General features: G+C 37.6%; 1 protein-coding gene across 1 annotated transcript; it reads left to right on the forward strand.

Annotated features, from left to right (window-relative positions):
* The first annotated feature begins 6754 nt into the window (after window positions 1-6754).
* Window positions 6755-74322, forward strand: LOC131073973 (sec-independent protein translocase protein TATC, chloroplastic). The gene is made up of 4 exons (XM_058010507.2): window positions 6755-7153; window positions 28632-28942; window positions 73013-73303; window positions 73756-74322. Exons 1-4 carry the CDS (start codon window positions 6883-6885, stop codon window positions 73978-73980), a joined length of 1098 nt encoding a protein of 365 aa, XP_057866490.1. The 5' UTR covers window positions 6755-6882; the 3' UTR covers window positions 73981-74322.
* The last annotated feature ends 69857 nt before the right edge of the window (window positions 74323-144179 follow it).

The following is a 144179-nucleotide window of genomic DNA, read 5'->3' on the forward strand; positions in this document are numbered from 1 at the left end:
TAGAAGATTAGAAAACACGGAAATACATCGTTGGAAAAATAGCAACGAAAGAGAAATTGGACAAAAGGAAAAGCACATGGATGAAGAAAAACATTAAATGGATGAATAATTGGGATGTTAGTACAAGAGATTGCCCAAATAAGAATAGAGAAATAAAAGTACGTACAAGAAAAATTCAAAGAAAGCATGTGGACATGACAAATCGAGAGAAAAAATGAATATTGTATCAAACATTTCAATCCCACACATGACCATACACAAAAGAACTACATGGTTTGGAAATATAATCAAAAGCAAAAATGTTAATTATTCTGATAAGAACCAACTCACATCAATTTAGATGTGAAAATGAAAGATGGATGATACATAAAGAAGAGAGGGGAGATAAAAGATGTAGACATTCCACTCAGGGAGTGGTAGAGACATAATGACATTACATCATGTAATGTGCAACTTACAAGGATATTCAGATCATGTATATTGAGACACTGAAGGTAAACACCTCGAGTGATCTCTTTGAAGAAGAAAGGATAACAAGAGTTGTGGATTTCTAGTAGAAATGAAATGAAATGAAAGATTTTAATGACATCCATGAGACTAAACAGTCGATGAGACCGACGCAACCAGCTTTAATTTATCTTTAAACTCTTTTCCATGTCAGATCTCCCGCTGTTAATCTTGCCTACTAGGCTGGCCATCTAATTAATCATGCCTTCTTCAAATAGTTAATGCATGTTGTCAACTTTTAAACTATTTTTGTATTGATTACGAATATCCTCATAAGTCATGCATTCCATGATGAAATGCCATTCCGTGTCTACAACTCCCTTATTGTAGAAAATGCAATCTTTTTCTTTTCAAAATTTCTCGGGTATCTTCCACCTCCTAGTCTCACGCCTAAGATGATGCAGTCTTGTCTTTGATTAAGCAACTAGTAGCCTCGCTTTTCCTTTAATAGTTTCCCCTGAATACTTTTTTCGCCATGATCCTTTAGTGGGTTAAACTCTTTGACATAATATGTTTTTTTTAGTCCAATTTATTTTGTTCACATGATAGTTTTGAATTTTTCAATCACATGACTTTTTATTTCATTATTGGTGTTAGGACATTCTTGCAAATCGGACTTGGCATCGCAAAGAAGGTTTTGTGAGGGCATCACAGAGAAGGTTCTATAAAGGTATCGCAGAGAAGCAGTGGCGGTTTCTATGAGGTCATCACAGAGAAGGCAGTGCATGAGGCAAGGGCATCATGGGGTCTATGAAAGGCATAGCAGGTGGCAGGTAGACATGGCAGAATCCCAGACTCTGGGACTCTATGGGGCACGTGGCCATTGTAAGCAATGTCGACAAAGAAGGTTTGGAGACAAGTAGACAGGGTTCACTATTTTGTGGAAATTTGTTGGTGGCTTTCCACCGTGGAGGGGGCTAGTGGGGCCAAGGTCAGTAGGGTCCACACCACACCATTCTATAGGATTCAAAGGCAAACACAACTAGCAGGTTATTTTTGTCTCATCTGTAGACACATCATAGGTGAGTCCCACCCGACGCTTCTTTTCAGTCTTATCTTTTTTTTTCTGTGTATTCAAAGAATGGATCTCGAAAGTAAAAAATAAATCTAAAAATATTCTAGAAGCAAGCTAAAACCATTCTAGAGGTAAACTTTGTTAAAGGTGACACAAGGGGAAACCCAATGATGGAAAACAATTTGAATGCCAAAGTTTTGATAGATCACGATGAAACGAGTAATACTAGGGTAGAAAATGAATCTAAAAAGGCAATAGATCAGATTGAGTTGGCAGTGCCAGAGGTAGATGTGGTAAAAGTTAATGTCAATGGTATAATAGTCCAAGGTGAGCCAACAAGGCTAGCGATAAGCGCAAAGAGAAACCTTGAAACGTCGGGCGAGATTCAAGTGACTAAGCAGGAACCAAAGCCATGACCTATTTTGGGAATGGTAACCCATGGGGGTTACTTAATCCCTTTCAACTTTCCCTCATGCTTTACAACAAACCCTTCAACTATCATTACGAACCCCACGTTCAATGCCCAGTTAGGGGAGGCAAATGGGGCATGGGGAGGATGCATGTTGGGTTACCCTCAAGTTCAACTACCAAATATAATGGATAAATGTGTGTATGTAAATGAAAAACAATACAAAGGAATCCTAAGATGTAGGAAAAACTAAAGAATAAGATATACAAAAAGGGGCTAACTCACAACTATTTTACCAAAAATAGCACCTGAAACATCAAATGCATTGGTAAACCATCAAGACAAAAGTAAAGAAAAATAGTACAAAGATGAGGAAAGGTTGAGCCCAACACGTACAAAGAAACCTGAGGTTGAAGCCCAAATAACAGGTAAGGGGAAAAATGTTGAATATGATGCCTCAAGTTTATATATCTCAACCTCAACACCATTAACGTGGTGTCCAGAGCTATATGTAAGGGAGCTATTGGACATGAAAGAGAGACTTCAGTCTCTAGAAACAAGGGGATAACTTGAAGGCATTAAAATAAAGGAAACCACCAAAGTCAATTGGAAACTAGCAAAGGAGAACAAATCACTTAGAGAGCAGATACAATATTTACAAAGTAACATGGAAAAAGGGGAACAAGAGCTGATTCAATAAAGCAGACATTAGAGCAAATGATAACAACAGATAAAGACAATGCAAAAATGAAAGAAGGGAGTAGTGTCTCACAAATTAAAGAGATTCAATCAACAATGGCAAACATGGAGATAAAAGAAAACCAACTAAAAGAACAAATCAAAGAGGCCAAATCTTGGACTCAAGTGGTGAAAAGACTAGCAGGAGTGCAAAGTGAAATCATAGAAAAGCAAAACAGAAGATAGATAAGAGAGGAAAAGGACACAAGTGATAGAGCGGTGAATATCATCATTAAAGGCTGAAAGATTACGGGAAAAACGAAAACACAAAAGAACTAACAAGGGAATTTTTCAAAGATCAACCACAATGGTCAGGAGCCATTCAACAAGCACAAAGGATCAAAAAATGGACGAGAGATAGCAAGGGCAAACATGTAAGGGTTATTTTAAAGGACATAGGAGATAAAAACATGATACTAAGGAACAAAAGGTTCCTTAAAGGGACACAAATATATCTCGATGATGACCTAACAATTATGCAACAAGAAGAAAGACAGAAAGAGTGGGAAAAAGGAAAGGCAACAAGAGACTCCAGAAAATGGGCTTGGTTACAAAATGGAAAAGCCCAAATCAGTGATAGGGTGACAGATAAGAAACAAGAATTCGGCCCCCCCTCGGGAATACTTGACAATGGTAAGTTGGAACTGCAAAGGTTTCCCATGGAGAAGAGGACATGATTTAGGGCCCATAGCAGCAGATAAGGACATTATTGTCCTTACTGAGACACATGAACATGAAGGGTGTGAAGTTCCAGAGTTTGAGCATTACACAAAAGCTTTGGTGTGGAATGGACAAACAGACAGTGGTAAAGGACACGGTGGAATTACTATTCTAATTAAAGAAACTTGGGGCAAACTTGTAAAGGTAGAAAAAAAAGACCCAATCAAGCAATATATATGGTTAAAAATTATGGAAAATCAAGTAACAATAAGGATGACAACGTGATATTTTGCTCCAAAAGGCTCAAAATCATATAACAAAATGAACCTAGATCGTGAAGATCCATATTCTTCACTAAAAAAAGACATTTCTGTTTATAACACCATCGGGGAAGTCCTAATAATAGGAGTCTTCAATGCTAGGACATCTAACAACCAAGCCCTTAATTTGGAAATGAGCTGGAAAGAAAAAGGTGATCCACTATGGTTAGTAGAAGAGAGTGATCAAAGTTGGGAAAGAATGTCACATGATAGTTAAGGCAATGTTACTCATTTTGGGGCAGAATTGCTGAGTTTATGTAGCTTGTATGACATGGTCATATGCAATGGTACAAAGGCATGGCCAAAGTCAAGAAACATCACTGGTAAAACTTACAACGATCAAAGTGTTGTAGACTAAGTTATTTGCTCTCAAGATCACATCTCAAGGGTAATGGAAGTAAAGATAAGGGACTGCCCAATAGGGTTAAAGTCAGATCATAACCATATATACCTATTAAAACTGGCCATTCACATAAGCATACATCAGGAAGAAAAAACATTCTTTAAACAAAAGAAAGCATCCTCACAGGGGAGAATCCTCATGACTCAAGAGAATCATAAACTCTTCAAGGTTGACCTCAAATGGTCTATCAAGGAATCAAAAAATATCTTAGATCATCTTGTGATCAAGGATATGCTGGTCCCCTTGATTCACAAAGCTTTAGTCGAGTGTAAGAGAGCTAGACCCAAAAGACAAGCGAAAAAAACTTTTTCAGCAAATCCTTGGTTTGATGACGAGTGCAAGTTAGCAAAAAGAAAAATGCGAGAAGGCGAGATAAACATGGAAAGTAAAAAAGAGTACAAAAGATTGCTAAGGTGTAAAAAAGAAAAACATGTGAATATAAGAAGGGTGGAACTGATCACTCTTGGAAAACAAAAACCCAAAAGGTTCTAGAAATAGCTACAATAAAAGAGAAAACAAATAAAGAACAGTATCACAGGATGCCAATGGCTTGAATATGCAAAGTTGTTATATGAGTGTGACCAAGATAAACAGGAACCCCCGGTAATCAATGTCAATTCTAAACTTTTTAGCACTGAAGATATCAAACAGGGCATAAGAAGGCTTGCAGGAGGAAAGACACAAGACATGGATGGGCTACAAGAAAAATACTTAAAGTGGGGCATTGAAGCCCTTGCACCTCATATCAAACACATCATCAACAATGTAACTCAAGAGGGTTTGCTAGAAAATTGGACAACCAACGTTGTGATCCCTCTTCACAAAGCGACGATCGAAACAATCCATCAAATTACCTCACTATTATGATCAACCCACTTCTTGGGAAGTTGTTTGGAAGCATGATTGAACACAAGATTAACAACTGGGCATAAATTAGAAGGAAAAGAGCCAAGGGTAAGGCGGGTTTTAGATCAAAACACTCTACTATAGACCATGGTGTTACACTTAGGTTTTTGGTTGAAAAAAATTGGAATACTAAAGGGGGTGAGGCTTTTTGCTACTTTGTAGACTTTAGAAAAGCCTCTGATATAGTTCCACGAGATAAAATATGGCATAGGATGAAGGAATTGGGAGTTCCAATTGGGCTTAGGGCTTCCGTCCATAGGCTTTATGAGTAGGTCAAGGCTAAAATCAGAACCTCAGAGGGAATGTCAGAGTGTTTTGGCAGTGATATTGGTGTCAAACAAGGTTGCCCTCTTTCTCCAACACTGTTTGGGTTATATATTGTTAAGTTGGAAGAGTGGCTAAACAAGAATAGCAACGAAGGAGTCCAGTTGGCTAATTATGTAATAAAGCTACTTCTATATGTGGATGATCTCATCTTAATAGCTAAATCTGCAAAGGGTTTGAGTTAGAACACTTGAAGATGCTTGAAGTCTTTTGCTAGGAAGTTGGGATGCAAGTGAATATTAGCAAGACCAAAGTTATGATCTTCTCTTTGAGAAGAAATAAAAAGATCCAAGACGATTTTCTTTTTGAAGGCAGCCCGTTGGAAGTAGTGAACGAGTACAAATATCTTTGACTCGATTTTCACAACAAGTTTAATTGGGAAACTTGTAGAGCAAAAAGAAATCAAGGTGGATGGAAGGCATTGTATGCGCTACAAAATAGATGTAGAAATGTTGAGCTTTGGGATTGGAAAAGCAAGAGAATGCTTTTTGGTTTGCTGGTCACTCCAGTGATTCTATACAAATGTGAAATTTGGGGCAGTAGTATGTCAGATCAGAAATGGAGACAATTGGAAAGAATCCAAAAACACCTAATCATAAGTACTTTCAAAATTAAGTTGTTGTTCCATACAAGATTCTTTTAGCTGAAACCAATACCTATCCCCTGGAAGCTTTAGCGATGGTTCGTTTAGTAAACTATCTAAAGAAGATTCAAAATATGGAAAATCATCATTGGCCTACGCTGATTATGGGGGAAAGACTAGATAGAAGGAAGAACACATGGATGAGACAAAATGACAATCTGATGAACAAATGGGGCATTAGTATACAAGAATGTCCAAACACCAATGATGAAATAAAAAAAAATTGTGAAGGAAAAGTTGAGGAGTAGTTTATGGACAAAACAAGTTGGACGTAAAAAAACCTATTATATCACATAATTCAACCCCACAAGAGATCATGAAGAAAAAGTCTACATATGAGGAAATATTAAATGGAAAGCAAAAAATGCTAATGGCTCAATTAAGAACCAACTCTCATCACTTGAGGTGTGAAACAAGTAGATCGATGATGCCTAAAGAAGAGTGGGAAAAGAGGAAATGCTTATTTTGCAACACAGGAGCAGTAGAGACGAAACAACATTTTGTTTTGGAATGCTCGGCTTATAGTGACATCCGGGTCATTTACGAAGACATTTTGAAAACAAACAATTTAAACACTTTGTTTGAAGAGACAAAACTTAAAAAAACGACGACTTTGTTAATAAAAATTCACTACATGAGTAATTCTTGAAAAGAGGTTACATACAAATTAGGATCGCGGTGCCCCGACTTTTGTGGGATGTGTGCTGTCAGTGGATCCCATAAACTGCTTTGACCTCATGAACGTTATTAAAATCCTTCATTTCATTTCATTTCCACAACCATTTTGAAGTTATGCTTTGCTGACTGCCCATAGGTCCCATATAACATTATTCAAAACATTCATTCATTAAAAAAACAAAATAGCAATTCTAAGATATTTTATCAGGGAAAGGTTGGAATTGCTAGGCCCGCTCGTTGAGTTGAAATGCGAGGAAAACAATTTTTTATCAGAAAGATATGGCAGGGTTATCACAAACTCTGTTGCTGAATTCTGTTCATCTTCATCCCAAGTTTCGATCTCTGCACCGCTTGCCCACCGCACGCAAAAACATTGCTGTTTTTCATGGAGAAGTTTCAGCAAGGGGATTATTTTCACGGGGTAGAAGAAGCGGGGATTATTCGACGTGGCGTCCACCTCATCCGCCATGTTGTTCCAGCAATGACTCCGAAGACTCGGCCTTACCTGGGGGTGGCGTTGGCGTTGGATCAGCCTTAGAAGAAAGGCCTGGTATGTAATAATCATTTTCACACTCTTGTAATATTGTAGAGTTCATGAAGTTCAGAGAAAGGAAATAGGTAATCCGTATTTGCCTCAGGTTCCTATGAGTAGATAACTCCATATTTATATTTGGTAGGACGTATGACAAGATTAATCGGTAAGAATATGATAAGATAGATCAGTAAGACTGCACATAATTTTCTGGTGCATATGTGAATTGAAATGATTTTGATTCGCCTGCGAGACCCATCTGAAGGGGCAGCAACGGAGGACAGACTTGCCTATGTTTCTTATATCTATTTGATATAAAATCGGCAATCCCCCAAGATCCTTTAAATTCGTCTTTTCAAATGGTTTTAACATGAAGTCCACTTTTTGTATGACGTGAATGTCCTATTTCTCTTTTAGGTGTTATTTTTTTGCATCTTCAAATAAATTTTAACAGAAAGGCCACTTTTAGTATCTCCTTATATTTGATCGAAATCTCCTAAATCTTCTCGAGTATCACGTCATATCTTACCTGAATCCCCTAATTCGTAGGCTTTTATCCTGTAGAGAGGGCTGCTGCCCTGAAATTTCTTCTTCAGTTGTTATTTTGCCTCTTCAAATAGTTTTATCTGTAAGCTCCCTTTTAGCGTCACCCTCTATCTGACCCGAACCCCCTATTAGGATTCGGTCTCATAGAGAGGGGGCAATTTTTTTCGTCGGGCAGTATTTTTGCTTCTTGAAATAGTTGTAACATGAAGTGGATTTTTTTGATATCACTGTGTAACTGATTTGCATCTTCGTATTTCTTCTGTTAGGCTTTGGTCCCAACAAGAGGGGCTGCTGCTCTGAAATTTCTTTTTAATTTGTATTTTTGCCTCTTCAAATAGTTATAACAGGAAGGCCACTTTTAATCACCTTAAATCTGACCTGAATCTTTTAAATGTTTTCCTACACTTTGACCACATAGATAGGGGCTGCTGCTCCAAAATTCCTTTTTCAGGCAGTATTACATCTCTTCAAATAGTGTCAACATGAAGTCCACTTTAGTATTACCTTATTTCCGATTTTAATCTTCCAATTCTTCTCTTTGGCTTCTATCCCATAGACATGGGCTTCTGCTCCAATATTTTTTCTTCAGGTTTTATTTTCATCTCTTCAAGTAGTTTTAACATGAATTCCACTTTTAGTATCACATTATATGCGACACTGAATCTTCTAACTCTTCTCTTAAGCTTTGATCCCATAGAGAGGGTTGCTGCTCCAAACTATCTTCTTCAGGCTGTAATTTGCCCCCAAATAATTTTTATAAGAAGTCCACTTCTAGTATCACCTTATATTTGACCCACATGTTCCAATTTTTCTCTTAGGGATTGGTCCCTCAGAGGGGGGCCGCTGCTTTGAAATTTCTTCTTCTGGCAATATTTTTGCCTCTTTCAAATAGTTAAACATGAATCCCACTTTTACTATCAGATTATACTTGATTTGAATCTCTAGTTCTCCTCTTAGGCTTTGGTCCCAAAGAGAGGGGATGCTGTTCCAAAATTTCTTATTGAAGCCATATTTTTGCTTCTTCAAATAGTTTAAAACATGAACTCCACTTTGAGTATCACCTCAAATCTGACTGAATCTCCTAATTCTTCTCACAGGCATTGGTACCATACAGAGGGTTGGCTTTTCTAAAATTGGTATTATGCCTTATCAAGTAGTATGAATGTGAAGTCCACTTATCGTGTCACCTTATTTCTGACCCGAATAACTTAATTCTTCTCTTAGGCACTGGTCCCATGGAGAGGGGTTACTGCTCTGAAATTCCTTCTTCGGTTGGTTATTTAGCCTCTTCAAATAGTTTTTAACATGAAGTCCACTTTTAGTATCACTTTATATTAGATCTAAACTGCCCAAATTTTCCCTTAGGCTTTAGTCACTTAGGAAGCAGCCGCAATTCTGAAATGTTTTCTTCAGGCAGTATTTTGGCCTCTGTAAATACTTTTAACATGATGTTCACTTTTAGTATCATCTAACATTTGATCTGAATCTCTCAATTCTTCTCTTAGACTATGGCCCCATAGAGAAGGGCTGCTGCATGGAATTCTATTTTTCAAGCGGTCTACCATTTCATGAAATAACAACAGAAAATTGTAAATGAAAATGTCTTTACCTGACAACCAGGAGCAATGGTTGTTTTGGGGAAGGATTTTTAGAGATATGTAAGGTTTGGGGGCTACAGCTTTGCAGCAACTATAGAGAATATGTGACCACTAAAGTGTAATTATAGCTAATCAAAACTTTTTTGATAAAAAAATTAGCATTGTTCACATGTTCTAAATTTTCGTGCAATTAAATTTCTATCAACTTTATAATATTATGGGACCCTTTCACTGCAAATGTGTCCCAGAATTATTTTAGCAGCATCCGTAAAAAAAGTTTCATCATGCAGTTACGTAGGACCATTAGGTTATTATACTGATCTTGTGGTGCAGAAAACACATATTCTCTTTTTCCAGATGTCCGTAGGAGCCGCCTATCTATTGTCTCACACCTAAGTCAATTGGAGATAGTGTTTTATTTGAGCTATGTGTATCTTCTCCCTCCACTTGATTTTGCCCCCTGTATACTTCAGGTTTAGATTGGTTGGCAAGGTTTGATTTATTAGAATATTGGTGTAAGGGTTGAAAGTTGAAACCTAGGGACATACAAAATTGAACAATAATTAAGGTAAATGGAAAAAGGAGTCCTCTTGCAGGCTTCTGCAAGGGGCTTATCATACATCATGTTGGTTTCTTTCTTTCAAGTTATCAAAAAAACTACTTTGTTCCTTTTTTTTGAACTTTGTAAGTTGGATTGAATTCTGGGAGATTTTATTTATGTTCCCTCTCTGTACTCTCTCTCTATATGGCTCTTGAATTCATTCCTCTCCAGAGAAAGCTTGTATCTCTACATATATGATTGTAGTCTAGCATTCTCTCCTTGCATGGTAAATTCTTGAAGCTAGTTTACTGTACTCGTGAGATTCTGGAAAATGGAGAACTTACCTATAGTAATCAGATCTGGTTTACTCCAAAGCTTGGTCATGATGCCAAAACCTCAATGGATACTATGGTAAATCAAAAAACACCTCTTGTTCTAGTAGGTTAAACTGGCCTACTCTTGAGTGTGAGATCCCTCTTTAATAACAAGGGAATGCTTTTTTGCTCTCTATGTTATGTTTTACTTTTAATTATGTACATCAGATTTTAATCTCATGCATAATTTGGAGGGTAAACCAGATTACACCATAAATTACTAATTAGTAAATGGTCAAACCTCAAATCTTTTTGAGTAAAAAAATTATATATCTTGTTTAGAAAATGGATATTATGAATGCTAATATTATAGGGTCAGAAGTACATGATTAATTTTCTTGATTTGAATTAATCTGAAACAATATATATCAATATCTTGAAGATATCGATTACTTCCTTAGACGCTAGTTTCCTGCAATAAATAAATTTGATTATTTATGTTTACTAGGTGAATAAGAAGAGAATATAATTCACACACATCACATGTATGTACACAGCGATTACTCTCTATGAACCATACGGTATATATATCTCAGGCTTCACACAAATACACACAGCAGATTGTTAACAGAGATAACAGCAAATAACTCCTGAAGATGATGTGGAATATGCACAGCTATATTTTCATGGACATCACATACATATACACAGCAACTCTCTGTCGGGTATTACATGGTTATATGCAGAATATCCTTTGATGACTATATACCAAAACTCCCGATCAAGGAAACTATATATTCGACTAAGCAACATGACGAATGGACATGACTCTTATCGGAAGGGTCAAAGGTAATGGGTGCGAAGTTAACCCGATAGTCAACCATTAATATTCCATTAACAAATGAATGCAAATAACCAACAAAAATTATATGTAGAGATATGAACGAGCAATTTAGTAAATAAAAAGAATCGCATATTTAAGACAGCGATATCTCCTACTGCTACAATAACATCAACACTCCCTCTTAGCTAGGGAGATATCATACCAAATATCCATGTCACGGAGTCTCTCAACAAGACGCTCACAATGGCTACACCCATTTGTGGAAGAAAGTTCATCATGGAGTAACTCAACGTGATATCATCATAGAGTCACTCGACATGACATCCACCATGGCCACTCCCATGTGTGACAAAGAATATGTGCACAAGTGTGCATCACGAAGTCACTCAATGTGATGTCATCATGGAGTCTCTCAACATGATGTCCACCATGGCTTCTCCCATGAGTGGAAAAACACAAGTACAAGGAATTCATCACAGAGTCTCTCAACGTGATGTTGTCATGGAGTCTCTCAACATGACATCCACCATGGCTACTCCTAGAGGGTGGAAAGAACCACATCTCTGTCTTAGAGATGGACAAGGGATTTCACCTCAATTTTTTCTCTCTCAGAGAAAAAATGCATTAACAAGGGCTTTCACTTCAAATTTCTCCGTCTTAGAGAAAAAAAGCATTAACAAGGGCTTTCACCTCAAATTTCTCTGTCTCAGAGAAAAATGCATTAACAATAGATAAAACAAATCATTGATGCTAAGCCTCCCTCTCAGCAAGGGCTTCAAGTACTAGTATCAACCTCTTGACCTTCTCGTCCAAAGTTGCCTCTGTTAGTTATTCAGACTCCCTCTGAATGTTAATTCCTCCTCTTCGAAGAAACTGATTGACTTTAGAATAAGAAACCTTTTGAATCAGCTTTAGAGCTTGGCTCCTTCTGAGATGTCCCCATGGCAATTTCTGCAGTAGAAGCAAGTAGCGTAGGTCTTAATTTGCAATCTTGAGCAAAGTGACTATACTTATCACACCCAAAACACTGAATGTGAGAGAAATCCTTCTTCTTTGGATCTGGGACAAAATTTGATTCTCTGTCTCTATTCCTTTTTCTTTTTTTGCCTCTTTCTCTAGAAGTATGTGTAGCAAGAACTTGATTTTCTACATCATGATGGTTTCGCCCAATTCCTCTTGCTGCCAACCTGGACTCTTCTTGAATACAATCAGCTTGAAGACGATCAAACTTGGGCAACTTAGATCTCCCATTGATGCTTTGGATGAAGGGCTCCCAAGATTGGGGAAGACCATTTAGTGCCAACATAACAAGATATCTGTCTGCAATTATGTCCCTGTTGGTGTAAATAATTATTCATCTTGGATATTATTACACCTTACTTAAGTTTACTTAGGAAATGCATTTCATAGTAGTTTGGGTATGAGACACTTGGGTGTTTGTGCCACATTGGATAGTGTGTGTAGGAGAATTTCCACCTTTTGTGGACTTATCTTGTTGTTACATTCCACATTCAGTGGGTGATCCACCTCATGTGGAATATTATATTGTTTCTCCTACCTACCCACACCTATTTCCTACCTACCCTTGTTTCTTATTGAGCCACATGTCATATTTGTGTGCTCACATATCCATATAGCCTTGCTTATATAAGCAGGCTCGTATTCATTGTAACAACAGCTATTGATCATTTTCTATTGATGAGAATACAGTTTATTCTTGTCCTATATTGTGTCTCTATTTTGTACATTTCATTGGGCTCTTGATCTTGGCAAAATCTCACATGGTATCAGAGCCATTAGAGTGTCATTGGTTTGTCAATTGAGAGAAATTTGATGCTATTTGAGATTGAGTATTTTGGAGCTTTCTCTTGTAGGTTATTATTGAAGCTCGATGGGTCAAATCTGAGGTTACCATTGGATTGAGGAGGTCCAAGAAAGTCAGTTTTGCCTTTTGTTTCATCCAAATCGGACTTCGAAGGCCAAATCTAGAGACATTTTGTTGTGACGTATTCACACATCGCCCCATTGCAAATGGGGACCCCTTCCCTTTTTGCTTTCTTGGTCTTTTAGGGTTTTTGCTTGTTAGCCTTTGCATGATGAGTGCTGTCAGGGGGATCGCTGGATAGCAGGCTCTGCTTGAGCTAGGATGAGTCAGTAGATGCTCCAAGTTAGGGTTTCTTTCAAGGTCTTCCTTAGGCTTGGTTTTGCTGGTGGTGTCCCGTTTGAGTTCGAGGAAGTCAACGAGTGGTTGAGCAAATTTGGCTAAGACATGGAAGGAATGAATCAAAGATCAAGACTAAGGTAGAGTCAAGTGGAAAAGGAGGTGAATTAAGCCTAAAATGAGGATTTCGCTCCTGACCCTTCCAAAGGGTCCAGGGTGAATTTCTCCACAAGACACTCCACCTCGACTCGGACTCTGAGCTAACCCTTTCCTAGGTCTGAATGAAGGAAAAAGCACTTGTTTGAATGAGGAAAAGTGAAAATGGAGTCAGGATTTGAGCCCAAACATGATTTTCGCTTCTGACCCTTCCAAAGGGTCCAGAGCGAAATTCATATAAAACCTTATTTTCTTCACAAAGTCTCCAAATGGATGCCAAGGGGAGGTTGATAGAGATCAAAGGAGGCTTAACAAGTTATGTCCAAGCCAAGGAAAGGAGAAGGGAATTAAGAAATGAGCCTAAAAAGGAAATTTCGCTCCTTACCCTTCCAAAGGGTCCAGAGCGAAATTCATATTTCCTCTATTTTTCTCCTTAGATTGACCAAGTTTGTGTGAGAATGAGGAAAAGTGAAAATGGAGCCAGGATTTGAGCCCAAACATGATTTTCGCTCCTGACCCTTCCAAAGGGTCCAGAGCGAAGTTCATATAAAACCTTATTTTCTTCACAAAGTCTCCAACTGGATGCCAAGGTGAGCTTGATAGAGATCAAAGGAGGCCTAACAAGTTATGTCCAAGCCAAGGAAAGGAGAAGGGAATCAAGAATTGAGCCTAAAAAGGAAATTTCGCTCCTGACCCTTCCAAAGGGTCCAGAGCGAAATTCATATTTCCTCTATTTTTCTCCTTAGATTGACCAAGTTTGTGTGAGAATGAGTTGAAAGGAAGATGAAAATCAACGTGGGAAGTGATTTTCGCTCCTGACCCTTCCAAAGGGTCGAGAGCGAAAATCCTTGGAGACCTCAATTTCTTCCTTGTCGAAGCCAAGTTCTTAGTTTCTAAGGCATGTTTGGAGGTGTTTTGAATGTTCTAGCCTTGGGAAGTGAGTGAAGGTGAAAAAAATGAAGGATTCTAGCCCAAAACATGAATTTCGCTCCTGACCCTTCCAAAGGGTCCAAAGTGAAATTCTTGAAAGCACTCATTTCTCCCTTAGCCAAAGTCAGGATCTTGGTGGAGATGCATGAGGAAGGATCTATGTTTGCCTCCCAAAGAGGATGAGAGTTGGAAAAGTCAAGGATCAAGCTCAAAACATGATTTTCGCTCCTGACCCTTCCAAAGGGTCCAGAGCGAAAATCTTTGTAGCTCTCATTTCCTTCCTAATTTTGGCTAAGTGTTGGTCTCTAGGGCATGTTGGAAGATGAATTGGTATGTTCTTGCCTTGAGATGGAGTTGGATGATTTTGAAAATCAAGATTTTAGCCTAAAAGAGAAATTCGCTCCTGACCCTTCCAAAGGGTCCAGAGCGAAATTCATCATAAACCTCATTTGCTACTTTGTTTGGGTTTAAGACTTTGTTCCTTAGGTGGAAAATGATCTATGTTTGCATCCAAGAGAAGATTGAAGTTGGAAAAGTGAGCAATTTGACCCAAATCATGATTTTCGCTCTTGACCCTTCCAAAGGGTCTAGAGCGAAAATCCGCCTAGGATGCATTTCCTTCCTTGTTTGACCAAATTTTGATGTCCAAGGCATGTTGAAAGAGAGAATGGGCATATTGTTGCCCTTAGGGATATTTGAAAGCGTTGGAGAATGAGGGTTTTAGCCAAGAAAGGAAATTTCGCTCCTGACCCTTCCAAAGGGTCCAGGGCGAAATTCCTTGCAAACCTATTCTTTTGACCTTGTTTAGGCTTAAGACCTTGTCCCTTGGGTGAAGAATGATGTTTAGTTGCCTTCTAGAGAGGATTGGAGTTGAAGAGATGAGATATCGAGTCAAGAATGAGATTTTCGCTCCTGACCCTTCCAAAGGGTCCAGAGTGAATTTTCTCAAAACCTCTCTTTGCTCTCAACTTTGTGCTAGATCAAGTGTGGGCTAAGGTAAAATCAAGAAGGAGATGTCCCTAAGAGTGACTTCAAGTTGCTAGAAATCATTGAAATTGAAGGACTTGAGCCCAATCAAGAATTTCGCTCCTGACCCTTCCAAAGGGTCCAGAGCAAAAATTCTACAATCACTTGTTTTCCTTGCAAAATCAAGTCAACTTTGAGTTCTTATAGCTTGGATGAGTGTGAGGAGAGGTGTTCTTGCCCTTTTGAAGTTGATTGAGGTTGAAAGATGGAGTAAGCTCAAACCAAGGATTTTGCTCTTGACCCTTCCGAAGGGTCTAGAGCGAAAATCCCAGGATCACCTACTTTCTTTGCAAGACAAGTTAAAATTTTGATTTTTATGGCCTAGATGGGAGTGAGGCGATGTGTCCTTAGTCTTGGAGGTCTAGAGCGAAATTGTGCAAAACCTATCTTTTCCCTCAAATTTATGCCAAGTCTAGTGTGGGTCAAGATTAGAGGTGTCCTTAGGCATGTCCTTGAATTGCCAAAATTCATCAAATATGAAGAAATTGAGCCAAATAGTGAATTTCGCTCCTGACCCTTCCAGAGGGTCCAGAGCGAAATTCCTAAAATCACTTATTTTCCTTGCAAATCAAGTCAAACTTGGGTTTTTATAGCTTAGGTGAGTGAGGAGAAGTGTTTTCTTGCCTTTTGAGGTTGATTCCAGTTGAAAGGATGGATGAAGAAGCTCAAATCATGATTTTCTCTCCTGACCCTTCTAAAGGGTTCAAGGCGAAATTCTTATAGAGCCCGTCCCTGGAAAGAATCTTGAGCAAACTTCATTTTGATGTCTTCCAGTCCACCATTTCAAGGGAAGGTACACCATCCATCCTGCACATCAAGAACAAAGGAGCTTAAAGCAAGGGTCAGTTGAAGAAGCAGATAGTTTCATAAGAGTTAATTAAAGTTAGCTTTTTAGCATCATCAAATTGAACATCTACCAAGTTACAAGTGTCAAACGAGGTGACATCCCAGTCATCACTCCTCCAGTCGGATTGGTCCACCTCAGCGTGTCCAGATTCAATGTACCTGATTCATCAAAGATGACACAAACTTCGATGTACCTACCCCAGTTATCCATTGGTCGAATATTCTGGAGAAGACATGTGTCCAAATAATGCAATTATTTTATTGGCTAGAATTGAGTTTGTTGTAACAAACCCTAATTAGGGTTTTCATTGTAAAATCTCGGCCATTGATCTCAAATCGATCTGAGCCCTTGAATTGTATTGCAAGCACTATATAAGCCCTGACTTCTCATTTGTAAAGGCTAATAGTTAGAAGGTGAATAGTTAGTTCATAGAGGTTAGAATAGATAATGATTAATAGCAAGTAGAATAGCAATTAGAGTAGATTAGGAGGACAAGGCAAGAAATTGTTGCCATTGATTGTAAATAAACTCCATTTTCATTGAAGTTATGGTGAAGTGTGTTGTTTCTTGCAATATGCATGGTTTCTTGTTGAATCTTCAATTCTAGATGGTAGATGATTAGATTGAATGAAGAAAATTGTTGAATGCACCTGTGTGGAATCTGTCTAATCCAAACCACTAGCCTCTTGCTGATGGTAAGTGCGCCTTGCGTGGTCAATTGGAATAAAACAAGCTTAATCTTAAGTTGTTACACGTCTTTTGTTCATGCATTATCTTGAATGGTGATCAGTGTCTGATGGTGTACGATTTGAATGTATTGGAAGCACCCCTTAGAAGATCGCATTGAGTTGGTGTCGAATTGTTCAAGTCTGATAGTGAGACCCAGCCCAGTAGGACTCCGCCTAGTCATTCATCCATCTTCTCGCATTCTAGGTAGTAGAGTAGACTTCCTGAATCCTGCATCTTTTGCCATTTGTTTGTCTTCCAGTTAGTAAATAGGACTTGTGATTCTAGCAAATCAGACGTTCAGGTCATCGAGTGTAAGTCCCCTTGTGATTCCAGCAAAATCACATCATACCACGAAGAGCTTATCCACGAGTAGAGAACCTACATAACAGAACCTTGAAGTTCTTTCGATTGATCCTTTTGCGATATCTTCAGCATTCGGAGACTTTAGTCAAGAGAGGATAAGATACCTCTGGGTATTTTATTCTGTGTTTGGTCGTGTACAAAATACACATCAACACATTTGAAGTTTGAAGTTGTGGCAGAAATTTTGCAGGCAATTTTCAAATAGCGATATCTCACTCATCCGAACTCCTTTTTTCGAGCAATTTTTTTTGTTTTGGGGTATAATTTCATGATCTGTACAGTGGTGTAGGAGGTTTATGTTTTTTTCAGATACAAGTTTTTCGGAAATCGTGAAATCCCGATTTTTACAACTTTGGAGGCTTCATTTGATCTCATATGGACTCTTTTTTAGGTGCTGTTTTTTTTGAAAGTGCATATTTTTTCATCTACTTTCATAATCTGCCATTTGTTTGCAGTGATTTTAAGTAGAAATTGTACTTTCAGTATTTGGCCATTCTTGGCATATTTGGTACTTGCATTTTGCTTGGATCTTAGTTTAGATCACTAGCAGTATTTGTTGAAGTCTCTTAGATCTCATTTTGAGAAGTTGTAAATTGAAATTAGAAGTCCACTTTGCCTTGTTTTGCAAGTGGCCCATTATATATGCACAAGTATAAAGTGCCAAAATCACCATTTGGGTTGGGGGGGGGGGTGTTCTTGATTGAGTATTTTTTTGGGGGGGGTGTCTTGTGTGATTGCGCCTCTCTCTATCTTGTGTTTTTTCATTTTGGTGCTATGGGTTCTCCTAAATTTCCACTTTTAACTCCTCATAATTATGCATCATGGAAGATTAAGGCATGGAGTAAACTAATGGAAAAAGGACTCATTCATTATATAAATGAAACTATTACAGCACCACCTGATCCTAAGGCTGATCCTAATGCTCAAATTGAATGGCTTACTAAGAATGCTATGGCACTTGGAACTCTTAGAAAGTATGTATCAGATGACCTCATTTTTCACATTGATAAGTGTACAACAATTAAAGAGGCTTGGGATATTTTTAAGAAATTGTATGGTCAAGTTGATGAGATTAAGGGCTACAAGCTTGATAGCGAACTCCCAACTTTGGATCCCAAGGATTTTGATACAATCCAAGATTATGTCACAAAAGCAACTAAGCTAAGAGAAAAGCTAAAGGATTGTGGAATTGACAAAAATGATGCTCACTTGGTTTATAACTTGTTGGACAAGCTTCCTTCAGAGTATGTAGCCTTTGTATCTAGCTTTCACACCCATAGGTTAGCTCAAGGTTCCTCATACACTTTTCCCTCATTTGATTCATTCACGGAGATGTTGATACTTGAGCTATCTAAGTTGACCACGATGAGGATTCTCAAATCTTCAAAGTCACAAGCTTTGGTGGCTAACAAAGGGAATCAAAGTAATTAAGGAAAAGGCAAGAATCACAAGCAACCTAAGTCAAAACCACAACAAGATAGAGCACAATCTTCCTCTCCACAACAAGGTGATTCACCATTCTCACCTAAGAGGAAATCATATAAGGACAATCTTTTTTGTGGATATTGCAAGAAGTCAGGACATGATGAACATCATTGTTATAAGAAGGATATTGATGAGCTGAAGAATCTTCTTGAGAAGAATAGAATCAACCTACCTTCTAGAATGTCTACATCGGCTTCTTCTTCTAAGGATAAAAGAAAGGATCACTCTTTTGGGACAGATAAAGGAAAGGGACAAGCTCTTTGTGCTACTACAAAACCTGATTCAGGGAGATGGCTTCTAGATTGAGGGGCTTCTCATCATATGGCATCTTCGCAGTCTATGTTTTCTACATTTGAGCCTTGCCACATGCCATAGATTTTGATGGGCAATCATACATACATGGATCTGATTGGGAAAGGATCTATTGCCATTGGGGATAACTCCTTCAATGATGTGTTGTGTGTACCCCACTTGACAAACAATCTTATTTCCTTCTATCAAATCACACATGGGGCAACTAGGAAGACTGTGGAGTTTACACTTGATTCAGTTATCATTAGAGACTTGGAGAGTGGAGCTATCATTGTGACTGGGGTGGTTGATCATTCATCTCGGTTGTACTCTTTTTCAGATTTTGGTCCTATTGATGAGGTTGATTCTTCCTATGTTGATGATTCAGATTTTGAGAACTTTGGGCATTTGAACTTGGGGATTCTCACATGTGACCCCGTTCTTGAGCCTTGCATTTCATCTCCTCCTCTTGATATCACACCACCTATTGCATCTGATGATGCAGCTAGTGCGACAGTTTTGCCTTCTTATGATTCAGTGCAATAGGATATTTCATGTCTTCCAGCTTCAGTTGATTGGGATGCCTACTTGACAGACATTTTAGGTTTGTTTGTGGAATCCTACATTGCAGATTTGGGAGACATCGTTGATGACATTCATCTTCTCTTTGATGAAGATGATCCTTCTTCAATTGTTGCGAGGGCACACTCTGATCCTCTTGTTCATTCTCTACATGATCATTCTTTTGAGGTTGACATGATTGTGGATACTTATGTACAACAGTTGGAGGAGGTCTCTTTATCTTTTGAGGAGACATGTGAGTCTTTGGGACAATTTCTACATCCATCTCCACTAGATCTTGGAGTGCCTTTTTCAGCAATGTGGCACAGTTTACCACCTTTGGAGGGGGTATCTTTTAGCATCGACATGGGGACACTTGAGCAGTTTTCAGAGATTCCTTTCATCATGAGTTTCTTTTATATTTCTTCCCTTCATGATTGGGGAGACTTCATGGATACACCTTTAGTTTTGTTTCTTCCTAAGGGGAGGAATGTGGTTCGACGTTCGTGGAGCAGTTTCTTCATACATCATCGAGCTTCTATCATTGTTGCAGATTCCACATTGAGGGGGGGCTACCTAGCTTCTCTTCTTCTCTCATATGGGGGGACCTTTTCCTCACATGGGGTTTTGTCCTTCACATACTTCTATAAGAGTTCTTTGTATCTAGTTTTCATCTCTCTTTTGGGGGAGGGTTTTTTCCCATTGGGTTTTTCTCTCTTTCCCCGCTTTGTGAGAGATTTCATTGCATTGGTTTGCATGCATTTGCATTTGTACATGGGTACCTAACATGGCCTCCTAGCCGAGACCCATCTTGCATTGCTTAGTTGCATTGTAGACTTAAGTGCATTCCCCAAAGTTGCACTTAAGGGGGGGTGTTGGTGTAAATAATTATTCATCTTGGATATTATTACACCTTACTTAAGTTTACTTAGGAAATGCATTTCATAGTAGTTTGGGTATGAGACACTTGGGTTTTTGTGCCACATTGGGATAGTGTGTGGGAGAATTTCCACCTTTTGTGGACTTATCTTGTTGTTACATTCCACATTCAGTGGCTGATCCACCTCATGTGGAATATTATATTGTTTCTCCTACCTACCCACACCTATTTCCTACCTACCCTTGTTTCTTATTGAGCCACATGTCATATTTGTGTGCTCACATATCCATATAGCCTTGCCTATATAAGTAGGCTCATATTCATTGTAACAACAACTATTGATCATTTTCTATTGATGAGAATACAGTTTATTCTCGTCCTATATTGTGTCTCTATTTTGTACATTTCATTGAGCTCTTGATCTTGGCAAAATCTCACAGTCCCCAATAGCGCTCAACTGATCTCTTAAATCAACAATCTTCATAAAGAATGAGATGACTGAATCTTCTTTATCCATTTTTACATGGTGAAGTTGTTGTCCCAAAGCAAGGGCTTTGCTGGTGTTGTTGATCTCATACATGCCTTTTAGAGTATCAAACATTTCTTTAGCTGACTTCAACTTGGAGATGATCGGTACTAGGTCATTCATCACAGAGTCTATCAAGATCTTCCTAGCTTTCGTGCCATTCTTCTTCCATTGGATTTTCTCAGTATCATCTGAAGGCTGGGGCATATTAGGTTCCACGAAATCAAGAAGATCATTCTTCTCTAATGCAATGAGTACCCTGGGTTTCCAAGAGTTGAAGTTTGAGGCTCCATCAAGCCTATCTTCTACCTTGACACCGTTCACCATCTTCTTTTTCCGCACAAATTCTCCTTCAAAGATCTGCCCTTAGGTGACACCGTTCACCATCTTCTTTTTCCACACAAATTCTCCTTCAAAGATCTGCCCTTAGGTCTGAAATAATTTGCAACCTTAGATCTGCAATACTATGCCTTCAAGATCTACCCTAGAGAAAGGTTTACTTGACTGCTGAAAACAAGTCTGATCAGACCTTTTCTTAAACCCGCTCTGATACCATGTTAAATTTTGGATCAGAATTATAGGGTCAGAAGTACATGATTAATTTTCTTGATTTGAATTAATCTGAAACAATATATATCAATATCTTGAAGATATCGATTACTTCCTTGGATGCTAGTTTCCTTCAATAAATAAATTTGATTATTTATGTTTACTGGGTGAATAAGAATATAATATAATTCACACACATCACATGTATGTACACAGCGATTACTCTCTATGAACCATACAGTATATATCTCAGGCTTCACACAAATACACACAGCAGATCGTTCACATAGATAACAGCAAATAACTCCTGAAGATGATGCGGAATATGCACAGCTATATTCTCACGGACATCACATACATATACACAGCAACTCTCTATCGGGTATTACACGGTTATATGCAGAATATCCTTCGACGACTATATACCAAAAGTCCCGATCAAGGAAACTATATATTCGACCAAGCAACATGACGAATGGACATGACTCTTATCAGAAGGGTCAAAGGTAAAGGGTGCAAAGTAAACCCGATAGTCAACCGTTAATTTTCCATTAACAAATGAATGCAAACAACCAAAAAAATTATACGTAGAGTTATGAACAAGCAATTTAGTAAATAAAAAGAATCACACATGTAAGACAGCGATATCTCCTGCTGCTACAATAACATCAACAATGAACATTCATACAATAAATTAGTAATCTTAGAATACTTTTAGCCTTTAGGTTTAGAAAATGGATATTGTATAGTCAAGCCCCTCATTGGGGACCTGGGTCATGGCAATTATCATCCTTGACGTTAAGCCATGGTATATTGGACGATTATCTACTCTTGTTGGGTTGTACACGCAATAGCACCATTCACGAGGACTTTGAAAACCTGGAAATCTTAGTCTGATAAACTTTAAGAAAGACCAAAGTTTTAAACATATTGACTTGGAAAACATCAGCAGACTTGCTAATAGCCTAATACTTAGGGGATTTAAATTGAGAAGTTGACATATAAAAATTCATCTAAACACAAAATTTTCCCATTATTTCTCTTTGCAAAGATCAACACACAAAAAACTACTAACCGACGAACTAATCTAGCGAAAAAGTAAATAGAACATGAATTTCCGCACCTGAGGTATGCATGGTTTTAAGTGTGAGATCAATGTGTGTTGGTAGTATCATCCTTAGGGACCTAGCTGGTTTGTTTCCTCGCCTTCTTTCAATTGGGGGTTCTTTACTGCTGGCAGATAAATTTTGGAAGCTGCTTTAGATTGTGAAAATAAGAGCCTAGAGGCTGTTAAGTCATTGACAAAGTGTTCTCAAGGCTGTTTAGAAGCTGTATGTATTTGTAGTTTTGGTACTCTCCTTCCCAAAACAAACCTTTTTATTATTTTATACTCTCAGAGTTATAGAGAGCTCAAAGAATACCAAGGATCGGAGGAGAATAAGACCCATGCGCAAGCTTTTGAAAAACTATGTTGTACTTGAACACCATTGAAGAGGAAAAAATTAGTTTTTTAATAATGTTGGGTGCATCCAACCAAGAAAACGAAAGGTTAAAAAGATGGGAAAATAAGGCCATGCAAAGAAATCACATACTCAAGAAAATACATGTCTGCCCATTTCACCAATTATTTGTTTGCCACAGCAAATATACATTTCTGTAATTGCTGGTTGGGGAACTGATGAAATATGTGCGAACGTATCATTTACAAGTAGATGACTAAGCCTCAAAAAGAGACAAGCAACAAGTGCTAAAGAAAGAGTAAAACAAACACAAATTAATAAAGGAGAAGGTGTCAACTAAACACTTTCACTAGACAGAACAATAGAGAGAGAATGTTATTTTTATATTTCACACATATGGGGTTGTGCTAGGCCATTGGGTCATCAATGGACCTGTCATGTATACCTGTTTGTTTTTAGGCACCTACAAACCACGGAATTGTCTTTTGTAGAAACCGATTGAAAAAACAGAAGTTGACCATGGAGCTCTTAGTCTCTAAAGTAAATCTAAACACTCTAAATTTGATTAAGAGAAAATGAAGATAGGATAAAATCAGATAAAATCCTCCATTCATCTCCTCACATCTTCTTGCTATGCCTACGCTGAATAGGAAACAAACCTGAAAAGAATGAATTTGGAGAAGCAAACTTCATCCACTAGTAGATTGACATTGACAAAGACAACAAATACTGTAGTACAAAGCTGAGAGACATGGTAAAAATAGCCTGTACTTAACCCTACTTTTCCTCACAAAGATCTATTGCTGTCACATGAAATCAATTGTCATAGCAAAGTTCCGAAAAGGGATGCACTTAAATTGATAATTGTAAAAGTCTCTTCATCCAAGCTTCCATACTTCAATCATTACAGTAGCTACTCTCATATTATTTACTTGGCCCAACTAAAGCCAGTGAAGATGAAAAAAAATGCTAGAGATCAAAGCACAAATGGGAGGAAGGAGAATTATGAAATGGGGGGAAGACAGTCTTGAGTTGGAAATTTTGGAAGTTGTTAAGTTAGGGGACAAGCCAAATCTTATATGGGGTTCCTTTTGAGGCAAGAAATTCAACCTTTTATCAACTGCCAATGAAATAGACTCAAGCTTACTAGCTGATCCCTGTACTTCATCCATGATAGCCTCTACTTTTCCAAGCTTTCACTTAATCCTCTTTCATGGCATTGATAAAAATTTGCAATTCATTATCTTATCCCAAGTTATAATTGCAATTTGGCTACCCTTGAGCATTGTAATCACTCCCATCCCTCATTATAATGAGTGTCTTCCACTTATTATTGATCTTCTCAAGGATATGCTTTGTGAATAACAATTTGTGGATGAATTTCCTGCCTCAAGGTCAATCCTATCTTCATCAATCTTATCCCCAAAGATAAGGGCACCAAAAAAGAAAAGGACGTACACGCCATTTATCTTTGCAATGTCAGGTACAGAAGCATCTCTTAAATTATTTTGATCAACTAATTGTTTTGCTTCCAAGTCTTATTTAATTATTAACCAATGATAGGATTCACTCTTTGGTGGTCGGTAGGAGGCAAGGTTCTCCAATTGGTTTTTTAATTCATTACAAGGTCTATGATAAGGAGATCTCTTATCTTCTTATTTGTAAATTATCTTGAATGTGTTAAGACTTGAACCAGAATATGAAAATCTGAGAACAGAAAATAAAGAATGAAACACAAATGAACAAGCCCTTATCCTGGGAAAACCCTCCACCTGAGGGTGAAAAAACCCAGCCCACTCAAAATTAACTTTATTATATCTCAGAAAAGAATACAACTGATGATAGTCTCATAATACTATCAATCATAATAATATGAGTTCGATTCTCTATGAATCAATCATAAAATGAACTCAGCTGATACAACTTGAATATAATCCAAAACCTTCAAATATCTGAAACTCTGTATGCAGAAGGAATATACAATATTTCTGATCTGACAGACCCGATCACAAAGAAAAGAAGCCAATATATAAAACTCTCTCTCTCAAAGAGAGTACGAGACAAGGAAGAATAATAATATAGCACATCGGAATTCCTAGTGAAGAGTCACACGAAGGGAGAGGGAAAGGTACGGACAGTTACACCTGCACCGACAGCCTCATCACCTTCACCGACAGCCACATCACCTCCACTGTCAGCCATAGCAACATGAAAAGTCACCGACAGCAACCAAGACAATACGAGAACGGAAGCTAAAGAGTTGAAACTTAGACAAAATAAATCAGGTCACTGCATAGATGATCTCTATTGCTGCTATATCTTCAACAGAATGAGGCTCTTAGATGATCATGTTTCAAATTTAAGGTTTGTGGGCGGCTAAAAGGGATTAAGGCTTCCAAAAATGGAGAAGCATGTACACAACTCTAGTTTTGGGATGAAATTTTCCTACTTGTTGCTCCCTCATTGTAGGATTTAGAAAGATTTTGGAAAATTTTGAAATAGTTTTTGGTTGAAAGGTCCACAATAGGAAAACCAAGGTATATTTTATCAATGTCCAGAGTTTATCTCACTGAATTTTCTAATTTGATTGCTTAGATGCGAGTAAGCTTCATTTCTGGAATCCTATTTGAGATTTCCTTTATTTAAATATCATGTGAAACTGTGGTTATGGAAACCCTTTGATTGCATTTTTCATTGTTACTCATTATTGGTTCTCACTTTTTATGGCGGTTTAAAATGTGCTCAATATAATGAATAATGTCGCACACAATTTCTTACTGCAAGGTGCAACTAAAAAGAGTCTTTTTGCTCTTTACTTGGAATCAGGTTTACAAACTGATGTATATGGGAGCAAAGACCATCAGGAATTTGTAAACACATAACAAGTATCTCATTGTATATCTCTTCTAGAGATTGTAAACTGACCACAAAAACAAGTGGAGTGGTTGTTTAGATATGCAATATTTGGAAAGAGTTAGAATTGTTCTTAGTCCTCTTAAAGGATCTGTGATCTAGGACAGCCTACAGGAGGCACAAATGATTAAAAGTTTAATATGGCTTGACGCATAAATTTTGCAAATATATTTGGATCAGAATTTGCCTGATATCCAATGCCGTGATAGGGGTAGAATAAGAGAGACAAACACTAGACCACAGGGAAACAAAATTAATAATATGTGATTGAAAGTTAAGCACTGAGATGTGAAAATTAGAAAATAGAAATATTTCAAAACCATGGAGGCAAGAAAGTTGCACCTTCTTCTTATCTTCTTACTATGCCCTCCCTGGATAGAAGGCAGACCTGAGAAGGATGAACACAGAGAAGCTAAGAGACAAGGTTTCTCAACCCTAATTGTCCTCATGAAGATACATTACTGTCATCTGAAATCGATTGTCATAGCAAAGTCCAGAAAAGGGATGCATTTAGATTGAGGATTGTAAAAGACTCTTCAGCCAAGCCTCCATACTCTAATCAGTACAATAGTTACTATCTTATTTAATTACTTGGCTCAACTAAAGCCAATAAAGATGAAAAAAAATGCTAGGGCTCCAAGGGCAAATTGGAGGAATGAGAATTGTGAAATAGGCGGGACACTCTTGAAAGGCTTGGAATTGAGATAGGTTGCAAAGCCAAATCTTAAATTGGATTCCTTTGGAGGCAAGAAAACCAATTTTTTATTAGCTGCCAAGAAAATAGATTGAAGCTTACTAGCCGAACAATTTACTTCATCAATCATAGTCTTTATGTTTCCAGGCTTTCACTTTACCCACTTTCACAGCATTGATAATGATTTACAATTTTCCATCTTATTCAAACTCTTATAATTGCAATGTGGTACCCTTGAGCGTTACAATTTCAGCAGCATGATTATTGGTCTTTCTGTCAACATTGATAGCATATATTAAAATTGATTGCCCTTTAGAGTCCTTGAGTACTTTTCCATGGATAAGGCCTGAATTGCCTTTAGTGGTATCATCAAAACTTAACTTAATCAGTCTCTAGGGAGGGTTGGGGGTTGTCAGAAGATAGCAGATTTAATAGGTCTATCCGATCTCAACCTATTATTGTGAATGAACATACAAAATTAGAGCAAATTGTTGACTTCATATTTATTTGGTGAGAATGAATTGCTTTTAAATTCTTAATAAAATTATTGTACTATTTTGTCTGGTATTTGATTTCATTGGGTGGAAATGGAGTGAATTAGAGTCCCAAATTAGTGATATGCTCTAGGGGAGTAAATTTACAACAGGATCCAAATGAAAATTAAGATGAATTAACAAACCATATAAAATCTGGCATAAAAAATTTAAACTGAAATGAACAAGGATTCATCCCTCAAGACAATGCTTTACGAGGCTTTCAAAAATGTTAGGGCCTAGACAAATCAGCAACATTAAAAAGTAGAGTGATATTACCAAATACATACTGTGAGATCACCATGTTTTTTCTATAAGGCCAAATTTTAAAAAGTGCAGGGCTTCCAAAGTATCTTTAAACACAGCATTCACATTCTTGTGATCTAAGGTAAATCTTATGCTTAGAAACATTGGTCCATATGCTTAGGGACCAAAACATGCAAGATATATTGAAATGCTTCGTAGGCATTATCTTCAGAAATCCACAAGTAGCTCTGCTGAATATATTACCACTTCAGTCTTCTAGCATATTAATGAAAGTACTGCACACAATGGGTAAACTACATTAGCCTGTTTTGCAAATCTCCGTGATAGGTATTTCATTTGTTCATGAATATCTTAGAACAAAAACAGTCTTGTAAATCCAGACAAAAAAGAGGATTTCTAAGATGAAATTTTTCTGTAGAGCAGAAAGGAGGTGTTGAAGGAAGATGGAGAAACAGGTGGAGACATTTGGAAATCTAATCAAGTGTAGATAAATATTTTTAAAATGAAAGAATGCTTCTCTTCTATTTGAAAATCCAAGTTTAGTTTTTAAAAAGGAAATCATATAAAGGGTCTGGAAGATTTTGATAATTAAAGCACTACACACAATGGGTAAGCTACATTATCCTGTCTTGCGTATCTTCCTGATAGGTATTCCATTTATTAGTGAATCTCTTAAACAAAAATAGTCTTGTAAACCCAGATAAAAAAGATGATTTGTATGGTGATTTTTTTTTAATAGCTGAAAGAAGGTTTTGAAGGGAGACTGAGAAACAGGTGGAGAAACTTGAAAATCTAATTAAGTGCAGATAAACATTTTTGAAATGAAAGAATGCTTCTTTTCTATATGAAAATACAAGTTTAGCTTACAAACAGATGACATAAATGGTGTGGAATATTTTTATTTTTTTGAGATATTGAATATTGAGGCTTGAAATCATTGTGTATGATGATGAATTGCTAATTTCTGTTGAATCTTTGCCTAAAATATATAAGTCGAAGCCCTTTCCCACGTGCATAAAGGTTTGGTATGCTTGATCAAAAAAGTATATATCCCTCGTCACTTTCATGAGAAACAATCTGTGAAGGATATTCCACATTCTTGGTAGGCAAATGACAAGAGGCTTAAGGTTTCATAAAACTGTTTATGTCAAATCTAATTTAATGTGTCTGTGACTATGTAATGACTGTTTGTTTATTCATTACTTTCAGAAGTAGTTTCACTTTGTGTGTTCATCCATCTGATTAGACTTTTTCTTTCTTTAAATTTACCTCACAATTATAGGGAAGCTAGCAGAAGATTTACAGGGGGAATATCTTCAAAGTTCAGAAGAAGTTTCTCAGGAAAGTTCTCTATCTAAGTGGTTATATCCTAGCAAAGAAGAGCTACCAGATGATAAAGAAATGAGTATTTTTGACCATTTAGAAGAACTTCGGCAGAGGATATTTGTTTCAGTCTTGGCTGTTGGTGTGGCTATCTTAGCATGCTTTACATTTTCTAAAGATTTGATATATTTTCTGGAAGCCCCTGTGACTCCACAAGGTGTTCGATTCTTGCAGCTGTCACCAGGAGAATTCTTTTTTACAACCTTGAAGGTATAATTTTAAGTATCTTGATGGTAGCCTCTAAATGTGTTTCATTTAGAGTGTCTTGACAGCTTTTATATAATCATATGATGCTTCGCTGCCTACTCAACTATTTCTACAATTCCATTTATAATATTATAATACTTGGGACTAGGTTTGTCTGAATTTACAGCATTGATGTTCAAATTTCCAGCTTCCTTGAATATGTTTTGTAACTCATGTTGTCAATAAGGGACTTATCCGATCTAAGAAAAATTAGAGTGTATTGTAACATTTGATCGTTTGATGTCACTTATAATTCATTACTAAAGCAAACCCTGTTTGTGGTAAAGGATTTTGTGGATCGTTTGCAATGTCTATTCTATTATCAATGAACTGGACTTGATATGCCATTTAAAAATTGGATTAATCTCCAATCATTGAAAGATTCAATAATGGAAAAACAGCAGTAAGAGGTAGCTAAGAGAGCCTTTTTATCATGATTATCTCGATGACATTGAGAATGTATTTCCTATCAATATTTTGTGAAGCTGTCTGAACTCTGAAGAGCTTCTTGAACCTCTCCCTCTTCCCTAAACTCAGTATTGGTTTCTTCAAATTTCAAAGACTTTTCATGATGTTTATTGGTAAATCATCTATTCTCTGTATTGTGGAGTATTTTACATGTTGGAGTACTGTTTATTGCTAGCATATGTTTCTAGGAATGTGAATTATGTTCCTTTGGTGGAGACATGGTCATGTTGATGATATTTGAACATGAATGATATGGGGTGAATTTGGGTCCAAATTGGAAGGTGTATTATGTCTTCAAAATAACTCTTAGGAGCAAGTATTATTTTATAGCCCAGTAGCACCTATTGTTCTCCTTGGTGGTGAGACATGAAGCATAAGTATAGCTTAAGAAGCATGGAGCAAAATTAAAGGATATACGAGATCATTTTATCACAATAAATTTAAGATTTAAAGGAATACGCCCTGGCCTATTTTGAATTTTCATGAAGGTAGGTACGTTATCCATTGAAAGTGAGACTTTAAAATCTTATATGCTATACAGATATAAGTTCACTATGACAAGGATAGGATAAGTCTCCAGTCCCGCCCAGTAACCATGTTTCACCCATCAATTAATAGGCTTTATTTCTGAATGTCTATATACATAAGAGAAGGCTGTGGATATGGGATAAAATTTGTACAATTAAATTTAGTCTTTCCACTTATCTGCCTAGTTTTAGTTTATTTTTATCTACCTTTTGGAGTTGTTCTAAGTTCTGACCACTTATAATTTTTTTCTATCTACTCTTCCATCTGTTTGAGCAGTCCACACCTTTTAGTTTAAACTTAATTTTTATCTATGCTTTGAATAATTTCACGAACCTACTTGGATGTGGACTTGATTGATACATAGCTATAGGCTATAGCTAAATTATTAACTATATTAAATGTCATCACCTTCTACCACTAAACAAGGTTGATAAAAGACATTAAATAGTTGAAGCTTAGTTACACTATCTAGATGTGAACCCAAACTCAAACATTCAAACTAAAATGAAAAATATCAAGATAAGGAAAAACCCTAGCTTTATAAGGATATCATCAAGCTCAAACTAGAGCACTCCACTTACCTATAGAACCTATACACCTAAAACAAACTTGATTGCAAAACTAAGATTGAGAAGCAACTCACAAATTACATTGTGAAACTAGAACATGGGCCTACTTGAAGAAACATTGGGCACAATGAATCTGTGAGGTGCCTTTACTTACAAGAAGTAGAAAAAGATGTCATGTCTCCTTTTTAGAATCAATTCAATTGGGAGGCCCGTAGCCTATTTCTTATTTCTTTAAGGAAATAGTTTAATATTAATATTTAAAATTGTATAGTAACTTTATTTTACAAATTTATAAAAAGACATTCTAAATATTATTATTACTTTTTTGATATGGGCCAAATGAAATATTTTATTAAATGTGTTTTCAAACATCTTTGGAGATGATTTTAGGTGGGAAAAGATAATTTGAAATTAAAAGGGTGCATGTAAAAGAAAAGTTTGGGAGTGGAAAAGGCATCCACTTGCTTGTTATCAAACCTTTTTCTTGTTCATCTCCACATCAGTGGACGAAAACCCTTTGGTGCAGGAATGTAAAGAACTAAATTCCTCTTGGTTTCCAGTTGAGGTGATTCCAATCAAGGGTCGCATTTGTGCGAGAAGATTGCAGTATTTCAGTTTCAGTTGTGATTGGGATTTTCACTGAGTTGAAGATCCTATTTTAATATATATCAATTTAAGTGATTTCCAGAATAATTTATTTTCATTACATTTCCACTATAGTTGGCCATACCAGTCAGTACCAAATAATTGGGATTTTCACTGAGTTGAAGTTTTTCTTTTAATATATATCAATTTAAGTGATTTCCAGAATAATTTATTTTCATTACATTTCCACCATAGTTGGCCATACCAGTCAGTACCAAATAATATTGTGGTGATAGTTCAAGGATAAACCATTCATTATTTTATATGTGGCCGTACCAGTCAGTACCAAATAATATTGTGGTGATATTTCAAGGATAAACCATTCATTATTTTATTGTGGCCGTACTTGTTATTGTTTGGATTGCTAATATATTACTAAAGGAAAATCTGAGATACAGCATAGGAACCAGTTTGGAAAACCTCAAATCCTGACCAGCACAGACAACATGTAAGTCCAAGGCAAAAAAGCAGTGGAAGGAATGCTATTACAACATACTATGTGCTACAAACATATCAAAGGAAGGATGCTTTGTCACAAAAACCAGAGTCACTGAAATATTAAGAGAAGGATGCGCTGTCCCTGAATGCCCATACTAGAGTCCTTTGAAACATCCATATCTGTGAGACTGTCATTGGGTAAAGACGCTGAACCCCCTTCTGGTTCTACATAGTATTTGTGCAGCAAGTATATTTGTTTTGAATGCTATTGATGAGAAATGAGGTTGCCATATGAATTTCAAGTGCAAGTTAATATATAACTTGAGTCGATGTTAGTGGCTACTTTCATTGGCTGCTGTACTACCCATTCAGCTGGTCATAATTTTGGAGTAAAATTTATTTATTATTGAATGTCACCACATTTTCTTATGTGGGTTGCCATTTTTTGAAGGCTTAGGCCTTAGCAAGGTGTTGGAGGATTATTTTCCTTGTTTGGTCACCATACATCTTATGAAGGAGCCGCTGTATTGTTTGTAAAAGGAAGTCCGAGCTTAATAAATGTGTATTACAGCTGCCCCACATTCCTTGTGATTGGCCATAAGCCAAACTCATAAATTGGCTTATCATTTGAACTTGTAAATCATCTATGTATTTCTGATTTTAGTATTATTTATATATTCAGGGGTATTTTTGGTAGCTGCAAAAACATAAAAACTTATATTTGTGGCTTAAAGAATTTTATGTTATCAATATTGCATGCTGTTATTTAATATTGTTGGGAAATAAAGAGGTTCAATACCAAAGATTGTGAAGATCAATCTTGTTTACCCTCTCAGGTGAATAACTTGAAGTACACAGATAAAGCACGTAATGCAGAATAATAATGCCATAGATATCAGATGCAATATATGAGATGTTATTCCATTCATAATTGTCTCCCTCACAAGTTACATTCAGAAGTATTTAAAGGTACTGAGGGGGTGCGAGCGCCAACCGTCGCACCGCAACTACCACCCCGCGGTTGCCAACTAACCAAGACAGTTACAACTTAATTAACTAGTTTTATTTTCATGTACAATATTGCCGCCAACAAATCTCTATCCAATAAACTATTCAAAGAATGAGATACAAGGCTTGGATAGCTGCAACATAAAAATCTAAAACTCATATGCAAATCTGAAAATTAAATTGCCTTAATTGTGGAAAACCAAGATTAGATCTTTTTTCTTTATGATGCCAAAAATTAGCCTGTAAACTATGCTAAATAAACCTATCTTATTGTGAATTAATAACGACAATAAATAACGATTAACATTAGCATAAGATAGCAGCGATAAGGCATAAATCAGCAACATAACATGCACACATAGCACAAGATTAATGTGGAGAAACCCTTACAGGAAAAAACTCCACCAAGAAGAGAGCACAAGCTTGCATTTTCAACAATAAATGTGCTTACAATACAATCACTTCCATTCTCCTTTTTGCATCCATCACAGTAGCACCTATGTACATGTGAACAACGTCCTTATGCTTTCCATTTGTCCTTTATTCCTGCATAGAAATCTACATTCAACTGTTACATATATAAAATTTACACCCAAAGCTTGAATTTATAGAATGGCGAGAGCTCCAAAACCACCAATAAAGGTTCCCAAAGGAGCCTCTTCATTTCTCATGACCACAACCTTTGGAATGCCTCCATGGAACTCGAAAAGGCACTGGTTTAGCTTCCAATACTTTCCCTCCAACCTAGGCACCCATACTTGTTAGATAAATATTACATTAAATGTAATAAATGAGCGGATGCCAAGAGACACCTGTTGCCTCTTCCATGCTCCAACTTGGAGAAGCCCATAAGTCACTATTTTTTTTACTTAGCCATTAAATATCTTATTCTAGATGCCCATAAGTGGGGAAAACAATATTAAATAATTGTGTTCACAACCCACTTTTACTGCTTCTAGTGGAACCTATCACCCCTTATGAATGCATTACAAATAATGGTGAAGATCAAATATTACAAATTATTTTCCCAATACATTTTAAGTGCCTTAGGACACTTTCCAAGGATGTTGGAACCGTGTCATAGGATCAAAGTTCCTAGACTCGGACTTGGCTCGGACTCGGCAAGGCCGACTCGACTCGTGACTCGGCAACGACTCGACAATGACTCAGCAAAATTAAAAAACCCTTGAAATTTAGAGTTTTTTAACGATTGAAAACTTTTTTCATGCACCCATTATTGAATAAAGCTTAAAGACACTATAACATCATCAAATAGAAGCTAATTTGATCACATACATAAACATACATCACATGCGTAGAAATGTAAATTGTAGTTGAAGGAAATAGAAAACATAGATATATAAATGTTGTCATGTATATAAAATCCATGACATCAAATGTTCCCAAACATATATGTAACTATAAACAAAAACAAGTCTATGGCTCAGGTTCTAGTTCATCCTCAGCCTCAACCTCATAGTAGTTTGTCTACCTCCTACAAATGCGTCTAAGGTAGGTCCTGGATGACTGAGTAGCCATAGTCTCCGCCTGTGAGGTGCCACAATGATCAACATCAGTTGTGCCTGTGCCGGATCATGCTCTATCCTCCTCCTCTGCCATAGTCATAGCCTCAGCCTCTCTGTCTGCTTGGTCAACCCACTCATGGTCCTCCTCAGTGAAGACGGGATCGGTAGACTCAATGATCCATTCAGACTCTGGATCGATCTCCGCTAAAGTGATCGGAGAGGAGTCAGTGTCCAAAATTAGCTTGGTCCTAAGACGGAGGTTGTAATGAACAAAAACAAGATCATTCAACCTCTGCATAGGCAATCTATTACGCCTCTTCGAGTGGATGTGCTGAAACATGGACCAATTGCTTTCACATCCAGAAGCGCTACATGGCTGACTCAAAATACAGATGGCAATTTTTTTGAAGGTTTGGGGTTTAGGGCCCAAACATTTGCCACCATCTATCTGAAATAACGGAAAGAAAAAAAAAAATCAATCTAATTTCCAACTTGAAGGCTAGATAATAAAATAAAAAATTAAAATGCATAAGCCATAAACTTAAGAATCTTAAGTTTACATATATTTCTACCTGGTTGCAATTGTGTCCGAGCCTCTATACACATGCTGCTTGCGAAGATTGCCCCTTCTTGATTATTATATTTATCCAGCTGGAGCATTGTACTTGAGGCTGTGCCATCAATACACAACTTCTGTACCACTGTATACAGGCCACTAAGAACCTCCTCATCTACCTTGAAGTTATCACGGAATCGAAATGCCGGATTGAGGTAATAGGCTGCTGCATGGATGGGCTTGTGAAGCTAGTTCTGCCATCTCCTATCAATAATCTCCCAAATGGGGCCATACTTATCCTCATCTCCTGCATATATGGACCTAATGGCCTCCTTGGCCCTATCCATACCCTCATATATATAGCCCATAGAGGGCTTCTCCCCATCAACAACTCGTAGGAGAACTGCGTGGGGCTCAGTGACCTACACATAATGTTAAACAAAAACAATTAAGTCAAATTAAATAATAAAAAAAGCAAAATTGCAAAGTTAAATTGTTAATAAATTAAAAGTAAATTACTAAATAGTAGATACTAAATGTTAAATTGTAATAAATTTACCTACACAATTTCTCCACAAGGGGTTCAAAAACTTGGCTCATCAAAAATGCAATTTACCACATCTATCCCTGCAGTGGTTGTAGCATAGGATGAGGAAGTCTACTCCTCACCAACAAACATACGCCTCAAAGCTGCCTTTAATTTCATCAAGGATTTTAGTGTGAGGAAGTTTGAGGCAAACCTCGTGATACCAGGACGAGCCAACTCTTTTGGCCCCGTGTATCACCTCATAATGCTAAGGACCAATGCATGATTGTAGATAAACTTGCTGATATTTTTGGCCCTTTCAACTATTGATTTCACCCATTCAAGCATACCAATATCTTCCAACATGAGGTCAAGGCAATGGGCCGCACATGGAGACCAAAAATTTTTCGGGTGCCTCTCCATCAACAATTTACCTGCAGTAATTTTAAATTAATTAGAAATTTTGATGTGTTAAGAAAATTATAAATAATCATAGATGCCTCTCCATCAAGACTTGAAAAGTTCAAAGTTTACCTGCAACAACATAACTTGCTGCATTATCTGTCACCGCCTGCACCACATTTTCTTCCCCCACCTCTTGTATGTTTTCCTCAATAGCCTCACATAAGTATGTGGCATTTTTCACATGTGAGGAAGCATCAATAGACTTCAAGAACATGGTCGATCTTGAAAATAGAGCAAAATAATTATCAATTATCATGTATCAATCAAGTTTCAACAAATCAAAATTTAATTTATTCAATGCATTTAGGGAAGTACAAATTAGAATGATCAATCACCTCCGTAGGAAACAATAAAATTTAGGAGTGTTCTATTCCTCTTATCTGTCCAACCATCTGTCATGATGGTGCAACCCTTTTGGCTCCAAGATTGTCGGTGGTCCTCTAGCTCAACTTTCATATCCTCAACCATTTCTAACAAGAGGGGGCCACTTAAATCAGCATCAGTAGGGGCTTTAAACCCCGCACCACAAATGGTTATGGCATCTACCATGCCTTGCCAATAAGGAGACCCGTCACAAATAGATTATGATTAGACAAAGTAGAGTTCAATTTCAAACTATAAATTTGCTTTTAAACTTAAAGCAATCAAATCAAAAAGAATTACCTGGCTGCAATAAAGGGAATGTTGCAAAAGTACCAAAACTTGCAAATTTGTTTTCTTGCAACATCATGAACCTCCTTGTTCCAACTCATGCTCTCAAGCGAGGGTTGTGCCCCAAGAGTACTGCATGGCACAAAATAACTATCCAACCTCGATTTCCGAACTCTAGGGCCAAAGGTAATAGTGCCACTAGGAGGAGTAGAAGTAGAAGTACTAGCACTAGCAGAAGCACTAGGACGAAAGGGAGGCATGGAAGAACCCTCTCCAACATAGCCTGCGGATGTGGATGCGGACGCGGATGCAGGTGCATGGGAGCCAATAGCACTTAACTCTTCCAATTGCCTCTTCTTAGTTAACTTTTTTTGTTCATGTGTTTCTAATTGGACATAACAGAAACGTTTTGCCTGAGCAGTTTGTTTTTTACATACCTCAATATCATGGCCAGGTATGCTGGCAATATGGTATTTAAATCTATTGATGCCACCAAAATTAATTTCTTTACAAAAAACATTTTGTTTGATTTTTTTGTCTACCAGGAAACTCTTTAGTATATTTCCAAACCTCATTCTTTTTAGGCATTGTGAAAAATGAATGTTTTTAAAACGTGAAGGCTGCTGCAATAAGAAAATTTTATAAAGTTATAAACTAATAGAAAAAATCAGCAAACCCTACTTTTTTTAAGAAAAAATTGTAAATACATGTTTACAATTTTTTTTCTAAAAAAATGTAGGGTTTGCACTTTGCTATTATTCTACTTCTCTCATTGAAGTTAAACTAAAAAAATAAAAACATTCAAGATTTGGAAAGTTAATTGTTAAACTAAAAAAATTTAACAAACAAATGAAAAAAATCCATTAACATACCTAAAAAAACCAACAAAATCTACAAAGTTTAACACTTACCTCTTTCAAATAAGTTGAGAAGTCTTGCTATGGACTCTTTGATGCTCTCAATGCAAGCCTATGGCCTCCCCAATGTGATTTGTGGTCGCCTTGATACTCTTCTTCCCTGCTGGTTGCAAACCTATGGCCTCTTGTTTTCCTTCCTCTCTCTCACTTTTCCTCTCTTCTCACAACTAGCAATTAGAAGACCTTTTAGAGTTGAATGAAAAATAAATTAAAAAAAAAACATGTCAAAAAGCTTTTATTTTTTTGGTTTTTGCAAGTCGAAATTTCAACATGTCGCGGTCGAGTCTTGGAGCTCGGACTCGACGAGGTTTGCCATAACTCGCCTGACTCACACCTGACTCGCAAGTCAGGTGAGTTATGGGCAAAAGTTGTCGAGTCCAAGTCCCGAGTTGGCAAAACTCGCCGAGTTTGGTTCGACTCGCCAACTCGCCAGACTCGCAACGAGTCTGGGAACTCTGCATAGGATTTACAAGCTAGATGACACCTTAATCCTAACAAATATTGGGTTGTGTTGTGACGTTTTCACACATCGCCCCATTGCAAATGGGGACCCATGTTTTTTGCTCGTTTTGCTCGTTTTCGCTTTGCTTTTTTAGGGTTTTGTTAGTTAGTTGGTCGTCTGGATTTAGGGTCAAGCCTTAGGGTTTTAATTACCGTCTTTTCGGACCAAAATCCAGTCAGTTTTGGGAGCTTTTTGAATTTCCTTTTCTAGAATGCAAATTTTGAATGAAATGAATTCGCCAGAATGGTCTATTTTCAATTGGAATGTTGATGCAGAGCTTAAATTTGTCTAAGTGTTGAAGATGAAATGTGAATTTTTGTCCAATTGAATATTTTTGACCAAATTTTGACTTTTTTGAATTTTGATCCTAGGCATTTCAAATGATTTGTTTTCGCCTTGTGAAGTGATAAAATGTGTAAAATCATGATATTTTGGCCTGTAGGAGCAAAATCGCTCCTGTCCCTCAGTGAAGGACGGGAGCTCGTTTTCAAATATCTTACTATTCCTGCAGGGTCAAGATGAATTTCGAGTTGGAAGTGATGGAGAGAGGCGAGATCTTTCCATTGAATATAAATTGAAGATTTTCATGAACACAGAAATGCCTCCAGGGGAAAAATCGCTCCTGTCCCTCAGTGAAGGACTGGAGCTACAAATCCAATTTTGCTTTGTCCTTGCAAGATTTTAACGTCTTGACGATGTGAGAAGGTCCAAAGAGGTACATTTTATCAAATGAATATAACTTGAAGTGCTGTCGGGGAGATCAACAGGGTAGCAAGTCCGGCTTGAGTGAGGTCCTGATCCTGAAATTTGGCTAAGTCCGGAATGTCCTGATCCTGAAATTTGACTAAGTCTGGAAACTGAAAAACCTCCAAAAACTAGATTTTGCAATATAACTCCTGGAGGTCTGAAACCACTCTCAAACATCCTGAAAGTATATATGGAATATAACTTAAAGTATAAGAAAGAAGAAACATAGAAGGAAATGGAAATGTCACTTATACTTAAATGTTATATTCCATTAAAATTGTCCTGATCGAGAGTGCGAAAAGTCAAATTTCGCTCGTGTCCTTCTCCAAGGGTCCAGAGCGAAATGCGCTCGTGTCCCTCCCCAAGGGACCAAGGCGAATCGCTCGTGTCCCTCACCAAGGGACCAGAGCGAAAATGATTAGTTGAGCCATTCCTGACCTTGTTTGGACGAATCGAGACATCAAAGGCATGGTGAAGGACGAAATGAGCATGATAGAACATCCAGACTTGATCAAAAAACAATGAAATGATGAAGTTTTGCCTAGAGGGCCAAATTCGCTCCTGTCCCTCACTGAAGGACCAGAGCGAAATTCTTCATAAGGTACGATCTGGGCAAAGATCAAGCAAATTTTATGTTCGAAGGCAAGAAAGGAGGTCAATCGAACCCGTTGAAGACAAATTGAAGATTATCAAACGTCAACAAAGGACCAAAATGCTTAAGTTCGCTCCTGTCCCTCAGGAAGGGACCAGAGCGATTTTTGTTGTAGATGATTTTCTCGCCAAATTTCAACCGATCTCAAGGCATGAATGAATGAAAGGAGGCATTGCGAGTCCGTTGAATATAATTTTCGAAGGTGATGAAGTGAAATGAGGCCCACAAGAGCAAAATCGCTCCTGTCCCTCTCCAAGGGACCAGGGCGAGGTACCTTGTAGCTCTCGTCCCTCTCCCAGGGACCAGAGCGATTTCCTTCATTAGACAGAATCCAGGCAAATGTCAAGACAAGTGTACGTTCAAAAGCAAGGAAGAACATGAGATGGACGCATTGAATACAAAATGAAGATTTTTTGGACGTCCACAAAGGTCCTAAATGTCTAGTTCGCTCCTGTCCCTCAGGAAGGGACCAGAGCGATTTTTGATATAATTGATTTTCTTGCAAAGTTACAAACAATGTCAAGGCATGAACGAATGGAGTAAAGAAAGACGAATCCGTTGAATATAGACTTGGAACCTGACAAAGTGAGATAAAGGCTACAAAAGGAGGATCTCTCCTGTCCCTCTCCAAGGGACCAGGGCGATACAATGGTGATGTTACTTCCTATGCAAGTTCAAGGTCGATCCAAGTCAAGACAAGGTGGCGAGGGACATTTCAAGGCGTCTTTAGCAAGCACAAACATTAAAAGGTCGTCACAATGATGAAATTCGCATCCTAGGACATAAATCGCTCCTGTCCCTCTCCAAGGGACCAGGGCGATGTTAGATGCACTGGTCATTTTGTGCAAGATTTACGTAAGAACAAGATTTCATAAGGTAATGCAAGGTCTAAGGCATCGTTTGAAGATAACATACAAGAGTTTTGAACGTCCAAACATTGCTAATCAAGGTAAAAAGCTCACATCGCTCCTGTCCTTTGGACAAGGACCAGGGCGATCCTATCAAGAGCACTCATATTCCTTCAAGATCAAAGCAAGGTGAGGTTAAGCGAGGCAAGGGACGACGTTTGGAGGACATCACAATGAAGATCGAAGATAAAAGGATGCATATTGAACGTGGAAATTTGAAGATCGCTCCTGTCCTTTGGACAAGGACCAGGGCGATGAACATCCAAAGACACTCATTCACACATGCAAGTCAATCTAACTCAAAGGACCCAGCTAAAATGGCGATTTGGACGTAAGGATGAAGACCTTGGACGTAAAAATTGCAAGAATCATGACCAAATTAATGGATCGCTCCTGTCCCTCTCCAAGGGACCAGAGCGATGAGGTACGTCCCCTTTGTTTTCATAGTTTTGGCGCCAAATAAACAATTCAAATTTCCTTAAATGCTAAGTTCGATAATTTTTGAAAATTCAATTAAGTAACATTTAAAATTTGCGCTTGATATTCATTAATTAATTGTTTTGCCTTGTAAAAAAATCGAAATTGTTAAATTAAAAAAAACATTGGCAAATAATTAATTATTTTAATAAAAATTGAGTGAGCGCTTGATATTTATTTGTTTATTTTACACAAAGTCGGCCTTGTTATTTATTAAAAAATCGTTTAATTTGCTTTATTTTCACAAAGTCGGCCTTAAGGTAAGTATGAGGTGAGCGCTATAAAGGGAGGGTGAGAATCTTCATTTTCACATCACCATTTTATCATTCAAATGCGATCAAAGGGAGAAGTGCGAGTGTGTTTGAAGGAGCGAATTTTATTTCAAAGCAAGGTGGTGCGAACTTGAAGTTTCCATTTGAGCGAAGTTGCCTAGGACGCCAAAGACATATCAAAGATGGCGAAATTGCTAACTTGAAGAGGAGATCACGTCCAAGACTTGAAGGGTGGCGAAGTTGATAAGAGGAACGTTCTTTTGAAGATCACATCAAGACCATCTTATTTCAAATTTTGCCTAGGCGATTTTATTCATTTTGCATTTTAGAGTTAAGCTCTCAAGTAAGGTATGGCAAGATCTCTTGTTTTAATTTCGAATTTTGATTGTCATTGCCTTAATTTTGAAATTTTGTTTTTCCTTAGCTCAGTCTTTTTTAGGAAATGATTAATAAAGGACTTATCATTAAGTTTCCTAAAATTTGCTCTCTAATTTATGTTATGTATTGCAAAATCATGTTACTAATTTTGAAATGTTGTGTAGGCGTCAAATGGAGGTCTCTTCAAGGAAAATCAAGCCGGATCAAGGACGGTCTTCGCCAGGACGATCAAGCCAAGACATGGGCGACCTCTTTCAATCCAGCGTTCCAAGGCGAGGTATATCGTCATCCTGCACATCAAGGACAAAAGGAGTTAGAACAAGAGTTAATTAAAGATAGCCTCTCAACGACATCAAATTGAATATCTAGCAAGCTTCAAGTGTCAGATGAGGTGGCGTCCTAGTCATCATTTCTCCAATCAGTGAAGTCCATCTCAGCATGTCCAGATTCAATGTACTTAACTCATGGAAGGTGGCACAAACTCCGATGTACCTACCCCGGCTATCCATTGGTCGATTTTTCTAGAAGGGACATGTGTCCAAGCAATACAATTTTGTCATTGGTCAAGCATTAAATGTTATGTAATGGTTGTAACAAACCCTAATTAGGGTTTTCATTGTAAAATCTTGGCCATTGATCTTGAATTGATCTAAGCCATCAAATTGTATTGTGGGCACTATATAAGCCCAGACATTTCATTTTGTAAGAGAGGGAAATAATTGGAGAGAATTAGAGAGAGATAGTATAGAAATAGTTGAAAGTAGTTAGTAGATAGAGAGTAGAATAGGAGGACAAGGCAAGAAATTGTTGCCATTGATTGTAAACAAACTCCATTTTCATTGAAGTAATGGTGAAATATGTCGTTTTCTTGCAATTTGCATGGTTTCTTGTTGAGTCTTCAATCTTAGATGGTAGATAATTAGATGAATGGAGGAAATGTGCTTGATTGATGGTGAAATTCGTATATCCATACTACTAGCAGTTTGTTGATTGCAGACTTGCCTTGCGTAGTCAACTGGAATCATTCAGCTTAAGCTCAATTTCAATTTGTCGCCTCTTCATTGACATGCATCAACTTGGATGGTATCTATGCCTGCGGTGATGATTTGAACATCATAAAGCTCCCTTAGAAGATCACACTAGTCTTGTGTAGATGTTCCATTGATGTCAAAACAAGATCTAGTTAGAGTTTCATCAAAAATCCAATCATTGCTCCTACATTCTTAGTATTAGGATTAGATCCTCTCTTCGCCCTTATCCTTTTTCCATTTGTTTTTAATCTAAGTTAGTAAAAGCCTGTGTCCTGCAAAGCAGATCGAAAGTTCAATGTAAGTCCCCTTGTGATTCCAGCAAATCACATCATACCACTGGAGCTTGTCCACACGTGGAGACCCCACTAAAAGAACCTTGGAGTCTACCTAACTGATCCTTTACGCGAATCTTCAGCAGTTAGAGACTATTTTCTCAAGAGAGGATAAGATGCCTTTAGGTATTTTATTCTGTGTATGATTGTGTACAAAATACACGTCAACAGGTTGTTGTTTCAATATTGCAAAAACTGCAAAAAAATAAAAAATATAAAAATACCAGAGAGGGTCATTACAGAGTTATTAGAGCACGATCTTGCTATTTTGTAGGGTTACAATTAACAGAATTTTATGCATATTAGTGATAGGGAAATAAGTTTCGATTAGAGGGAAAGAAGAAAATTGCAAGAGTAGGGTAAATAAATTGAAGAGGTAGAAATGAGTGATAAGATAAAAGTAAAGATTGATATTTAACAAATGAGGAAAAGATCTATATTTAATATGATGCTATCATCATTATATGCCAGGGAAAACAACAAACAACAAACAACAAACCTTATGGCCTAAATGTTATAGCCAATGCAAAATTTGAATGCTCCAAGACCTTCCCATCGATGAAGGAAGGGGTATTGCTGCCACAAATAACATGACAATTGTTGGTTTGGCATCTACGCCTTTCCAACCTAAATTTTTGTAGAGAGAAGTAGAACTTGAAAAAGAGGAAAAACAAATTAGGAGGTTGACAATTTTGTAGCTTACTTTGATGTATACATGGCTCTTGGAGCAATATTTAATGTGGAGATGTTTCTCACTACTTTTTGCAATCATAAGATGAAAATTGGACAAAAAAATGACGAGGCAAAATATAAACCAATCTCATAGAGATTTATAACTTGGATTAGGTAAGTTGATCATTTCTTTTTTATGATGGATCAAATAAATGTGCAATTTGCAATCTTTTACTTGGAAGGCATAGCTCATGAGTGGTGGTTACCCAAGAACATAGTTTGATGAATTTGTATTATGAATTCAGCCAATGTCTTATTAATAGATTTGATTGGAAGGACCTAGAAGTGCATTTTAGAGAGTTGGCATAGTTGAGACAATACAACATGGATAACTATGTGGTAGAATTTTAGAGTTTGTTAGTGATAGTGCTTGATGTCTCTGATAGGAGACTTATTGTTCTTTTCATGGAGTGCTTAATTGAGCCTCTTAGATGTTGGGTGAGGGCTTTGGACTCACCATCATTTCAGGAAGTCATCAATAGGGCTCTGATTTTGGAATCATTTATACTAAAAAACAAATTTTATTCTAAGATACCACTAGTGGGACAACAAAAGAAGTTATTTTAGAATAACACTTTTCCTATGTTCCGTAGGGACATGTCCCTTGGCTTTTTTCCCTCGTACTCGTATTGGGAACGAAATGGGGACATGGGGACGGGAATTTGCTGTTTCCTAAGTGCCCCTTTTCTACAAAATTTTAGGGGACGTTTTCGGGAGAGTTTGTGGGCCATAGGGGACGGCCAAGGGACGCCTAGGTGTCCCTTGACCGTCCCGAGGATAGCTGACCATCCCCTACAACCCAAAATTTTTTAGTGTCCAAATTAAATAAAAAATCGCATTTTAAATTTACAATAGAGGTTCGGCTAGCCCCACAAAGACCCCAAATAAACATTAAAATATAACAAACTCTAATCTAATGCATAAAACAGACAAAAGGAAGAAAAGACACTCATTACAGTTTATGTCATTTCATAGTTATGGATGTTTAATATTTAATATTTATCATTTTATGTCTATTATGGATGTTTATGACATGTTTGTTGGCAATGATTGATGAAAGCATTTGAATTTTGGTAAAATGTTTGTCAATTCTCTTGTGAAATCTCAATTCAAGTCAAATGAAATGTATTAATGTCTATGATGAATGCTTTACCATTGTTATAATATGCATATTTGAAATTTCTCTATATTTGTAAAAGCTCCCCTATTTTTTTAACAGCTCTTGTCGTCCCCCCGAAAATGCCCCAAAAGTACCCCTGTATAGGAAACACGTCCTGGCATCCCCTGCCGTCCCCATCCCTGAAACTTTGTGGAACATAGCATTTTTCATACAAAAGAAATGGCTCAAAGAAAAAACAAATAGGAAGAAACCAAAACTGAACTAAGAATAAAGAAATTGTGCGTTTTATGCACCTGTGCTACACTTTTTGGTGCTCCTAGATATCATCTTTTTAAGGTTTGAGGAGTTCTACAAGGGCAGAAAATTACAATTCTCATTGATAATGGGGCAATCCACAACTTTATAGATGAAGGATTAGTTGTGAGAAGCGAAGTAGAAACAAAAGATTTTGAAGGTTCTAAAGTTATATTGATTGATGGGTTTAATATCCCATGTGCAAAGAGGATTCAACAACTTGATATCATTTTAGGGAGGCACAAGTTTGCATGATGATTTTTATGTAGTAGGCCTTGAAGTGACCAAAATGGTCTTAGGAATATAATGGTTACATTATTTAGGGGAGTTCTCTCAAAAATACCAAACAATGGAGCTGAAGTTTAAGTTAGAAGGGAAGGAAGTAGTGCTTCAAGGTTTGCTAATAGAGCTTCTAGAGTTGTTTTTGCAAAAAAGAATGGAACTATCTTTTAGGAGAGGGCAAGTTTCTTGGGTAGCCCATTATTTAGCAACATCTACTGATTCATCCATAGAAAAGAGATCCTACCATGTTGATATCTAGTCTATGTTGGACAAGTACAATGTAGTTTTTAATGATTTATCTCTAGGTCTATTTTTTGATAGAGGATTCAACATATAATAGCATTGGAATTAGGTTCTAACCTAATGGTGCCTACATACTACTGCCATTTAATGAGGTAAAAAGAAGAAATTGAAAATAAAATCAAAATTTTTTTGGAGATGGGCCACATTAAGCTTAATTCTAGCCCTTTTGCTCAATCACTGGTTCTTGTTAAGAAAAAGGATGGTACCATGCACATGTGTATTGACTACAAAGTCCCAAGATTGATGAGTTGCATGGAGCCATGCATTTGTCAAAGATTGATTAGAGATTAAGTTACTATCAAATTAGTGTCAAGGATGAGGATGTGCAAAAAACAACATTTAGATGCCATTTTGGACACTTTGAGTTCTTGGTCATGCCTTATGGGTTGACAAATGCTTTGGCTACCTTTGAATCTTGTGTGAACCAGATATTTAATAAATAGTTGGCAAAATATTTTTTGGTCTTCTTTGATGACATTTCAATTTATAATAAAACTTGGGAGGATCATTTGAAGCTTTTGTATACAGTTCTAGGGATATTTTAGCAGTAGGTTGTCTTTGTAAAGAAATCTAAGTGTGAATTTGGAATGACAATTTTTATATTTAGGTCATGTTAGTGTCCAAGGTGTTCAAGTGGATCAACAAAATGTCCAAGCCACTGTAATGCCCCCTTTTTATAAAAGCCTTAGTTTTTGCTCTAAATCACAATTACAAGTAAAACAAGAAATGTAGTAGAGTTAGTGATATCATTTACCTAGTTGAGAACTTGCAAACATGTTAGAAAATCATTGAAACATAATCCATAAAATAAATTTTCCCTATTAGAAACATTACTTTAAATCAAAAGCATAGATCTTTCCTACCAAGTTTAGGAACATTAACTCAATCATAAGATATATCTAATTTATTACTGGAATTCAACCACAGGGGAGTTAGGATAAGGACATATTAGGGTGCCTTAAACGAACCTCTATGCTAGGCCCAAGGGTGTATATACCATAGTTGAAAAAGTTGGACTTGACAATGACTCAACTAGCGCAAATTTTTTAAAACTCAAGACTTGCCAGAAAGCTTGGCAAAGAATCGACAATGTTGTCCTGATTTTTGAACTTTCAAAAATTAGGCAACCCTTATGAATTTTTCCTTGAAATTCATAGTCTTGTTTCTCTAAGGCACGTTTTATGAGGTAAAAACTTGTATTGGTTGTTGTCTAATCGTGCGTGGTTGATTTTGTCATCGTTGTCCAAGTTTTGGTTGATTTTTGCCTTCATTTTCCTAGCTTTCTATGCAATTTCGGGTTTCTAGTCAGTCACTACAAGTAGGAACTTTTTGCTGTCATTGCAAGTAGGAACTTTCTGTTCACATTACAGGTTAACTTTACTTGCAATCGAGTCTTAGAACCCTGATTACAAGTTACTTGCAAATTCGGGTTTTAAGTAGGTGATTGCAAGTTGTAGGAGCTTTTGAATGCAATTACAAGTAAAAGCACTTTATTTGTAATCGGGTCTCCTAGACCCGATTACAAATTATTCCATTGTTTTGTAAGTCAAACATCCTTGTAGTCGGGTATTTGTGACCCGATTACAAGTTAGTCCTTTACCTTTTATAAAGGCTGCAATCACTTTTACTTGTAATTGGGTGTTTGGGACCCAATTACAAGTGTCTCTCAAAAGGCCAAGAGAAATTTATTTTGTATTTGCATCGGTCTTTAAGGACCCGATTCTCCTCTTCTTGCATCTCTATTATCCTTCAATCTCAAGGGGTTCTTCTTAGCTTGCCTATTTGTGCCTTTGAGTGGAGTATTGAAATCTCATTTGACTTCCTTCAAGTGGAGCTGCTTACTTGCAATCGGGTTTCAAAACCCCGATTGCAAGTGTCTTAGCTATGATCATTGTTTGCTTTTCATATTGCAAAGTCCCCTTTTCTTTGAACGTTGCATTACATATGCACTTGCAATCGGGTCTCAAAACCCCAATTGCAAGTTTGTCCCTCCCTTGCAAACCTGTCACACTTGCAATCGGATCTCAAAACCCCGATTTCAAGTTGATGTCTTTTTGTGCAAGCTTATCTTTACCATTCGTTCGCTATCACCTTTACTTGCATTCGGGTCTTCAAGACCCGACTGTAAGTGTAAGTTTCAGCTTTATTTCCCAACGTGCATTCTTCCATTTCCGCATACCAAGTTCGGTGCAATCCACTTCACTCGCATTCCACCTCCCAAGATCCGAAATTCTCCTTGTCTCGACATACTCTTATTTCCATGTCTTCCCTTTGCAAGATCAATACTTGCAATCGGGTTTATAAGACCCGATTGCAAGGAGTTTCAACGCATGTAAGGACAGCGCTAGTGCTTTGATATGTTGATGACAGTAGTGATGTCGAATGAAAAGAGTATGCTGTCATATGCATAGAGAGGGTCAAAATATCATGAAACATAGAGGACATGACAAATGAAGGAGTAATGCAGCAGAGGAATGCATTTTTACAATGCATTATAGTAGCGCTATGTGTCAATGATGCAAGTTGATGTTCCCGGACAAATACCTTCACCGATCTCAAATACTTCAAGTGCCAGCATCTTGTAGTAGCATGAAGACCTCTTAGACAGAGGATGATGTAAATAACCTCGTGTCTTGGACACTTAGATTAGTTTCAATTATGCATTTGTAATTTGCTTTTGACAAATTACTTGTAATGTCAAAAATTATAATTGCAAGTAGTCACATTACTTGCATTCTTGTAACTTGTAATTACAAGTAGTTTTATCACTTGTAATCTTTTGTAACTTGTAATTGCATGTAAACAAATTACAAGTTGGTTAGCAATAGAACTGTAATTTGAATAAGTCATAGTTAGTTAGTTGTGGAAAAAGTCTCAATTAGTTAGACTTCTCCCACATTTTGCTCTTAGCCCCTCTCCTATATATACACGAGGGTGCCTTTGTAATTTTTGTATCTTTTTCAGCAAGCATGAAAACTCTGTACAAATTTGCAATCATAGAGACTTTGAGCTTTATACTTGTAAACTGTTTTTTCTCAAGAAATATCAAAAGGGTTTTTAAAACAGTGCGAGACACGCAATGGATTTCAAAGAATTGATTGATTAATCAGAATGAGCAAGACGCTCATAAATAATACAAAGCTATTTACAAGAATAGCAAGTTTCTAATAAGAAACTGTTGAGAAGATCGAAGACGATCTGTCAAAAATAAAATATACACTGAATGAGCATTAATACTAAAATTAACATATTTTAATATTCTATTACCCTCCCTTAATGCTCAATCTATTAACTACACCTATAGACCCCCTGAATTTTACAAATTTATCTGAGAAGATCGAAGACGATCTGTCAAAAATAGAATATACACTGAATGAGCATTAATACTAAAATTAACATATTTTAATATTCTATTACCCTCCCTTAATGCTCAATCTATTAACTACACCTATAGACCCCCTGAATTTTACAAATTTATCAGGACCAAGGGGCTTGGTGAAGATGTCTGCTGGCTGCTCCGAGGTAGGAACATACAGCAACTGGATGGATCCGTCTTCAACCAGCTGTCGAATATAGTGACAATGCGTTTCCACATGCTTGGTTCTTTCATGGAAGACTGGATTCTTGGCGAGTTTGAGCACTCCCTGATTATCACAGAACAAGGGAGTAGGACCTGCCTAGGAGACATGCATATCCGCAAGCATTCGTCGAAGCCAAACCGCCTCACAAGATGCCTTAACTGCTCCTCGATACTCTGCTTCTGTCGAGGAGAGAGCCACTGCCTGCTGCTTCTTACTAGTCCATGTGACAGCACCAGATCCCAAACTAAACACATACCCTGCTGTAGACTTACGGTCATCAACCGAACCTGCCCAGTCAGAATCTGTGTAACCACTGAGTATAGGATCAGAACTCCGAGTGTACAGAAGTCCATAATCAGGAGTGCCACTCACATAACGCAGCACACGCTTCGCTGCTAACCAATGATCAGCCTTGGGAGCTGTCATGAAGCGTGAAATGTAGCTCACTGCAAAACTGATGTCAGGTCTAGTGGCAGTAAGATAGATGAGGCTGCCCACTAGTTGCCTGAATAGAGATTCATCCACAACTGGTGAGGATGACTGAGCTGAAAGTTTGAGCCCGGGTTCCGTAGGAGTAGAGGCAGGTTTGCAATCCTGCATTCTGAACTTGTCTACAAGACTTCTGGCATACTTGGACTGAGAGAGAAAGATACTGTTCTCAGTCTGCCAGACTTCAACTCCTAAGCAGTAATGTAGAAGTCCCAAATCTGTCATATCAAAGGTGCGGCACAAATCCTGTTTGATCCCAGTGATCAAATGTGCTGAACTGCCAGTAATGATTAAGTCATCCACATAGACAACTACAAACAGAATATCATTACTAGAATGCTTGATATACAAGTTTGCATCAGATGGACTCCGCTGAAAACCATGATCTGCCAGGTACTTATCAATTTTCATGTACCAAGCCCGAGGAGCTTGTTTCAGACCATAGAGTGCTTTGACTAATCTACAGACCTTCTGTTCTTGACCAGCAACCTTGAATCCTGGGGGTTGCGTCATGTAGACTTCTTCCTGTAAGTCACCATTCAAAAAAGCACTCTTGACGTCCATCTGATGGACTTTCCAACTGAACTGGGCTGCCAAGGCAAGAACGAGCCGTATGGTACTCATTTTGGCTGTAGGAGCAAAAGTCTCCTCGTAGTCAATGCCTTCTTTCTGTGAGAACCCACGAGCAACAAGACGAGCCTTATACTTGTCTAAGGTTCCATCAGCTTTGTATTTTACTTTGTACACCCATTTGTAGCTAATGGGCTTCTTCCCTGAAGGAAGATCAGAAAGGGCCCAAGTGTGATTCTTCTGAAGACTCTGGAACTCAACTTCCATAGCCCGTTCCCACTCAGGTATACCTTTAGCCTCTGAGTATGTCTGAGGCTCAAAAACACTGTGTATGTTAGCCATGAGAGCAAAGTTGACTGTATGCTGCTGTTTGCTCTTATTACGGGAGGTTCTACCCTCAATGAGCTCAGTATCCCTGAGATCACCAATGGTCTTGGCCCACCATTTAGGCCGGAGAGTAGAAGTGCAAACATCTGGAGGAGCTGGAAGAGGCTCAGGATCAGGAACAGGAGCAGCAAGAGGAGGATTATTCTCCGGAGGAAACTTAGGTAGTGCATCATCGAAAATAGATTCTGCATCATCCCTCCCATCAGGCGAACCTAATGGAATAAGAACACTGTGAGGCTGATCCTCAGAACTTTGCTCAGAAGAAGGGGACTGAAAGAATCCTCTGTCTTCATCAAATACAACATCACGACTGAAGATAAGACGTTCAGTGTCTATATCTATCAGTCTGTAGGCCTTATGGTGATCACTGTATCCTGTCATCATGAGTTTCTGACTTTTGGAATCCAACTTGGAGCGCTTAGCATCTGGAATCCAAACATAGGCAACAGAGCCAAAAACCTTCAGGTGGCTGATCTGAGGCTTCCGACCAGACCAAACCTCTTCTGGAGTCTTCCCCTTAACAGCCTGAGTAGGAGAGCGGTTAAGAAGGTAGACAGCAGTAAAGACTGCTTCAGCCCAATACTTATTCGGAACACTCCTGTGTTGTAACATAGAGCGAGCCATCTCAACAACCGTACGATTGCGACGCTCGACAACACTGTTTTGCTGAGGAGTGTAGGGTGTAGTCAACTGGCGTTTGATGCCATGGGTATCACAGAAGTTGGAGAATGCAGAAGAACAAAATTCCCCCCCGTTATCTGTCCTAAGAGTAATGATACTATGTCCAGACTCTTTTTCAACAAAGGACTTAAACTTATGAAAGATACTAAATACATCTGATTTATGTTTAAGAAAGTACACCCACATCTTTCTACTAAAATCATCTACAATAAGCAAAAAATATTTGCAACCAGTAACAAAAGATGTATTCATAGGACCACAAATATCAGCATGAAGTAATTGAAGTACCTTAGATGCGCGCCAAGACTTGCCATGTGGGAATGAAGTCCGATGCTGTTTGCCAGCTTGACAGGCGCCACATACTCCAAGATGCTGAGTCTGAATATCAGGTAACCCTGAAACAAGTCCCTCCCGAGATAGCTGAGAGAGATACTGAATGTTGAGATGTCCATATCTCTGATGCCACAAAGTGCTGAGAGGAGAAACACGAGCTGCCAGAGCCACTTTAGGAGAATCACCAGTGTCAAGAAGCCTATATAGGCCATGATCCTCTAGACCAACAGCAACAGTAAGACGAGTCTCCCGATCAATGATGGAACACTTGTGAGCACTGAACACCACATCTAGTTGAGGAGAATTCCTCATAATCTGGCTGACAGGGAGCAGATTAAGTTCCATTCCAGGAACATAGTACACATTCAAAAAAATGAGTCCTGCCACCAGAATGTATCTGAACAGTGCCTCTGCCAACAACTGTATACTCCTCACCTCCGCCAAATACAACGGAATCACTGAAAGGTGAGAAGTCTGTAAACCAGTCACGCTGATGAGAAAAGTGATGTGATGCACTAGAGTCGATGTACCAAGCAGAAGACCTGGCATGATCTGAAGACCTCTTAGCCATAAAAGCATAAAAGGCAGACTCCTCCTGCTCGGAATGTTCCGCAACATGCGCCTTCTGGTGTGACCCTCCCTGCTTCTTTTGTTCAGAAGCGAGCCTCTGACGGCAATCTTTCTTCATATGGCCGTACTTGTGACAGTAATTGCACTGCACATTCTTCTTCTTAGCTGCATCCTGTGTCTGAGAAGAGCCTTTCTGCTGAGAAGAGTGAGAGGACTGAAATTTACCTTTATCCTTCTGAAAGGATTGAGCTGTGAAGGCATTTTCCGAGGAGGCTGATGTAGTACCACTACCAAATTGCTGTTTCTAGCGATCCTGCTGTAGAAGTTTGGTGCACAATTCTGAAAACTTCAGATCAACATTAGTGGAAGTAATATTGAGGGTTTCAATGAAGTGTTCATACGATTTCGGAAGACTTTTTAAAGTGATTACAACCATGTCTTCTTCCTCCATAGTCCGACCAATAGCTTCGAGTTGATCTCGAATGTCCTTAATCCTCGTGAGGTGCTCCTGTAAGGACATACGTTCGTCCATCATAATGGAGAACAACTGATTCTTCAGAAAGAATGCTCGGCTCTTGTCGGATGTCTCATGCAATTCCTTCAGATGCTTCCGAATGTCAGAAGCTGTCTTGCCGGAAGGAATCTGCGGTAACTGATCATCAGTTACTGAGAGTTTGAGAAGCATGACTGCCTCTCGATTGCATTCATCAAACTTATATTGATCTGCACCAGGTGTACCAGGACTGAGCTCTTTGCCCAAAACAAGCTGGTCAAGACGCCTATATTCAAAAATGGTCAACATACACTGTTTCCAGATGTTGTAGTTGTGACCATTAAAGCGTTGACTGCCTTCTAACATTAGATTGGTGAGAGAAGCCATTTGCACGTTTCCCAAGAAAAAATTCCTGGCTGACCCAGAAAAAGCCAAAGACAGTCCAGAAATGCGTGCAAAAAAACCAGAAGGATTCTCCTGTCAGAATCTGGATCCGCGGGCTCAAAAATCGAGGCACAAAAAAAAACGGACGACTACCCAGATTAGGTTTCGAAAAACCCACCAAGAATCTGCAAGAAAAAAATTTATTTTCGATAAAAAAAGGAGGTAAACACCTCAATCGAAGATTACAGAGGTCGTGGGCGCCATTGTTTGCACAAAAAATGACATTGGCGTTGCAGAGAATGGCGAGTGACCAGGTTGCAGGTGCCGAGAACCGGTCGCAGGTGCCGAAGCCACGCCAGGAATAGGTCGCGACGCCGGAGGTCGCGAACAGGCGAAGTGGAGGTTGCAGGTGCCGAACAGCGCCGGGAACAAGTCGCAGGTGAACGACGCCGGAAACAGGTCTGTTGCAGGTCACGGGGGCAGTGGAGGCGACGCCGGAGTGAGTCCGCGACGTCGCACACAGGTCGCGACAACGCGACAACCCTTGCAGGTCCAGAACACAGGTCACGGGGTAAAACACGACGCCGAAAGACGACGACCCTGCGCGAACACAGGTCGCGGTAAAACGCGACAACCCTGAAGACAGAGGTGGCCGAAAAACGACGATCCTGCAGGTCGAAAAAACGACGATTCTACCCCAGAAGCCAAAAAAATCTTTGATAAATTTTTCCAGAAAAATAATTTCGAAAATTTCCACTAATTGGAAATTAGGATTAAAAAATTTTCGAAAAAAAATTCCTCCTATGGCTCTGATACCATAAAACAGTGCGAGACACGCAATGGATTTCAAAGAATTGATTGATTAAGTAGAATGAGCAAGACGCTCATAAATAATACAAAGCTATTTACAAGAATAGCAAGTTTCTAATAAGAAACTGCTGAGAAGATCGAAGACGATCTGTCAAAAATAGAATATACACTGAATGAGCATTAATACTAAAATTAACATATTTTAATATTCTATTAGTTTTGAGTTTCAGACTTTGTGTTGAAGCCATACTTTTATATCCATTGTGGTCTTGTGTCGTAGTGGCAGATTTCTTTGTATTTGCTTGAGATCATAGCGAGGTTGTTGAAATGAACTTAAATTTGATTTCTTGCAGACTTTGTGCTGCAAATAGTGATAGTTGAATTAATTTAGTCATTAGTTAAAATTTGAGAAGAGTTGCAAGACTTTGTGCTTGTGGTTGTTCCCATTTGAAATAGTTCAGAAGGTGCATCATACTTGCAGACTTTGTGCTGTTATATGCTGTTCGTTGTTCTTGTTTTATTCTTCTGAAAAGGTAGATAGGATTGTGGGAACTCAAGACTTTGTGCTTTGTTTCTATTTTCCCGTCTTGGGGAAGTGATGGAAAACTTTGGGCTTTCATGGAAACTTCACTTCCTTTTTGTTTAAGTATTCTTGTTGTTTCTTTAAGCTGCTGTATTTGTTGTTAAGATTGTTGTTTCTTTCCTAGGAAGAGGAAAGACTAACGTCTTTGTTGTTTCAATCACAACATATGAGCATAAAACTCTCCTAATTTACGGGAAGTTGAAACCACAAATTTGCACATCTTCCCAGTTGTACAAAATTTTCAACCAATAGACAATAACTCAGCAAAGTTATTGTACATTTGAAAATATATTATTTCTTAAAATATTCTTAAAAAATACACAAATACATCGAATTTGTAGAAGATATACTGATTTCCATCATATATAAATCAAAGTTTGAGTTAAATACATAGCATAGACCAAAAAACAAGTACAACATCCGAATAAAATTGAGTTTCAATACATATCAATTTATCATAGATCACAAAACAACCACCTTTGAAATTTTTAATACATATCAAGTTCAAGTTTTGGTATCAATGAAAATGAGAAATCATAAATTGCATCTATGACTAACGCTCAAAATAGACTATTGTTGTTGGGTGGGTGGTGCTGAAGTAGTTGCAACATCGTCAATAGGTGCGCCAGAGGTGCCTCATCCATAGTGATAGGTATCAAAATAATGTTTTGTTTCTTTAATGGTCATCTAGTTGTCTTATTAGTTAGTTTAGGAAAGTTTTCTTTTTTGCATTCTGTTAACGATTGTTTCTTTTAGAAACATTGTCTCTTGTAAATTCTTTATATAGAGCTTTCGTCTCTATTGTTTAATATAATATCGATTTACCATAACATGGTATCAGAGTGGGTCAATGGGGTTTTTTAGAATTTCGTGGCCTCTTGTTTTTTGGCGAATTTTTAAAAATTTGTGGGGTCTTGTTTTCTGAAAAGTTCGTAAGTTCTTTTCCTATAATTCGTGTTTGTGCACGAGGACTCTGAAATCTGCTTTTCTCTCCATTCGAAGGTCTTTGTTTTTGGAAAAGTTAAAAGTAATTTTTTTCCTTGGATTTTCACGTAGCAGTTTACCTTCTAGGTGTGATTTTTTGTTGGCCACAATAGATTTATTTGTTATTGGCGTCGTATTTTTTCGCGATTTTTATGTTTCTGTTTGGCACATGGAACCTGAACCTCCTGTGCAGATTTTTGACTTGAGGTCTCCATGCTTCGCAATTTGTTTTCTGAATTTCATGACAACTTGTGTTTTTTAAGACATTGCTTTTCCTTTTCATCTTTTCCTGCGTTTTTTGTAGCCGCGACGCTATCTATTTGCACGCTTTTTCATTCACAATTTTCAGAAAATCATGGGTTTATTGGGATTTGTGCGATGAGCTGAGAAAGTTTTTGCAATAGGTTTTTTCTGAGCATTGTTTTTTGCGCGACAACCTGTTTTTTTTGTTTGTGTGCTGTTTTCTTCTCGTGTGTAGGCCTGTTTGGTTGTGGCTAGGGCACTAGGCGGATTTCGTTGATTTGGTGCTGTTCTGCACAACGACTAGGGTTTCCATTTCAACGAATGGTTATCATGTGGGGGTTTCTTAATTTTTTCCCCTTAAAAAAATTAATTAGTGGGTTTATTTTTTTTTTATCCTTACAAAATATTTGTGGGTTTTATAATTTTTATCCTAGCAAAATTATTCTGTTGGGTTTTATAATAATTTATCTTAAAAAAATTATTCTGTTTGGTTTTTAATTTTTTACCTTAAAAATTATTCTACAAGGTTTATAATTTTCTCCCCAAAAATTATTGTAAGGGTTTTTCAATTCTTTTGCCTCAAAAATCATGTTGGGTTTTGCCTGATTTTATCCTCAAGAATCATGAGTGTTCCTATTTTTAGGGTTTTACTGTTTTTCCTCAAAAACAAAGTTTTGTGTGCTGATTTGTGTTTCAGATTCTATGCCAGCTACTCATTGATGTTTTAGTGTTCTAATCTTGTAGTTGTTCTGGATCGCACCTAGAGTTGCTAGGGCAACAGTTTGCAAAAGGGTATGTCGATTCGGGTTTGACAATTTTCTTCTCAAAATCACGGTTTCAGTTTGAGCCTTTGAGGAGCTGTTCTCGGTGTCTTTGGCTACAAGGAGGGACAATTTTTTTGTTTTCCCAACGTCAAGTTGGACAGTTTTTGGTTCACTTGATCATTAACATTTTGCAGATCTAGGGAGGGTCTCAACAACAACAGAGAATTCTAAAGAGAAGGGGCATCCTTCTTTGTGGTTGTGATCAAAAGACCTACAAATTGTCTTTTGTAGGGTTGTTAGGATGATGACCATTAAGGGAGGGTGTTAGAATAATGTTTTGTTTCTTTAATGGTCATCTAATTGTCTTGGTTTAGGAAAGGTTCCTTTTGTACATTTTGTTAAGGATTGTTTATTTTAGAAACATCATCTCTTGTAAGTTCTTTATATAGAGCTTTCGTCTCTATTGTTTAATATAACATCGATTTACCATAACAATAGGTGCCTCAATAGGAACCTCTGTTGCATGACCAACCTCACATTCCTCCTCTGGTTACCACTTTCTCATCCCATTCCTTTGCCACCTTCTCCCACTCACTTAGCCGATCATCAATAAGGAAGGGATCCACATCAACATCAACATCAACATCAACATCAACATCAACATCATCAGGAGCAGCAATCCAATCTACTAAATATGGATCAATATCATCCAAGTTAAGTGCTTCATGTGATTCTTGCCCTTGCACCTTCTTTTCATGCAATCGAAGGTTTTACTGCACATAGACAAGGTCATTCAAGCGTTGTTGTGTGAATGGCCTCAAAAACACTCTAGTTGCGTTCACCACCAGAAAGCACTACAAGGTTACAATAATATGTAGATAGCAAGGTTTTGAAGATTTAGGTGTTGTGGCACCATAGTCTTCTCACCACAAATTTGCAAGGATAAAAAATGTCATATATAACTTGTAAAGATTTTAATAAACTTAAAGAGTGAAATAAATGGTAAAATAAAATTAAACATATGCTTTTTTTTTAATCTAGCTGTAGGGTATCTCTCCTACGTTTGCAAATAGCCTTCTTATAGCTCTGCAACTCATCCAGTATTAGATCTCAAAGGTGCTCATCATCAACTAATCTTCAAATGCATGTGTTGAGGCCAACAACTACTTCTGCATCAATTCTGAATGTCAACGAGAAGAAAAACTTGGGATTCAAGTAGTAGGCAACAACATGAATATGTTGGTGGAGTTGTCAGTTCCACCTCCAATAAATTATGCGCCATATGGGTTCATATTTGGTCTTGTTTGACCCATACAAGTGCTGGATTGCCTCTTTGGCCTTATCGATGGCCTCATATAGATACCCCATGGGATTATGATCCCCATCCACCATTTGTAGCACTGCCACCAATGGTTCTGACATTTAGATATAAAAAATTTAACAAAATCAGTAGATTGTAATATTAGAAAATTAAATAATAAATCATTAATTAAAGATTGAAAACTTACATTGATGATCTCCACCATCTTGTAAAAACTAACATAAAAAATGGCAACCACAACCTTCTCTGCTTCAAGCTTCCTAGCATAAGGATTCTCCAACCATCTTTTAGTCACAAACATTCGCTTCAGGTTGGGGAATGTAACTAGTATGGTTTGCAAGATGAGGAAATTTGTAGCAAAGCGTGTGACCCCTGATCGCACGAGATCCTTACCATTAGTGTGCTCTCTCATAAGATTCAAGATCCATGTGTGATTGTAGATGTATTTTGTGATATTCTTTCCATCTTCAACCACATTCTTCACCTAGCTTAGTTTTCGAGCAAGTCAAGACAATGGGCAACACAAGTGCTCCAAAATAATTTTGGATGACTAGCCATTAGAAGTTTTTTGGCTGCCACATATGCAGTTGCATTATCGGTCACAACCTAGATGGCATTCGACACTCCCACTTCCATCACCACCTCATCCAACATGTTGCTCAAGGTTTTGCATTTTCACTTCATTGGAGGCATCAATTGATTTAAAAAATACTAACTGCCCCACTGAAGCGACTAGAAAGTTGATGAGTGTTCTATTGCTGCCATTCGTCTGCCAATCAGATAGAATGGTGCAGCATTCTTTTTTCAAATACTCCTTTCCTCTTCCACTAATCGGTGAGTGTTTTGGACCTCATCTTGCAATAATGGCCCACTCAACTCATAACGACTTGGGGCCTTGAACCCCTTACATGCCACGATCAATGTAGTGACCAGTTGCTCCCAATATGGACTAGAAGCAACATTGAACGAATTATTGTTGTAGAACCAAAATCTAGCACACACCAACTTCGTCTCATGGTGCAACTCTTTATTCCATGCAGTTCCTTGTAATCCAAGTTGTGCACCAAGAGTGTTATGTGGAACAAAAAAGTTTGTCATATGGCTACCCACACTTCCCGATCCTTGTATCCGTGGCCCAAGGGAAGAACTAAAGGCCCCCACATCTGTATGTGACCCTATAGAACTCAAATCTGCCCTTGGGGCTGTCATTGCCTCTTATTCTCTTTTTTGCTGCCTTTTGATCATATGCTTCAAGTGTTGCTATTGCATCCCTTGTAGTCTCTTTAGGACATTTGTCACATGGTGTAATATCTCGGCATGCGATCCTTGCAAGGTGATATTTGAGCCGATTGATGTCACCTTTCATAGACTTAGTGCAATGGATACAATGACATTTCCTTGTGTTGGACCTAGTGTCCCATGTTTCCAACAAGGGTCCCTCTTTTTTGTCATTGACTCTACTTGCAAAAGCCATTTTCTTTTAGCAAAGTAGGAAGGGAACCTAGCAAAAGAAAGAGCCAACATAAAAAATTAGAGAACATATAAATAGTACGATCAATCTTTCCAGGCTTTCAGAATATTGACGTTGAAATGAACAAAAATTGTTTCACTTTAAGTCTTTCAGAAATTGCAATAAATGCTATGTTTTGGCAAGGTTTTTTTAATAATTTATTTAGATATTTCAATTTTGAACTACAACTACCCCTGCACACATGTATGCAAAACGTGCTAGCATAATCAAGCGACAAGAATTGTTTGACAGGCGTCTCAAGGAAATTTGGTTTTATTGAAGGGAACGATTATAAAATGTTCAAATATTCGATTGTATATTAAACAATAGAGACGAAAGCTCTATATAAAGAATTTACAAGAGACGATGTTTCTAAACTAACTAAGACAACTAGATGACCATTTAAGAAACAATGCATTATTCTAATACCCTCCCTTAATGGTCATTGTTCTAATTACTGAGAGAAAAAAGAGAAGGCTGCCCCCTTCTTCTCGAAACGCTTTGTGACAAGAGATTGCCAGTGACCCTCCCAGAATCTGTAAAACTTTTGGATAGCACAAATAAAAAAGCATCACCAATCGTCCAACCTAATGTTGGGTAACAAAAGTATCACTCCTTGTTGCTAGAGACATTGAAAGGAAGATGAAACTGAAAGCACGATTTTGATGAAAAATCGACAAACCCTCAACAAACTTTTGCATCTTGAGCATGATGCCCCAACAACAGATTGCAAGAAGTAACGATTTTTGATGGATAAATCGTCAAACGCTGAAATTGAAGTTTACAAAGCATCGTTTTTTCGGAAAAGACGATAAAAACCCTAAGACAGGAACACTTGTACTCATGATTTACAAAATCATGCAAAACCCAGAATCACACGTGAGCATCGTGAATTATAGATGACTAGATACGATTTTTAAGGTGAAAAATTGATCAAAACTGGACACAATTTTTGAGGTGAAAAATCGATCAAAACCCACAATAAAAAACCTAGAAATCTGAGGCACAAATTAGAATACAAAACTTCGTTTTTGAGGAAAAACGGAAAAACCCAACAATTTTTTTTGAGGATAAAAATTATTAAAATCCTCCTAGAATTTTTTAAGGGAAAAAAAATGTTGAAACCCATCAGAATTTTTTTAAGGGAAAATTTTTATTAAAACCCATCAGAAATTTTTGAAGGGAAAAAATTTATTAAAAGCCATCAGAAATTTTTTTAAGGGAAAAAAATTATTAAAAAACCCATCAGAAATTTTTTAACGGAAATTTTTTATTAAATCCCCACCAATAATTTTTTAAGGGAAAAAATTATAAACCCATCATATCCTTCATCGCAGAAGGTACAAACAACCACAAAACCCTAGGGTGAAAGGAATAAACAACCACAATTTTCTTGAATTCTGTGATAGAAAACCCGAGGTCGAAGGAGTGACGAGCAGATTGCGGAAAAACATCACTAGAAAGTTGTCGCACACCTGCAAAGCTGGCGAATAGAGACAAAAACCGCCCTTGGCTGAAAAAATGCAACCAAAAAGCTCATTAGTAGCTCAGAAAAAAATGGCACATTGCAGCAAATGACAGGAAAATCCCATGAGAAAGCACAAAATGATGCCTCCAACTCTTTTTTCATGTCCGCAAAACAATAGAAGACGCCTGAAAAAGTTTCCAAAAATGGCACTGAAAAGAATGGACGTGAGCAAAAAAAAAACGCGGTGCTAGAAGAAACCCACAATTCCTTGCCAAAAGAATCCCAAGTTTTCGATCTGTGAAAACCCTTGCCCATGAAATTTTCACATTAATCTACAAAGTACAAACAACCTTACAAAGCTGCAAACCCTCGCACGAACTAACAGAGATGGCCCACGAAGAGAAAACACTCATGAATCTCCAAAAAACTGGTTTAAAAACCCTCAAATTTCAGGAAAACAAAAACCCACCAATTTTTTATTAAAGAATTTGCCAAAAAACAAGAGGCCATGAATTTTTATTTTAAAAAATTCACCAAATTTTGAAAAACTCCATCGACCCGTTCTATTACCATTTTCAAATATTCGATTGTATATTAAACAATAGAGACGAAAGCTCTCTATAAAAAAGTTACAAGAGATGATGTTTCTTTGATGATGTTTCTAAAAGAAACAATTGTTAACAGAATGCGGAAAAGGAAACTTTCCTAAACTAAGACAATTAGATGACCATTAAAGAAACAATACATCATTCTAATATAAAATAGGTACACAATGGATTTGTTAAAAAGGCTTCAGAGTATAGCTCAGTTGGATAGGTCTATAAATATGCAATCTCCTATTAACTAGTTACTGAACACTACTGTTGACAGAAATCAATGGCTATTTATTTTATCCCTGCTCCATACAAGTAAACAGTAACAACAGATTCCACTTCTATATACAAGTAAAACGTAGACAAAACTGTTTCAAAATTAACTAGGAATCTGATTTACAAATGAACAAAATTATTTATAAATCTTAGATGTCTGTAAAATAATATTGGATATATTCCTCAATGAAGGCAATTTTATCATAAAAATAAAATTACTGAAATAAGTATACTGTGGAATTGAAAATAAATTTAAGTCGTAACAAAATCTTGTTTTCAGATCGCTCGTAAATGGTAAGGGAAATATGGATTATGAGCATTGGGTATGATCCTCAGGGCCTTCCCAGGACTTCACAATGGAATTCCATTTTTTTTGGTTTTGTTTTCTGTTTGCTAAGATCGTATTCAACTTAATGGCAACATGGTAGAAGTGTGAAGATTTATAAAAAAACACATTCGACAAGAACTGGTAGAAAATATTGATAAGAGTTTGAGTCTTGACCTTAAGATTTAATCTCATGAATCAGTAGAAAAGCATAAATATTTTCTTGTAAGCAAACAGTCCAGATGCCAAACCTTCATGATGAGCTGAGTATTCTGAAGAACAAATGTGAAATAATGAATTGGTAATGCCGTAATGGAAACACTTAAGTCTGAACTTGATGAATCATGTCCTAATGAAATCACATCTGTTTGTGCTTGAGTTCGTGGTTCTTTCGTGGCATGCTGTCGAGTCTTCTTTTCACATCATTTTTACACCTCCGTTGCAATTGGGAAGGGGTGCAAAATGAGTAATGCATTTTAGGTTTTGAAAGTTAAAGTTTTCTTTTTGTTTTAACCTTTTATTTTGCCCAAAACCCTACTAGTTTTAGCTAGTTTTTGCTGTTAAATGTGATGTGAGCTAGGGCAAAATTTGTTTCTGAGTGACTTGCGGCCAAATATGGCGAGCGAGCACGAGTGAGTCTGCTAAAAAATCACATTTTTTCAACTATGGTATATACCATCCCTCTTGGCCATCATGTGGCCCTTTGCCATCCATATGAGGGGGTGTACCTCGTGAGGAACTCCATAGCCGTTCTCCTCTCCTTCTCACCCTTATTCTCATTCTTATGATTGGAGTTCCTTAATCTAATGGTCAAACATGGTTGAGGTTTGGGGAAATTACAATAGGGTATTTGGAACATCTTTCCCTTCCCTTCAAGCCCAAGAGCAGGGCACTCCTTGCACCCCCGTAGCCTCATTGGATTATTTGTCACCACCATGAGATGGCGTGCTTAGAAGAGGACCTCATAACTGTTTCCCCTCCCTGTATTCCCTTTCTATTCCTATCATGGTTAACTACAGCTTTTAAACAGACATATAAAGAATTCAACATTATTGTCTATATTCTATATATAAGAAATCATATAATAATATCATATCCTTAGATTGCATACACATTGGTTCATATGTGAGTAATTATACATAAGGTTCATTATGTGGCCTACCACAAGAATTACTACTTCATACCAAATCAGGGTTGTTATACTAAATCTCTGTATGCCTGAATTTGACTATCTTATATCAGATCTGCTCCCTGTTTTATTGATTGAATGAATATCTTTGATTGCTTGATTTGAGGTGTTGGCGAGTGATAATGTAATGAAGGCTGGTTTGATATATTGGTGAATGATGATTGAATGAATGCTGTTTTGATAGAATGATTTGTTTGCTTGATTTGAATGATTTGAATGATGCAAATGATGATTGATAGGTGATTCTTGTATGATTGGAACCATCTCTTTATACTTCATTGGTGAAAGGGTCACCACCTTTCATATGACTTGACTCATCACCCTTCATTAGAATTGAGTCACCACCCTTTATTGCTACCTTTTAAAATATTAAATTACTTCCCAAGTTGATTTCCCTTGGATCTCCTCCTCAAATGAAACTTTCTCCCCTTTATCTTCCAATGTGAGAGAGAGAGTCACACCTCTTCATCATGTCTGCCTTTTTGCAATGGTCACAACCTTTCACAATTACCACCCTTCATCATTTCTGCCCTTTGAGAGAGTCGCAACCTTTCATAGTTATTACCTTTTGAAAAAGTCACTTCCTCATTTCCTTCTCATTCCTTTCTTCTTCTATTAATCCTTCTTTTATTCCTATGTTCCCTTCATTCTTCCTTCCTCTATTCCATACCCTTTTATACTTAGTTTCATATTTTATTGAGGAGACACATCTCTTTGGAAAGGGACATTTATTTAAAGGGTCATGTCTCCTCTTTGCTGTCTTATTATTCAAATCAGATCTGCACTTCTTTCTCATTATAGATTAAATTCCCCTTCCAATGAAGTTCTCTTCTCCCTTTTATACCCCATGTTTGAGGGAGTCACAAATTTTCACTTCATGCCTTTTGACCATTCATTAAACTTAACCTAAGTTACCGGTTCGGGTTTGGGGACACAAACCCAATTCGTGGGTTTGGGAAATGTTAATTGCCTTTTGGGTTCGTGGGTTGGGTTTGTCGACACACACACCCTACCCAGACTCAGGGCAAACCCAACGCGGACCTGGTTCTCGTTTGGAGCCCAAAACTGTCGAACCCGGTAACTGAGAACTTAACTAAATTTTAATTAATTTAATTTTATTCTTTTATATTTTAATTTTATTTTAGTCTTTTATATTTTAATTTTATTATTAGTATTTATTATGAAATCTTATTTCAAAATGGGGACATTACAGCTATCCTAGATTGGTCCCCTCCTACCACATTGACTTGGTTCAGAGGATTCCTTGCCCTTTGATGTTTTTATAGAAGATTTGTTCAAGGATTTTCACAACTTACAACACCCTTAATTGATATGAAAAAAGAGAGGATTTTTTGCTTGGACAAAATCAACACATGAAGTTTTTGATAAGCTTAAATAGGTAACGAACTCATGTCTTTTACTTGCTGTACTACAAGATTTCTCTCTTTTGTTGTGGAATGTGATGCAACAAGAGAGGGGATTGGAGATTGTTTGACACATAAAGACACCTCGTAGCTTTTGAAAGTAGGAAGTTGAGAGAACCAAAAGTTAATTCTCCATTTATAGCAAAGAAATGTTGGCTATTATGCGTGCGAAAGGTTTAGGCTATACTTTGTTTGTGGGAGATTTGTGGTTAAACCCATAGCTGAAAAACCCAGTGAGTACTTGTAGGGCAAAGTAGTTTGTGAGTTACTTGTTACAAAATGCAGCGATGTGTTTTTGGAAAATGCATGACAATTTTTTTGCTAAAAAATTGCAAAAATGTGCACATGATGCCCTAAAATCCGTTGAAAATTTGTCGCATTTCAGTATAAAATGGATTTTTCAAGAAAAAACATTTTTTTAGGGTTATAAACTGTTTATCATATACGAAAATAGGATGTATGACTAAGGGCACAAGATGGTGCAAGAGTGAGGGCTTGACAGCGGCAATAGGGAATACTGCATGTTATTTTAGTTCCTTCTATCTACATGCATCCCATGACATGCATGCAATAGCTCTTTCTCCATTGTGATTAACTATTGTTATTGGAAAATTTGTAAATGATTATTCATTAGATCTATTAAGCAATTTATGGACCTGTCTTATTCCCTTCCTTAGATCATCTTGAATTTCTATGAATATGGGATCTTTAAAATTTGCATGTGCCTACCTGTTGACGTGTATTTTGTACACTATCAAACACAGAATAAAATACCCAAGGGTACCTTATCCTCTCTTGAATAAAGTCGCTAACTGCTGAAGATATCGCAAGAAGGATCAGTTAGGATGACTCCAATGTTCTTTTTAGTAGGGTCTCTACGTGTGGATAAGGTACCCTTGGGTATTTTATTCTGTGTTTGATAGTGTACAAAATACACGTCAACAGAATTGGCGCTAGAAGGAGTTAGCTTTGTATTCTTTTTCATTCTTTGCTTTGAGAGAAAGCTTTGATCCACATGGATATATAGAGGAGACAGTCGGTAGGAAATTTAAGCATGAGTTTCAGATAGAAGATTTTATGATGAATCTCCTAGACGATCTTGAAGTGAAAAGAAAGATGCATTCTAGATTGCCTTTGGATTTCATCAGGAAATGCAAGATTTATAGAGTGGCCGACCAAGCTCAGGACAGTGGCAGACATCTCCAGTCATCCTATGACCGAGAAAGCAAATCAGTAAGGTTAGATTGGAATGAGCCCGAGGTCGTGGATTTAGATGCTTTGATGGCTCCAGTCTTGTCTTGTACTCGCAGATGGGTTGATGTGCAGCATCAGAAGTTGAGAGAGCAAGGCATAGCTATGACTTTCACTTTGGAAGAGAAACCAGCTGAAGGTGGAGCTAGTGTAAGCGAAGGTAATCCTAATCCCAGAAATACAAGTGAAGGCAACCTTCAAAGCGCAAGTGAAGGCGATCTCCATCCAAGAGGCTCGAAGAGAAAAGAGAGACCTGAGAAGAAAGAATCTTCCAAGAAGAAGCAAGGGGCCAACCGAGATCGCTCATCCGGCACATCTTCTCGACAAGAGAAGAGGACACTTGAAGTAGAAGAGTCTATGGAGTCAATGGTACAGAATGATAAAGAAGGACAGGCACCTCGAGGGTCACCAAGTGGATCTCTCCAAGATTATGAGTTACATGAAGACAAGAACAATGACGAGGTAACATCTCCTCCTAGAGAAGAAGAAGCATTGCATAAGGAGATACAGGTTAAAGAGACAAGATCGGCTATCCCAGATTGGTTGAAGGAAAGATTAACGAAGGTGATTGTGATCGAGGACGAAGACAATGTGATTGATTTAGAGAGCCTTGTTGGACATTCTCAGGAAGTGACAGAGAAGAAGAAGGCTACCAAGATGTCCAAGATGATTAGGGATGAGACTGGATCCAGAAAGTTACAGATAGCTACACCGGCAGTGGACAAGTATGAAGGTGAGATCCTAGCAGAAGAATATGATGTAGAGACATTTGAGCTTGGTCCACTCACAGCCGAGCAGACACTAGATGACGCCACCGATTCGTTTGAGGCGTTGAAAGATAAGCTTAGGGAAGAAATGGAGAAAAATAGAAAGCTTGAGAGAGAAGTTGGTGCATGGAGAACATATTTCAGCCATCTCAATCAGCCTTTAGGACGTCAGGATCCAGCAAGATCACCCATACAGGCACTTCCCCTTCAATCAATTGGTGAGGCAGAGAGATTCAGGAGTATGGTCCAGCGTATGAGTACTTGGATGGACAAATCTCATACAGTTGCCATAGAATTTGCAACAAGGATGATGAAGACCATTCATAGGGTTATCCAGGTTCTTGAGATTATCCACAATTTGATGATAACAGTAGCTGCTTTTGCTCATACCAAAGAGGTTATCATTCCTGTCTTGCGAGTAATCAGACAAACATCGAGGAAGGTCTTAGCACAGGAAAAGATCATGGATGGAGGACCTCACAGTTTACTTCAGTGGTCAACCTTACTCCAGATGAAGGAAGTTCTCTTCGAGGACATCAGTACTAGATGTAGCCATGTTGAGGAGGTGATCAACCCAATCCAGGACAAAGTATTTGAGGTACTGCGTACTATTCTTGACAGGAGGATCGAAGTTGAGACAGATGTGGATTTGCATGAATTAGAGGATAGAATCAAGGTCATCTTTTGCAAGGACGCTAATATCACAGATGAGCAACAGGACCAGATGTTTGCTACCATGCTCCTGATTGAAAAGACTAAGGAACTTGAACCTGGATGGGACACTGCTCTTCTCGAGGCATTTGATCAGGTCATCCACTTGGAAGAAAGAATGAAGAATCTTCCCGAGATTCCAATTGCTGAGATCGAAGGAATCGTATCAAGATTCATTGCATATGCTAAAAAGGAGCATTGGAAAGGGAATAAGATTCTAGATGAAAGGTTGTTATAGATGACATGGCATCTTAATTGTCATTGGTCTATGTCTCCTAGGTTTTTGTGCCAAATTTAATATTTGGCTATGCATTTAATATTGTTCAGTAAAAAGGAGGCTATTTGTAACAAACCCTAATTAGGGTTTAGGTGTCATGATCTTGACCGTTGATCTGCTTTTTGATCTGGACCGTTCATTGTAATTGAGGATGCTATTTATACCCTCATTTCATTTCATTTTATCATCAGATATTAGAAGAAGATTAGATTATTGATGTATTAGAGAGATTAGAGTTTAGAAGCAATTTACTTTTGTAGCAAGATTGAGCTTGGAGAAAGGAATTCAAACAATTGTTGTACATGATGGCTTTGAGATCAATAAAATATTGAAGTTATGGTGTTTTGTTGCAATTCTCTTGGTTATCTTCATGGTTGTACATTTTTCTTGAATCACTCTCAATCAAAGTAGTGTGTTAATTCGAAGGACAAAGTGTTGGACTTGATCTTTGGTAGGATTCGCTTTCCAAACCACTAGCTTCTTGCTGATTGTAGGAACGCCTTGCGTGGTCGACTGGAGATATTGGAATCACTCAAACCTTCAATCATTGTTGTATCTTGGATATGTACCTTCGTGGTAGTGTCTTTGATCTTTGATGTATTGAAAAATCATTTGTTACCTTAGAAGATCGCATCAATTTCAATTGAGTTGTTAATTTATGGCAAAATTGAAGTTGGTAGAATCTCACCAAGTCTTGTCCACATCAAGTCATTCTTAGGGTTAGACTAGATTAGACCTCTTGCCAACCCTATCCTTTTGTTATTTTTAAAAAAAAAGCTTGTTTAGTTTAGCAAAATCTTCGGCAACGTAAGGCCCCTTGATGACACAGCAATCACAACGACCACTGGTGCTTATCCACACGTAGAGACCCTACTAAAAGAACATTGGAGTCATCCTAACTGATCCTTCTTGCGAAATCTTCAGCAGTTAGCGACTTTATTCAAGAGAGGATAAGGTACCCTTGGGTATTTTATTCTGTGTTTGATAGTGTACAAAATACACGTCAACACTACCTTAACTCTTACACTTGGTATATAACTTAAACAATATACAAGTTTTTCTATCCACTATTATGTTTTGTTCATGCATTTTCCTATAGCTTATACAAATTAGATTATAATCCATAGTTTGCATAGGAAATAATTCTTTTAATATAGTCTTTCTAGTGTATTATTGATTTGGTTTGATAAGACCTCTTTTATGACTTGTAAGTCGCAGTTTATATGGTTCATGTGCCTTGTTTTCACCTCCAACCTTTACATGCAAATACCTAGGAATTGTGATGACTACAGCATTTGTTAAAATTCTTGTTTCATATACATAGGTATATAAATTTTGATTTTTATATGAAGAAAATTAGTAATATGCTCTACAAATTTAGTATATGTGTGTTTTTGAAGAATATTTTAAAAAATTGTGTATTTTCAAATGTTCAATAAATTTGCCAAGTTATTGCCGAGTCCAAGTTTTTCAAGCATGGTTAAAACATATCACAATAGTTTGAAATTCTTCTCGAGGCAACAAGACATGAATGATTTTGTCATAGAATACATGAAAGGTAAAAAGAACGTAGTTGCTGATGCTCTTTCTAGGAATCCTAGTTTGTGTTTTGTTTCTATTATTACTGCTGATTGGAAGATTTCCATTATTGAAGAATATGCTAAAAATACTTTTGCTACTAATCTCATTGATGGTGAAGGATGATAGGTATATAGTGACAGATGAACTTCTTCTCTATAAGAACAAAATTTTCCTCATTCCAGAATCCAAAATGAAGGAAAAGATTATAATAGCTTTCCATGATACACCTCTAGTAGGGTATTTAGGATATTACAATACTTAAAGGTAGATCAAGGAAATTTTTTCTACTTAGAGACTTAAGAAAGATGTTCTTAGGCATATTAGAGAATGCATTGTTTGTCAATAGAACAAAGCAGACTTTTCTTGCAAGTTTGTTACAGCCATTGCTTATTCCTAACTAGAAATGGTGAAGCATATCTATGGACTTCATTATTGGTTTACTTAAGGTTCAAGGGAAATATTACATATATGCCATGAATAGGCTAACAAAATATGCATATTTCTTTGCTATGTCATCAAAATTTAAGGCTCATGTAGTGGCAAATTTGTTTTGCAGGGAAATATTTAGGCTACATGGGTTGCCTAAAAATATTGTTTAAGTGATAGGGACAATAGATTCCTTAGTGGTTTTTGGAAGGAGTTATCTCGTCTATTAGCCACATAACTCACTCCAACCATTAGTTACCATCCTCAAATTGATGGTCAAACAAAAATAGTGAATAAATGGTTTGAGGGATATTTGAGAAACTACGAGGGATATTTGAGAAAGTATGTTTCAAATCAGAAATCAACTTGGGTGAACTGGTTATGTATGGGCAAATATTGTTATAACACTTATCACATGTCTATTTTTTTTGATCGGTACTTATCACATGTCTATTGGTATGTTCCCATTCATGACAATATATGGTTAAACCTTTGTTGAATCATTGTATACTGATAGCTAATGATTTGGTTAAACACAAAGTATGTGTTGAGAGCACCCAAAGATCACCTCCAACAAGTTTAGAATCATCAAAAATTGTATGCAGATTGAAACCGTATGGTGAAGTCATTTGAGGTTGGAGACTTGGGTTTTGTAAGGTCGCATCCTTATAGACGATCTTTTATCAAGAGAAAGGGAGCTAAGAAACCGAAACCCAATTTTTTAAAACTTTTATAGGATTATGAGAACTCGAGAAGTTGCTTATGAACTATAATTGCCATTCAATATTATAAATTCCACATTGTGTTCCATGTTTTGTGTCTCGATATGGCCCTTGGACAACATATCATACTGTCAAAAAAGTTACCTCCCTTGAAGGATGAGGGAAGTTGATTTTAGTTCTAGAAGCTACCAATGGACATAGAGAAAAGAAATTGAGGAATGCGACCATATCATAATATTTGGCATGTTGGAAACATCTTCCAGCTGAAGATGCTACTTGGGATGGTGTAGAGATTCTTGAGCATCCAAATTTGCAATTGCTTGACAGTAAGCAAATTTAGAAGGGTAAATTGCCATGTCTCCTTTTCAAAATTAATTTATCCAAAAAGCCTGTATCCTATTTCTTATTTCCCATAGGCTAAGGGATACAATTAGGGAAATAATATAAAACTAATTTAAGTGGTCCAATCAGGGACGACTTAAATATTATTATTAGTTTATCGATTAGATGAAAATAAATATTTTATTGAAAATGTTTTCGAACACATTTGGAGATGACTTTTGGCTGGAAAAAATAATTTGAAATTAAAAGGGGTGCATATAAAAAAAGAGTTTGGAAGGGAAAAACACGTCTATTTGCTATTGTTATTGAACACTTTTTATAGACCTTGAGTATTTTGTTCATCTCCACAATCGAAGACAAAAAATCTATGGAGGACGAAACCCCTCTTGGTTTCTAGTTGAGGTGGTTTCATTCAAAAGTCACATTTGTATGAGAGATTGTAGTATTCTATTTTCAATCGTGATTTGAGATTTTTTGTGAGTGGAAGATTTTATTTTAGCATATATTAGTTTAAGCCGAGAGTATTTTATTTTCATTGCTATCCTAGTGGGAAATCTATATGCTATAGCTGGTCTTACCAGTCAGTACCAAATGATATTGTGGTAAGAGTTAAGTGATGAACCGTAACCGTACATTATTTTATTGTGACGTACCTTTTGTACCTCCCAGTTGTACTTATTATTAGTGTAAGGTTTATCCTTATTTATTTTTAAATGCTATTGGTGAGAAAGGAGGTCGTACGAATTTTAAGTGCAACTTAATATATTGCAAAGATTTTCATTAGCTGTTGTCTACCCATTCAGCGAGCCATAATTTTGGAGTAGACTTTATTTGTTAGTGGATGCCACTGCATCTCCAAAAGTAGACAATTTCCAACTCTGCACGATCCAACCAGGAAATTGTAGATCGGAGTAGACTTCAAGGAGTATCTTTGTAATGGATATATTTTTGTGCATCTATGGTTAGAATACTAATGTAAAGAGAAGCAAAAGTAGAAAGAAAAGGCTACATTGAAAAAAAAAAATAGGGTGTAATTGTGGACTTGGCACTAGTATACAAATTCAAAATTCACCTATCTGCTGGAGTTTATGCATTCATTTTCATTTAAGCTCTGTATGCCAAACATAATTGTCAATGCAATAGTAAACTACACATATGAAATACGCCAGGTTCCACCATATAATGGGGAAAATCTTTTAGAGTAGCTAAGCAAATATATGCATAGATAGTGCAAAGATTATACATGAGGCAGAAGTCAAGTGGAACTCAGAGTTTATTGAACAGTCAATACATTGTTCAATAGGGTTTGCCTCCCAATAAAAAGAGAAATGAAATGCTTCTTTTGATCCCACAAAGTTTTTGTTGGAATTGTAATCTTGTCTAGGACCTTCTAATGTTTGCTTTTATGTATTTTATGCTAATTGCCTTATTTATATTGGCCTACATATATATAGATATATACAGGATGTGTATATATATATTGTATACATCCAAATCCATTGTTTTCTCATCAAATTTTATAAATTGTCACAGGATGCAACATCATATGTTTTCATCTCTTTTTGTACATTTTTGTTTTGATAAAGCTTAGTCTCTTTGCTCTTAAGGTGCATACCTGCTAATTTTACATTTTTTCTCAGCCTCTGTAATATTATAAAACCTGCTTCATTGTTCTTATTACTACAAATGTAATCCGTCAAAGTGGACGGTTCATAACAAGTCTCTTGCCCTAAAAATCTTTTGCAACGAAGCTTGCATAGATCTGGGTGTGCAGCAACATGTTCATATTCTCCGGTAGTATCTTCTGATGGAAGCATTTTCACTTGATGAACAACTCTTGAATAGGCCTGGAGCAAAAAACATATGGAACAGGTGTGTAGAACACAATTTTCTTGTGCCCTGCATTTGATTCTGGCAGCTTGAGTTATATGGCATTTCCTCATCCACTTCGTCATACGGGGCACATGAACAACATTAGGAATAGTCTTAGGTAGCTCAGGAGTATAGGCTGCCAATGCAATTCTTTTTGCTACATTGTAGGGCACATATATCCCAAGTTCACACGAACAACATTAGGAATGGTCTTGGGGTGCTCAAGAGCATAAGCTGCCAATAATTTTGTTTTTATTACATTGCAGGGCACACATAACCCAAGTTCTTGTGGGTCGTTCTCTCTCTTAATAAATTTTTGCTTGTATTTTCTAGGGCATACTTATCACTTCTTCCTTTGTTAGCATTTTGCTTTATACTGTTATGGTACTATGTAGTATACTGTTCGGGGATAAATATATCATAACATAATAGTATGTACTGGGTTTGAAAGCTCCCAGTCTTTTTGATCAAAGGTATCAAGAATGTCAAATCTAGAGACACTCACTTTCTGTTAATAAGTTGACTATCATATGAAATAAGGTACATGCTAAGTAGCATAGTTTATTCTCTTTGATTGTCACCAGAGTTTGCTAGATATAGAGAAAATGTCTGATCATTTGTTCTCCATTATTCATTTATTTGTATATATATATATACTTGTTTCTATTGTTATTATTCATCTTTATTGGGGCTATTCATAGAGATGCATTTGCAAGGGAGTGCTAGTGAGAATACTGAGATATATATTCCTATCATAATTAAGGCTATTTTTATGTGCAGGTATCTGGCTACAGTGGCCTACTTTTGGGGAGTCCTGTCATCATTTATGAAATTATAGGATTTGTGGTTCCGGGTTTAACAAGAAGTGAAAAGAGATTTTTGGGGCCAATTGTTCTAGGCTCATCAGTCCTTTTCTATGCCGGCCTTGCATTTTCTTATGAAGTGTTGACTCCAGCAGCACTAAACTTCTTTGTAAGTTATGCCGAAGGAGTGGTGGAGTCTCTCTGGTCAATTGATCAGTACTTTGAGTTTGTGCTGGTGCTTATGTTCAGCACAGGACTAGCTTTTCAGGTATTCTATTTAAACAAGGGTTTATTTTTATTGCTTTAGATTCTGAAATTACTTAACGAAACCAGAAGCCATAGCGTATGTTTGTTATGATAGAAAATTTGTTCTGCTGTTTAGCTTCCAGAAGATAGCTATGATACTGAAGGCTTGTAACCTCTAATTCTCAATTTATCCTGTTTGATACGTGCCTGTCCTCAATGCATAAGCTGAAGGTTCCACTTTGCACATTTGATATGGAATATAATCCAGATTCCAGACAATAAGCTTGTCTTTATTTTTAGCTCTGTTTTGCATATTTTGTGATAGGATGCCCCAACCCATGTCCTTTCAAGTTTCAAAAGTGAATGATTTTCTGTTGATGAATTTAGGGGTGATACTTATCAGTTGGCACCCTTGTGTGCTTGCTCTGACTTATCTGTATGTGTTTACTGAGCCCAGTAATGTATATTTGACAGGTTCCAGTCATACAATTATTACTTGGACAGACTGGGTTGGTGACTGGAGAGCAAATGCTCTCAGTTTGGAGATATGTGGTGGTCGGTGCTGTGGTTGCAGCAGCTGTGTTGACACCTTCAACTGATCCCTTGACTCAGGTTCTCTTGGCAGGTCCACTCATTGGTCTCTATTTAGGCGGTGCAGCCCTTGTGAAACTGATTGCACCCCAGAATAAGATAACCTAATTAAACGAAGATGGAGAGCACATTTCAATGTATATTATAGGCGTATCAATGTATATCAAATTTGTAACCAGTAAATTGAAAGCTTTCAAGCTCTTTTTACCTTCGGAAAATTCAAATGATATTATTAGAATAGTATACTATTGTTTGTCTTCATTATTTTAAAATTTTTAGATTCCTAAGCTTCTTGGCAACCTTCTCTGGAATCTTGGCAACTTTGTTAAAAAGGTGACTCATTCCAAAGTCCTTTTAAAAGTGTGAGTACTTTGTGACAACAGATAATTGTCACAAAACCGTAGCACTGCCTTTTTGTTTGAAAATATAAATTTTCTGATTTAAACCTCACTGAATATAATCAGCTGTATGTTAATGACGACAGAGACTGAAATTCGTCTCTAAAATATTGGTATCAATACTTGAAAATCTGAATTGAATGATGTAGTTTTGGCACTTTTGATGATCAGTGCCGGAAATTTGTTGAATATCAATTAAGATTTTGCCGTAGTGTGCTGCTGAAACTCCCTTTGAAAGGATCACTGCTGCTGTGAGGCACTTCTGGAATACAAACAAAGGCTGATGTGCAATGCGGCTGAACCATTCTCGATGCAAAATCACTACCAACTTGCTGCTTTGCTTTTAAATATTATTGCTGTTGATGATAGTCGCTGCTAAAACTCCTTACCAATGTAACAGAATACTGACACCTAAATCCCCGTTGTCTAACATTCTATTTAAAGCTGTTCATTTTCAGTTGGCCCTTTAAAAATAACATTTTTTTCTTTTTTTTAGTTAAATAAATAGCTGCTAGGGGCAGCACCCAAAGAAAAACATGTGATACATACAAATAGACATTTTCTCTGCATTTGGTATGGGAGCAAATCTACATGTTGGAGTTTGCCTCATTTTTCTAATTTTTACTTTGCACTAGTGTCCAAGTACCTTCTTGGGCCTCACTATCGATAACCTCTGTAATGCCCCTGTTGAGAACACGGTTATGCTAAGAGGGTGGGCTGTGGGGGGCAGAGGTGAATCGATATAACAAACTTTTACTTTTTCATCTTAATATTATAAACATATAATTTAATCTCAAAACATATTCATTGCATACTAATGTTCACATGAGATCTAACTATTATGAACACAAATAGAACACAAGATATATATTTGAAAACCCTTACGGGAGAAAACAATGGTAAAACAGCTTCTTTATATACAATAAACTCTTTTATAAATTTGTAGGTATTAACCACTAGAGGCACCAACCCTTCATTCTGTTTGTGATACTCTCTCCCACCAGAGGCACCAATCCCTCATTCTAATTCGTGAGCACTTGCCCACTAGAGGCACCAACCCCTCATTTAGTTAGAGGCACTAATTCCCCATTCAAATTCCACCTTTTAACGGACGATGGATGATCCTATTCTTCACAAGTTTCCTTTTTCAAACTGCTATTACTTGACCATAAATCTGCCATAAAAGTCACAATCTTCACTTCAAATTCTGCTATGAACTCCTCATATTTTTCTCAGTAAATCTGATTATATGTCCTTACAAATCTTCATGTTTTCTTACTACCAAATCTGCACATCTCCTTTATAAATCTACTATAAATGCTTCACTAATTTGCCTCAGAATCCTCTACTCAAATCTGCACAAAATATTATATTGAGGCACAAACACACTTCTCATTCACCTCCTCATATATTACTCTTACAGACCTCTTCACCAAGAGAGGCAACCCTTCATAAATGTACTTTCATTTATATTTCTTCTTTACAATAATAATTCTGAATCAAATATATATTTTTATCTCTTACACACTATTTTCACTTCATTCACTACTCACCAATCACCCTTCATAAGATCTCTTTATATACCTTTATGTCTTCATGAGTAGAGAGACGTATCATTTTATAAGAAATGCACTTTTTCATTAACCGCATCTTTTGGACTTCGTAAAGTTTTTATTTCTTCATCATATACCAATCGTATCTTTTAATTTCTGAATTGACTTTTTGGTCAACACATATTAATCTCTTTAACAAAGAAAGCATGTCTCTTCATAACCACACTTGTTTATTTTCTTTGAAAACAAACATACCTCTAAATCAGGTCGCACCTTTTGCACATGCTAATCACTGTCTTCTGTTTATTAATGTTTAATAACTCAAGTTGGTTTGCTTTATATTTTGTTCTTTACAATGAATAATCTTAATTGCTATCTTAATCATATTGATTGTTTTTTAATATTCATCAATTTCTCGCACCTTTTGCACATGCTAATCACTGTTTTCTGTTTATTAATGTTTAATAACTCAAGTTGGTTTGCTTTATATTTTGTTATTTACAATGAATAATCTTAATTGCTATCTTAATCATATTGATTGTTTTTTAATATTCATCAATTTCTGTTTCATTATCCATGTATGTTCATGCTGGATGCCTCTATCGGATGTAGTAATCGCTGCACATATCATTTTCTCTTGATGAGTCGCTGCTATTATAATTGTAACTTCTCTTAATCATAATCACTGCTTGTTATATCTTAAAAAACTTATTTTGATGTTTCTGTCTTGGGCGTCAAACATGGGGCTCAACCTTTTATTTCTCTTATGAAATCCTCATAGTCGGCTTTCATTAAAATCGCTTTAATTTCTCTTCCATAGTCTCCATACTTGGCGATTGATATTAATGTTGTTTGCTGCTCTATTAATCCTTTAAAGTAAATCGCCTACCTTAAGACAATTTAATGTTGTGTCTATCCGCCAATCAATCATCTTCATGCTGGGTAATTAGTTGGAGACTCTTAATTTATTTTGATTATTTCTTTCCACGTAGACTTAAAACATGGATTGCTGTCCTTTATTCTTCTAGAAGGTAATTACTTAATTTGTGAATGCAATAGCTTGCTGCGCATTATTTGAAGCGCTGCCCGCTATCATCTAATCTCTGCTCTTTAAAACTTTACATCTATTGCTACTTTGTAAGGCAATGATTGTCTCTGCTCGTTATTAGCCAACAATTGCAATGGTTGCCATCCATTGACATTCCTTTTGTTAATCTGCTCTTCGCTTCATATAATAAATCATCGTTGCATAAACGACAACAATACTTTGACAACTAATTGTTGCTCCCCTATTTTTATGTATTCTATTCTATTGCTTGTTTCAATATAAAAACAATACTTTGACATTAATGTTAATCCATCTTGATATTAATGATGAAATATTAATGACAGCTTTCAAACATCTACATATGCCTTTGACATCAATGACAACATTTCCAACAGTTCCCTATTGGGAGTGTTGTTGTATAAATTTGTCCATTTTAATTAAATGAATATTTGCTATTTATTTGATTAAAAATCCACTAGCCATCAATTAATTAAATTAACATTTAATTAAATTTATCTTTAAAATATTCTTTTATTAATTAAATAAATTATTTAATTTATTTTAATTAATTCATTAAACCAAATTTACAATCAATTAAATGAATAAATCATATTTATTCAATTTAATCTTTTTTTAAAATAAATTAAATAAAACATTTATTTAAATCATTAAAATCCTTCCCACTTGCATTCTCCTAAAAATGCAACTTGCACCTATGTATTGAAATAAATGAATTTTATTTTAATAAAATCTTATTTTTTCTCACCCACCAAACCCACTTGCAATCCTAACCCCCTTCTAGATTCTTCTAACCCCTTCCTAATTAGCCTGATCCATCTCCTAATTATTGTCACATTCCTAAGCAACTTGGAGTCATTTCTCAAAGACTTCAAAGTCTTTGAAAAACATTAGATGCTTTGTGTATTCAACAATCTAACCTCTAAAGTCTTCCAAACTACAAATGACTCTTACATGACCATTAATGGCTCTTACATGACCATTTATGGTTAAATCCACTTGCACCCATGGTTAGGGACTTTGACCCCTAACCCAACCCTCATGTAACCCATGTGTCTCCTCAAACATTTATTGCTTTGACCATGGTTATCCTCACTAACTCTTGCACAAGAGTTTATCCATTGGATAAAAGCATCATTGTTTGGATAATGAATTTATTCATTCAACTCAACCTTAACCTCAGCTCCCAAGTTAACCCTCAGGTCATGTCAAGCATTTAATGTTTCTTCCCTCTCCTCTCAACCCATCTCATGTTGACACTTGTCATCCTGGGATTGGGTTGAAAGTCCTCACATGGACCATTCAATCCTGACCCTTGTTGAGATTATTCAATCTCGACCATACATTGCTCCATTTTACCTATAAATAGAGTTCACATTCCTCATTTTCAAATCCTCCAGCATTCTCAAGCAGTTTAGCATTCTTAGCCATAATCCTGAAAACTTGTATGCATTTACATTATACTGAATTTTAGAGAAGAGCATTTAGCATAAATCACATACATTGTTATTTTGGTCTAAAATAAATTATTCTCATTTCATAGTATCTAATTAGTTTGATTACATTTGCATATCATTTTTAGATTAATCATCTTTTCATCTTGAACCTTCATAAGGCATCCATAGTGCAAAAAGCTGTTGAGAGCTACACTAATTTGGAACTTGGAGAGGAGAGGAACAAAGGAGGAAGAGCTAAGAGCATGGTGGAAGGCATTTGGAGATGCCTTGTTGTGTTTGCTTTCATAGTTAAATGCTTCATTATGTTTTTAGTGTCTCTCTTGGTATGCCTGCTTAGATTAGTCTTCGGTTGATTAACACTAACATTTATCTTTGTTTCTTGTGTTTCCTATGTGCTATACGACCACAAGTTTTAGTCTAATATAACCCCTTTTTGTAGAGCATCATTTGGTGAACCCGACGTGAATCGAAGAACAACTTTTTTTGGACAACTAACTTTTTGACTGTTTTACTTGACACACAGGTCGCGCTTCGATGCTTTTGTTCGCGGTTTAGTGCTATTGTTATTTGGTCTTCTAGCGCTTTTGTTTCTACAATAGTGCTATTGTCCAAAACTTAGCGCTGTTGTTTATAGTATAACACTATTGTTCATTAGGTAGCGCTTTTGTTTCTGTATTAGCGCATTTGTATTGCTGTATAAATATTCTATTTTAGTGCTTTTGTCCTTACTTTTGCGCTTTTGTGTTAAGTAGCGCTTTTGTTCTCACACAGAGTAGTGCTATTGTAACAGAGCGTTGTAAAAAATGTCTTGTAACCGATAAATTAATTTTTCTTAGGCTTGTAGAAGCCCACCATGTGTTTGAATTTTACTGACTTTTCGTTTTTTGTGCAGGTGTGAACTAACCCATTTTATTGCTTAGAATTTTAGAAATTCCTTTTCTTGATTTTATTGCAATATAAAACAAACTCAAACACTTCATTTGGTGCTTAAAAAAAATCAAACTTCAAACACTTCATTTTGGTGTATTAAAACTCACAACAAACTTGTTTTTTTCATGCAAGATAGGCAAACTCAAACACTTTATTTGGTTCTTAAAAATCAATTTGAAACACTTCATTTTGGTGCTTAAAACTCAACAAAACAACTTTTGATTTCCTTGCATCAAGTCAAGTTAAAAATCACAATCCACACTTGGTTTTTGGGCAAATAAAAAGAACAATCAACTTGTTTTGTTTTACAAAGCGATTTACTTCAAGCAAACGTGCTTCTCATTAAGTTGATCAGGATTTATTTTTTCTTAGTTTACTCAACATATTGCCTTTGAAGAATAAAAAGAACACCATGGCTGTTGGAGCAACATCTCCAAATAGTTAGATCACCATTACAATGATAAGTTAAAAAGAACAAGTGTCTTTTGTGTTTGGCACACTTGTGCAAAAGAGTTTGTCGAGTGGTCCTACTTCTAACACACACTACCCTCTCTCTTGGCTTTCGTGGTCCTAGGTGCAAGAGAAAAGTGTTACTAACACTCAAATTTTATCTTTTTAAGAGAGGTCTGCCAAGAGACACATCACTCTTGGGAACGACCTCGTGCGGTAAATCCTTCGAGCCGCTATAGAAATCAGGTGTGAGCAAAAGCTGTAGCCTTGGGTATAGCTGTTCCTACAATGTAACTTGCCGAAAGGACAAATGGGCCCCACCACAAGTTACAAAGCTCTTAAGTGAGTCACTGCAGAATGAACTTATGTCCAAAGACATCGAAAATTACTAAACACCTTTATGTAGTATCCCACCCATTCTATTGATTGAGGATATTTGTGAGAAGTTCAGTGCAAGAGCATAGAAGGTTTTTCTTCCAAGATACTCACCATACATATTTCCTTGAGTAGAAACATAGCTTTTTGAAAAGTTACTTGTAGTCTGATAAAAGTGGTGACTCCCCCATCATAGGGATCATCTATTTGTTATGCTCGTGCAAGACTTATTATATCACATCCTTGCCTGCCACGACGAGATTCATAAGGTATGTAGTACCAAAGTTGAAGAAATATCAAGATGTGGGCTGAAATTATCGCAACTGGCCATTTGACCTTAGGGATAAAGTGTGTTTGAAGTATCTTCGTTTTTGTGTTAGACCAACACTAATTGAGTCGACTTTAGGCTTTGGAAAACACCTAAAATACATTTGAAGGAAAGGGTCATAAAAGTCCAAGGATTGGGTTGATCTAGTCCCACACCTATTTGTGCCTTTTGAGGCAACATTCTTATGTTTGTGTGCTTGCTTTGTTTTCTTGTCAAAGAAAAATAAAAAATCCAATTCCAAAACAAGTATTCATCCAACACAGAATTTTCAACACATTTTCAAAAATACCAACAAAAGATCAAAAACAAGTGCAACAACAAAAGTATCAAACTATATGACCATTCTTCACATCTTGAGAAAGAAGAATCTTCATCAACATATCAACTTAAAGAAACTACCATTAACCTCAAAGGATTTTATCAAAAGGAGGAAATTCTTCTATCTTAATAGACAAATATTTGTCTCTCGTAGAACCTTCTTACGCCACATGCGTCGCTATCTTCAAGGGAAATCAAACAAGTTTGATCAAGAGTCATTAAACCATAGAGCTTTTATGCAATATCGAGCTTTAAGTTATCATCAAAACAAAGGAGACAAAATCAATCCTGCCTTCTTTCCAGACATTTGTATCAAATATAACTCAGCTAGGGAAGAACCACCAACCCCTGAACAAGAAGAGGAAGAGTTTGTTCCTTTTGTAACACAAAGTTTCTATTGAAGTTAAACATTTCATCCATTCTCACCATTCACACATCATCAATCCATTTCAACTCTCAAAACATCAAGAGATTTTTGTCCTAAAGTTCTCTTTCGATATTGCTTGAATCAAACACAATACATCACTTTTTAGAGTGTCTCGACATCTATGATAAACTCATCCTAAGAGGCATTTCTACGCAAGTTAAAACTAGTCTATGAGTGAATCCTCTCATTACTAGGTAGTTGAGTTTGTAACACATCTCGGTTCTCTCTAAACCTTACCACATCAAACATTGTCAATCAAACACAACAAGCAATTCAAGAAAGGACTTTGGTCACATCTACCTTTAATGCTAGAGATTCATATGCAAAACACTCCACCAAACATAAATCTTTCATTCCATCAACAACTCATCATCATTTTCACCAGACTTCAACAACAACTTGTAAACAAAATGTCTCAAACCAGATCTAGAACTAGACAAATGGAAATTGAGAAAGAGGAGGAAAATATCAATGAATTCCAAGAAGCTCTTGGAGGAAATCCAAATGATGAAAATCCAAGTACTTCTACTCCTGCAGCGATAGAAAGGGCACAACACAACCCTCTCTTTCATCAATTTTTTGATGAAATATTTAGGAGCAATGCTGATGCTCACTTTTTAAGACTTGCTCAAGAGGGAGCCAAACTACCCTCTGATTTTGATGTTGCACAACTAAGGCAAACATCAGAATGCCAAAGTCGTAATGAGGATGAAAGAGGTCGAGATCACATCAGATACAACCTCCATCAAGGTAATCCCCCACCTCCTCCTCCTCCAAATGACATTGACATGTTGCGGCAACAAGTCGAGAATCTTGCCCAACAACTTCATAGTGGTGTGAAAACTAATCAGTTTTCACTTAATGATATTTCTCCCTATCCCTTTGATAGGACTCTACATATGCCACCTTTTCCGCGAGGGTTTGAAACGCCTAAGTTCGAAAAGTATAGAGGAAAAGGAGATCCTCGCGATCATGTTAGAGAATTCCATTCAGCTTGCCTAGAAGTGGCATACGAAGACACATACCTAATGCGACTTTTTCCCCAAAGTTTGGGAGGAACAACCACATCATGGTTTTCCTGACTACCAGGTGGCATTAGGACCTTCAAAGAACTAGTCCAAAAGTTCCTGACACATTACTCACACAACATTGAACGTGATATCACCATGGCTGATCTATGTAACACTAAACAAAAACCAGGAGAGCTATTTTCAGTTTTTCTGCAACGATGGCATCAAATGTCTAGCAGACGTTCTCTTCAGTTACCTAAACAAGAACTAGTGGAAATATTTATTTCTAACTTAAACAATGAAATGGAATTTCACTTGGACGTGAAAGACATAGACTCCTTCAATGACATGATTACCAAAGGTTTGAAATGTGAACGAGCTCTCATAAAAAAAGGGCTTATCAAGATATACAATGAGCCAAAGGATGGCCCTCGCCTGCGCTTCAATAATGATAAGCCTAACTTTTGGAACAAAAACAAAAATGTCGTCAATGACAGGGTTGTGGATGCTAGAACTATCAAAAGTGCACAAGCTGTGGTCCGATTTGCGGGTCAAAACCTCCCACCCAAGAATAACATAGTTGCTCCCCCAAATCAAGGACACAATGTACCTCAAGAGGAACCCAAACAACGCCAATAAAATTTTAAACCAAAACGAACATACACTCCCTTAAGGGAACCTATTGAAACGGTGTTACGTTAGTTGGTTTCTCAAAATCTGGTGACCTTACCAAAAACATCAAATTACGAACCTCAAGTCAAACCTTCATGGTGGAGGGATACTGAACATTGTGATTTCCATCAAGGGAAAGGGCATAAGACAAGCAATTGTCACAGATTGAAAGATCTTATTCAGGATCTTATTGACCGAGGTGAGATTGAAATAGAAGGACATGACCCAAAACAACAAACAATGATCATCTCATGTTTAAAAATCCACTTCCATCACAAGATCAAAGGGGTCCTTCCACTTGAGGGCGAAACACAGATACCATTGATTATACGCGTGCCGCCTATAATTACACTGTGAATCACCTATATGATGCCAGTGAACAAATTGCAACTATTACCATAAAAAATACCAGCTCCACCTGCAATGTTGTTACACGTCATGGCAAGATCACCATAAAAGCAACTCCACAAGGCACCACATCCATCCCAAAGCAGTATAACCTTGTGGAACAGTTAGATAAGATGCCCACACTAATATCTATCTTAGAGCTATATCGCCTATCCCCATCTCATAAAACAATCTTGGATCAAACTCTCCAAGAGGCATTAGTCCCTGCAAATCTAAATACAGATCAATTCCAAGCCATGGTTGGCAGTCTAAGATCATCACCTTGTCTCACTTTCTCTGAAAGTGACAATACATCCTTCTAGCAACCTCATAATGCCTCACCCCACATTGAAGGGTTTATCAACCAACATAGGATCAAGCGAGTCTTGATCGACAATGGAGCATGCCTGAATATCTGTACACCGCAATTGGTCACATCCTTGGGATATGCAATTGAATCAGTGGATCCCCGTAAAAAGATAACAATCAAAGCCTATGATGATGCAGAGTATTCATCCAAAGGAGCAATTGTGCTACTGATCCGAGTTGGCCCAGTGGTGAAGCACATCATATGTCAAGTTCTGAACCTTCCTCTGTCGTATAATTTATTGTTAGGAAGACCTTGGATACACGCCATGCAAGCCGTTCCATCCACCTGCCATAAGTGTATCAAGTTTCCTCATAATGGTGTAGAAATTACAATCCTGGGAGATGCAAATCCCTTTGCATATTGTCACAATATCAACCACCAACTAGAGATTACCGTTCCCAACAACAGAGAAACTATCTCATCCACCTCATACGTTAGTCCAGTCTCTCTTTCCAGTTCAAACACCACTATACTCAAGCAAGAGAAGCTCAAGATGAAAATGGCAGAGGAAGGTCCTGGAGAGTACAATCTAAGCCAACTCTTTTGTGTTGGGCAACTACCCACTTCTCCTAGAACTCATGGTAAACCTCAAATATTACTTCAAGCACCACTGGTCAAGCCAACATGCACTTTGATGCCTTTCATCCTTGGAAAGAGTCAAGAAGAAGAGACCAGAGATGAGGAGTTAGCATAATGGATCTATAAAGATCCTATCACCACGAACATCCCACAAGCTAAGCTTCCCACAGGTCAATATGGAAAGGGCCTTCTCATTATGCAAAGAATGGGTTATGATGGTCAAAGTGCTTTGGGACCTTGCAAGCAAGGATGACATGAGCCGATACAACTAGAATTAAAGCACAAAGATAACACAGGATTAGGCTTTCAAAAGGAGATCCTTCCTAAGCTTAGATTCAAAGGGAAACCCAACAAACCTCTATATAAGCCTACTACAAAGAGGTCACCTTTAATTATATCAGCAGCACCGTGCACCATAGCAACTGCCCCATTGAGGCTAAAAATCCCAGCAAAAACATCCACATCACCAATCATCCCACCAATCAAACCAGCAACCCCATCAACAACAACAATAACACCAATAGCACCATTAGCAGCAACAACTATATCAGAATTTCCAAAAGTATCAACAACACTGGCAATTCCAACAGAAGTAGCAGAGTCAACAACGTCGATACTCCCCATATCAGATTCACCGATCCCCATAATCCTTCTTGCAACACCGATCATTTCATCTACAATGGTACATCAGTCGATCACACCTGCAATGTTTAACTCAAAGGATATCCCGGTATGGTATAGCAACCGGATACTGGAAAGTGACTCAGAGACCGACTCACATGAGTGGGAATTTGATTTAGTACATCTAAATACTTCAGATGAGGAAGACGCATCACCCCCTCCACCTCACAAAGAAATCCCTATTTACGGAGAAGCGTAGATTAAAACCTCTTGCGTTCTTGAACTGGAAACATCTTCCACAGACCCTATGTCACATCCTATGCTCGATTCTGACAGGGAGAGTACCATCAATGACCTTCACCACAACGTCTTAACCCTCACTGACACATCTTATGAACTTAACCTAATTGATGAGATAAGGCCCATTATCCATCCTGAACTCATCGAAGGGAACCAACCTAACACCCCATGCCTTGATCATTTCCAATATGATGAGGTGATCATTGACTTTTTGGAACTACGAGATAACATACCAAGCAGGGATCACAAAACTGGATTCGCCATTGAACTTAATAACGCAACATACTTTGGAGCGGATGTCGAACCTTTCAGCTGCAAAAAAATAACACTAAACCATGGATCACTGTGGCACTGTTTGATCCCACAAAAGTAAAAAGAAAGAGCGTATCCAATGGTGAAAACCTCTTTGAGGCGCTTGCGGATGAAAGGTTTGACATTCTCCCCTCTAGTACACAATAGGAACGATCAACAATTCTCATCGAGGAAACAAAAGAATACAATGTGGGGACTCCTGAAACTCCTCACCACATACATCTGACATCTCTTTTAACTTTAGAGGAGCAACCTATGTTTGTTGAATTCTTCAAAAAGTGTCAAATCAACTTTGCATGGTCATATGTAGATATGTCTGGTCTTGATCCGGATTTAGTCATACATCACCTCATAGTAGCAGAAGGAGCTAAGCCTATCAAGCAGAAATTTCACAAGATGCATCCCCAAATCGCAGTACTAGTCAAAGAAGAACTTAAGAAACTCCTGGATGTTGGTTTCATTGGACCAATTGATTATGCAGATTGGATCTCCAACATTGTGCCTGTCGGCAAACCAAATGGCGGCATCCGTATCTGTACCGACTTTAGAGATCTGAACAAGGCATGTCCTAAAGATGACTTCCCCCTACCAAACATCGACATAATAGTGGACCTAACAGCAGGACATGCCATGTTTTCTCTCATGGATGACTTTTCAGGGTACAACCAGATAAAGATCACACCAGAGGATCAACATAAGACAACCTTCACATGTCCATGGGGAACGTACTACTGGAATGTAATGCCTTTTGGTCTAAAGAATGCAAGGGCAACCTATCAAAGAGCAATGACAACCATCTTTCATGATATGATGCATACCATAATGGAAGATTATGTTGATGACTTACTGGTAAAATCACTAACAAGAGAAGGTCATCTGGACATATTAGAGCAAATCTTTGATAGACTGGAACAATATCATGCGCGACTCAACCCAAAGAAATGTGTCTTTGGAGTAACCTCAGGGAAGCTTCTAGGATACATTGTCTCCAACAAAGGTATTGAGGTTGATCCTGCAAAGGTCAAAGCAATCATGGACATGCCACCTCCGAAGAACATCAGCCACCTAAGGACATTACAAGGGCACCTTCAATCCATCCGAAGATTCATTGCACAACTGGCAGATAAGTGTCACCCCTTTACACACCTGCTATACAAAAACATTCACTTTCAATGGGATGCTAGATGCCAACAAGCATTCCAGATGCTTAAAGAATATCTCATGGATACACTATTGCTGATCCCACCAGATCCGAATAAACCTCTATTACTCTATATTTCAGCAACAAATACAGCATTGGGAGTGCTCCTAGCTTGACACAATGCAGAAGGGAAAGAGTGTGCTATCTACTACATCTCTCGCACACTGGTCGGCTATGAACTCAATTACACACCTATTGAGCAAGTTTGCCTAGCAGTAATATTGGCAGCCACTAAACTGAGGCACTATTTGTTAACACACAAAGTAAAACTCATTGCAAAGATCGATCCACTAAAATACTTACTCAGCAAAGCAACATTGACTGGCCGCTTGGCCAAATGGGTCATGATTCTTAGTGAATTTGACATAGAGTATGTGGACCATCAGGCTATCAAAGGCCAAGTTATTGTAGATCAGTTGTCCGATGCACCCCTCATAGGTGATCATCCTCTTATTTCCAACTTTCCAGATGAAGAGATATTCATGATCATAGCAGCACAACCATGGAAGCTATACTTTGATGGTTCATACACTAGGCATGGCTCGGGGGCAGGCATTCTATTTATCACACCTCAAGGTGACAACATCCCAAAGTCTTACAGGCTCACCTTTCCATGCACAAACAACATAACAGAATATGAGGCGTTGATCGTAGGACTCAAACTAGCCATACAATGGAAATTGAAGGAGTTACAGATATAAGGCGGCTCTCAACTAGTCATCCGACAGGTAACAGATGAATATCAGACCAAGGATGATAAACTCATGCCATACAATCAAATGGTGGATAGTTTAAAAGCATCATTTACTATTATCACCTTTGAGCAGATACCCAGAGATCATAATCGAGCTGCTGATGCTATGGCTACCATTGCATCTCTCCTAGATCTTCCACATAATTCAACACGCTACGAGTTCTTGGTCAAACAGATTTGGATTCCCGCTTATGATATCCTTGAATCCGAGATGATATGTCGCCTTGTTGGTTATGAATACCTATGGTATGGTGAGTTCTACACCTACCTCCGCGATCACACACTTCCTCCTAACCAATCGAATAACCAACGTAAAACCTTCATTCGCCAAATCGCTCGATATACCATTATTGTTGAAACCCTATACCGACGCAATCTCGACGGTACTCTCCTTCGATGTTTGGAATAGGATGAGATAACAAAGGCCTTGGAAGAGGTACATGAAGGAATTTGTGGAACTCATGCAAGCGGTCCTTCACTAGCCAAGAAGATCATGCACATTGGATCCTATTGACCGTCCATGGAAAAAGACTCCTACTATTTTGTCAGAAAGTGCAAGAAATGCCAAGTTCATGGAGACCTGATACATGCACCAACATAAGAATTGCAACCAATCACAACACCATGGCCTTTTTGTCAATGGGGACTTGACCTTGTGGGTAAAATCCATCCATCTTCATCCAACGACCACAAATTCATTATTACCACCACCGAATACTTCACAAAGTGGATCGAAGTTGTTCCACTTACCCAATTCACCGACAAGAAAATCGCCTCATTCATTCTCAATTACATCATCTGCCGATATGGTGTACCCATGTCCATCATCACATATAATGGTCTTCCATTCAAAAATCAGGATGTCTGTGAGCTCTGTGAGAAGTTTTACATCCAACATCACTTTTCGACTCCCTATTACCCACAAGGAAATGGTCAGGCCAAAGCATCGAACAAGAACATATTGAGAATCCTCAAAAAGACAGTCAATGATGCGGACCGTGATTGGTACGTTCAATTGAATCCAGCACTATGGGCATATCGAACTAGTATTCGAACCCCTACAGGCACAACTCCCTACTCACTAGTCTATGGCGCAGAAGCTATCTTACCTATCGAGGTCGAGATACCATCTCTACGGGTTTCCTTGCATCATCTCATAGATGACGAAGCATACAGAGTATCACATCTTCAAGACTTGGAACTACTTGATGAGAAATGACAAGCTGCATACAATCACCTCAAAGCCTATCAACAACGCATGAGCAGAAGCTATAATCATCGGGTTAGACCTCATACATTTGAGGTAGGTGATCTTTTTCTTTGAGATAATTCTCGTAACCAACCAAATAGAGAACATCAGGGAAAGTTTGAATCAAACTGGTTGGGTCCATATGTTATCACTGCTGTATTTGGGTCCGGGGCATATCAGTTGGCTACTTCAAAAGGAGAACTGCTAGCAGATCCGATCAACAACATGCACCTCAAAAGGTTTTACATCTAAGCTGTACAGAGCATCAGGCTCCCATACATACCGGAAAAATACCAAAAACATTCCGAAAAATGTCTTGAAGAAAATACAAAAACATCAAAAATAGTAAAGAAAAATCATGCATCCAAACAATGAACAACCACTCTGGTGGCACCTTGGGTACCTGCGATGGTGAAAACTTGGCAAACGGGCGCCACTCGTAAATGCTATGACTCCATTGTCTTTCAGGCTTGTTGCGATCACATTCATTGCATCCACTCATCCATCAGTCTATAACCATGGCTTGTTATTGATCTGTAATCAAGGATAGTACTTCATGCGTCTTGCATCCTGCTTTTTCATAGTCATGTCTAAACTGGGGGCAATGCTCTTAAAAACCTATTGATGGAAGTGGATTCTACATTACTTGTGATTCATTGAGTTCTTCATTCAAAACTGTCTCACAAAATCCAAAAACATTCAAAACAATCATCAAAATACCAAAAACATTGGAAAACTATCTCACAAATCCAAAAACATCATAAAAACATAAAAAATCAATCAAAAACATGGCAACGCGTTGTACATACGCATCCAAGCATACATCAAACAAACATTGTGAAATACTCAAACGATGAGGACTTATCACATCAACCAAACAATCAACATCAACATGCAAACTGTCTTAACAAGGATGCATCCTTCCTTACCAAAACAAAGACATGATAACATTTTCTTTGACAAGAAAATTCTATTTAAGCTATAAAAAAACTTGGTTGGTTTGTAGGTTATTTATTCATTTATATCAGGTTCCTACGCTACTCCGGGATATCCACAAGTGATTAGAGTGGCCAGGATGGTTCCTAAGCATTGTTTGTATGTCTTCTGCGAATTATCCCAATGAAGTTCTGGGGCATGTACTAATGGTGTCTATGTGGGAATTTCACTAAGCTACATGATCTTATGCAAAATATAGTCATGGATCACTATGGCTCGCTGACTATAGCATATACCTTGACCATATGAACATGAACCATTATGGAGGGTCCATATTCTTTATTCTTTATTTATGCTGTTTGTTTGCAGGTACAATGCTCCATCCTTGGTTCCTACTGCCTCATCCAAGCTTGATATTACCATGCTCTATGATGAAAAGTAAAAGCACTCTGGATCGTCATTCCATCTCATCTGTATATATTGTGTTCCGTTGCATTCCATCCATCCATACACTCATAAATAGATGCATATCATGCACACATAGTAATGACAATGGATACTCTATTTTCCTTTTCTTCCATAGGAATGAGTCATAGGTCCTCCATTTCTTCTATCTATCATCAAACCCCCCACCCTCCCCATCTCGATAATCAACATCACATACCCTATATTGTGCCCCATCAAATCAATCAAGCCACGCTCATCACCATCTATGTCTAAATAGGAGGGGTTACGTTTCTTATCCTAAGTCATCCTATAAGCCAAGCAAGCTATTCTGTCAACGCAAGTATATCGACTCACACACACCTAGACTATCAACAGATACTCTGATCAAGTATCTTCGGGTCTCAACAGGTAATCGATCATGGCAAACCTAGACTACATCAGACATTTATCACAATGACCTTAGTCTCAACGGGGCTGCTATGATTCACCGCAACAATCCATTACACACACACAATCAATTGATCAACCAATCAAACACAATCACAACTGACAATTACATCAATTGTCTAAGTCTCAACGAGTATTTTGCTTCATATACCTTGACTTCATCGGGCTACATCAATTGTCTAAGTCACATCAGGTCACTTTGATTCACTTACTCAAACTTTATCCTGTCCAAGCGACCAACTGACATCAACTGTCACGCTTTGACTCGACCGGGTCAATTTAACCAATTGCACCGAATTGTCCAACCATTTCGATCAAATATATAGCATCACTCGAAAGCACAACCACCACATTTTCACCATATCTCCTGCATGACCTAAGGGTACTCACTGGCTTGATGTTTCTCCATATTCACTCCGATTTCTTCTATTCTTTCATTGTTACTGCTAAAATCTTCTCTTCTATCACCCCACCGATTTTTTTTTTTTTTTGAGAGATCGCCCAATTTTTCGAAATTTACGGCCCATCTCTCAATGGGGCATACCACCCATTAAATTAACATTTATGGGGCATATTTCTTCACACCTATTTTTCTTTCTTTGAAATGACGCGATAAACCACACCGTCTCAAAAAGGGGCAAATGTAGTCACATAAATCTATCCATTTTAATTAAATGAATATTTGCTATTTATTTGATTAAAAATCCACTAGCCATCAGTTAATTAAATTAACATTTAATTAATTCATCTTCAAAATATTCTTTTATTAATTAAATAAATTATTGAATTTATTTTAATTAATTCATTAAACCAAATTCACAATCAATTAAATGAATAAATCATATTTATTCAATTTAATTTCCTTTCCTCTTTTAAATAAATTAAATAAAACATTTATTTAAATCATTAAAATCCCCCCCACTTGCATTCTCCTAAAAATGAAACTTGCACCTATGTATTGAAATAAATGAATTTTATTTTAATAAAATCTTATTTTCTCTCACCCACCAAACCCACTTGCAATTCTAACCCCCTTCTAGATTCTTCTCACCCCTTCCTAGTTAGCCTAATCCATCCCTTAATTATTGTCACATTCCTAAGCAACTTGGAGTCACTTCTCAAAGACTTCAAAGTCTTTGAAAAGCATTAAATGCTTTGTGTATTCAACAATCTAACCTCTAAAGTCTTCCAAACCACTAATGGCTCTTACATGACCATTAATGGCTCTTACATGACCATTTATGGTTAAATCAACTCAACCTTAACCTCACCTCCCAAGTTAACCCTCAAGTCATGTCAAGCATTTAATGCTTCTTCCCTCTCCTCTCAACCCATCTCATGTTGACACTTGTCATCTTGGGATTGGGTTGAAATTCCTCACATGGATTGAATACCATTCAATCCCGACCCTTGATGAGATTACTCAATCTCAACCATCCATTGCTCCATTTTACCTATAAATAGAGCTCACATTCCTCATTTTCAAATCCTCCAGCATTCTCAAGCAGTTTAGCATTCTTAGCCATAATCCTGAAAACTTGTATGCATTTACATTATACTGAATTTTAGAGAAGAGCATTTAGCATAAATCACATACATTGTTATTTTGGTCTAAAATAAATCATTCTCATTTCATAGCATCTAATTAGTTTGATTACACTTGCATATCATTTTTAGATTAATCATCTTTTCATCTTGAACCTTCATAAGGCATCCATAGTGCAAAAAGCTGCTGAGAGCTATACTAATTTGGAACTTGGAGAGGAGAGGAACAAGGAAGGAAGAGCTAAGAGCATGGTGGAAGGCATTTGGAGATGCCTTGTTGTGTTTGCTTTCATAGTTAAATGCTTCATTATGTTTTTAGTGTCTCTCTTGGTATGCCTGCTTAGATTAGTCTTTGGTTGATTAACACTTACATTTATCTTTGTTTCTTGTGTTTCTTATGTGTTATATGACCACGGGTTTTAGTCTAACATAACCCCTTTTTGCAGAGTGTCAGGGAATTTACTTGGTTTGTCCTAGAATTCCCAAATGGTGTTTAGGATTATGATTGGATATGTGAATGGTCACTTAGTATCTTGTCTTAGAGCCACAAATAAATAATAATAATGCTTCAACCTGCAATAAATAATGGTTTCAGGACTTATTTGTATGCCTAATTCATTGATGTATCTAGAATTGTTTTGCTTTGTATCTAGGATAAATACCTTCATCACCAAGGAGATATCATTTAGGCAACAATATTCATGTCATTCAAGCCAAAGAGGGCATAGCTCTTTTGAGAAAGGGAAGAGATTGTTGTAAAAGAGATATCTTGCAACAAGTGTAAAGCAGATCCTTTTGAGGGATACAAGGAGGAAGAGATATTTAACAAAAGATACCTACCTCCAAAAATAAGGGAGATCTTGTATAAAAATGACATCTTTGAAAGGAGAAGGAGACTAAGAATACACACCTGTAATGTCCCCATTATTTTGACAGACAAATTGTAGTCAAACTCTAGCTTCTTAATTCCCTTGGCTAGAGTTAATAAATAATTAATAGGGAATAATTATAATTGTTCATTAAGTCATTAAAAGGGGGCCATTTAAGACTTAACATTTAATGACTAGGCAATGTCTTCATGGGGTGATATTTAATAATTAATGTAAACTTTATATTAATCGCCTAAGTATGGAAGTCTCTAGATGCAATATATCTAAGGCTCACAAACAATTATAAAAGGAGGATCGATGCAACAAGGAGGGCATTCATGACATAAAATTTTTATAATTTTCTCTTTACAAATTTTGTTCTTAGGCTCAGGGCGAAAACCCTACGCTTCTTAGCCTTGGACGAAAACCTAAGGCGAACTTGACAATGGAATTAATCTGGTGCTACATGCAAATCTTCAATTTGAGGGTGACAAGGGTGACTTAGCTTTCCTCAGCTATCTCAACTTCAATCATCACTCCAGGTTTCATCTACAACGATCTCCCATAGTCTTGAGTCGAAGTTGTTGGTTAGTGAAGGCACAAAAGTTAAGGAAAATCGCAATAGATCAGATAAATAAAATTCTTCCATGTTGTGAGGTATTTGTCTGATCAACTATTATGGAATACGTGGCATGGTCAACTTTTCAAGGTTTGATCAGAAATTGAGATGCCTGATTGAGAATGGATTTTTCATAAGGTATGTGAAGAATGTATAATTTTCTCAAAATCTGAAATAAAAGAGACCAAACTTCGATATCTATTCAAGAGTAATTGAATTGTTTGCATAATATTGTTAAGGAAATAAATTCAATCTTGATACTATAATTTATGTGGCTATCTGTCATTGCATGACAAAACATTTAATATTTGCTAGATTAAAAGAAAATTAAGAATTTCCCTACTTTAAACAATCAAACTTTAGACTCATAAATCTCCAAGAGGGCTAGAACATTTCAGTGGTATCAAAACTGGTGATCTTGCCAGCTTGTTGGAGTTTCAACATTACATGTCAATTTCGTGAATACCCAGATCTTGCATGTCAGTTTGGCAACTATCCAGATAGTTGCATGTTAAATCTGAGCAATTCTAGTTTGAAGATTTGTGTTGCATGTTGCTTTTAATCCGTTACATGTCATTTTGAATTGGTTCTATGCGCTCCAGGGAGTCAGGATCACATAGATATAACACAAGGAATAGGTCAGGGCAATAATAAGAGGCTGAAATTATCCCAGCTGAAGTAGAGATGCGTGAAAGAAGAAATGAAAGCCCACCAAGGGACTTGAATAATCAATTGAACAACTTTTTGACAGCTCTTGTACAACAACAACAACAAATGATGCAATAGTTCCAGGATCATATGATCACAACTATGAGATAAATGAGAATGGACCGTTCCCGATCAAGAATATCTAGTAGTGTACCTAGGAGAGGCAACGTTGGACATGAAAATCAAGACAGGGCAACCTCTAATGCTGTAAGGACAACAAACACACGATTTGATAGACCTCTTTGCCCTACTTTTCTACCTAGATAAACTGAAGAAGAGGCAAATCCTGAGGAAGTAGCTGGGGAAACTCATATCACAGATGATGTGATGGCTGCATATGATGAGTACATGGCACTTTCGGAGCAGGTTAGGGGATTAATGAATCTAAATTAATTCATAATCAGTGGAAGGAAAAGGCTAGATATCACATGAACATGCAAGATGGAATGCTTAGAGGGCAGGGTAGACTTGTTGCTGAGCCAGCTAAATATAAGGATGCACTTAATAAAATTCCTTTACCCACTTTAAATGGCAGTGGATAGGTAAGTGCCAGATCATGGGTACACAAACTTGACACCTTCCTATCACTCAAACCGATGGAAGAAGATAAGGCCATTCAATTTGCCACAATGCATTTAGAAATAGTGTATGACTGGTGGCATCATGGGCTAGTCTCTCAAGATCATGCATTGATTCATTCTTATGAAGATTTTGTTAACAAATTGATTGCCCGATTTGACAAAAAATATGTGGAAGTCTATTATAGGGAGTTCACACTTCTTAAGCAAGCTGGTCATGTTGAAATGTACATCAATGAATTTCAGAAAATTGCAGTTATGGTTCCTGATATGACAGAAAGGTGTGTTACAATGCTATTTGTTGAGTGCTTGAGTGACAAATTGTGTGGGTTGGTGAAAGCTCACAAGCCTAGAACATTACACGATGCCATAGGTCTAGCGTTGGAATTGGAGACTTCACCTCCCTTCCAATTGCAAAAGTTCTTTAGTGGTTCTCATTTAAAGAAAAATAATTTCAAACCACAAAAGAACTTCCCACCAAAATTAGATCAGGAGTCCAGAAATGAAATTTGCAGGAAGAAGTTATGTTTTAACTGCAAATAACCATGGGAGCTTGGTCATCATTGCCTTGGTAAAGGCAAGGTGCATCTGATTGAGATGATTTCTAAGGATGAAGAACAAGAAGAAAATGATCATAGTATTGACGAGGGTTCTAATTAGGGAGATCAACCACAGATAGAATTGGAGGACTCAACAACTGAGGAAATTCCATGCATTGTTACTCTATCTGGAGTTCCACGTAGCAGACCTTTCAGGTTGAAGTGTGTTCCTAAGGGACAGAGGATGGTATGTTTGGTTGATAGTGGAGCCATGCATAACTTCATTGACGAAGGATTAGTAATGAGGCGTGGGCTTCAGGTTGAGGAGTTTCCTAGATTTAGTGTCATAATAGCTGACGGTTTCTCATTGACATGCATTAAGGTAATTCCTCAGCTCAGTGTACAGTTTGGTGACTACAATTTGACAGGGGACTTCTACGTGATTAATCTAAGTAACATAGATGTTGTGTTGGGATTGGAGTGGTTGGAGTCACTTGAATTTTATGTTTAAGACTTCAAACAAATGCAGTTGGAGTTCATGGTAAATGGGAAGAAGACAATACTTAAGGCAATGACAGATGGTGGACTTTGGGTGGTGTCAGCGAGAAGGATGGAGGCCCTTATCAGACATGGTGATGTAGATTAGGTAGAATAGTGTTTTGTTTCTTCTAAACCAGTCTCCAGTGGAAAACCAGAGCACCATGTGGACATACAGACAATGTTAGATAAACATAGTGTAGTTTTTGGAGACATACCTCCTGGACGACCACCAGACAGAGGATTCAAACATGTGATTGAGTTGGAAGAGGGATCAAAACTAGTGATCACCATGTTTACCCTCTCGGGTGAATAACTTAGAGTACACAGAGAAAACACATAATGCAAAATAATAATGCCATAGATATCAGATAAAGTATAAGAGATGTTATTCCATTCATAATTGTTGTCTGTCACAAGTTACATTTGGAAGTATATAAAGATACCGAGGGGGTGAGAGCGCCAACCGTCACACCGCAACTACCACCCCGCGGTTGCCAACTAACCAAGACAATTACAACTTAAATTAACTAGTTTTATTTTCATGTACAATATTGCCGCTAACATCATCCCCCCCAAAAGAAAAGAAGTCATCTCCAGACGGCTTAATACAAAATAGAGATGACATTAAACAAAATTGCTGACGCTAGTCAAGCCCGGAACTCATACACCTGCTGCTTCCTCACCTAAAAACCCTTTTCTGCTACCATCCTATGCTCATGTGCGGATTTCACCATTAGTGCTTCCTTTGACATCACAGTCCTCTCTGTAAAACACGCTTTTCAGTCTCAGCCTCCACCAACTGCTACTCAAATGATACTGTCTCCCTAGCCAATTGGTCCTCGATAGCCACCTGCGCTGCCCTCTGGGCATCCCACTCTTGGGTACATCGAGCTAAGTCTCATGCTAGTACTGCCTCCAACCTGGTGGTTAGCTCCTCTCGATCCCTCTGTGCATCCACCAAGGCAACCTCACATCCAGCCGAGACATACTCTGAGTTCCTCAAAGTGTACCATTGATGCCTGGAAGTGGCCACAACCTTCGAGCACAAAGGCTAGGAGATGCCTCAAATCCTCCATCACACTCCCCAAAGTTTGATAACTGAACTGAATAACTCTCTGGTGCTATATGACTTCGCATTCTTGGAATGCCTTCCCTCAAACTCTGTTTGTTTGCAACCTCCAAATCCGTCTACTTCTACGGCTTATGGCTTCCCCGCCAATGCTTAGCTGCAGGCTTCTTTCTTACAGTACGGGACAACCCAACACTTACTGTGCCTTCTCTGATGCCCTTCGCCCAACTCAAAAAGTGTATTGTAGCTCGTCATCATTTCTTTTTTTTTTTGTTTGCTCTGTAATGTCCCCGATGGCACCCCGACCATACAACCTCCCCGTACGATCAACAACAACACTGACACCTCCAATCGTACGACCACATTCCCATGCGGTAAACACCCTCCTTACCATACAGACACACCTCCAGCGTACGGACAACATGGTCAACCATGCACATCGTACGGTCCTCCTTCTGCACGCCCAACACAGTTCAACCGTACAGTGGACCACTGACGACGGAGCGGCTGCGTGTGTGTTTGTGCGGCTGCGTGTCTTATTCTTTGCGTGGGCGGTGGTGTCCACCGTCGGTGTTGCCACCACTGGTGGTCCCACCGTCAGTGTTACCACTGCACGGTGTTCCCACTGTGGCATCTTCGTTTTTTTATTTTTTTTATTTTTTTTATTTTTTTTTAAATCGACTGTATGGTCAACTATCGTACGAACCGTACGACTTTTTAAAAAAAAGTGTCTAGATTTGGCTCGGGTTTCGTGCCTCTGGGATCACCCTTTCTCAGTTTGCCTCACCTGAGAGTATCTCGCTTTGGTTCCATGCCTCTTGAGTCGCTTGTTCGGCCTCTAAGGTCCCCTTCCATCCTATCGTGTTCCCCTTCGGACTCTCGGGTGTCCTTCTGGCCTCCCGGGTCCCCTGCGCGCTTCTTGTGGTAGGGTTTCAATTTGGACATGTTGGTGGCAAGTTTATTTTCAATGGCCATCCAAAGACCTGGAACCATAAATTCTACAGGAACCACGGTCTCCTTCCCGTAAATAAGAAGAAGTAGAATAATAAATATTTTGAAGGTTGCGGCCTTCCACACAGGGTTCTAGTCATCTCTGGCAAGGATGACCTTGGGATCATTTTCCTTTCCCAGATTTGTCTCCTTCAAATTCAAATTTACCTCGTGATACTTGATGGGTTCTTCCTGGTGTGCGGTGGTGTCACTCACATGAGCGTCTCCCTTCCAATATTCTCTGTATTCCGGCAGGTACACCTCCTCTGTTACTTGCTCTGGTTCTTCTACTTCAAGCCTGTAGCTCTGGAACATTTTGTAATCCTCCATCTACCAGTGGAAGAGCCTGTTCAATGACCCTGTCTCATCCTCGGAGCACTCTCCTAGTTTGAGAATCCCTTCATCGTTGGGCTCCCTGCAACCCCATCCTTCGTCCCTTAGGTCGCCTTTTCCTTCACCCTCTGATTCCGAAGATGATGCCAGTTCATCGCCGACAACCTGGGTCCTCAAATCAATGGTGTAGTTTCGCCCCCCTTTCTCCATAGAAAGGGTGTTCTTTTTCCAGTCATGGTTCACCTTTGCTGTAACCAGCCACCCTCTGCCTAAGATGGCATCGTACCCCTTCTTCTTGAGTGGGATTACCACAAAATCTAGTATGAATGGTTGCATGTCGATGGTGACCGACTAGGCCATCAGGGTACCGAGTGGCTTGATGCCATGGTGGTCTGCACCTACCAAATTGAACGTGGGTGGCCATAGTGTTGAATTCCCTAGCTTCTTCCACGTATCCTCTGGCAATACATTGACCCCCGAACCTCCGTCCACGATGGTGTCCTTGAGGATAGCCCCGAGAATTCCCATATCTACTACAATAGGATGTTGACCACTATTTAAGGCCAACAACATTGGGTCAGCCGAGGGGTTGACCAGAACTTCCGCCCGTGTGGCATGCAAAGGTGCTTGTGCAGTGGTTTGTATGGAACTAAAAATGGTGGTTCCTAACTGTGGAATTATTTCTAGAAGGTCTTGTACCCTTATAGGTACTTCCATTTGCAGTACTTGCCCAATGATGTTATTTTCAGCTTCCATACGGGATGATGTACTCACCATCTCATTGTTCCATTGTTCGACCGTCATCTCACGTTCAATATTGGCCTTTGCCTCCCGTAATCTCTCCTTCTCCATACGGGGGTCAGGATAAGTGGCCTTTTTTGTCTGAGCGCGGGTGATCGCCAGTACTTCTTTCTCACCAGTCTTCTCAACCTTCTCAATGTTGAGGAGATTAACCCCTGCCTTTGGGCAATTTGCGTCCTCATGGTCGCCTGGCCCACACCATCAGCAGAGGTGCTGAGGGGTGGCTTCCTTCATGCAATCATGGGTGAAGTGGCCCCACTAATTACAGGCTCTACATTGGATCATTGGCCGACCCTTGGCGTCATACTGGATATGATTTCCGTTATTGTTACTGTTGTTATTCCTTCCACCGCCGCGTCTGTTGTCCCGGTAAGCTCCAGATGATGTTGTTGTGTTGGTTTGTTGGGCCGTACCCGTTGGTGCAAATGTTGTGGCGTGCTCCTTGAACAACACTTGGCTCATTTGCGTACTTTAGGTTTTCATGTTGTATGGGCATTCCTTGATGGAGTGTCCCATCACTTGGCAAATCTCACAAAATGCCTTCTTCGGGCAGGTGCCTTTTGTGTGGCCTTCTTCCTTACAATCAGTGCACCACACCTCTTCGTTTTTGCTCGTGCTTCCTCTCATGTTCTTAAATTCCTTCAACATACGGTGCATATCCTTTTGAAGAGCTTGCACCTTCTTACTTGATGATTCGTCACTACTGCTTTCTCCCGAGGACTCCTCTTCTACATAGGACTTGTCCTTTTTCTTCCGCAATGTTTTGCCTTCACTTTTCAAATCCATTGCGCGGTTGTATGTGTCATCATATGAGGTGGGCGGTACAATTTTCATCTTTCTCTGCAGGGATGACCGCAACCCTTCCACGAACCATCTCTTCTTTAGTCCGTCAGCCGGTTGGTTCTCCATTTTCCCCAGTAACTCTTTTAACCGTCGGCTATATGTTCGCACTATATCATGCTTTCCTTGTTTTGTGCTTAATATCTTTGCCACAATCTCATTATCATCTCAAAGGAGTCGAAAGTCCTTCTCAAAAGCTTTCTGTAGGTCATCCCATGTTCCCACCTTTGCTTTATCCACATCAGAGTACCAATCAATGGCTACTCCTCTCAGGGTGGCAGTGAACTACACCACCCAGTCCGCTTTGTCAACTACCCCGTTGGCTGACCATATTGTCTCACATGTACAACAATTCCGTACGGGTTCATCGTTGCCATCTCCATTGAATTTAGGCAACTTCTATTTTCCCGCCATCGATGGGGGTCGTCTTCCTGGAGGTGGCTATGGCTGCGTCTGTGTGCCACTCCCTCCGGCGTCGGTGGTGTGTCCTGCATGGGTGACTGGAGGTACGGTGCTTTGCGTGCTGTGTGTGGCACCTGCAATCGTACGGTTGTCCTCCCCTCGGTTCTCCCCCCCCCACCCACTCCTGGCTCCCTCTGGTAATCCTCACTTCATGGCGTAAGGGATAAATTTCTAAACTGATCATGAGTCTCTTCGACTAGATTCCTCCATAACCTTGTTTCCTCCAGAAACTCTTCGTGGCTCCTCACCCTACGGTGTTCTGGCGACGCGTAGAAATTTCCCTCGGCTTCTGCACCCTCTGTGACACCTCCTTGGTTCCCTTCGGGCCACCCTTCGGCAGGTCGTCCCTCGACAAGTTGCCTCAGCCTCCGTCTATGTTCTAATTGCTGTTCCACAATCAAGGCCCTTTGTGCGGCCTCCCACTTGTCCATTTCTACTTTCTTATTTCTATCTTTATTTAATAGGTTGGGCATTAATTCCCATACATTTCCATAATTCACAACACATAAACCAGAACATGCCTTTATTAATTGATTTCATCAATACAACTCGTGTCAATATTGTGACACTTTTATTGGAATATAAAATGTTCCTTTGTCCCTATGGGATTCAGGGTTCAATTCCTTCCTGGCCTCGTGCCATCCTGCTCCGCTTCCCGACGACTGCTTTCTTCGTACTGTTGGAAAATTCCCTCGTCGCAGTGTCTTCTCCGTTGTAGAGCTCTGTTTGTGCGTCATCGACCTCTGGGTTTATCTCACCAACGGGTAGGCCCATAGTGTCTGTGCGCCATCCGCGTCTTTCATTCCCGAGTATGTCTAGGCAACGACGCCAAATGTTTACCCTCTCAAGTGAATAACTTAGAGTACACAGAGAAAACACATAATGCAGAATAATAATGCCATAGATATCAGATAAAGTATAAGAGATGTTATTCCTTTCATAATTGTTGTCCGTCACAAGTTACATTCGGAAGTATATAAAGATATCGAGGGGGTGCGAGCGCCAACCGTCTCACCGCAACTACCACCCCGCGGTTGCCAACTAACCAAGACAATTACAACTTAATTAACTAGTTTTATTTTCATGTACAATATTGCTGCTAACACACCACACCTTGTTGGAATCCACGTCACTTTAAGGAGGAGATTGAGAAGACAATCAATGAGCTTCTCAATATGGGACATATCAAGCCTAGTTCAAGCCCATTTGCCTCATCGGTTGTTCTGGTTAAGAAGAAAGATGGAACGATGCACATGTGTATAGACTACAGGGCATTGAATAAGAAGACTATAAAAAATAGGTATCCCATACCCAGGATCAATGAGCTGATCGTTGAAGTACATGGGGTCGTGTACTTTTCCAAAATATATCTTCTCTTTGGTTATCATTAGATACGTGTCAGACAAGAAGACATTCACAAAATTGCCTTTCATTGTCATTACGGGTATTTTGAGTTCCTAGTCATGTCATTTGGACTCACAAATGGTCTGGCAATATTCCAATCCTGTATGAATCATGTGTTTCGGGAGCAGTTGAGAAAATTTGTTTTAGTCTTCTTCGATGACATCTTGATTTACAACAGAACTTGGAGTGACCATTTGCATCACTTGGATGTGGTATTGGGTATTTTGGAGGTACAATCACTTTATGCAAAAGCCTCTAAGTGTGAATTCAGGATGACAAAGATCTTATATCTTTGACATATCATTGGTGCTGATGGTGTGAAAGTGCATCAAGAGAAGATTCAGGCAATCTTAGACTGGCCACCAGCTACAAACATATCCGAGTTGAGAAGTTTCTTGGGGTTGTGTTCATATTACAGAAGGTTTGTGCGTGGGTTTTCTCAATTAGCTTCTCCACTAACAAACTTGACTAAGAAGGGTGCATTATCATGGTCTGAAAGTGCACAGATAGCCTTTGACAAGCTTAAGGATGCTATGAGTTCATGTCCAGTGTTGGCGTTACCGAACTTCACACAACCATTTGTACTGGAGTGTGATACTTTGAGATAGGGGATTGGTGCAATATTAATGCAGAACTGACATCCAATCGCTTATGAGAGCAGAAAATTAAGGGACAATGGGAGACTTTATTCCACATATGATAAGGAGATGTAATGTTCATGCATGTGCTAGCTAAGTTCAGGCAGTACCTAGTTGGGACTCATTTCATAGTGCCTACAGATCATAATAGTCTCAAGTATTATTTGGAGCAGAAGGATTTGAATGAGCGGCAACAAAAATGGGTAAGCAAGATTCAAGCTTATGATTTTGATGTGCAGTATGTAAAACGAAAGAAAAATGTTGTTGCAGATGCTCTCTCTAGGAAACCTACCCTTTGTTACCTCACAGAGATCGCAGTTGACTGGAAGTCACAGTTATTGGTTGAGTATTCAAAGGACTCTTTTTCTTGTGATCTTATTGATGGTAAGGTGCAGGATGACAGATATGCAATGATGGATGACATTATCTATTTTAAAAACAAAATCTATCTTGTACCTGGTTCCAAATTAAAGAAGAAGATATTGGAGACACTACATGATTTACCTATGGCAGGGCATCCAGGTTTCTTCAAAACCTATCGTCAGATTCACGAGAGGTTTACCTAGAAAGGATTGAAGGATGATGCGCTCCAATATGTTAGGGAATGTTTGACTTTCTAGTAGAACAAGTCAGAACACACATTTCCAGTAGATCTTTTGCAACCTTTGTCGATACCTGAGCAGAAATGGGAAGGGATATCTATGGATTTTATCACAGGGCTACCACGTGTGCAGGGGAAAGATTGTATCTTTGTGGTAGTTGATCAGCTTACTATATATGCACACTTCCTTGTTGTTCCTACCGACTCCTTAGCATTGCAGATTGCGGAATTTTTTTTCAGGGAGATCTTTAGATTGCATGGATTGTCCAAAATAATTGTGAGTGATAGAGATAGTATATTATGAGTATGTTTTGGCAAGAATTGTTCAGATTGGTAGGAATTGAATTGACACCCAACACCAGCTACCATCCTCAAACGGATGGGCAGACATAAATTGGTAAGAAGTGGATTGAAGGCTATTTGCGAAACTATGTTTCGAGACAACAACATGCTTGGGTAAAGTGACTCTATGTTGGTGAGTATTGGTACAATACCACCTATCACATGTACAGTGGCATGTCACCCTTCAGAGCTTTGTATGGCTATGAAGCTTTATCATTTATGGATTTAGCATTCGATGACAACAAGGCTCCACGGGGTAAGGAGACAATGCAGAGTTACCAGGACATTCTCAAAGCACTTAGACAAAACATACAACATGCTCAGAATCAACAGAAGATATATACTGATAGGCATCGAGTTGAGTGGTCTTTTGAAGTGGGAGACTTAGTGTTTCTACATTTGCAGCCATATAGACAAACCACATTGAAGATGAGTGGGGCAGAAAAGATGAAACCACATTTTTATGGGCCCTACAAGATTCTGAAGAGAATAGGAGAGGTTGCGTATGAATTGGAGTTACCCGAGGGCAGAAAAATACACAACGTGTTTCATGTCTCATGTCTTAAAAAGGTTTTGGGTCAGCATACAGTTGCTTCTCCTGAATTGCCACCTCTTGATGAAGAAGGAAAATTGGCCTTGGTTCCAGAAGTCATTGCAAATTGGAGAGAGAGGAAGTTGAGAAACAAAATGGTGCATGAATATTTGATCAAATGGAATAATTTTCCCCTAGTGGACACTACATGGGAAGGACATGAGATTTTACAACATCCTAACTTGCAATTGCTGGAGGACCAACAATTCCGGGAAGGGAGGACTGTAATGTCCCCATCATTTTGACAAGAAAATGACAATCAAACTCTAGCTTCTTAACTCCCTTGGCTAGAGTTAATAAATAATTAAAAGGGAATAATTATAATTATTTATTAAGTCATTAAAAGGGGGCCATTGAAGACTTAACATTTAATGACTAGGCGATGTCTTCATGGGGTGATATTTAATAATTAATGTAAACTCTATATTAATCGCTTAAGTATGGAAGGGTCTAGATGCAATGTATCTAAGGCTGACAAACAATTATAAAAGGAGGATCGATGCAAAAAGGACATTCATGACATAAACTTTTTCTAATTTTCTCTTTACAGATTTTGTTCTCAGGCTTAGGACGAAAACCCTGTGCTTCTTAGCCTTGGACGAAAACCTGAGGCAAACTTGACAGTGGAATTAATTTGGTGTTGCATGCACATCTTTAGTTTGAGGGTGATAAGGGTGACTTAGCTTTCCTCAGCTATCTCGACTTCGATCATCAATCCAGGTTTCATCTACAATGATCTCCCATAGTCTTGAGTCGAAGCTGCTAGGTAGTGAAGGCATAGAAGTTAAGGAAAATCGCAATAAGATTAGATAAATAAAATTCTTCCATGTTGTGAGGTATCTGTCTGATCAACTATTTCAGAATACGTGGCATGATCAGCTTTTCAAGGTTTGATCAAAAATCAAGATGCCTGATTGAGAATGTTTTTTTCATAGGGTATGTGAAGAATGTATAATTTTCTCAAAATATGATAAAAAGGAGATCAGACTTTGATATCTATTCAAGAGTAATTGAATTGCTTGCAAAATATTGTTAAGGAAATAAATTCAATCTTGATACTATAATTTTTGTGGCTATTTGTTATTGCATGACAAACCATTTAACATTTGCTAGATTAAAAGAAAATTAAGAATTTCCCTACTTTAAACAATCAAACTTTAGACTCATAGATCTCCAAGAGGGTTAGAACATTTCAACACCTTCTCCAATTCTTTGGAAAAAATGGATTTTTATTGAAGGATTGCACACTCTCACTAAGGAGATATTATTCATAAAAATATACCATTTTAAGAATAGGTCCTAAACAAGGAACACACATGTACTCGCATGAAGGAAAATTCTATGCAAGAAATGATATCAAATTATGAAAGATGCAACTAGACAAAAGAAAAGTGAATCCCTAGGAAGAAAGAAGGTTTGATAGACTTTCAACACTAACGAAGAGGTCCTAACCAAGGATACATACTTATAAAGCAAGGGTAAGATCCTCATTAGGGATACTTGTTCCAATCCGAGGGAGGAGATCCTTAGTAGGGATATGCACCTCCATAATAAATAACAGATCCATATAGAAGACCCTTGATTTTATAGCTCAAATAGGATAACCGTTACAAATCTTATCAAATTTGTAGCTCATATGCTTGAAGCATGCTTTTCGAGGCAATCTTTATCATATGCTCAAAGCATGCTATTCGAGGTAATCTTTATTCCCCTTCCTGTGTGATTTAGGACCCTCGATTCTCGATTAGGAGGTTCTACTCCTTTTCTGTGTCTTCTAAGTTAGTTTATGGTTTTTAGTGTAAATCGAGTTCGCAAATCTGAATTACACCTCTTTTGTGCACACAAGTTTAAATCGAGGTTACATACCCGAATTACACTTTCCTTCAAAATTTTATAGTCGGGTGCAAATTGGGTTTGTAACCTTGATTTGCACGACTTCATAGCCATGTGAAAACTCATGTTAGATGTGGGTTGGGTTTATAAACCTGAACTACACCTACGACTCTAAGTCACCTATTTCTAGTGTAAGGCAGGGTTCCAATTCTGACTTACACCAAGTCCTTCCCTTTGGGTGTAAGTTGGGGTCATAACCCCACCTTACACCAATGTCAATACACAAGGAAAATGGTGTATATCAAGACCGTTATCCCCATCTACACCAAGTCTCCTCTTCTTAGTTTATATCAGAGCCATAGCTCCGATCTACACCAAGCCCCTTCTTCATGGGGTATATCGGGGTTACGGCCCCGACATGCACCAAAACTAGAATCATTTCACTTTGTTGTTTTCTATGGTGTAAATCGTGTTTACAAATCCAATCTACACCACCTTTTTTGTATGAACATTTCAAAGTATAAATCGAGTTTGTAAACCCAATTTATACCAATGTGTTTTGTAATATATTCCCAAATGCAAATCAGACTTATAAGTCTAAAATGCACTACTTACACCACACTTAGGTGTCAATCGGGTTTGTAAACCTGATTCACACCTATGGTCTTTTTTTTTTAACTTTGGGAATTTTTCAAAATTCATTCCTACAACTCCATTTCAGACATCAAATTCAATATACTAGGATCTGAGAATTTTAAAGTACGAGCTACCAAGCTAGGACATGAAGATTCCATTGGTGAAGAATGTTGGAAACAAGATGAGTCTCCAAACACTTAGTCATTTTTATGCATCTCTAGTTTAGTGGCATTTTGTAATTCCAATTGACACTTTAGTTGTCATTTTGTATATACACTTTTGCATCAAGAATCAACACAAGTCCCAAGTCAGATAGGACTTTGCTTTTGAAAAAGTTATAGTTAGTTGAAAATTTCTTATTTTTGCTCTTAACCCCTCCTTATGAGGGTGCTCATTTTAAATCTATCTATCTTTAATCTTATGCAACGAACAAAGTGAAGCTTTGAGTTTATATTGTTATTTTCCAAATTTGATCAAATAAGAAGACATCTTTGGGATTCAACCTTTGTGTTGAATACATTGTGGTTTACGGTGAGAGTGTTCTTACGTCATTGTTGTTATAAAATTTTGTTTTGATCAAGTAAAAGAATTGTGGAGAAATATTATTAAAGAGGAGAACAAATTGTCTTCTAAACTTTATGTTACATTTTGGCGTTTGTGAAATAGAATTAGTACAAGAGATAGCTATTTGAAGACTTTCAGCTTCATTTTGTTATTTCAAGTAAAGATTGTTAAAATCGTAATTGGATACCAATACAAATACTTTGCGCTTTGTCTTGTTATCTTGGGAAACTATTTTGGGTTACAAAAGTTATTTGTAAAAGGTTAATAGGATTATAGTTATTGTAAGACTTTGTGCTTAAGTACTATTTTCTTGTCTTGGGGAAGTAATGGAAGACTTTGTGCTTTCTTAGAAAATTTGCTTCTTGTTATTTGTAATTTTTATTAGCATACTTAAATTTATTTTGTAGTGAGTTCAAAGTAGTATTAATCATTACTGCTCCAAATTGTAATGTATTTTTTAAATGAAGAGAAAAGAATAACATCTGTTCTAAAAGAGAGAACAAGATGATGTACCGCCCAAGTTTAGATTAGAAATCATAGTTAGAATTTAGTTCTAAGTAGATAAGATTAGTAACAAAAAGGGGATCCTTCCCTATAATTAGGAGAGATTTAATCTCGCATATTGTGTTTGAAACCACAATTTTGTGAATTTCCCCAGTTTAGACAAAATTTTCAACCAACAGTTTTTGGCGACTCTACTGGGGATACAATATGCATCCAAAGGCCTCACACTTTTGGTTTAAGTATACTAGTATATTATTCATTGTAATTTATTTTTTGGTAATTTGTCAAGCTTTCACCAAGAACATGTAAAATGGTTGGCCAAGGTCCTTGGGGGAATGCTTTTAGTTCATTGAATCTAACTCCACCCCTACATGCTCTTATGGATGGCTCACAAAAGAATATTCCCAAGTTCTATGGGGATGAAAACAACATCCAAATGAACATCTTGCCGCTTTTTACATTGTATGCGATCTTCTTAGGGTTGAACATGAATATGTTTCAGTAAGACTGTTAATTCAAGAATTACCAGGTGTTGACTGGTTCTACCATCTTGCCATCTTGCACAACAAACCATCACCAATCGACAAACAATCAGAACAAATTTTGAAGAGAGGTTCAAGTTTACAAATGATGCTAATGCATTGTTAGCATAGTTGACTCAAATGAAAAAAGAGCCACAGGAACCCATGCAAGAATTTGTGGCTAAATTTAACAAGTTGTCTAACAAAATTCTAACGATGGCTCAACCCATTGCTAAAAATTTGAAGTGCTTCTTGATATACTTATAAAGCACTAAGAGGGGGCGGGTGAATCAGTGACAACAAAAACAATACCACTTGAAACACAAACCGGTAGAGATACTTAACAATTTTACTAAACACTATGCATGCAATCCAAAATGATATTAATGCATCCACAACAAGTAAAACATCCACCATAACACAAGTGTTTATACATGGAAAACCTAACTGGGAAAAACCATTGTGAGATGGGACTCACAAGTTAACTATCTGCAGTAATAGGTAACTGGTCGGTTAAGGTCTACAAAAGTGCTCTGCTAGGAGCGAATCCTGTTAAAGATCCCAAAGCTCTATTAGGAGCTATACCTTGTAAAAGGTAGTACCTTGTTAGGAGTGACCTTGGTAGAGGATTTCAAAATTCAAACTAATGGATCACTTTGTAAGAGGATTTGTACAATGAAGCTTGTTAGAGCTTACCTGGTTAGGGGATTTAACTGTTGTAGTGATTAGAAAATAACAGGTGGTGTGATATAGAAGTAGCACAACTTGCTTGAATAGATCCTCTTCTTCTCACTCAAAACTGCATCACCGACATACTCCTCAACACCTTCAACAAATTAACACTTCTATCTCAGATAATAAAAATAGTTCATCATAATATCATTATATAGACATTTAGATTTCATGTCATCTCAGGAATCATATCACAATTTTCTAGGTGTAGTGTATCTCAACAATCTAACATAACTGATCACAAATTACCGCCAAATTTGTCAGTTAGGGATAACTCATCACGATCGGTGATAACTCATCACACAATCAGTGACTACCGGTAGAACACCAATACTGGTTTAAGAGTTAACCTCTTTCAACACATAAACCGATTGTCCTCCATTTGCTTCTTAGATGATCTTCAATGAATCTCCAAGCTGGTGTCATGCCAATCCTGCATATACCGGTTGTCTACATATATCGATTTTGCAATATAAGGGACTTTAGGAGTAATACTGGTTTGTCTTAACTAAGATGACTATGATAATGTGAGCATATGTGTGTGTATACATGTGCCATCAATGACAACACATGAAGTCATCCATTACAATCATCATCAAGCCAACACTTCTTCATCAACATTTAGCTACCTGAGGTGAGTTTCTTGTTAAGGGAAGTTCAAAGAGACCTTGTAGCTACACAAGCCCTAGTAGTCAAGGATGAAGATGATATCATCCTTGCAGGTAAGATAGAGAATGAGCCAAATAGGGACAAAGAGAATTCGTCTATGGAATCATTGTCTACCAACATAATAGATCCCATGGTGCAAAGGTTGGCTAATGAAGTGTTAGTCGTTAAGAAGCGGTTATTAGAAAGTTATTTTATGTCTTATAGAGATATCTCAAGGGCTTATCCAAAAATTGCTTCTAATTATGATGCAAGGAACCAAAACAAGCTTCCTTCAACACCAGAAAGGCCTACACTAGAAGCATCACCAACGAATGCAACAGTGGGAAAATCCAAATTTGAACAAAATGATCTTGCTTATCTCTTCCAAGAGGAGGAAGCAGACATAGTTAGCGACTCTCATATCTGGCCAATGAGTTATAAAGGAGCTATTGAGTGCCAAAATACCATGGGAAATGAAGAGAAAGAGGTTGAAGGCCACTTTTCAAAGGTGCTGATAAATGAGGACCATCACATCATGAGATGTGAAAAGACGGATACACATGAAGGTACCGTTCGAGTTGAACAAAATGAGAAGAATGCATCTATATTTCAAAGTCATGAACTTGAGCATATTATGCAAGAGAGTACTACTAGAGGACTTGATGAAGAACTTTTCACAAACATAATAAGGAGTTTTTCTCAAGTTTTCACTTGGATCACATGAGGATACTCATTCCACTCAGCATGAGGTTGTGTTTGAGGAATCAACTGATAAAGGCATAGCAGGCAAGAAGAGCTAACCTATCAAGGGGATGTCCTATAAGACATCTAGCTTGGTTGGAAGCTAACAAGATGTCAAAAGTCACACTTGAACCTAAGCATGAGGACACATGTGAACATGGAGTCAAGCTTTCATTTGTAGCTCAGTAGGAGCAATCAAAATTCATCGATCCACTCTTGAATAGTAGTATATAAGTTATGTTTGAGGAATCAAGTGAATTTGTTCATTTCTTCCAAAAAGCGGTGCATCATCTCATGGTACTATTGTTCATGATTCATCTACATCTTGCAGTCTACAATCATGTCAAACGTGACACCTTGTTGAAGAAAGGCAACTACTTTGGAGTACCAGTTAATCTATTTATTTGGAGAAGTTCTTGTTGTTGGTTAGTCTCTAAGTTAGGTTAGTGTTTGTTTCCAATAAGTGCAGATACACAAAGATATAGTCATGTTTTTTTTTAGTTAGTCGCATCTTCCTTTTTGTTTTTTGTGTCTTTTGTTGCTTAAATCTATAGCCCAATGGATTATTATGGCAATCAAAGTTTTGGATTCTTCTCCCTTCAATTCTTTTAATGATCAAAAGAACTTCCCCAGTTAGAGCCAACCGTTTTCCTCATTTTTTGTTGTCACAAAAATAAGATAACTCTTACAAATTTTGTCTGATTTGTAGCTCATGTTCTCAAAGCATGCTTTTTAAGGTAGTCTTTATTCCCCCTCATGCGTGATTTAGGACCTTCGATTCTTGATTCAGATATTCTAGTCCTTTTTGGGGTCTTGTAAATTAGTTTTTTTGTTTAGTGTAATCGGGTTCACAAATTTGAATTACACCTATTTTGTGCATATAGGTGTAATCGGAGTTACAAACCCAAATTACACTTCCCTTCAAAATTTTATAGTTAGGTGCAAATCGGGTTTCTAACCCTGATTTACACCACTTCATAACCATGTGAAAACTCATGTTAGGTGTAGGTAAGGTTTATAAACCCGAACTACACCTAAGGCCCAAATATCTAAGTCACACCTATTTCTTGTGTAAGGTGGGGTTACAACCCTGACTTAAACTAAGTCCATCCCTTTGGGTGTAAATTGAGGCCATAATCTTGCATTACATCAACGTCAATGCATAAACAAAATGATATATATCAGGGCCGTAACCTTGATCTACACCAAATCTCCCCTTCGCGATTTATATCGGGGCCGTAACCACCTCCTTCATGGTGTATATCAGGGTTATGACCCTGACATGTACCAAAACCAAAATTATTTCACTTTGTTGTTTTCTATGGTGTAAATCGGGTTTACAAACCCAATCTACACCACCTTTTTGTATGAACATTCCAAAGTGTAAATCAGGTTTATAAACTCAATTTACACCAATGCATTTTGAAATCTATTCCCAAATGCAAATCAGACTTATAGGTCTAAAATGCACTTCTTATACCACACTTATTTTAGGTGTAAATGGGGTTTGTAAACCCGATTCACACCTTTGGTCCTTTTTGTTTAACTCCAAGAATTATTCAAAATCCATTCTTGCAACTCCATTTCAGACATTAGATTCCATATACCAGGACTTGAGAATTTTGAAGTACGGGCTACCAAGCGAAGACATGAAGACTCCACTAGCGAAGAATTTTGGAAACAAGATGGGGCAATTATTTATATGCATCTCTAGTTTAGTGGCATTTTGTAATTCCAATTGACACTTCAAGTACCATTTTGTATATACACTTTTGCTTCTAGAACCTGCACAATTCCCAAGTCAAATAGGACTTTGCTTTTGAAAAAGTCATAGGTAGTTGAACTTTTCCTATTTTTGCTCGTAGCTCCTGTTTTATATATATGAGTGTGCTCATTGTAAATCAAATTATCTTTAATCTTATGCAACAAAACTCTGCCAAAGTGAAGAGCTACGTGAAACTTTGAGTTCATGTTGTTATGGTGAAAGTGTTCTTACATAATTTTTGTTATAAAATCTTGTTTTTATCAAGTAAAAGCGTTCTATAGAAATATTATTAAAGAGGAGAACAAATTTTGTCTTATAAACTTTGTGTTACATTTCAGTGTTTATGAAATAGAAGTAGTACAAGAGATGGCTATTTGAAGACTTTGAGCTTCATTTTGTTATTTCAAGTAAAGATTGTTAAAATTGTATTTGGATACCTATACAAAGACTTTGCACTTTGTCTTGTTATCTTGGGAAACTATTTTGGGTAACATAAGTTATTTGTAAAAGGTTGATAGGATTATAGTAATTGTATATTTTGTGCTTAAGTACTATTTTCTTGTACCAGGGAAGCAACTGAAGATTTTCTACTTTCATGGAAACTTTGCTTCTTGTTATTTGTATTGTTCATTAGCATGCTTTAAGTTATTTTGTAGTGACGTCAAAGTTATATTAATCATTAGTACTCCAAATTATAATTTATTTTCTAAAAAAAAAGAGAAAAGAATAACATTTGTTCTAAAAGAGAGAACTAGATGATGTACGATCCAAGTTTAGATTATAACACATAGTTAGAATTTAGTTCTAAGTAGAGAAGAGTAGTAAGTAAAAGGGGGATCCTTCCCATTAATTAGGAGAGATTTAATCTCATACACTATGTCTAAAACCACAATTTTGTGAACTTCATAGTTTACAAAATTTTCAACCAACAGTTTTTGGTGACCAAAGGCCTCACGCTTTTGGTTGACGTATACCGGTATCTTATTCATTGTAATTTACTTTCTTGTAATTTTTCAAGCTTTCACCAATGACATGTAAAATAGTTTCCCAAGGTCCTTGGGGGAGTGCTTTTGGTCCATTGAAACTAACTCTACCTCTACATGCTCTTCTACATGGCTCATGGAAGAATATTCCCAAGTTCTATGGTGATGGAAAACAATATTCGAATGAACATCTTTCTGCTTTTTACATTGCATGCGGTGTTCTTAGGGTTGAACATGAAGATGTTTCAGTGAGATTGTTTATTGAAACACAACAAGGTGTTGTAGCTGACTAGTTCTACCATCTTGGACCACAAACCATCACCAATTGGCGAACACTTGGAACAAAGTTTGAGATAGGTTTAAGCCTACAGAAGATGCTCATGCATTATTAGCACATTTAAATCAAATAGAAAATGAGCCACAAGAACCCATGTGGGAACTTGTGGTTAAATTTAATAAGATGTCTAACAAAATTCCAATGGTGGCTAAACCCACTGCTGAAAATTTGAAGTGCTTCTTCATCAACACGTAGTTGCCTGAGGTGAGTTGCTTGTTATGAAGTGCAGTTCTAAGAGACCTTGCAGCTGCACAAGCCTTAGCAGTTGAGGTTGAAGATGATCTTATCCTTTTGGGTAAAATAGGGAAAGAGCCAAATGGTGAAAATAAAATTCTTCTATGGAATTATCATCTACCGATAGAACAAAACAATATCCGGTGTTAGAAAACAATATCCAAACAAACATCTTGTTGCTTTTTAAATTGCATGCAATGTTCTTAGCATTGAAAATGAAGATGTTTCAGTGAGACTGTTTATTGAAACACAAAAAGGTGGTGTAGCTTACTGGTTCTACCATCTTGCTCCACAAACTATCACCAATTGGAAAACACTTAGAACAAAGTTTGAAGAGAGGTTTAAGCCTACAAAATATGTTTATGCATTGTTAGTACATTTGACTTGAATGGAAAAAGAGCCACAAGAACCCATGTGGGAGCTTGTGGTTAAATTTAACAAGATGTCTAATAAAATTCCAATGGTGGCTCAACCCACTGCTGAAAATTCAAAGTGCTTCTTCATCAACGCTCAATTGCCTGAGGTGAGTTTCTTGTTAAGAAGGGTAGTTCCAAGAGACCTTGCAATTTCACAAGTCTTAGCAGTCAAGGTTGAATATGATCTTATCCTAGCAGGTAAGATAGGGAAAGAGTCAAATAGGTCAAAAGAAAATTCTTCTATGGAATCATCGTCTACCAATATAACAAATCCCATGCTGTAGAGGCTGGCTAATGAAGTGTTAGCCCTTAAGAAAAACATATTACAAAGTTCTTTTATCTCTTCTAGAGATATCCCAAGGCCTTATCCAAATATTGCTTCTAATTATGATGCAAGGAACCAAAACAAGCTTCCCTCACCACGAGAAAGGCATGCACTAGAAGCATCACCAGCGAATGCAACAATGGGGAACACTGAATTTGAACAAAGTGATCTTGCTAATCTATTCCGAAAGGAGAAAATAGACATAGCTGGCGACTCTCATATTTGGTCAATGCATTATCAAGGATCTATTGAGAAAGATACCATGGGAAATAAAGACCAATAGGTTGAAGGCTACTTTTCAAAGGTGCTAATAAATGAGGACTGTCACATCATTAGTTGTGAAATGATGGATACGCATGAATGTACCATACAAGCTGAACAAAATGAGAAGAATGTATCTATATTTCAAAGTAATTAACTTGAGCACATTATGCAAGACAGGATTACTAGAGGACTTGATGAAGACCTTTTCACAAACATAATAGAGGAGTTTTGCTCAAGTCTTGATGACAACTCAAGATTTCTCAAATCTAAAGTTTGTGAACAACATTTGATGACATGTGCAGAAAGAAGGATTGTGTTAATTTTTATTATGATTCTTTCTTTGATTTTTCAAAGGGAGAGTAATAAAGTTGGCTTTAAGAAGCTAATACAAAATACTCTCTTGTTATGATGAGAAGTTGTAAGAAGACATATATGTACTATATAATGGGGGATGAGATGCCAACAAAGGACTGTAAAAAATTTGTTGCACACATCTTAAATCATGTCCATTTCATTTATGTTTATAATCAATTATAGGCATTGAAATGTCTAGAGGAGAGGGTTCATTCTTAGTGTCAAAGTCTAAAGAGTTCCCATCATCAAGACATGTGTTGGAAGGAGAGGTGGGAATTTATTTCAAAGAAGTTTGGATAAATGACACACAAGGCTCCTCCAAGGCTTCCTTCTTAGATTGAGGGATCTTATACCCATTAAAGGAAGGTTTAATGTCTAAGGTACTTTGATTATTTGCTAAAGAAGCATCATTGATAGGAGATTGTGCTGCTAAAGAAATTGTAGTATTAAAGGGAGAGATGCATCCTACTTCATCATGAACAAAATCATAAGGAATAGGATCAACATTGATTGTGTGAAGTTCATTGCTATAGATGAATTTTATTGTGTGATGAAGAGTAGAAGGGATTGCTTTCATTGTATGAATCCATGGTTTACCTAGAAAAAGGTTATAACTAAGACTATTGGGCGTGACATGAATAGGAGTAGGTAAAGTCACACATCCTGCTTTAATAAGTAATATAACTATACCATGTGACTCTCTAGGAACATTAACAAAGTCACATACAGAAAGAGGATTGAGTTGAATATAAGAATAATCCTAATTTTTCTTTTTTAATAAGTCAACTTGACAAATATTAAGTGCTAGCCAATTATCAATTGAAGTACCTCTTATGTTTTGATCATAAAGGTGAGGAGTAATCATAAGGGGAACATCTCTATTTCTAACCTCTATGGAAGGAAATTCATCTTGTAAGTGTAATGGCGCAAATTAAAAAAAAAAAGAGTTTCAATGATGAAACCACAAACAATACCAAGGTGATTAAAATAATGGGAAAGAGGTGTGAACCTAATAGTCTAGCCTAAATCCCACTAAGGGTTGAAAATCCCAATTAGATTCACGTGGATTAGGGTTTGACTTCCTCTTTTAAAGAATTGAATTGGATAGTTGACAATTAGGGTAAAATAGGTGATAATTCAAGTATTCTAACAAAAATAGTAAGCTACAGATGTCCCACAGAACCATTGACCTTGATCTAGGCAAAATAAGATGTCTCAAATCCGTTCTTAAAAGTTCAACCTTACGTTTCAAGACAAAGTAGTATCAATTTGCCGGGTTCCTCTGAATTTTTATCATCAAAAGTTGAACATGTTCATCTCTGTGAACTCTGTTGATTCTCCCAAGTATATCTCCACACATGTTTCTGACACATGGAAAGAATGGGAAATGTGTTGGGGATAGGGGTTTTCCTAAGTCAAAACCTGGTTTAGGAATTAACCTTGAATGGAATAATGCAAATGCTGAAATAAATTTTGAATATGTATGCCTCAAATATTCAATTGTTGATGGTAATGCAATTATCTTTGAATGTAATCACAAATGTTGAATAATCTTTGTACCAGACGATTCACATTTTTCAGTTGTATGAAAGCCAAGTCCAGAGATATCACCCTTCATTCTCTATGATTGAATTTGTTCTTCCAGCATGGTAGAACTTTTGACAAACTTTTCCAATTTCTCATTGGCTTCGGTAAGCTTATTGACAAGATATTCATTATGCTTAGATAGATTCTCTTTCAGAGATGATGCCAACTCAAGGTCTAGCTTTAAGTTCTCCTTTTCTTCTATTTCGGCTATCAAGTCCTCATGCATGTTGTCTCTTTCTCATTTGATTTTTAGAATCTCTTGATCTCTTTCCTTGATAAGATCTTCAACAGCTCTTCTGGATTCCAATTCCTGACTCATGCAGATAGTGAGACCTTCCAATTATCTCCTTAGATTCAGTTTCTCACCCTGCAACTTTTCAACTTCTTCTGATAAAGCATAAATATTAGCTTCGTCTGAAGAACTATTGTCAGATATTTCTAACAGTTTTTCAGATAGCTCTCTCCTCTTGACTTGAAAAGCTTTCAGTTTGCCCCTAAGGGATTTAACTTCATTTCTACTAGCTTCTAGCTCTCTAGCCATCTCAAAGTAGCTTTTGTCCCCCATGGTAGTTTCAAGATTCCCTTCTAAGTGGTTAGGCTTCAAAGAAGTTAGGATCTGATACCAATTGATGGACTTGAAAAGCACTGAGAGGGGGGTGAATTAGTGACACCAAAATACTCGCTACTTTAAACACTAATCGGTAGATGAATTTAACCAAGCAGATAAACAAAATACATGCTATCCAAAATGAAATAACAACATCCACATAAAGTAGAACATCCACCATAACACAAGTGTTTATACGTGGAAAACCCAAATAGGTAAAAACCACGGTGAGATGGAACTCACAAGTTAACTATTTGTAGTAATAGAAAACTGACGAGTTAGGGTCTTACAAAGAGCTCTACTAGGAGCGAATCTTGTTAGAGATCCCAAGCTTGATTAGAAGCTTATACCCTGTCAAGAGTACTACCCTGTTAGGAGTAACCTCGCTGGGGGATTTGAGAATCCAAACTAATGGATCACCTTGTTAGAGGATTTGTACAATGAAGCTTGTTAGAGCTTACTCGGTTAAGGGATTTGAATCCGTTGTAATGGTTAGAGAACAACAAGAAAGGCTTGATCTGTTCTGAGTAGCGCAAAACTTGCTAGATCAAATCCTTCTAAGTACATTCAACACCACTCTGCATCTTAACACTTATCACTTTTCAACAAAAGCTTTTTCACATAACAACTCTTTCTTTTCTTGTCATCAAATGATTCACTAAGATGTCTTTAAATAGACATACAAACCTTATGTCGGCCACAGGAACACAATTTCCTAGGTATAGTGAATCTAGACATCTTAAACATAACTCATCACAAAAATGACCGCCAAACAAACAGTGTTGGTAACTCATCACAAAAACGGATACTGGTTAGAGAAGTTTAATAACGGTTGGAATAAAACTAGTGAATCGTTGTTATGGAATCTTCCACTTGATCTTCTTCTTCATCTTCATCTTGATTCTGATGTCGACTTAGTGTTACCATAGGTTATCTCTTAGGCACATACCAGTTGACACAAAGTACCGGTTAGAGATAGACCTTAAAACATATCGGTTGGTAGTGTAAACCAATTGAAGTTACACCGGTAGTCAATGTTATCATATATGTGTGAGAGAGTGTTTCATCAATGACAACAAGTGATGAATACATTATAATCATCATCAAGACAACAAGGTGTACAATGGACCAGTGAAAATTTATGACTCTACATTTAGCCCCCACTTTAACATATGAGCCTATGCAAACACTTGTGTTAGAGTAGAATGTCGAGAGAGAAAGAAGGAATTAGGAGCGAGATCACAAGGAGATAAGACATCATTAATTTAAGGGGACCAAGCCTCCAATCTTAGTATATTAACTCACAGACACACAAAACAAAACAAAGATAAAATGACAAATAAATACAAAGAAAGACAAAAATACAAAAGACATATAATACCAAAGCTAAAAACCAAAACAAGACATCAAGTCAACTAATTGAAGAGACCTCGATAATTAAAATTTATTAGCAACTAATATCATTCTTGAAATGCCATCATAAGAACATAAGCAAACACGTGAAAAGAGAAAGATCATGTATCAAACAATGATCCACAAATAGAAAAGGTATGAGATGATAAGTAGAAGAAAGGGGAATCATGGATGACATAGGCTAGTTGTGTTTCTTTAGGTGATCCATGAGAGGAAGAGAAAGAGAGGACATGGATACCACCTGCTAGCCATGTTTTGCTAGGTTATCCATGTTGGGGAGGAGAGTTGAAATAGTCCACTTGTATTTTGCTAGTTCCACTCATCTTGATGCATATACAATTGTTTGGTTTCAAGAGTTAAACACCTCGTATATGACTTTGTTTTGTTTGGTTTCGAGCATGAAACAACCTGTATAAGACATGAAATGATAATGCAATTTATGTGTGTCTGGTTTTGGGTGTGAAGCATCTCCTGTAAGACTCTGTTTTGTCTGGTTTTGAGGATGAACACTCTGTGTAAGACAAATATATGTCTTGTTTCAGGAACATCTCGTGTAAGACTTTTCTTTGTCTGGTTTTGAGAATGTGTAACCTTGTATAAGACATATACAAATGTTACCTTTGGTTTTGGGCATGAAGTCTCTCACGTAAGAGTATGTTTTGTCTGGTTTCGATAATGAACACTTTGTATAAGATATGCAAAAATATAGTATAAAGAGAGCGATATGCTATGCCCCTTGCTCCCCGCCTTGAATAAGATGTCAATATAGTCATGTGTTGATGTCTTAAGGAAGCTAGAAACAAGGATACACACCACCATGAAGGAGATATCCTTTTAGGTAACAATTTTCATAAATCCAAGCTAAAGAGGCAATACTCTTGCAAGCAAGGATGAGATAGTTGAAAAAGAGATATCTTGCAATAAGTGTAAAGATGATTCTTGGAGGAGAAGAGATATTTTCTCAAAAGACATCTACCTCTAAGAGGAGTTTCTTGAACAAAAATGATATCATTAGCCAAAAGAAAGGAAGGAGAACAATAATACATACCTTCCCCCTATTGCTAGGTGAAAGGGATTCTTGATGAAGGATGACACACTTTTGACCTAAAGTGAAGGGTTTGTTTAAAATAGATGTACATTGCTAAGTGTAAAATAGTTGTTAGTCAAGGATATAAGACTCTTGCATAAGAGAGAATCCTTGAACAAACAACACAAAGTAAAATTGGATCCTTGGAAGGGATAGCAAAAATCAATGCTCCCCAGGCGTAGGGACAATGTGAAGGATTAGAAAACCTCTAAGGATAGATTATACATAATAAATGTACTATTCCGAGAAAAGAAATGTCCTAAACAAGGAACACACATGTACTTACATGAAGGAATATTTGATGCAAGAAAATACATCATGTTATGAAAAATGCAACTCTAAAGAAGAGGTAATCTTGAAAGAGAAAAAGAAAATTAGATATGTATTGTCCTTGCCCCCCAAGCGAGGAATCAAGGAAGAAAGATGTTTCTATCCCAAGATTATTATTATTAAAATGGCATCACCACTCATGAAAAATAGTCCCCAATAAAATTAACTACTAGTGTCATACGATGAGGAGCAACAAGATAGGGTGAATGGAGTGCTAAGGCACTACCTCTTCACCAAGAATAAGTGCAAGATCAGTTATAAGAGCCATGCGAGCTCCATCATATTGGTATTGAACAAATACTTCAAATGATTTACAATTTCCAAGAGAATGAGAATAACCACGATGAAAAAGATAATATTAATCACCTTCCTTATGCTTATAATTATGAATAAATTTAAGGAACATAACATTCTTATCATACTTTAATCTCCAAAATATCCTAGTAGCTAATTTCTCTTTGTCATCAATAGAAGTAGGTCTTGTATCTTGGGATATAGGACAAGGGTTATAAGAAGGAGATGGATTATTTTTTATTATTTTAACTATACCATTATCAATGAGTCCTTGCATTCCATTTTGAAAATCCAAACAATTATTGGTATTAGGGTCAATAGTTTGATGATGTGAGTGAAAAGGATTATGAGGAAGAAGCACCTTTAAATGGAAGATAGAGTTTATGTCTTAAAAAAATACTCCTTAAGAGTTTTTACCCTAAGGAGATCATCCATAAGTGAATGACGAGGATGTCTTAAACCTTTTGTACTAGCTTTTGTAGGAGCGTTTATAGGGACTTTGATTCCTTGTTCATATTTTTCAAGTCATTGCCCTCTATAACCTTGTTTTGATATTATGTAATTTCACTCCTATAAGAATGTTTAAATTAAGAAGAAGAAGTATTATAATGAATCTTTAAAATTTGTAGTGTAAGGAGACCTATAAGGATCAAAGGGATAAGTAGATGAAGAAGGAATATTGTAAGGAGATTCTCATTTCTATCATCATTCATATCCTCTTTTTGGGAAGGAAGATCTATATCATCTAAGGCATGCTCTTTACTTAATGTTATGTGGCGAGATAGATCATGAATAAAATGCATAACATCGTCTTCTTTACAAATTTTTTTATGGTTAAGATAAGCTCAATGAGAATAAGGGGGATCTAGAGAGATTGAAACATGAATATTTTGACATTCCCCCCCTTGCGCTAGGGTATGTGTATGAAAAGAGCATGGTGCCATGTTTCTCTTCAATGCTTTCTCTTCATTAGAGAGATCATTGATAAGAGTATTGACTCTTTCTTCAATCACATTAGATGCCCTAGGAGAGGTAAAAGTGTTAGGTTTTTCACTAGTTTCTCTAGGATTATCATTAACTACAAAATCTTTTATGTGATTTACATATGTAATGCATTTTCTTTAAAATGTCACCGTAAAACAACATGCATCATGGATAAAAGTTTTGAGATTTAATTGATTAATAGGAAATATTTTTGGAAAAATGCAATATGTCAAAGTGCTATGAATGAAAAAAGCAATGTAAAGTAAAAGAAACCATTATCCAACACATAATTTTGATAAATATAAGTAAAAGGAAATGTAAGCATATGTGAATAGAAAATAATTCACATCTATTAAGTGACATTATGAATGCCCAAGATTAGATTTGAAAATGCAAGTGACAAATTATGTAACCCACAAATCAAATTAACCAAAATGAATTAGGGTTCTTATAAATTTAACTTCTAAATTTATGTATTTTTGTTTAAAAATATGAGTGCAAACTTGAAATTTAAAATGCATACAAATCACATCTGAGAACACAAATAAAAAATAATGGTGTAAGAAGTTGGGCTCAACAAAATTGAAATGGGGCAAATTTAGAAATTAGGGTTTCAATGATGAAACCAAATCTCAAATTGACCAAAACAATGGGAAATAGGGGTGAACCTAATACCTCAATCCCACTAATCAAGGGTTGAGAATTCTGATTAGATTCACTTAGATTAGGGCTTGACTTCCTCTTTCCAAGAATTGAATTGGATTGCTAACAATTAGGAAAAAATAGGTGATAATTTAAGTATTCCATTAGAAACAGTAAGCTACATATGTCCCACAGAGCCATAGACCTAGATTTGGGAAAAATGAGATGTTAGTATCAATTTTCCAGGGTCCTCTAAATTCTCCACCTTCGAAAGTTGAACCTTTCCATCTCTATGATCTGTGTCGATCCTCCTGAGTACACCTCCACACTAATTTCCTACATATAGAAAGAAAGGGAAAGGTGTTTGGAGTAGGGGTTTGCCTAAGTCAAACCTCGGTTTACGAATTAACCTTGAATGAAATAATGTAAATACTAAAATAAATGTTGAATAGGTATACCTTAGATCTACAATTGTTGACGATGATGCAATGCTCTTTGAATGTAACCACAAATGTTGAATGCAATGGCATGACAAATACAAGACCATGAAAAACCCTAATCACACACACATGCTTGAAAAATATTGATGTAACTTTGCTCCATAATGATTGAATGATGAATATGCAACCTTGAAGATATCTAAAAATTCTTGATTATGAATACTTCACAGCTACACGAATATTGCAAATAGATAATGGATGGAGTCTTAGAAATAAAATGAATTGATATGATATCTTTATATAGGGTTCCAAAGGTAATTTACCTATTAGGCCAACCTCCAATGATCATGTGTAGCCACAGGGATCAATTTCCATCGGGGAGATATAGCACCTACTCCAATTCAAATTAGGGTCCCATTGCGAGAGACCATGGCATTTTAAGGTGCCATGGTCTAGACCAGAGCATTCCATGCCTTGGTTCCTCCACAAATATGATCAAGATACGGCACAAGGGGGAACAATACCTCACTATAGGACCCACCAATGGGTGTTCATGGCCTCAAAGTTGGAGAATAGTATCAAACCAGACCTAGGGAGGGGATGATTATAGGACATGCTAAAGTGGGAGCACAAACATGAGGTGTAAATTGGACCGGTGATAATTTACGACCATGGAAAATTGATATTAACTGGACCTAAAAAATTCAGATCCCAAATGGATATCTTACTTAAAGTAGCATGCAGTTGTTTGAAACAAGATTAGGATCCCTACCAACGAGTTTCTTTGGATGAGGAGGGGAAGGAATGGAAGTGAGAAGAACATTGGAATCTTTCTTTGTGATAATAGCATTATATTTATGATCTACTTTGGGACCATATTTTTGCTCTAATTGTATTTCCATATTACTTCTTTCACATATGTATTTTGCATCTTTTAAGATATTGTTGGGAGCTTTATTTGGTTTCTTCGAATCAATCATAGATTGGTTTGATGGTTGAGTGGTATATTGAAGTATTTTAGGCTTCTCATTGAAAGGAAACTTCCAGCCATCTTTATGACTATTTCCACATAACCCATTTAAGATCTCAACAAAATAAACTCATAGAATCCACATGCAAAGAATAGACAACATACTCATGAAAATGTGAAGATATATTCTGGGAAAACCCTTGTGAGGGAAAAACCCAGCCTCCAAAAGCATCATCCACCATGTATTATCAACAATGTGTCCATTACAATACAACTATGGAAAGCTTCTGAAACCCATCCATAACAAGCCATCAACAAGCACTCCATGTGAACAAGCATGAATCCACACATCCCATGCCATACTTCCAAAATCCACAAATTCTAGCCTGGCTAACTGAGTAACCCAAAAAACTACCCTTGTGGTTTGTTTTATAAACACAAGCTCCTAAAAAACCACCACGTGGTATTACATCAAAACCATGTGACAATAAAATATAATATTTTTTCCTACGTACCCTTGACCCACATTTAATATTGGGAACTTCATCACAATTACATATTCCCCAAAATTAAATAAATAAAATATAATAATACCAATGTGTCATACAACTCATCACTTGGTTACAAGAATATTCCAAGGGAATCTCTACGTTGCGCGTCCATCTAGGTGCAACAATACAATATTATATTATAATATAATCTCATATCCACCTCAGAAAATAATAAAATAATACAATAAAAAATTATTATGAAATGTGTACAATACCATTTTCCCAACATTCTCCCACTTGTTGTATACATTGCACAAGGGCCAAGAAGTAATTGGTCACATGAACAAGAGACTGATCTCTCCATGAACTTATACCATCATGGAATCCAAGATCTCCATGTGCTCCCTCGAGATACCTACAACAAGAAATAAAGTGACCACCGTCTCATACATGAATTCTCCCACCCTTCATCATGTCACTACCACTGGATATGAAAAGGCCATCCAAAGAGAAAGCCACACAATCTGTCCCAACAAATGATAAATCTTGCACCAACTTATATCCGAACACAAACACTAACCCAAAGGTATCCAATACAAAGGTAGTTGTTTACATAGCTGAAATAACACCCACAACAAGTGCTAACACATCAACTATACAAACCAAGTGAATAACATCTCATCAACATATGCAACTTGTAACATGCAACCATAAGCCCCAAGTACAATACCTGCCACATATGTACACCAAGGAACTCCCATTGCATAGGTAATGTAAATATCATAAATGAATCCACTAATAACATATCATATAAGTGTAACCATGTAGTATCAAGAACATCCACATCAATATGAACATCATGTAAACCGATAACTTGCAAGTACCACTCTCATACCATGTCTCCAACATTCTCCCATGTTCTCCACACCAGCAAAAGAGAGAGATAAAGGAACCACCATGTCATCTACCACATGACAACACATGAACACAAAACCAATGAACACATAGCTCCAAACAACCTCCAACCAATGCAATGTGAATACAAACATCCAGAAAGATAACCGAAACAAAGAGAGAAACACTGCAAATCAAAACCTGTAACATGTTCTTCTACACACACCTCTAAATTCTAATTGTGTCAAGTATGATATCCTCCATAAAACCCCATGTGAAAAGCATAACAACACCCAAACATCATTCAGTCCTTTGCAACAAACAAACATATATAACATATAATCAACATAGATGTAAGCCTCTCATAACCAAGAAGATCAAACTAAATATCCATTCCCAATCCCAAGGGAATATGCCCAATAAACTATCTCCCAAACTAATATCAATTATTGGCACCATCATAATAGTAACTCAAATTCACAAGGAGATAACCAATGCCATACATCTCTCAACTGAATCATCCAAAACTAACCATCTATCCATAGCTCAAGATCCATATCTATGAAAGATAAGCATAACATAATGCACCTGAAAGGAACAATGGACAATACCTCTCGAGCAGTAAACTGTCGAGTAGACCAAGAGTGGAGAATGAGAATGCTCATCCAAGATATCCAAGTCATCATGACTCATCTAAGAACAATCTACTCTCAAGTATGTACCAGGTGAATGCTCCTCGAAATTCCTACTAAAACCATCAACCATTCCAACACATATCTCTAAACACAAGAGAATATCAGCATCACTTATGTCTCCAAGTATCCATGAGTACCTATAACCAATCAATCCATGTCAAAGTCCAAATGAAACATAGAATCACCATGAAGTAATCAATAAAATGATCATGTACCCAATACAAAGAGAACTACCAAGATCAATGTCAAAGATCGAATTGTAGAATCAGGAACATAACATGACAATGTGATCTAACCATCTCAGCCAAAGAGATAATATGCTCCTTATGAACATATCAAATAACCATATCATGCCAAAACTCTAAATGCATATCAAGAGTGCACTATGACATAATATCAATCATCCTATCAATCAAGGATAACATGTCAAATGAAGGCATAAAGCACACCTCAACCAAGGACTCCTTGAGCCCTCATGATGTAAACATCCTCAAATATCATGAAGATCACCATCTCCTACAAGTGTACCTGCAAATGTGAAAGACCCTTATGTAGAAAAAGGATCTAAGGCATCCTCCAAACATTTGCACACTAAGAAGACCATCCACCATCCAATGGTGAATACACATCACTGGTAAAAGATCCCACTAAACCATGATACCGAGCTCTCCATAACATTGTGATAATCATCTCCTAAATGATGATCATCCAGATCTAAACACATACAACTGAAATACCATCAATTTCAAGTAAACCATGAACTCCATATCAAGAAGATACAAAACCACTAACAAACAATCAAGATCAAATCCTACACCGACATATCACACCGTCAAAAGTTCCCACTGAAACTGTATATAAGCTATCCATGACAATATGATCAAACCATCCTCTAACATGAGAATCAACCATAGCCATCTAACAATCAAAGAACTCAAAACATGCATCATGAGCTCCCAAAAGTAAATGTAATTATGATCCTCAGCACAAGAAGATATAATACCATAACCAATCAGGAATCCAAACAAATAATCATCAATCAAAGTACCCGCAAATCCAACCATGTCATGCAAAAGTCCCTAAACACAAGGAACGACCATGACATCATGATCACATCCACAAAGCAAGCATCTAACTCAATGTGTCCAACCTATCAGCAACACATAGTCAACCAAGTAGGTCCCCCATCATGACTGTACCTGGTAACAACATCTCTCCTCCTCATGATGAGAACAAAATCAACAAACCATGTGACTAAACCAAGCCATCAATTTGAATACGCATCAACAATGAAAGGTCTATGGGCATAGATAACCCATATCCAAGCCATAAATGCAATCCTGTAAGTATAGACTGCCTACAACACTGCACAACTTGTAGACCCAACAATACAACATACATACTCAAACCAAAATTGATAACCATGTCAACATGAGAGGAACAACATTGAGTGTACAATGACATCAAATAAAAATCTCCAATATATAGCATTGTCATAAACTCATACTATCACCAAAGTCAAAAGAACCCATAAACAAACCATGTCAAAATATCAACATATAAATCATGTCAAATCTGCTCCAAATCTAAACTAAAGTGTACTTCTCTCCAAGAGCTTTCCGTCGACTATTCGAAGTCCAAAATCCGACTCTATATGCTCAAGTTATGGCCTCTCAAAGCAGTAAAGGTACCTATCACTTCCAGCTGATATTTCACTACTGAAACAAAAAAAGATGGAAAAACTAATCATATATCCATGAAGTATGCTGATTCACCTTTCCAATGACTATAAGAAGTCGAAAAAGTGACATCATATGCCCAAGATATGCTCCATAAAAGAAAAACAACCAATTAGACTATATGCAAGCAACTGGATCCACAAAAAAATTGTCAAACTGTCTTATAATAATTTTTCAATTTCCCAGTATGCCATAAAATATTTTTCAATTTTTTTGGTTGTTGGAATGAATCGGAAGAAAACTAAGAGAGGGGGGGGGCGGGTGGGGGGCGAATTAGTTTTCCACAAGTTTATCAATTGATGTAGATTATAAACCTTCTACTAGTGCAAAATAAGAACAACACAATGGAAAGATAAAGCATGAGAGTACACAACACACAACACAAATATTTTGACGTGGAAAACCTAGTGAGGGGAAAAACCATTGTGGGAAACCCTGCCCACAATCATATAATAATTTTGCAGCGGTATGTGAAAATGTTACAATGGGGATTGCACTTGCAATCAGGCTAATAACCTAGAGGACACTCCTCAACAAAGAAGGGAAATCGCAATGACTTGCATAATAATCGGACTACAATCTGGAGGAAATAAACTGTAAAAATAGCATCTATAATGCTTGGTTACAGTTCTGGTTAAGCACATTGTTGTCTACCCAGCAATACCAAACCCTACACAACACTTCGTTGAATGATATAACCTTGTTCGCACATTTACCTCTTTCTGATAATGCAGATAAGATGTCCAATACAAAATTACCTAAGCATATCACCTATATATACAAATCATCAACCTTGATAACAAGGTCGACTAAACCCTCAACCCTCAAATCATGATTACAAAATGTAGTCACATAAATCTGTCCATTTTAATGAAATGAATATTTGTTATTTATTTGATTAAAAACCCACTAGCCATCAGTTCATCTTCAAACATTCTCCTATTAATTAAATAAATTATTTAATTTATTTTAATTCATTCATTAAACCAAATTCATAATCAATTAAATGAACAAATCCTATTTATTTCATTTTAACCTCATTTCCTCTTTTAAATAAATAAATTAAAATATTTATTTAAATCATTAAATCCCCCCCACTTGCATTCTCCTAAAAATGCAAGTTGCACCTATTTGTTGAAATAAATGAATTTTATTTTAATAAAAATCCTATTTTCCCTCACCCACCAAACCCACTTGCAATCCTAATCTCCTTCTAGATTCTTCTAACGCCTTTCTAATTAGCCTAATCCATGTCCTAATTATTGTCACATTCCTAAGCAACTTCGAGTCACTTCTCAAATACTCCAAAGTCTTTGAAAAGCATTTAATGCTTTATGTGTCCATCAAGCTAATCTCTAAAGTCTTCCAAACCACTAATGGCTCTTACATAACCATTTATGGTTAAATCCACTTGCACCCATGATTAGGGACTTTGACCCCTAACTCAACCCTCATGTAACCCATGTGTCTCCTCAAGAATTTATTGATTTGACCATGGTTATCCTCACTAACTCTTGCACAAGAGTTTATCCGTTGGATAAAAGCATTATTCTTTGAATAATGAATTTATTCACTCAACTCAACCTTAACCTTACCTCCCAAGTTAACCCTCAGGTCATGTCAAACATTTAATGCTTCTTCCCTCCCCTCTCAACCCCTCTCATGTTGACACTTGTCATCCTGGGATTGGGTTGAAAGTCCTCACGTGGATCTTAAACCATTCAATCCTGACCCTTGTTGAGATTACTCAATCTCAACCATCCATTGCTCCATTTTACCTATAAATAGAGACCATTTCTTCATAATCCAGATCCTGAAAAATTGTATACATTTAACTTATAGTCATTTTTAGAGAGAGAATTTTAGTATAACCATTTACATTCACTCTTTTGGCTTAAAATTAACACTAGCTAATTAGATAATCTCTCATTTTAGCTTTTGTTTTACACTAGCATTTGCATAGTTAATCATTTTCAATCTTGAACCTCCATAAGGTATCCATAGTGCAAAAAGTTGTTGAGAGCTACACTCATTTGGAACTTGGAGAGGAGAGGAACAAGGAAGGAGAAGCTACCAACATGGTAGAGAGCATTTGGAGATGTTTAGTGGTATTTCTTAGATTCATTAAGCTTTTTGTTTGTTGTGTAGTGTCTTTCTTGATATGCTTACTTAGGATAGTGTTTAATCTTTGATTTTCTAACACTAATGACTAACACTTGTTTCTTGTGCTCCTCTTTGTGTGTATAGCAATCAAACAGGTTTTTCTAACAATCCTTCCATTTTGCAGAGCACCACAAAAACTAAATCACACAATACAAAGATAGACCACCTGACCAATACTATGTGGTGTAGGGGCACCTCATGACCAAGACAATGTAGGCCTAAAATTCCACATATGCATAAGAATGTGATTCTTCTATCCATGTAATAGGATAGTTTGGTTTTGTTTGATATTTATAATAAAACCCCACATTGTCTCCCAATGACATGGATTTGGCAAATTGATAAGCCACCATGGGCATATGGACCTAGGGGTATCAATCTGAATCTTTTAGGTGTTTTTATGTGATTATAGGTGTCTTAGGATGTTTATGACATGTTTGGATGACTCAAAGTCATTAGGCTTATGTGTGCCAAAATTGGCTTAATGTGTGTCAAAGTTGCTAAGTTGCTAATAACAACTTTTGGCTAAATAATGCAACTTCTCCCCAATGGTCACCACAGTTCAAAAAGTGGTTGATAACGATTGGGGGAGGCATAAAAATTATGTTTCAACCATCACTCATGGTTTTTGGAGGTTTGTAGAACATTTTAGCATCATTGAAGCAATAAAATTCTGAGAATTTCCTGTAATTTTACTGTTCTGAACCCGTGTACATTACTGTATGCAAGCTTTGTGATTGGAAACCTATTTAATGTTATAGAGGGGTCAATCACCTTTCCAATGCACCAATTTTGTGGTCCTAAATCACCAAGACAAGGGAGAAACTGCATTTTTTCTAAAACGTGCCTGGGTTGGACAATTTTGCCTAGGGTTTCACAAAGAAATGGCCAAATCTTGCTGATCCTTCATTGGTTGTCAATAGACCTGGAGGAAATGCAAGATTGTTCAGTGTAATTTCATATTCTGGAGGTATTTTGCAAGTTATTACCAGTTGGAGGTAAGGGTTTGATGCAGTAAGGTGGGCAACTCCATGTGACCACCGTGTGAATTCAAGCAAACAAGTTCCATATCAGGTGTTTGGGGTTTGATCAAGGTCTAAAAATTGGTGATTTTTATTTTTTCCATGACTTGAGCATATTCCTTCTTTTGTAATGGCAAGGAAACACTTGTGTAGGGTACTTCCTTTGCAAATTATACCTAAATAGGGCTATTAGGTCTCATAGTCGTAGTGAGGTTGGGACCCTTGTGTTCCAGAGAAGTCTGAACCCTTTTGATATGTTTTGTAACTCCATAATGGGTGTTCAAGTATTCTATTAGTTGTTGGGCTCCTTTGGAGGAACAAGCAGAAAAATGGTAAAAACCGACCTGGCAGGGCTACTAAAACTAGTAGGTCTTCATGTTGCAACTTCATCAAACCACTAACAGGGATCAAAACTAGTGATTGGATAGTGTCTCTCTGACCTAGTATATATCAAACCAAATCCTAGAAAGCCAATAATTATTTGGGAAGAGTGCCAACCCTAGTTGGGCTATAAGGTCCTTAAGGGTCCCTAGGAACCATTGTGAAGCATTCAAGAGTTTGATCTTGTTAAGAAAGCATATAGGGTATAAAGGGTGTGGAACCTATCAAAACAAGTCTTCCTCACCCCATGAAATGAGTTTAGGTCGCTAGAGTCCTTGTTTTGGTCCTTGGGTAGGGGAACCTATCTCATACCTACATCAGGGCTCTGCATCAAATTGGTATTAGAGCATAGGAGGAATCCTTTTGGGAAGGAGAATAGTACATGTCAACAAAAGAGGAATAGGGTGAGGCTAGGAACATTCCTCCAAAGGTGACAAATGTAGAACTTGCCAAGATTGTGCAAGAAAATAGAAAAGAGAATGACCAGCTTAGAAAGTTGGTAGAAAAAATGGAGGGTAGACTAGAAAGAGGAGGACCTAATGACTTGGAAGAAGTGGGAGAAGAGAAGGACCCATAAGGGCAGGAAGAAGAGGAATTTCCTGCAGAGCATAGGTATCTAGTCAATGCCTTGAAGTCTATGGAGAAGAAAACCATGGACTAGAAGTTTGATCTTCCTATTTTAAGTGAGAAGATAGATGTTGATGAAGTGATGGACAAGATTGAGCCCTTAAACAACTTCTTTGAATATGAAGACATTGTTGACAATCAGAAGGTGAACATTACCAAGTCAAAGATGAAGGGAGAAGCATTGGCATGGTGGAATTTTGTGTAAGGGGAAAGACTAAAGAAGGCAAGAGGAATGATCACCTCTTGGAAGAAGATGATTGCAGAGATCAAAGAAGCATATGTACTTGAGGACTATGAGGTCCAAGTGCATAAGAGAAGGCAGTATCTCAGATAGAAGCAGATGGATGTGTGTGTCTACATTGAAGAATTTTAGAAACTGAGTATAAAATCCAAGAAGATTGAATATGAAAGTGAAAGAGTAGCAAGGTATCTAAACGGTCGAAGGTGGAACATACAAGAAGAATTGGACCTCTTGTGCCCTAACACTATTTAGAAATGCTATAAACTAGCATTAATAGTGGAGGAGAAGCTCAAATGAAGGTAGGAGAAGAACAATAGAAGAAGAGGCAACAATCAAGAGGAAGGGGGAACTTCAAGGGAAGAGGATCAAATTTTGAGCCCCAAGGAGAGAGCAGTCAAGACTCCTCAAAGAATGACAATAACAATAAAGGCAACTTCAGAGGGAGAAGGCCTAATTTCAGAGGTAGAGCATCAAGGAGAGGAGCAGAAATAATCAAGTGTTTCAACTGCAACCGAGAGGGACACATTGCCAGCAAATGTCTAGAGAAGATGGGATCTAGCTCCCAAGGAGAAAGGAGAACTCACAAAGTCCAAGAATCAGATTGTCATGGTGTGAGTAAACCTGATTCATATGGATATCCAGAGATAGGAGAAGCACTAATGATGAGAAGAACACTCTTGAAGGTACCAACCCCCATGGAGCCACCTCAGAGGAAGTCTATCTTCCGCACCACTTGCCAATAGGGAGGAAAGGTATGTAAAGTTTTGATTGAATCAAGGTCTAATGAGAATTTTATGTCACTATAGATGGTAGAGAAGTTGAAGTTGAGAAGGGTACCCCACCCACACTCCTATAAGGTGTCTTGGCTCACAAAGGGACAACAAACACTTGTAGAGGAGCAATGATGGGTGGAATTCCAAATAGGTACATATAAGGATAAAATTTTGTTTGATGTTGTTAACATGGATGCTTGTCACCTCTTGTTTGGAAGGCCATGGCCATATGACCTCAAAGCACACCATGATGGTGTCATAAATAACTACTCAATCACAAACAATGGAAAGGTCATAGAGTTGCTACCCCTCACTGAAAACATTGAAGAATAGAAAGAAAGTGAGTCAAAGGTGATGATGGTAGAAGGGAAGCAATTCCTCAAGGAGATGAAAAATGAAGAAGGGATATGTTTTGCTTTACTTCCAAAACCAAACTCAAAGGAGAATCCTGCTGCAGATGACAGTGCAGAAAGGAAAGAAAGGGATATCAGTCTGGAAGTAAAAGAGATCATTGAGAGATATAAGGGTATAGTTGCAGATGGAGTACCAAGGAGTTTGCCACCAATAAGGGAGTTTAGTCATTTTATTGACTTCGTCCTAGGGTATACACTTCCTAACAAGCCTACATACAAACTCACAACACAGCAAAACGAGGACATGGTAAGACAAATTCAAGAGTTGGCAGATTCTGGTTTGATTGGAAAGAGCCTCAACCCATGTGCAGTCCCTGTTATTTTGGCACCCAAGAAAGGTGGAACATGGAGGCTTTGTATTGATTCAAGAGCCCTCAACAAAATCACCATAAGGTATAGATTTGCAATGCCTAGGATAGAAGATTTGCTTGATTGTTTGGGGGGTGCAAAATATTTTTCTAAAATTGATTTAAAGAGTGGATACCACCAAATAAGAATTAGGCCAAGTGACGAGTGGAAAACAACCTTCAAAACAAATGAAGGGTTATATGAGTGGAAGGTTATGCCATTTCGGTTGTCTAATGCCCCAAGTACATTCATGAGACTCATGAATGAAGTTTTGAAAGATTTCATAGGGAAGTTTGTAATAGTGTATTTGGATGACATACTTATATTTAGCAAGACAAAAGAAGAACACTTGAGGCATCTAGACATAGTTTTGAGAAAATTGAGTGAAGAGAAATTGATGATCAATATGGAGAAGTGTTTGTTCATGCAGGAAGAACTCACCTACCTTGGATTTGTGATCTCCAAAGGTAACTTGAAAATGGACAAGGATAAGGTAATTGCAATACTCTCTTGGCCCCCTCCTAGAACTATTGGTCAAGTTAGAAGTTTCCATGGACTAGCCACATTTTGTAGAAAATTCATAAGAGGTTTTAGTTAGATATGTGCTCCAATGTTGAACACCATAAAGGTGGTCAAAAGTGAAGGTTCTCTTGGACAAAGGAAGTAGATGAAGCATTTGAATTTCTCAAACAAATGGTAGCTCAACAACCAATGCTTTCTTTACCTAATTTTAATAAAGTTTTTCAGATTGAATGTGATGCTAGTGATGTGGCCATAGGAGCAGTCATAAGCCAAGAAGGAAGCCCTATAGCATTCTTTAGTTAAAGTTTCAATGAGGCAAAGAGACAATACTCTTCATATGACCTAGAAATGTATACACTGGTTTAGTCTCTGAAAAAATGGAGGCACTATCTATTACCAAAATAATTTGTGGTCTATACTGATAACTAGGCCGTGAGTTTCATTAACAACCAAGAAAAGTTAAGTCATGGGCATATGAAATGGGTATAATCCCTCCAAACCTACACATTCTCCATCAAACACAAGAAAGGAGTAGCCAATAAAGTGGTTGATGCACTAAGTAGAAGGGTGTTAACCATATCTGAAATTCAACTAGAAAGCATTGGAATTAATGCATTGAAAGACATGTATGTTACAGATGAGGACTTTAAGGAGATCTACAAGGTATGTATTGATTTTGATGAAGGGCATCATGTGGATTTTTCTGATTTTTTTATCCACGATGGACTTCTCTTCAAAGGTGGGCAATTGTGCATACCAAGGTGCTCAATGAGGACTAATATCATCAAGGAAAAGCATAGTGGGGCTATGGCCTATCATTTTGGCTTGGACAAGACACTTGAATTGGTAAGAAGACACTACTTTTGGCCCAAATAACAGGTAGATGTGAGAAATTTTGTAGATGCATGCACTATTTGTCAAAAGGAAAAAGGGAGAAGTACTAATGCAGGCCTCTATCAGCCCTTACCCATCCCTTCAAGACCTTGGGAGAGTGTGTCAATGGATTTTGTGATGGGTTTGCTTAGATCACAAAAGGGGTTTGATGGTGTATTTGTGGTAGTGAATAGATTTAGTAAAATGGCACACTTCTTGCCATGTAAGTCCACTAGTGATGCATCCTACGTAGCAGATTTGTTTTTCAAAGAAGTAGCAAGGATCCATGGACTCCCCAAGAACATAGTGTCTGATAGCAATGTCAAATTTGTGGGCCATTTTTGGAGAACTCTATGGAGGAAACTTGGCACCAACTTGTCATTTTCATCAGCGTATCATCCACAAATGAATGGGGAGACAGAAGTGGTAAATAGATCATTGGGAAACTTATTGAGATGCCTTACAAGATAACATGGTGAAAATGGGATTCAATCTTACCCCAAGCTGATTTTGCTTACAATGACACTATAAAAGGAAGCATAGGGAAGCCACCTTTTCATATTGTGTATGGGTTACATCCAAGAGGGGTACTAGAGTTGAGAGAACTACCCCATACAGACCCCATAAGTGTTGATGGAGAGAGGTTTTCTGAAGCCATAAAGGAAGTACATGATCAGGTTAAGATGCAACTTCAAAAGTCATCAGACAAGTACAAAGAACATGCAAATGAAAAAAGGAGAGAACTACAATTTCGGGTTGTAGATTTAGTTTGGGCAAATTTGAAAAGGGAAAGGCTGCCCAAGGGTAAGCACACTAAACTCATGCAAAGGAAACTAGGACCATGCCAAATATTGAAGAAGTTTGGCAACAATGCATATGAAATTAAATTACCACCTAAACTTGGCATATCTCCTATTTTTAATGTGTGTGATCTAACTCCTTTTAAAGGTAATTTTAAGGTAGGTGGCTCACAATAGGTCATAGAAGATACAACAGATGTAGATCTTCCTAAACATGAGCCACCTAAACTTGAAGAAGTGTTGGATATCAAGATTATAAAGAAGATAAGGAGGAAGGAGTACAAACAATACTTGATCAAATGGAAGGGAAAACCAGATTCTGAAGCCATTTGGTTGGATGAAGATTAGATCAAGAAACATGGCACTACATTAAACAAGCTCATCTGAAGTGGACATGAGATGCATTCACTCCAGGAGTATGGTGCATGGGCACCTCATGACCAAGACAATGTAGGCCTAAAAGGCCACATATGCATAAGAATGTGATTCTTCTATCTATGTAATAGGATAGTTTGGTTTTGTTTTATCTTTGTAATAAAACCCCACATTGTCTCCCAATGACATGGATTTGGCAAATTGATAAGCCACCATGGGGATATGGGCCTAGGGGTATCAAGTTGAATCTTTTAGTTATTTTTGTGTCATTATAGGTGTCTTAGGATGTTTATGACATATTTGGATGACTCAAATTCATTGGGCTTATGTGTGCCAAAATTGGCTTAATGTGTGTCAAAGTTGCTAAGTTGCTAATGACGATTTTTGGCTAAATAATGCAACTTCTCCCCAACGGTCACCATAGTTCAAAAATTCATTGATAACTATTGGAGGAGGCATAAAATTGATGTTACAACCATCACTCATGCTTTTTGGAGGTTTGTAGAATATTTTGGCATCATTGAAGCAAATTTTTTTTGAGAATTTCCTATAATTTTACTATTCTAAACCTGTGTATGGTACTGTACGGAATATTTGTGATTAGAAACCTATTGGATGTTATAGAGGGGTCAATAAAATTTATAATGAACCAATTTTGAGGTCCTAACTCGCCAAGACAAGGGAGAAACTGCATTTTTTCTTAAAGGTGCCTGGGTTTGACAGTTTTGCCTAAGGTTTCACAAAGAAATGGCCAAATCTTGTTGATCCTTCATTGGATATTAATGTCCCTAGAGGAAATGCAATTTTGGTTAGTGTAATTTAAGATTTTGGAGATCTTTTGCAGGTTAGGACCAGTTGGAGGCAAGGGTTTGATGCAGTAAGGTGGGCAACTCCATGTGGTCACCGTGTGAATTCAAGCAAACAGGTTCCATATTAGGTGTTTGGGGTTTGATAAAGGTGTAAAACATGGTGATTGTTAGTGTTTTCATGACTTGAGCATATTAATTTTGCTAGAATGACAAGGCAACAGTTATGTAGGGTACTTCCTTTGCAAATCAGGCCTAATTAGGGCTATTAGGTCTCCTAGTGATGGTGAGGTTGGGACCCTTGTGTTCCAGAAAAGTCTAAACCCTTTTGATATGTTTTGTAACTCCATAATGGGTGTTCAAATTTGTGATTAGTTGTTGTGGTTCTTTGGAAGAACAAGTAGATAAATGGTAAAAATAGGCCTGGCAAGGCTACTAGGACTAGTAGGTCTTCATTTTGCAACTTCATCAAACCACTAAGAGGGACCAAAACTAGTGATTGGATAGTGTCTCTCTGACCTAGTATATATCAAACCAAAGCCTAGAAATTCATTGATGACTTGGGAAGAGTGCCAACCCTAGCTGGGCTATAAAGTCCTTAAGGGTCCCTAGGAACCATTGTGAAGCATTCAAGGGTTTGATCATGTTAAGAAAGCATATAGGGTATAAAGGGTGTGGAATCTATCAAAACAAGTCTTCCTCACCCCATGAAGTCATTTTAGGTCGCTAGAGTCCTTGGTTTGGTCCTTGGGTAGGGGAATCTATCTCACACCTACATGGCTCTCCATCAAATTGGTATCAGAGCATAGAAGGAATCCTTTTAGGAAGGAGAATAATACATGTCAGCAGAAGAGGAAGAGGGTAAGGCTAGGAACATGCCTCCAAAGGTGACAAATGTGGAACTTTCGAGGATGGTGCAAGAAAAATAGAGATGAGAATGATCGTCTTAGAAAGTTGGTAGAAACATTGGACGAAAGACTAGAAAGAGAAGGACCTAATGAATTGGAAGAAGTGGGAGAAGAGGAGGACGCACAAGCGTAGGAAGAAGAGGAAGTTCCTACAGAGCATAGGTATCTAGTCAATGCCTTGAAATCTGTGGAGAGGAGAACCAGGGACTAGGGTCTAATCTTCCTATTTCCAGTAGGAAGATGGATGTTGATGAAGGGATGGACTGGATTGAGTTCTTGAACAACTTCTTTGAATGTGAAGACATTGCTGACAATCAGAAGGTGAATATTTCCAAGTCAAAGATGAAGGGAGCAACATTGACATGGTGTAATTTTCTGCAAGGGGAAAGAGTAAAGGAGGAAAGAGGAATGATCACCTCTTGGAAGAAGATGATTGCAGAGATCAAAGGAGCATGTGTACCTCAATACTATGAGGTCCAAGTACATAAGAGAAGGCAAAATCTCAGATAGAAGGAGATGGATGTGTGTGCCTACACTGAAGAATTTTAGAAACTTGAGTATAAAATCCAAGAAGATTGAAGATGAAAGTGAAAGAGTAGCAAGGTATCTAAACGACCTAAGGTTGAACATACAAGAAGAATTGAACCTCTTGTGCGCTGAAACTATTCATAAATAATATCAACTAGCATTAAGGGTGGAGGAGAAGCTCAAAATAAGGCAGGAGAAAAACAATAGAGGAAGAGGCAAGTAATCAAGAGGAAGGGGGAACTTCAAGGGAAGAGGATCAAATTTTGAGTCCCAAGGAGAGAGCAGTCAAGACTCCTCAAAGAATGACAATAACAATAAAGGAAACTTCGGAGTGAGAAGGCCTAATTTTAGAGGTAGACCATTAGGGAGACAAGAAAGAACAATCAAGTGTTTCAATTGCAACCAAGAGGGACACATTGCTAGTATATATCTAGAAAAGATGGGATCTAGCTCCCAAGGAGAAAGGAGAACTCACAAAGTCCAAAAATCAGATTGTCAAGGTGTGACTAAACCTGATTGATATGGATATCCAGAGACATGAGAAGCATTAATGATGAGATGAACACTCTTGAAGGTACCAACCCCCATGGAGCTACCTGAGAGGAAGTCTATCTTCCGCACCACTTGCCAATAGGGAGGAAAGGTATGTAAAGTTCTGATTGACTCAAGGTCTACTGAGAATTTTGTATCACTAGAGATGGTAGAGAAGTTTAAGTTGAGAAGGGTAACCCACCCACACGCCTATAAGGTGTCTTGGCTCACAAAGGGACAACAAACACTTGTAGAGGAGCAGTCATGGGTGGAAATCCAAATAGGTACATATAAGGATAAAAATTTATTTGATGTTGTTAGCATGGATGCTTGTTGCCTCTTGTTTGGAAGGCCATGGCAGTATGAACTCAAAGCACACTAGGATGGTTTCAGAAATACCTACCCAATCACAAATAATGGAAAGGTCATAGAGTTGATGCCCCTCACTGAAAACATTGAAGAACAGAAAGAAAGTGAGTCAAAGTTGATGATGGTAGAAGGGAAACAATTCCTCAACGAGATGAAAAATGAAGAAGGGCTATGTTTTGCTTTACTTCCAAAACCAAACTCAAAGGAGAAGCCTGTTGCAGAAAACATAGCAGAAAGGAAAGAAAGGGATCTCAATCTAGAAGTAAAAGAGATCATTGAGAGATATAAGGGTATAGTTGCAGATGGATTACCAAGGATTTTTCCACCAATGAGAGAGATCCGTCATTGTATTGACTTCATCCTAGGGGCTACAGTTCCTAACAAACCTGCATACAAACTCACACCACGGCAAAACAAGGAGATGGAAAGAAAAATTGAAGAGTTACTAGATTCTTATCCAATTGGAAAGAGCCTCAGCCCATGTGTAGTCGTTGTTGTTTTAGCACCCAAGAAAGGTGGAACATGGAGGCTTTGTACTGATTCAAGAGCCCTCAACAAAATCACCACAAGGTATAGATTTCCAATGCCTAGGATAGATGATTTGGTTGATTGTTTGGGGGTGCAAAATACTTTTCTAAAATTGATTTAAAGAGTGGATACCACCAAATAAGAATTAGGTCAGGTGATGAGTGGAAAACAACCTTCAAAACAAATGAAGGGTTATATGAGTGGAAGGTTATTCCATTTGGGTTGTCTAATGCCCCAAGTACATTCATGAGACTCATGAATGAAGTTTTGAAATATTTCACAGGGAAGTTTGTAATAGTGTATTTGGATGACATACTAATATTTAGCAGGACAAAAGAAGAGCACTTGAGGCATCTAGACATAGTTTTGAGAAAATTGAGTGAAGAGTAATTGATGATCAATATGGAGAAGTGTTTGTTCATGTAGGAAGAACTCACCTACCTTGGATTTGTGATCTCCAAAGGTAACTTGAAAATGGACAAGGATAAGGTAAATGCAATTCTCTTTTGGCCCCCTCCTATAACTATTGGTTAAGTTAGAAGTTTCCATGGACTAGCCACATTTTATAAAAAATTCATAAGAGGTTTTAGTAAGATATGTGCTCCAAAGTTGAAAACCATAAAAGGTGTTCAAAAGTGTAAGTTCTCTTGGACAAAGGAAGTAGATGAAGAATTTGAATTTCTCAAACAATCGGTAGCTCAATGAGGACTAATATCATCAAGGAAAATCATAGTGGGGCTATGGCAGGTCATTTTGGCTTGGACAAGACAATGGAATTGGTAAGAAGACACTACTTTTGGCCCAAATAACAGGTAGATGTAAGAAAGTTTGTAGATGCATGCACTCTTTGTCAAAATTCAAAAGGGAGAAGTACTAATGCAGGCCTCTATCAGCCCTTACCCATCCCTTCAAGACCTTGGGAGAGTGTGTCAATGGATTTTGTGATGGGTTTGCCTAGAACACAAAAGGGGTTTGATAGTGTATTTGTGGTAGTGGATAGATTTAGTAAAATGGCACACTTCTTGCTATGTAAGTCCACTAGTGATGCATCCTACATAGCAGATTTGTTTTTCAAAGAAGTAGCAAGGATCCATGGACTCTCGGTGAACATAGTGTCTGATAGGGATGTCAAATTTGTTGTCCATTTTTGGAGAACTCTATGGAGGAAACTTGGCACCAACTTGTCCTTTTTATCAGCCTATCATCCATAAATGAATTGGTAGATAGAAGTAGTAAATAGATCATTGGGAAACTTGTTGAGATGCCTTACAAGACAACACGGTGAAAAATGGGATTCAATCTTGCCCCAAGCGGAGTGTGTCTACACTGACACTGTATATAGAAGCACAAGGAAGTCACCTTTTCAGATTGTGTATGGGTTACATCCAAGAGGGGTACTAGAGTGAGAGAACTGCCCCATACATACCCCATAAGTGTCGATGGAGAGAGTTTTGTTGAAGCCATAAAGGAAGTACATGAGCAGGTTAAGATGTAACTTCAAAATTCATCAGACGAGTACAAAGAGCACGTAGATCAGAAAAGTAGAGAACTACAATTTCAGGTTAGAGATTTAGTTTGGGCAAAATTGAAAAGGGAAAGGTTGCCCAAGGATAAGCACACTAAACTCATGCAAAGGAAAATGGGACCATGCCAAATATTGAAGACGTTTGGCAACAATGCATATGAAATTCAATTACCACTTGACCTTGGCATATCTCCTATTTTTAATGTGTGTGATCTAACTCCTTTTAAAGGTGATTTTAAGGCAGGTGATTTGCAGTAGGTCATAGAAGATATATCGGATGGAGATCTTCCTAAACATGAGCAACCTAAACTTGAGAAAATGTTGGATACCAAGATTGTAAAGAAGACAAGGAGAAAGGAGTACAAATAATACTTGGTCAAATAAATGGAAGGGAAAACTAGATTTTGAAGCCATTTGGTTGGATGAAGATCAGATCAAGAAACATGGCACTACATTACACAAGCTCATCTCAAGTGGACTTGAGATGTATTCACCCCAAGATCATGGTGTAGGGGCACCTCATGACCAAGACAATGTATGCCTAAAAGGCCACATATGCATAAGAATTTGATTCTTCTATCTCTGTAATAGGATAGTTTGGTTTTGTTTGATCTTTGTAATAAAACCCCACATTGTCTCCCAATGACATGGATTTGGCAAATTGATAAGCCACCATGGGCATATGAGCCTAGGGGTATCAAGTTGAATATTTTAGGTGTTTTTGTGTAATTATAGGTGTCTTAGGATGTTTATGAAATGTTTGGATGGCTCAAAGTCATTGGTCTTATGTGTGCCAAAATTGGCTTAATGTGGGTCAAAGTTGCTAATGACAACTTTTGGCTAAATAATGCAACTTCTCCCCAACGATCACCACTATTCAAAAAGTGGTTGATAACCATTGGGGGATAAATAGAAATGATGTTCCAACCATTAATAATTATTTTTGGAGGTTTGTAGAACTTTATGGCATCATTGAAGCAATAAAATTGTGAGAATTTCCTGTAATTTTACTATTTTGAACCCGTGTACGGTACTGTACGAAATATTTGTGACTGGAAACATGTTGGCTGTTATAGAGGGTTCAATCACCTTTAAAATTAACCAAATCTGAGGTCCTAACTTTCCAACACAAGGGAGAAACTGCATTTTTGTGAAAGGTGTTGGGTTTGACAATTTTGCCTAGGGTTTCACAAAGAAATGGCCAAATCTTGTTGATCCTTCATTGGTTGTCAACGGACCTGGAGGAAATGCAAGTTTGGTTAGTGTACTTTAATATTATGGAGGTCTTTTGTAGTTTAGGACCGGTTGGAGGCAAGGGTTTGATGCAGTAAGGTGGGCAACTCCATGTGGCCACTGTGTGAATTCAAGCAAACAGGTTCCATATCAAGTGTTTGGGGTTTGATCAAGGTCTGGAACTTGGTGATTGCTATTTTTTCCATGAATTGAGCATGTTCCTTGTGTTAGAATTACAAGGAAAAACTTGTGCAGTATACTTCCTTTGCAAATCAGACCTAATTAGGGCTATTAGGTCTCCTAGTCATGGCGAGGTTGGGACCCTTGTGTTCTAGAAAACTCTAAAATATTTTGATATGTTTTGTAACTCCATTATGGGTGTTCAAATATTCCATTAGTTGTTGGGTTCCTTTGGAGGAACAAGTAGATAAATGGTAAAAACTGGCCTGGCAGGGCTACTAGGACTAGTAGGTCTTCATGTTGCAACTTCAACAAACCACTAAGAGGGACCAAAACTAGTGATTGGATAGTGTTTCTCTGACCTAGTAGATATCAAACCAAAGCCTAGAAAGCTACTGATGACTTGGGAAGAGTTCCAACCCTAGCTGGGCTATAAGGTGCTTAAGGGTCCCTAGGAACCATTGTGAAGCATTCAAGGGTTTGATCTTGTTAAGAAAGCATATAGGGTATAAAGGGTGTGGAACCTATCAAAACAAGTCTTCCTCACCCCATGAAGTCAGTTTAGGTCGCTAGAGTCCTTGGTTTGGTCCTTGGGTAGGGGAACCTATCTCACACCTACATCAAGGCTTTGCATCATTATGATTTACATTATATAGCATGGACCTAATAGAAATTCCCAAACAATTACATCTATCTAAAATCCCACCAAGATGAATCACAACACGTTACACCAACTAGGAAAATAGTCACTGTCAATAACATAGAATATCCAACCGGACCCAAATAGGATCTTCAAATCTTCACGCCAGTCAACGCGAAGCCACCAAACAATTGGGATATGATCAAGAACACCTTTAGCATGTTAAGAACCATTTCTAGAAGCCGGATCAAAATCACTTAACCATTTCATCAAATATCATCAATTACGACCAAGAACAACAACCAACAAACTAGAACATAATCAATAACTTCTGGAGCACCAAATCATGAACCAACTGAATATGACATACATATAACCATTATGAATATCCTACCAAAACTCAATCCAACAATCCGAACATACTAGAGCAGAATCTTTAATAATCTCTGCCAAAACCATGTCCAATCAAAGCAGTGTTGACATCAATGACAACACATAATGATGCAGCCATAACCGGTAAAAACCCTCAGAAGAGTCAACTGACTTATGCAGTGAGATAGACACAATGAAAACAACAAGAAAACATAATAAATTCATATAAAAAGATGATATTCATGCCATATAACTTCAGGCAATCATCCGGTAATCATCAGATTATCATCAAATAACATCCGGTAGTTAACCGGTTACATGCAGGCTTCAAGCCAGATACAATCCAATCGGGACTCTAAAGATCAATCAAATCACCACATGTGAATCTCAATCCTTGTTCTCAGTTCTACTTCCTCTGCCCTTACAAATGATTACATAAGATCATATTTATACCCACCAGAACATAGCCAGGTCAGCCTCAAAATATTACATTCACCAATGCAGGAAAATGAAACGTGTAATTAGGTCAGCCCTAAGATTTAAGAAATACTTCCAGAAAATAACAACCAAGTGATGCGGTTCAGCAGGAAGGTCAGCCACATGCCAAATAACATTGGACAAGACCCAAGATGGATCCACATGCCAAGAATCGCACCGGTAAAGAAGGAAAACCAATTGGTAAGCACAAGAACTGTCTCGGGAACCCAGAAACAACCAACCGGAAGAGATAACCGATCAAAGAGGAACCCTAATGAACTAGAAATATGGAATCAACCACATAAAACCGCTAGGAAACTGCAAACAAGATCTTCCATGAAGAACAAGCAACTACCGGTACATACCGGTAAGAATACTGAAACTACACAAAGAACTAAACAAGAAAGGAAATGTTTTTGGTTGATGCAAGATTGCTCATCGACCGGGGATGCTCCTGCATCACATAATCAATTCTTGCATAATGCCAACAATCTCTCCCTTTGGTATTGATGGCAATACTGAATGTGAAAAGCATCCAATTGCCAAGGAATGCCAACAATCAGCAAGAAACTCTCAAATAGTCTT

Source organism: Cryptomeria japonica, chromosome 9 (assembly GCF_030272615.1).
Source record: "Cryptomeria japonica chromosome 9, Sugi_1.0, whole genome shotgun sequence".
NCBI lineage: Eukaryota > Viridiplantae > Streptophyta > Pinopsida > Cupressales > Cupressaceae > Cryptomeria > Cryptomeria japonica.

Coding starts and splice junctions, on each gene's coding strand:
- LOC131073973 (XM_058010507.2), top strand. CDS start 6,883: ATGGCAGGGTTATCACAAACTCTGTTGCTGAATTCTGTTCATCTTCAT. Junction 7,154..28,631: donor AGCCTTAGAAGAAAGGCCTG/GTATGTAATAAT, acceptor TCACAATTATAG/GGAAGCTAGCAGAAGATTTA. Junction 28,943..73,012: donor TCTTTTTTACAACCTTGAAG/GTATAATTTTAA, acceptor TTTTATGTGCAG/GTATCTGGCTACAGTGGCCT.